General features: G+C 38.6%; 3 protein-coding genes across 6 annotated transcripts in view; 1 reads left to right on the plus strand and 2 right to left on the minus strand.

Moving 5' to 3' along the window:
* The first annotated feature begins 8,722 nt into the window (after nucleotides 1-8,722).
* LOC123760642 (DNA fragmentation factor-related protein 2) lies at nucleotides 8,723-85,676 on the plus strand. The gene is made up of 6 exons (XM_069328650.1): nucleotides 8,723-9,008; nucleotides 16,701-16,865; nucleotides 28,047-28,345; nucleotides 42,365-42,697; nucleotides 71,094-72,080; nucleotides 81,806-85,676. The coding sequence occupies exons 1-5, from the start codon at nucleotides 8,723-8,725 to the stop codon at nucleotides 71,709-71,711; spliced, it is 1,701 nt and encodes a 566-aa protein (XP_069184751.1). The 3' UTR covers nucleotides 71,712-72,080; nucleotides 81,806-85,676.
* A 12,680-nt stretch (nucleotides 85,677-98,356) lies between these two features.
* LOC123760641 (15-hydroxyprostaglandin dehydrogenase [NAD(+)]) lies at nucleotides 98,357-132,871 on the minus strand. Of its 4 annotated transcripts, none has more exons than XM_045746383.2 (8): nucleotides 132,753-132,871; nucleotides 117,776-117,828; nucleotides 116,177-116,279; nucleotides 104,723-104,846; nucleotides 104,196-104,302; nucleotides 101,958-102,131; nucleotides 100,291-100,445; nucleotides 98,357-99,424 (listed from the first exon to the last, which is right to left on the minus strand). In XM_045746383.2, exons 2-8 carry the CDS (start codon nucleotides 117,826-117,828, stop codon nucleotides 99,307-99,309), a joined length of 834 nt encoding a protein of 277 aa, XP_045602339.1. In that variant the 5' UTR covers nucleotides 132,753-132,871; the 3' UTR covers nucleotides 98,357-99,306. The 4 variants fall into 4 exon arrangements, with proteins under 4 accessions (XP_045602339.1, XP_069184383.1, XP_045602340.1 ...); XM_069328282.1 differs by having other exon boundaries at nucleotides 116,177-116,274; nucleotides 132,753-132,828; XM_045746384.2 differs by lacking the exon at nucleotides 117,776-117,828 and having other exon boundaries at nucleotides 132,753-132,861.
* A 6,154-nt stretch (nucleotides 132,872-139,025) lies between these two features.
* Nucleotides 139,026-144,179, minus strand: part of Tctp (translationally controlled tumor protein) — an 8,461-nt gene continuing 3,307 nt past the window's right edge. The window contains exons 3-4 of the mRNA XM_045746382.2: nucleotides 140,147-140,400; nucleotides 139,026-139,118 (exon numbers count right to left, since the gene is read on the minus strand). Of these exons, the coding sequence (XP_045602338.2) occupies nucleotides 140,178-140,400 (223 nt within the window). The 3' untranslated portion in view covers nucleotides 139,026-139,118; nucleotides 140,147-140,177. The remainder of the gene's footprint in view (nucleotides 139,119-140,146; nucleotides 140,401-144,179) is intronic.

Genomic DNA, 144,179 nt, shown 5'->3' on the forward strand with positions numbered 1-144,179 from the left:
CGAAGGCATTGATGATTCAACATATGGAAGGTTCTGTTTATTTACTTTGTGTTAATGGAAGGACTAGACATTGTGTGGTCATAAAGTGTTATGGTGAACACTTAAATAAACTATGCATCGCTGTTATCTGTTATGGTTGAACTGCATGATAGCCTAATAAAATAAAATAGGGGAAATTTTTTAAATTATAAGCAAACATATTCATTATAAATGTGAGGCTAAATTTTGAATGGTATTATGCATTTACTGCACAAATGTATGCATCATATAGTTCTAAAATTGTGTATTACAGCATATATATATGTTAAAGAGGCATCAGCAGGCTAACATTCAGTATTTAATACTCAGCTTATACAGTACTTCAAATTATGTGCATAAAAATATTTAATGATGCAGTATTAATAGCAACACTTGATGGTAGTGATTTTGGGAAGATTTAAAAGGAAGAAGCTACTTTGATTCTTTGTCGTACAAATTTTGAGTAGTGTCTTAAATAAGAGAAACAAACGCCCCAGTACTGAGGTATGGCCATGACCCTTGTAAACACATCACACTCTATCCATATTTCAACCTCATATATATATATATATATATATATATATATATATATATATATATATATATTATATTATATATATATATATATATATATATATATATATATATAATATTGTGTGTGTTTTGTTTTTAACCAAAGACCTACCTACCCTGCTCCTCCAACTCCCAAATGGACTCGACATTTTTCCCTCTACGAACCACGTCGAGTTGCTTTTCATTCCCACACAGACTCACACACAACTCAAGGCAAACACAGGCGAGTACACTCTTAAAAACACACACACACACACACACACACACACACACACACCACACACACACACACACACACACACACACATTAGGCAGTGATGCGGTTGAGGCAGACTCTATACACAGTTTCAAATGTAGATTTGATAGAGCCCAGTAGACTCCAGATTCTCCAGATTCTGTTGTACAGAATCTGTAAAACAGTTGATTAATAATTGATGCTGCAGACACAAATAGTAAACACACACACACACACACACACACACACACATGGGAGGAAACTGGAAACTCAGATGAGTCACAGAGATGTTAGGAAGTTTTCTTTTAGCGTGAGAGTAGTGAAAAAATGGAATGCACTTGGGGAACAGGGTGTGGAAGCAAACTCTATTCATAGTTTTAAAATTAGGTATGATAGGGAAATAGGACAGGAGTCATTGCTGTGAACAATCGATGGGTGGAAAGGTGGGATACAAGAGTCAATGCTCGATTCTGCAGGCACAAATAGGTGAGTACACACACACACACACACACTATGGGGCGCCGATGGCTGAATGGACAGCACACTGGATACGTAGTCCTGTGGTCTACGTATCCAGTGAAAATATCCTACGAAACAAAAATTGGCAGAGTTTCTTTCACCCTGATGCCCCTGTTACCTAGCAGTAAATATGTACCTGGGAGTTAGACAGCTGTTAAGGGCTGTGTGTGTGTGTGTGTGTGTGTGTGTGTGTGTGTGTGTGTGTGTGTGTGTGTGTGTGTAGGAAACAAAAGAAAAAAAGCATTTAGTTAGCAACAGTTGATTGACAGTTGAGAGACGGGCCGAAAGAGCAGAGCTCAACCCCCCCCCCCGCAAGCACAACTAGGTGAATAACATGAGGCAAGGAGCAAAAGCTCTACCATGTAAACCCACAAAACATGCAGGTGTTCATGTATCCAAAGGAGAATAAACAGAAGCAGGCAGGTACATACACATTTACGCCACCTCTTTCACATGCATACATACATACATACATATGTGAAAAAGATGATTTCCAAAATACAATTGCGGTGTATACAAAAAGCACAGGAACCTGTAGGTGTGGGAAGAGGTGTAAATGCAATGAATGTTGGAGGGTAGACGGAATATCTCAAGCGTCAGCTCCCTCTAGATGACCACAGCCAGGTAATCACAGCTGGGACCACACCCCACAAACACTTATTCACCAAAACTTGTATAAGTATTGTTTCACTACTTTCTATACAAATTTATGCTAGTTTCTGGTACTGAGACGCTCCAGTTTGGCTTAATATTAAATTGAGCAATACAAAAACATGAGCTAGCTTACCCAACAAATGTTTAACCAAAATTTAGTTGAACTTGGCATATTTATGTAAAGATAAATTGCTTTTAGAAGTAATGTAAATGAAATGTCCGGTTTAAAATACTTATTTTGTAAGCAGTTTTAACAAAAATACATAAACATTTCCTTTACATATAAAAAAAAAACTTCCAAACACTTAAACCATTCGTTACATATTGCTCACTGGTAAATATGGCTATCTGTGAGCAGCTTTAAATATATGGTTGTGTGTTTTATATTGTAAGAATTTATCATTTTTTGCATTTAAGACGGGATTTCTCAAGTTTCTGTTTGTCTGACATGGTAAGTGTAATTGCCTAAGTGTAGTTACAGAATGAGAGTTACGCTTGTGGTGTCCCGTCTTCCCAGTAATCTTTGTCGTATAACATTTTGAAACTACTGACGGTTTTGGCCTCCACCACCTTCTCACTTAACTTGTTCCAACCGTCTACCACTCTGTTTGCAAAAGGGAGCTTTCCGCTAGTAACACTCCTCCAGTCAGACATTGTCTCTGATTACCGCCCTCGTCTGTTTGTCAGAAAATTTTTCATCCATGTCAGGTCTCCCTGTCACCCCTCCAGCATGTTCCAGTTTCCAGAACAGCCTCTTTTGTGGCAACCCGTTCTCGCACTTGCGCTCAGTCAATATTGGCTTATGTAATAAGTGCATATGTGACATACTAATTGATTGTAAATATTTTAGTTTACCTTGAAAAGCTTCATAGAAAACACCGACCTCACCTAACCTTCTTAGTATGTTAAGATAAGCATCTTATTGCTTCTTATTTACAATTATTACTTAACCTATCAACGGTATAGGTTAAGTAATAATTGTAATTAAGAAGCAATAAGATGCTTATCTTAACATACTAAGAAGGTTAGGTGAGGTCGGTTTTTTCTATGAAGCTTTTCAAGGTAAACTAAAATATTTACAATCAATTAGTATGTCACATATGCACTTGTTAAATAAGCCAATATTGACTATGAGCAAGTGCGAGAACGGGTTGTATGTGGGACGCTATTAAAAGCCTTTTTTTTAAGTACAAATAGACATAGTCAACCCAACCACCTCTTTCCTGTAGTATCTCTGAGGCTCTATCATAAAAACTAAGAAGATTTGTTACACAGGATCTTTCTGTTCGAAAACTATACTGTTTGTCCGTTATTATGTCATTACTCTCTAGGTCTTTAACCCATTTGGCTTTAACTATTGTTTCTAGTGTTTTGACTACCACGCTTGTTAATGATACGGGTCTTATTTAGAGGTTCCTCTCAACTACCATTTTTATAGATCGGTTTGTGTGTGTGTGTACTCACCTAGTTGTGCTTGCGGGGGTTGATCTCTGGCTCTGGTCCCGCCTCTCAACTGTCAATCAACTGGTGTACAGATTCCTGAGCCTAATGGGCTCTGTCATATCTACATTTGAAACTGTGTATGGAGTCAGCCTCCACCACATCACTGCCTAATGCATTCCATTTACTAACTACTCTGACACTGAAAAAGTTCTTTCTAATGTCTCTGTGGCTCTTTGGGTACTCAGGTTCCACCTGTGTCCCCTTGCGCGTGTGCCACCCGTGTTAAATAATCCATCCTTGTCCACCCTGTCAATTCCCCTGAGAATTTTGTATGTAGTGATCATGTCTCCCCTAGCTCTTCTGTCTTCCAGCGACGTGAGGTGCACTTCACGTAGTCTGTCCTCATAACTCACGCCTCTTAGTTCTGGGACTAGCCTAGTGGCATACCTCTGAACTTTTTCCAGGTTCGTCTTGTGCTTGACTAGATACGGGCTCCATGCTGGATCTGCATACTCCAGGATTGGCCTTACATATGTGGTATACAAGGTTCTGAAGGATTCCTTACACAGGTTTCTGAAAGCAGTTCTGATGTTAGCCAGCCTCGCATAGGCCGCTGATATTATTCTTTTGATGTGGGCTTCGGGAGACAGGTTTGGCGTGATATCAACTCCCAGATCTTTCTCTTTGTCCGTTTCGTGGAGGACTTCATCTACCATTCGGTATTCTACTGCTACTACTACTCTTGGTCCTTCCATCGTCATGGTGCCTGTTATGTAGTCTCTGAACCCTTCACAGCCTGGAATAACCATCTCCTCGAAACTCCATTCCTTTGTCATCAGTAGAGCCACTCCACCTCCTCCCCTTCCTTCCCTCTCTTTCCGTATTATAGTGTAGTCCTAGGGAAACACCGCATTCGTTATGATTCCTGAGAGTTTTGTTTCTGTGAGTCCAATTACATCTGGGTTTACGTCTTGTGTTCTTTCCCCAAGTTCACTGGCCTTGTTTGTAATCCCAATTGTAAATTCCCAGTCCCAGCCTTGTAAATTGTAATCCTTTGTTTGTAATGTGTGTGTGTGTGTGTGTGTGTGTGTGTGTGTGTGTGTGTGTGTGTGTGTGTGTGTGTGTGTGTGTGTGTGTGTGTAAAGAGGGGGAAACTTGGATGAAAGGTGAAAATATACGAAGTTAAATCAGATGAAGGTTTGTGGTAATGCTGGGTAGGTTAAGTCAAATGAGGTTTGAATTAGATACATTAAGATTCCTGGGTTATTATTTTCTCAGTTTCGCTTTAATACAGTTGAATATGTTTGCATATTAATTACTTTGTTATATTCAAAATAATATGACTCCATAAAAAATAATATTTGATACTCTTTGCTTGTTAGGCAAATACGATGCTCAACATATCCCAGAGGGTTCAAGTAGTCAGTCGGGTTCGTTCTCCATTCACGGGAGAGAATTCCGGGTTCGAATCCCGGACTGGACAAAAATGATTGGGCGTGTTTCGTATCACCTAATTCCCTTGTCCATCTAGCAGTGAATAGGTACCTGGTAGTTAGTAAGACAGCTGCTATGGGCTGCTTCCTGGGTGTGTGTGTGTGTGTGTTATAAATATACGTAGTAGTCATAATAGAGGTAAAAATAGATTGGTTAGAAAGTCGGGGTCCAAGAGCTAATAGCTCGATTCTGCAGACACAAATAGTAAAGACACACATACTATGTAATTACATCACACTAAGTAATTACACTTAGGTAATTACACACCCGTACGCACACACTCACAGGGCTAACTATGTTAACAACGCTGTAAACCAGGCATGACAGGGCGGGTCTCATTGAAACACAAAATACTGAACAATTTGGAGTATGTTGATTCGGAAATTTTATATATATATATATATATATATATATATATATATATATATATATATATATATATATATATATATATATATATATATATATATATATATAATATATATATATAAAGCCTATATGTGTATGAATACACTCTGGCTTCCTGTCCGCCGGCATAATGAATGAATTATTATACAGTAATCCAAATGGGAGCGCACCAGAGATTTATACAATTGAATCACTACCTTCTTTACTTTAAAATCAAAGGTACGCTTGGTTACCCCAAGGGTTTGGTTTAGGTAATTATAGTCAATTACACTTAGGTGATTATACAGGCAATTATACAGATAGTTACAGGTAATTATGTTATGTAATTATACAAGTAATTACACTTAGATAATTATACAAGTAATTATAGTTAGGTAATACTCAAAGACAGCCTTTTTGGTTAACATTGTTTAGATTTCCCGTTTTCTCTTAAGGTTAGTTAGTTGTATTAGTGAAAGCGTCCATAATACCGGGCTTTGGCCGCTTTGCTTGAAGCTACTCTGCCAAATTATGAACATTGATGCGCCCATGTACATCGAGCAGTGTGCCCCATTTCCTGGTGTATATTTACCTGAATTTACCTGAGAGTCACTAACACTAGTGGCCCCAAAGAGGACAGGAAGCCAGCGGCTTGTCGAAGGTTCCCCCCCCCCCATTTGCCTTGATTTTTTTCCAGCTGTACTTTAAAAGTTTGTTTAAATTCAATTTAAAATTTTTATTCAGGTAAAAGTACATACATAGAAGATGAGTTACAAACATAAAGTTGGATTTACAGATAAGAGCTAATACATACAATACCTAAGCCACTAATACCATAGCGTTTTGGGCAAGGTGTGGGGGGGGAGGAGACCCACTTAGACTAAAACTTAATAGCAATTGAGATTAAAATATAAATTGTGTTGAATAAAATAAATAAACAAAAATAATGGGGGGTATCATGGCAGAAAATAACAATTATACAAGTTGGTCAACAAACAGCATTTTTTAAAATGGCAAGACGTGGGTTGACATTTAGGGGGGTAAGGTAGGTTACATGGAGTTTATTAGGAAGTACTTAGTTTTTATCTTAAACTGGTTGAGAGAGGTACAGCCTCTCTCAATCAGAGAGATACATGACTGGGAAAGTCATTCCACATTCTAGATTCCTTGATTTGTAGAGCATTTCTAGTTTGGTTAAGTCCACTCTTGGAATATCAAATGGGTATTTGTTTCTGGTGTGGTGCCAGTGGGTTCTGTTACAACCTTCTAGGAAGCTTTTAAGGTCAGGATTGACATTACAGTTCAGAGTTTTAAATGTATAGAGTACACATGAGAGTATGTGCAGTGACTTAATGTCTAACATATTTAAAGATTTGAGTAAGGGTACGGAGTGCTGTCTGGGCCAGAGTTGGATATTGTTCTAATAGCAGCTTTGTGTTGAGTAATTAGAGAACATAAATGATTTTGGGTGGTAGAATCCCAAGCATATATACCATAATTGAAATAAAGGTAGATTGGAGAGTAATAGAACATCACCAGGGCAGGGTGAGGTACATAATATCTGATCTTCGAAAGAATGCCAACAGTTTTCAAAACTTTTTTTTTGGTATACAGTATTTAGAATGTGTCCCTGGAAATTCAGCTTGTTATCAATGAGAACAACAAGGAACTTGCCACCTACTTTGCTACTAATTTGGATAATTTAATTTGGACCAAACTAATTTAGTTTAGTTCATTTATTTTGCACCCCATACCCGTCCTGTGGGCGGTAGTGGAAAGGGTTACAGAGGCATATAATGGGCTCAGGAACTGAACCCCACAATTCATTTAGCTTTAAAAGTTAACAGTTTTGGCATTTACGATTTTGGCGGGTAGGCAGTTCCATGGGTTAATAACCCAGTGGATGAAAAAGCATCTCTTGTGCTCAGTCCTACATTGTGGTTTGTTGAGCTTGAAACCGTTGTGCCTTAAGTTTAAGTTTTGCTCCAAGGGGTGAGTTTATTGGGCAGTGCCACTCATCCTGTGAATGGTCATGTCTCAACCCCTATAAGAAAATGACCACACTGTCAATTGGGTCAACCCATGTGTTGCGTTTCCATAAGGGTCACCCATGTTGGAATATTAAATGCCCAAAGAATATTGTTGAAAACATCTTGATAACTTATTAAACCAAAATTATTTATGTCAGAAGAAAGACAGAAACGGGATCTATATATAAAACCTTTACCAGAAAAATATTTTAAGAATATATGTATTTGTATAAAAGTTGCATTTTTTATTGCTTGTCGAGCTCGAAACCCGCAATATTCATCTCAGAACAATGTTTATTTCACGCATATTCGTTAAGAAACGTAAAAGTTTTACATGTCACTAGAAAGTTAGAATCAAAAGCTTCATTTTAAATACATTACCATGGACATACTTGAATTTGTACAATAAATTTGTTAATAAACATAAATGTTTTATATGTCTCAAAAGAGAGAGACATATAAACTTCATTTTAAACACTTCACCATAGACATGGGTTGAAACGCAACACATGGGTTGACCAGATTGATACTTGAGTCAGGTTCCATTATTGTTCGGAACAGACACACGGCAATAGCAGCATGTACAACACTCCCCAGTAGGGGAGTGTTGTACATGCCTACAACACCTAATCTAATCTGTTTATACCTAATCCCAATTACTATTAAGTTTTAGTCTAAGTGTTCCCCCCCCCCCTCACACCTTGCCTGAAACGCTGTGCGTATTAGTGGCTTTAGGTATTGTATGTACTAGCTCCATATATAAATCCAACATTATGTTTGTAAATCAACTATGTATGTACTTTTCCTGAATAAAAATTTATTTATTTATTTATTTATTTATAAGAATGGAATACTGCACAATGCATTCTGGCCTATGTGAGGCAAATCATATTTACTCAGTTATTTTCAATCATGTTTTGTATATTATATTTTTAAAACATTTTTAAACATTTTTAAGATATTTCCTTAAATGAAGTTCCATGACAGTTTGTTATACAGTACATGTCTATGATTCCATTGCCGATTTCATGTATAGTTACAGTACATTTTTTAAATTATATTTTGCCAGTTTAAATCTGTCATTGCAATTTCTATCTTGAAGTGCTAGTTTCAACACCTTGTTTATGCCTTTCATCCATATATATACCTAAGTTATGTCATCCTCATTCTACTCTTTTTCACAAAAATGTAACTTTAGTAGTGTTTTTAATTTGTGTTTGTAAGGAAGATTTATGATGCTGGTTATTAATATTATCATTCTCCATTGTACATTTTGATGATCCTTATTTGTCACATCTTCCCATCTAGAAATTCATTTAGGCTACTGATGAGCACAGATGTATCTGCTATAATGCATCAGTAGACCAATATGATCATCATGGTCTCATCTTTTGTAAGTCAGAAGGAAAGATTGCAAGGCATGAAACAGGCAGTGACTTTGAGATGTTTGGCTATGCCGAAGTGTCCAGTACAATTGCAACCCCAATTGTACAGACCTGACATGCATTCAGATAGGGTCAACCTGCAACTGGGTTGGGATGGTAAACTGGTTATCTCGGACTACACATGTATATCTACATTGGCTGATATCTATTTATTGTATATTGTATCTGAAGGTGGTGGGTCTGCCACTTTCCGGGGAACCCAGAAAACCTGTAAGTATATATAATAGTGTGAGTCATTGATTCATGAGTAACAATTCGGCCTCTGACAACTTTTGAAACACTAGACCAGAATATGGTGTTCTCACAGAGATGAGGAATGCATAGGTATTGAAGATGTACATACACCAAAGCAAACTGTTTACAAAAATAAAATGTCACCTAAGCAATCCAATGGTTGAGGAGAAAATAAACAAAACCATTTGAAAACATGTCTGCTGATAGTTGGCCACAGGTAACAATTCATTGCACCAACATCCCGTCCCAGTGCGTAAACAATGCAGGCAAAGGTCAAGCAGCCAAGAAGCTTCTCTAGATCCTGACAAGTGGCATAATTCATACTCAGAACCAGATGCAAATTGTTGTGAAGAAATGAAAATACTTACAACAGAAGAAAGAGAGAGATTATCTTGATGTCCCAAATCGAACCCAGCCACATTAATGACAGTGTCAGTGACAAATGTGATTTCTGCAAATTAACAAACTCAAAGTGAGCCAATTATACGAGTTCAAGATCCCTGGTCAGTACATGGGCCAGGCATCTTGAAGCCCAAATGAATCAGTTGTGGATAGGCTAGCGCCTATCCACAACTGGTTCATTTGGACTCTCATCAAAGTTTTATCTTTTAAAGATAAAACTTCCTGAGAGCAACTGGGGTCATACTGGTAAATACCATGGGCACTACACTAAGACGAAAGGGAAAAGCCAGTAAAGAGTAAAAGGTGACCCACTTCAAACCTCAGCCAGTTATTGAACCCTTGGTGAATAGGAATGTGTCAAAGAGCATCTTGCAGCTCTAAGAAAACGAGTCAAGAGTGGACCGATAAGACCTGGCAAACCTGGGATGCAGTGGACATTCAAAAGTAGTACAAGAAATGTGCCAGTTTAGGTACATAGTTTAAACCAAAGCACCAAAAAGTACTTCTTGGGTACAGGAAAATAATGGTATGTCACCCAAAGAGACCAAATCTCCAAAATTTTCCCTTGCCCAACAAGTTGTGAATGATTTTGCTGAACATAGGGGGTGGTCAGCTGCATGGAAGCCCAATGTATTTCGGGTAAAAAGAGAGGACCAAATTAACTCGAAGATCTCGAGAGACATGGAGTAGCACTCGGTCATCTTGGTTCCAAGATCAGATTGAATGAACCCAGATTGCCCTCCACCATACCATCACTAAGATCTGTCATGAAAGGGCTGGCAGTGACGAACCACTTTATCTTCTGCTCCTAGAAGAATGTTGGCTCTCTGATTTGAGAAAGAGGATGGATGACTAGGCAAGACAAACTCAATCACAGAAGTGCTCTATACACTAGAACCCCTGTTGTGTATAGGAGCCTGAAAGGAATGAGACCAAATCCATTACATAGGCTGACCTTTTCACTTAAGTTAGGTGAGAAGATGGTGGAGGCCAAAACCGTCAGTAGTTTCAAAGTGTTATATGACAAAGAGGGCTAGGAAGACAAGACACCACAAGTGTAGCTCTCATCCTGTAACTACACTTAAGTAATTACTTGGGTAATTACATAGATTAGCATCTCGGAGAACCAGAGCAGATAATTTAAGTAATTACTTAGGTAATTACATAGATTAGCATCTCGGAGAACCAGAGCAAATAATTTTGGTAAAGAATCTGATGTGTTTATCACAGCTAACAAGGATATATGGAAACTAGTGTGAGGAGAAACCCATTTAGAATGCAGTTGTCTGCCAAAAATGTTCAGGTCCAAATACATGTGGAGAACTTGCTAAGCATACTTGAGTCTTGTTGTCCTTGGAAAACCAAATTTGTAAGCAAGATTTGAACGAGATCCGAAGCCATCATACAACTAACACCACAAGAAAATTCAGGTTTAAACAAGGTGTGGGTTAATAGATTCAAATGCAGCACCCTTGAGAAAAACATTAATACTGGGGTGACCTTGTTCTACTCCAAAGTCTGAGTATGACAATACAGTTGCTAATTTTCCAAACATAACAATAGATCATCAGTGAATCAAGAAGGCAAATGTGTCAACAAAACCATTCTCAAATGAATTGAGGTTCATCTCAGAAGAATGATCATTATCACACAACAAAAAAAATGAACAAAAAGTCCCGCTTTACCTACATGATGTAAGGCGAGAATGAGAAAACCTGTGAGGTGGAAGCAAATCCATATCCCTACTTGGAACTTGGAAACAATCTTGAGGAAGAGTTGAAGAAGTACTGGTCTCCAACTGAGAAGGAGAATAAGAATAAGAAATCTCTCATTATAAGATCCCTCAGATCTGTAAAAAAAGTACCCAAGACAGATCAACAGGTAACTAAGGTACATGAATAGTAATCAGAGCCACACCTGAGAAAAATGTGAAGCACTTACACCGGTAGGGTTAGCACCTAGTGTGCATAAATAAATAAATTAGACTGTATTGTTATCAACAGGTCTTGCATGGTGTCAAAGTCCTTAGCACTACCTGGAATAAGGGTAACTCAAAAGTTACACCAGAGAATCCACACCCTTAGAGAAGATAGCTCTGGGTGGACAAGGAAATCATGAACAGGCTAGATAGGGAAGAGCACTTTAGATATACAGTATTAGGACAGTTAAAAGAGAAACATTACTGGAGTCACACAAGTTGGGTGACATAATCTCACTTGATAAAGCATAAATAATAACAGTATCAATAATAATAACCTGTGTAGGATAAATCATTGCAGGAAATCCATAAACTATTTAGCTTTAGTAAAAAAATGGAACATAGGCCCAAGCAGACACACAGTTTATTAAAATGAATCTGGCTTGTAAGTGAAGGTATCACTGGCTGGTGACACTCCGTAACCTGAGTCGCCACTTTGAGGTGATCAAGGGAGGTTTGTTTAAAAGTTGTAAACTGTGGCCTTCTTATCAATTGATATGTTTTAAAACTGGTTTGTTCATTGACTCTACATTCATTGGATTGTTTAAGAGACATTAATGTTCCTCACCCCTGTGAGAACACCAGATTCTGGTCCTGTGTGTTTGATAGGACTTCAGAAGTCATCAGAGGACTTATTGTTGCTAATGGCTCTAGTATATCGGTCTTTAGCTAAAAGAAGCTACTCAGGGTTCCAGCACAGAAAATGCATTCTACTGTATAGTCTCTCACACACAAATATTTTTTTTAATGCAGATTATTACTGTACTTACATGACTGAAAAAAATCCTAATGGAAAGAAAGATGAGAACAGTGGTTGGAGGTAATGAACTGCAATGATGCATTATCACTTTTTCCCTGCAAAACAATAACAAATGCCAAGTTGTATGCTACTCATATCTTGGAAAAGGTACAAAGACATGTTTCCAAATGGCTCCTGGCTCCTAAACCTAAAGCAGAAGACATATAAGAATACAGACTGGAGGTATTAGTCATGTCAAAGCTAGTGGACAAGAGAGTAAGAGGTGATATGATCACATACACAATTGTAACAAATTGTCAAAAAAAATAATTTTTTTATAATCCAAATGATTGAGAACAAGAGGCCAAAGATTAAAGCTGAGTAAGTAAGAGTGCCAAAACAATTTGCATAAATAATTTAAATCAAATACAGTGTAACCTCGAGTGACGAGCGGCTCCAGTTACGAGCATTTCGAGTAACGAGCAAGCCACTGGCAGAAAATATATCTCGACTGACGAGCTTTTGCTTGGATTAACGAGCGTTCCCACTGGTTCTTGGGCACCTCTAACGAGAGTTTTGTTGTTGTTTCACAAGACGAGTTTTCCACATGACGAGCTCGGTGCTGGAACGGATTAAACTCGTTAATCGAGGCGCCACTGTAATCTTAACTCAGAAAGACGTGTATGCTGAAACTGTTAGAAGCTTCAGGATTTTATATGGCAAATGAATATTGGGAAAATGGGGGGGGGGACACTACAAGCTTAGCTCTTATATGTGTAACCAACAATTGCACACAAATACAGTGTTAAATATGATCTATATTAGTATTATGGATATTGATGGCTGGATTATTCTTATGGTACTAGACAATATTGGTGTCTAACCAAATTGATGCATTTATCCCATACAGAAACCCAGTGTTGAATGTAATGAAATGCCTCTTTCTGGATGAGCTCCTGTGGCCTCCCAGAAGCTATATCGCAGAGATTGCTTCAGCCAAATGGACCACATCAGATGCAGGAGTTCTGTTTGGTTTCCGGGGACCAGAGCCAAAACTCGGGCTCCCTCATAAAGTGGGAAGAGTAGTGACATTTCACCACACACTGGGAAAGCATCCAGAAAATCATTGAAGCTTTACATACATCTTAATCGTTAACAAAGACCAAATCCTTAAAAATACCTAAAAACTCTGCAAATGATGCACACACAAAAAAGAAAAAACATTAAAAATTAGCATGAAACTCATAGTACCGAATACCACCACCAAATGGCCTGGGTTATGCACGCAGCCAGTTCTGGAGCTGACAAACAGGATATTGATGAACTGACTAATCTGGTAGGGAGGGACAGAGTCAGGGAGCCACCCTGGTGGCTCTCTGACTCCACAATAAGCTGACAATAAGCCAACACAATAACCTGGATAGAAACATGCACATGAATTAAAAACTTAAATATAAAACTAAGTACAAAGCAAATGGCTCCACAAGATCAACTCCAAGGATGCTGGCACTTCTCTTGAAGCCATAGGGCTTAATACATCTGAAAGACCCAGAAGAGTAGTGTCCAACAGGACATTAGCAAAAGAACTGGCACGGTAGATAGCTGTATGCAGAAGCCAGGCTTCCTGGTGGTTGCATTCGGTACTATGAGTTATGCATTAATTTTAAATGTTTTTCTTCTGTGCGAATCATTTGTGGAGTGTTTTGGCATTTTAAAGGATTTACTCTTATGTTAACCTTCCATATATCTGTAAAATTTCAGTGACTGGATGCTTTCCTGGTATTGTGGCAAATTGTCACTTGCGCTCTGTGCCACTGTGAGGGGGTGGGCTCTGGTTCCCAGTAGGCCAGACAATGCCCATGTCTGATATGATCCATTTAATAAAGCAATTTCAGCGAGAGCTTCAGGGAGACATGGGGGCTCCTCCAGAAATACCCAAAAAGCTTAAATATGTTCTTAGGCACCATGTTAAATTCATTGCCACATGTTTCACACATATATATGCTAAATTTATTGCACAAAAATGCACAATAGATTAGGGAGGCATAACACAAGTTAATTAGTGGGTCAGAGGTGGGGCCTAGGAGTTGGAACTCATTCCCTGCAAAAACAAATAGGTGAGTAAACACACATATTCGTGCGCACATCGCCTAGGAGCTGGAGCCTCTTCCTGCAAATAAAATTAGTTGAGAGCTGTTCACTCACATGTATACTCTTACTTGCATGTATACACATATAAACTTGTACAATATGCAAACAAATACAGGTACGATCAGATACCTTAACACTCCTACAAACGTGCACATTATTTCAAATACATATAGAGATCTGTAAACCTTTGAGAGCATGCTTGCTTTGCACGGCATTATTCTGAATGAAATAGAATTCATTGTGTGATTTATTGACTTGCTTACTTAAGTTCTCCAGACTTAAAAACTGTACAGGTATGAGCTGTTGTCTTCCTTGTGTGCCGCACTAATAGGAGCACCTGAGGTAGTGTGCGCAGGCGTACAGCTGGTACCTGTGGGTTGTGCATGCTGACTAGTGCCCACCAACCTCCCCTGGTCAGGACAAACTTCTCTCTCACCGCCTCACTCGACGTGACCGACTCCACAGTAGGGTTATATTGTCTAGCTTTTATTGTTTTTGTCAATCTGTCCCATGTTGTGAGACCTACACATTAAACTTACAGTATTTAAAGTTCCTAAAGTAACACTCATCACCAGTCAGAAGATTCAACAAGACTGATTCTTCCTGATGTGTGAAATAACCTACTGCATCAAACCAGTGGCCCAATGCCTATTTTATATCCCAGTTTATTAAATTCCAATAGATATTGTGTTTTATGTATATACGGTAAAAACTTTGCCATCTGTTGTTTTATATGTAAAAATTGTGCATCGGTTATTGCTTAAATATAAATTAGTATTGCTGTTATTTAATGTAATCCTAAAGACAGTGTTGCATATTGTTTCCTCCTCCATCCCACCCCAATTCTGGTCTTATCTGCAACATGAGGAAAATGTTTGATAAAAACTTTAAAGTTGGATGTATGACAAAGGCTTTTCTTCAAGACCACTGGCCAAATTCTGAACTAATTAATTGCTTATTACACAGATAAATAAATTATTGTCTTTAATATTATTTAATATTTGTATACTGTAGTAAGATGTTCATGTAATCAGTAGTAAGTGTGCAAATATAAGGGACATAAATCATGATTGCTTAAATATGTCTATACTTATTATATAAAAGCTGTTCATCACATCACAGTTATTTACACAAAGAATACAATGACATGCATTAATATTAATGTTGAAAACATTTGGCAAATAAAGAAAATATAAATATCTTTGGTGCATGTTTAAATGATTGTTGAGGATGCATTTAACATCAGACTTTGGCCAGTTTGGTTCTTCAGACAATGAGGTCATACAGTGCTAGTTGGATAATAGGACGCATCTGATAAATAGTAAAAAACCTTTTGATTTTTAAAAGCCTCTTTTTATTTGGTTATTGCCTTAGGCATTTTTTTTGTGTGCTATTGATTTAATCCATTCATTTGTTTCTCATGCTCTTGATAAGGGCTGACAGTAATAGTTTGATTTAACTTTTTGGTTATTCATCATATAGCACTGCGACACTTTTAAGCCGTTGACAATAAATTGACGAGATACCAATTAAGATAGTCCTAAGATGAGTACAATCTCGGGATGAAGTGAGTTTTTGCGAAGGGGAGAGCTGCACAAAAATTTAAAGATATTTTTTACAGTAACTTGCTCAAAAGTTTTGAACCATAAAAACAGCTACTAATGAAAGGTGACGCAAGATTGAAGATAGACTCGCTACACAACAGCAGTTTTTGCATGATCGCCTGGATCGAACTCTCTTGTCATTGCATTACTAGTTTATTTTGTTCTCAGATCAGAAGTTCAATGTCCTGGTGTTCTATTTTATCAGTAATCCTACCATTAGTTTTCGTTTCTTTATAGCTTGAGTTCTACTATGAAGTTTCTTTCTTGGCAGTGCTGCAGTTTAGTTTTGACTGATACAAAGTCTTACCGAATTTTCAAATGTGTAAATATTCTCTCTGCGACGGTGACAAGCAGGCCTAATTGCCTGTGCGTGCTGGCGTGCACAACTGCAACAAATATTGCCTTACTAGTTCTATCTAAGAGACTCGATCTGCGACTCTTTGACAGACAGAATATCATCGTACATAGCCTTTCACATTAACATGACAGAAGACCACATTTGTGATATCATTTGATATGAGTTGAATGCCTATCCCTTATTAGACAGACGCCACCTAATCTTTCCTCATTTGATAGAAATAGAAGAACGATATGAGCCTTTTCTTCCCTTTTTCAACACCATTCACTTGGTTCAGTAAAAGGCCAAGATCAGAAAGACTGTATATTCTGTCGTAGGCATAGTGATGACTGCCAGCAGTTCCTCTACAGATAGCGCCGTTGAGATTTATTATATTTGGTGAACAATTTGGCCCCGTTTGCAATGCGCTTTGCTCCTTGAATTCGGTAACGCTGAGCTCTCCCACTCGCAGCCATCACTGCCATTCCCAAGATCGTATGTGAGACCATCTACTCCCTGGGCCTACACGATGAAGCGCCGGTGTGGAAGATCATGGACCAGTACGGCAAGATCACCGTTGTTCTCTCCTGGGACCCCTGCCACCGGGGGGACCACCGCCACGGTAGGTACCACCTAGGGGCCTAATCCACGGTAGGTCACCACCAGAAGGCCAAAATCATGGTAGGTCTCCAACAAGAACCACAATTGAAACAGACCTTTACCAAAGGCTGTGAATGGTAGGTCACTTTTGGTAGGCCACCAACAAAGAGATACAACTACAAAAACATCATCTTCAGGTCTCACAACTATGGTAGGTTACCATCGAAGTGCAAGAACAATGACATAACAGCATGAGGGCACTTTGGAAGGTTACCACTAAGAAGATTCAATTACTGTATGAACAATTTCCACCAGCCACACTTATGCTTTGCACCACCACAGAGCAGTAGTCTTGGTAAGTTATCGCTGGTGGGTCATTGTACTAAGTTGCTTACTATGGAGTGTCAGTCGTAGCAAATTACCAGCAAGAGTATATAATAATAGTGGGTCTCCAGCAAGCAAAACAACACTTGAAGGTATCTAATAGTATACTGTATGGTATACTGTATGCCTTTACATTATACAGTACTGTATATTTACTTTTGTGATTTTCATTATAGTTCCCATCAATGCCCACAGTCATGGTAAAGCAACCAGCATGAGACTATTATAATAACTCACCATCCAGTCACATACATGTTAAATATTTGGAGTGCCTATTTGCAGCTGAACACCCCATAAATGAAACAGAAGCAAGCAATCACAGTCATGGTAAGTCACTCTAGAAGGTCACCATTATTGTAGGCTGCCAATGAAGGGATCTTGCTATAATCATGTTAGACTGCCATGAAGATGCATAATTTAGCTCTAAGGCACAGAGCAGATTGTAAATAAATGGTAAAGGAAACGATTGCAGAGCAGGACCTAACATACTCCCAGCCAGCTTAGATGAATAGAATCCCTTATTAATGTGATGTGTAAACAAACTAATTAAATTTTTTATTAACAAAGACACCCTTGCTTACTTGTTAGTTGGTGTTGTGTTGTTCTGTCTTGCCAGCACATTGCTGGCTGACACTATTTACAGTAGGCTCACTGTGTATCCATTCACTATTATTCCTGAAGCTGCCATAATGAAGTTTTTTTTTAATAAATTGAGGTCTCTGCTCTGCATTTTTTTTCTTATGCAAAACTGTGATCATTGTAAATTACAGTACTTACAAAAGAACTAGTCCATTGTAGGCATTCATAAGATGCATGTCACAATGATAGATGCATTCCAGTGGGTTTGTGAAAGGATAACTCTAAAAGGTTATAGATACAAGGATATTGTTGGCCATCATTGGGGGGAGGGGGGCCACAGCAATCATTAATTAAATTAAATTAAAATTAAATTATAGCTTTCTACAAGAAATTATAATTATGGTAGGGTATCACCATCAGTTCTTGACTGCTAAAAGCCATTTTCAGGGTGAAATAATTATGGTAAGTCTCCACCAGATGTTGATTTGTGGTAGATTAGTTATAGCTGGGAAAAATAAGGAACTGTACTTAATGCCACTGTTGTCATGGTAAGTTAATTCAGTTATGAAATACTGTAATATTCTTGATTTCAAGCTTTACCAGCTGTTACACAACACAGATCATTTCGTTGTGAAATAATATAATACCAAAAAAGCACAACTGACCATTGCTAAGAAAACAAGAAGGAAATAAAGTATTTTTTCATATATTTCTATCATCTCTATTAGCAAACTTATAATTTTTAAGTAATTCATGAGGGGGACATGATGTTCACTTTTTAAACACATGATGTGTTTGTGCATGATACATTGGGCCAAAAGAGAAATACATGTGATTATTTTGTCGCTGTGTTACTTAATAATTCTTCACTTTTTTATGAATGAGTTTGTTAAATTTGTAAGAATCATTATTCAGATTAACTACAATACAGATTTTATTCTTATAAAAATAATGACACTAGCAAGACAACAATTTACAAGTAATACAGAGGTACTGTACAGTGGAACAGGTTTTTGTTTATGTTTAGTGCAATTCGAATGAATTACAATTTATTTAAATGCAATCGAGATTGTATATATTAAATTGGTTGTGAATGGTATTCGCCCCTCTTTGCTTATTTAATTGGCTTGTGATATTTGCTAATTGCCACATTAGATCGTTACTTAAAAAGTAGCATTGAATGTAATGAAATGCCCCTTTCTGGATAAGCCCTGATGGCTCCCTGAAGCTATATCACTGAGATACATTTCTATTACTAAGTCATATCAGTCTTAGGCATCCTGTTGGCCTACTGTGGACCAGCACCAAAACCTGGTTGGACCCCCTTGAAAAGGCACAGAGAGCAGGTGATTGTTATGATCATCCTTACTAGGAACACAGCCAGAAATTAGGCGAGACAGTACAGACAACTGCAATGTTCATGAAAACAAAGCACCAAAACTCAACAGATACCACAAAATATTCACTCAAAGCAAAATGGTTCATTTGAAACTGGGTATGAAACACCCCTTAGTGCACAGAGCTACCAACAGGTGGTGATCTCTTTCAAGTCTGGCAACTGCTCAGTCCTATTGTTGACACTGGCTTTGGCTAGTTTTCCCAAGATTCCTGTTGTAACGAGTCGTACTTCTTTTTGAAGATAAGTGATGGCCATCCATTGGACTTAGTCCTGTGTGGGCCATTTGCTTGTGTATCATTCCTAACGTTGAGTATTTGCTCACAAGCGTCTGTTTGCAAGCCTCACTTATTATATAGACTTGGTCTGATATGGTCTACAAGCTGCATGTGTTTAGGGTGGCCCTTCATACCTGCCATAGCATTGTTTGCTTGGACACCTAAAACTCCCTTAAAAGTTAACTGCTGCCCCCCTTTCACTCCTCAAACCAATCACTCCTCAAACATTGGTTTTTCCTTTTTTTACTTCTCTAATAATTTCCTCCTGTCTAGTTTAATTTGCTTCCAATTTTAACCTGTCTGGCAATAACTGCCACATTAACTTCATTCGTGGTGAAATCAGCAAACCTTTGATCAATACTACTATGCCTCCTGTCAGCCTTGAAAATAACTGACTAGGGGTCAGCTAGTGGCTATGTTTATCATACTCCTTTAATGAACACATCCACTCTGCCTCCTGCAGCCCTGTAACCAAACTGACCAGGATCTGGTTGTGAATATTTATCATAAAGTGTTCTTTAACACTTTAAATTCACTAGTTTTATATATATATATATATATATATATATACCTTTAGTTTCACTATGCTGTGCCATTTGTATCCTGGGATACTGTTCACATAACCAGGATTAGATATCCTCAATAGGGATACCTTATAGTTCTGTCATGTTTATTTTTCTCTTTCACATTCTTTATTCTTATGACTACCTGCTCATGAACATTCCCACTACTACCAGCACTCCACACTTTCACTCCTCCAACTACCCTAACAACACTCACATTCCCTGTTACTATTACCACCCCACCTAACCAATGCAATGGCCCTATCTGCTTATTCCCCCTATTCTCACTGCCCTCTCACTTTTTCTCCCCTCAACCCACACCCTTAAACACCACTGATCCACCCACATCACTTTTAACCATATACCCACCCCACCAACAGCCACCACATCAACCATACACCTACCATAGCCTCATCACCTACCCATGAATCTGGTTTCAATCTGAAGACCTGGAACCTCTTATTGAGTTCTTCACATACTTTGTACACACTGAGTGTTCTGTTCTTTCATGTGATTGTAACGTGGGGGACAGGAAGGATCACTCATGAAGAATGACAAAACAGTGTATGAAAAACTCAGTAACAGGTTTTAAAAGGTCTACAAGTTGGAATCAGATTGGTCATCCAAGACCCAAGAAGAGAACGACAACTGTTGGTCAGAAGCTACTTTATACAGAGTATGAGTTAATGAAGAAAAGGAAAAAGACACCAGGAGGAACTAGATGTAGCAAATGTAGTAGAATTAAACACAGACACCTCAGCTGGTGTCTGAGGTTATTGAAGGAAGCTGCACAAATTTTATTTCCTAGAGTTTTTAACATAACACTAAGAAGCTGGAGAGCTCCTAGAAATCTGTTAAAATGTAACGATAGTTCCAATGTTCAGAAAGGAGACTTATGAAAAACTAAATTATTGACTAGTGACATGGAGAGACAACATAATTGAAGAGAAGGGAAAATCATGCATGTCAAACTTAATTGAATGCTATAATAGGATCACCAAAATAAGGCAAGAAAACGAAGAGTGGGTGGACTGCATTATCCAACAGCCCATTCTCATGAGCATTCTCATGACCATCAAGAAATGGTCGTACCAAAGTGCCTTATCCTAACTTACCAGAGGACCCATGAATAGAAAATAGGATATTATGTAAATTTTGTGAGCCTCTACCATTTTCTAGTGCAACAGTTTTTGCTATACTGTACATCAAAATACAAGTAGAATAAGAACTGAGAACTGTAGAGTGCTACAGGAAGACCTTGGTAAACTTCAGGAGAAGGAAGATCAACAAAATCGCAATTCGAGGCCAAAGTCGTAAGTTGAGTAAAATTTTCCAACGAAATTGGGATCGTAACTCAAAAAATTTGTAAGTAGGGGCATTCATAAGTCAAGGTTCCACTGTATAACCTAATTATTTAAATGTCTGATTTTTTCTTAGTTTTTTGCAGTAATATTATTCAATAGTTGTAGTGTAATACATTTATATAATAAAATATGTGAACCATCGCTATATTCAAAACTTTAGTGATTCATAAAACAAACAAATAGTTTTGCTATTATTACACTATATACACAGTTTATATATAAGTACAGTATCTGCATGTTTTCCTCACCATAATGAACCACTACATTGGTATTGTGAGTTAAAACAACAAAAGTGGCCGCTACACACCAGCCAACAAACACATCTTCTTTCCCTCACTTTCCAACTTTCCTCCTCTCACCATACTGTTTTTGCTTTTATTACACTTTATTCAGATGTTATGTATAAGTATATACAGTGGTACCTCAGCTTACGAATTTAATCCGTTCCCAGAGACTGTTCATAACCCGAAAATTCGTAAACCGAAGCAAATTTTTCCATAAGAAATCATGTAAATTGAATTAATTCGTTTCACACTCCCAAAAATATTAACTTCAAAGTAAATTTTATACCTAATTCACCCAAATCTTTAGTACTAAAGTATATACAAGTTATTGCTTACCTTTATTGATGACTTATGTTGGTGTATGGAAGATGGTGAGGAGGAGAGGTGTTAGTGTTTGGAAGGGGGAATTCCTATCCATGATAACATCAGGCAGTGATGACTTCTCTCTGGTTATTTTCTTAAACAATGCTGTTTATCTACCTAATTGTATTTGTGCTGCTTTTTCAGCCATGTTTCCCCCTTTTTTATCTTTATTTTTATTTGTTCTCAACACATTTTATTCTTTATACTCAATTAGTATTAAGTTTTAGTCATTAATGTTTTTCCTGCCCGAAACGCTTTGCGTAATAGTGGCTTTAGGCATTGTATATACTAGCTCTATCTATAAATCGATCAATTTATGTAAAATCTCTTGTATGTATGTACTGTATGTACCTTACCTGAATAAACATTTTATTTTATTTTATTTTTTATTTTGGTACTCTCTCTGGTACATTTTGGCTGCATACCACTAGGACCTCTTGACCAATCCACACACTAGAAAATGAAGGGACAGACCGAAATGTCGTCGTCCCTTCATTTTCTAGTGTGTGGATTGGTCAACATACTTCAGCCACGTTATTGTGACTCATCGCCTGCACTAGAACCTGCTTTTTGGCTCACTGCTTGTTTTTCTCACTAAAAATCAATCCATAGAGGCTTGTTTTTCCCTACATTGTAACACTTGTCTGTAGTGAGGCATCACAGTGTCATTTAAAAAAGTTAACGCTACGGCCTACTACAGCTTGCTCTGGGTGAGTTGTTTAACAAAAGTTTGCATGTCTTCCCACAGTCTACACCACTTCCTAATTGTTGAGGAAGGCACATTCTGTACAGCCTCCTCCTCCCCTGAAGACATTTCCTCAGTTTGTGATCTTTGTTTTGTGATTGTTGATACGTTCTTAGAAATTACAGTGCATATCGTTGACATTGTTTTGTTGTACTGTCTAGCTCGTTCAACAACCCGTGTACCATTTTCATGTTTACAAATGATCTCTTTGTTTTTTCTCTATGGTCATCCTCACATGTGTTTTCTTGAGTTGAATCTTACCACTGGCTTTCTTGGGACCCATGGCGAGATATATAATAATAACTTTTATGTTCAAATACTAAAAAATAAAAAAAAAATGAAATTCTTTACAAAGAATTCAAGCGCGATTGTCACTAGGTGGGAGTCACTGGTAAACTGAGGCACGATCGCTGTGCCACCATGCGCTTGGTCGACCATATGCGTATCAACAAACTATGTTACCTGAGGCAAATTTCATAACCTGATTCTGATTTTACGAAGAAATTGGGCTCGTAACCTGAAAAGTTCGTAAAGAGGGGCATTCGTAAGCCGAGGTGTCACTGTACGTGTACATATTTTGTTCACTATAACTGTACAACTAAGCTGGTATGGTGAGTTCAGACAATAACAGAGGTTGCCACACAGTCAGCTGATGGTCCCTCCCTCCATCACCAAAATGGCTTCTCCAAATATACGCCTTTTGCTGCTATTACACAAATATACACACATTATATATAAGCACCTACATTTGTGTTCACCATGTCGAAGAAATATAAGAAATTTCACTTTCGCAAACAGAGTGGCAAACAGTTTGAACAAGTTAGGTGAGAAGGTGGTGGAGGCCAAAACCGTCAGTAATTTCAAAGCTTTTAATGACAAAAAGTGCTGGGAAGATGGGACACCACGAGCATAACTCTCATCCTGTATCTACACTTAAGTAATTACACTGGAACATGCTAGAGGAGTGACAGGGAGACTTCTGACATGGATGAAATACTTTTGAACTGATGAGGGCAGTAATCAGAGACAATGTATCTGACAGGAGGAGTGTTACTAGTGGAGTGCCACAGGGTTCAGTTCTTGCACTGGTAATGTTCATCATCTACATAAATGATCTGCCAGAAGGAATACAGAATTATTTGAGCATGTTTGTGGATGATGGTAACATACTGGGGAAGATAGGAGGCGCAGACGATTGTAATGCCCTTCAAATTGATCTAGATAAAATAAGTGCTTGGAGCGTAAAGTGGCAAATGGAATTCAATGTGGATAAATGCTGTGTTATGGAATGTAGATTCAGAGAAAATAGACCACACTCAAATTACAAGTTATGTAGAATGGAATTACAGAACTCTAATAAAGAACGAGACTTAGGGGTGGTTTTGGATAGTAAGCTGTCGCCAGAGGAACACACAAAGAACATTGTGAGAGGAGCGTATGCGTCGCTTTCCAACTTCAGACTTGCTTTTATTTATATGGATTGTGAAATACTAAAGAAGCTGTTCATGACTTTCGTGAGACCAAAACTGGAATATGCAGCAGTTGTATAGGGCCCAAATCTCAAGAAGCACATAAAGAAACTGGAAAAGGTGCAGTAGCATGCTACAAAATGGCTTCTAGAACTGAAAAACAAGAATTACGTGGAGAGACTACAGATCTTAAACATGCCTAAACTAGAAGATAGAAGAAAAAAGAGGTGATATGACCACTACAATCAAAATTCTAAAAGGAATCGACCAAATTGACAAGGAGGAATTCCTGAAACTAGCAACATCATGAAGAAGAGGACACGGTTTCAAGCTGAGAAAACAGAGGTGCCGAAGAAACATTAGAAAGTTTTCTTTTGTAAACAGAGTGGTAGACGGTTGGAACAAGCTAAGTGAGAAGGTGGTGGAGGCCAAAACCGTCAGTAATTTCAAAGTGTTATAAGACAAAGAGTACTGGGGAGATGAGACACCACGAGCTTAGCTCTCATCCTGTAACTACACTTAGGTAATTACACTTAGGCAATTACACTTAGGCAATTACACACACCCCACAAAACCTATAAATTATGTGAGAAATCTTTAAAGAATTCTATTAAAGAAAGAGATCTAGGGGTGTTCTAGATGGAAAACCATCACCAGCGGATCACATAAAGAATGTCGTGTGAGGAGCCTATGCTATAGTTTCTAACTTCAGAATTGCTTTTAAATACTGTACATAGATGGCAAAATAGTAAAGAAATTGTTCACAATTTTTGTTAGACCAAAGCTGGAATATGCAGCAGTTGTATGGTGCCCATCTTAAGAAGCACATCAGAAAACTGGAAAAGGTGCAAAAACATGCAGCTAAATAGTTCCCAGAACTGAAGGACAAGAGCTGCGAGGAGAGGTTAGAGGCATTAAATATGCCAAAACTAGAAGTTAAAAGAAAAAGAGATGATATGATCACTATGTACAAAATAGTAACATGAATTGATAGGGAAGAATTCCTGAGACCTAGAACTTCAAGAACAATAAGTCATAGATTTAAACTTAGTAAAGAAAGCTGCTGAATGAATATAAGAAAATTCACTTTCGCAAACAGAGTGGTAGATATTTGGAACAAATTAGGTGAGAAGTGGTGGAGGCCAAAAGCGTCTGTAATTTCAAAGCATTATATGACAGAGTACTGGGAAGACAACACCACGAGCGTAGCTCTCATCCTATAACTACACTTAGGTAATTACACACACACACACACATCATTAAACACAACATAATTGTGAATTTTCTTTTGGATATTTATTTATTTATTTATTCACAGTAATTATTTACACAACTGCTTAAAGTTCCTGCAGTATGGATAACTATTTACAATATGTATTGGAAAATAGTCACCATGGTGCAGGGTAACACACTTGCCCTGATATTCGCAAGCAATATGGCCTAGGTTCATATCCTGGCTGGAGAGGGTTGACTAGCCCCCAAATCTTAACTGTTTCCCTCTGTTCACCCAGCAGTGATTGGGTACCTGATTGTTAAACGATTGGTGGGTCATATTCCAGGGAAACTAGTGGGTAAGGCACATGAGCTAAGGGAAGGTCTCAGCCTGCAGCTCTGTGTCTGCTAACAGGAGTCAGCAGTCATCTGTTCCTGTACCCACCTGTGAAAAATTATGCCACACTTCCCCTCCAGGAGTACGTTAAATAGGGGACTGTCACAGGAGAAGTTTGTTTAGGAGGATCACAACAAAACAATCTTTTGCACTTTTTTTAGGTGCTCTGACCTCTTGCTATCCTTTCTTTCATATATTGATCCATTCCAAATAAATAGATTGAACTTCGGTCACTCCACATTTAATTCCCTCTTCACCCCTTTCAATCATATAACTATCAGCCTTTATTTATGCATGATCATGTTTATTTAGAGTGATATTGAATGAGAATTTTAGTAATTCATACTAACCTTATATTCTTAATTTATTCTATATTCACCAGTTGGTATATCCCTTCATATGTTGTCTCTCTGCTCTCAGTATTCAAAGATCTAAACTCCCACTGCTTTGCTTTGACAAAATCAGCCTCTCTGGTGTCAACATGGGATGTAGTTGCCTATGCTCATCCTCACATGCCAACCTATCTGGCCACAATGGACTTGTTTCAACAGACTCAAGGTATATAACGTGAACAAGCTAATACAGTAACCATATCCATGTTAATACATTTGCTCATAAAACCTATATTATTTTCTCTTGTATGTGGTTTATGGTATCATTAATTTCATTACCACAGTGCTCTCTGAGAGCGTAATGTACATTACAGGAATTTACTGTATAACCACTAGGCCCCACTGAGAGTGTACTTGCCATTACTGTACAACCATTGGGCTTTGTGAGAGGGTACTTTTCTTTGCTGTACAACTGATATGCCTTGTGAGAGGGTACTTGGCTGTTCAACAACTGGGCTTTGTGAGAAGATACTTTTCTTTGCTGTACAACCACTGAGCCTTGTGAGAGGGTACTTTTTTTCTATACAACCACTGGGCTTTGTGAGAGAGTACATTTCTTCGCTGTACAACAACTGGATTCTCTGAAAGTGTGTTGTGAGCAACTAATTTATTGAACTTTCTTAACAGTTTATTAGAATTCCTCTTTTCAGCTGTTTATAAAATGAGACATCATTCCTTATTTATCTCTAAGTTTTGAATAATTATTTATGCATTAATTATTGCACTTAGAAAAAAAATTAGTTTTTGAAATATTTGTATTGCCAGCATCACATTAACCACTTAAATCAAAACAAATCAGAGGCTTTTTACACCTCTTGTTTAGTTAAAACAGAAGGATGTTCTAAATATGAAGTAATTATTAATTATGGTACTCACATTGACTAAGAAGCTGATGCTGTTATAAAAAAATATTAGTGTTACTAGCAGCAATATACTGTGCCATATGGTTGCTGTGCAAAGTGATTCGTAGAGGTCTTGTGCTATTTCTCAACTATATTGTTTCCTCAGCATACATTTATCTTTCAAGAATTTAATATTAAATAATAATATTTAATAATTTGACAATTCTTGGTAATAGTTGATAAAAACTATTACACTTTCCATGTACAAAACAGGAAAATAAAAAACTGTCTTGTTAAAATTAGCAATATCTTAATAATATGCATGTCTAGTGTAATTCGGCCCAATGTTTTTCTTCCTTTAATCTTCTCAGCGAGAACCTCTGCTTTTACACACACAAATCACACTAATGTGATATATATATCAATGAGAAATTCTATATGGGCTGTGTGTCGACGCAAACCTGCGACTAACGCATTTCCAGCCACATTCAATACCATGGCTGGCAATGCCTTGGTCACTGGTTCACATTGTCTCACGGCCCCAGTGGATTTTCTCTCTAGCCTCTGCTTTCTCCAAAGATAGCTTTTAATTAAGCCCATGACAAGAGGGTCTCTTTTACGTTTCTCTTTATTGCTAACATTTGATAAATGGATACTCATTTCATTTAGATCCAATATTAAAGCTGGTTGCTTTGTTCCATGATAAACTCATGACAATAGTTCTCTAGGACCTCTAGGTAGAGGCATGGAATTGGGTTACCTATTGGCCATCTAGCTGTGTTCGGTGCTTATTTTATTTCAGTTATATCTTACCAATGATATTATTCCACTGTGCAGATCTCGTAATTGAAAAAGTCATCAGATTAAAGGGAAAACTAAATGACTAAATATAAGGGAGTAATGTTGAAGGTGATAATAAGAAATTATATTTTCAGGCACGTCATCCCCCCGGAAGCCGTCCGCCACTGCCACTCGGATGATTGTAAGCGGAGTAGGGGAAAGTACCATCCAGCGACATGAGTACCTGGTGGCTCAGCCCTCTGTAGGCTCCACGCCTTCACCTGCACCCACTATTTCCCTTAGTGGCACCAAATCACCTGTACCTGCTGCAGGTGCAGTAAGCCAGGCACCTGTGGGCACTGTTACCACTATATTGCGGGACGGCAAAAAGGAGACGCTCATTAATGACATTGGTCCTTCTGCAACTGCTCCACCTCTACCAACTCATCACCAGGTGAGTTTTCATAATAATGTGAATTTTGCCATAATTTCTTTGTTTCATATTTTCTGGATTGGCTTGAAAGCATGTAGACAGTCAGTTGCATCAAAATCACAGATAGTAGTGCAATGGAAACTTTGGATATTTGTGAATGATCTATTTTGGAAATAAATAAATATATATATATATGTATGTATGTTGTACCTAGTAGCCAGAACATCGTGCTCGGCCTACTATGCAAGGCCCAATTTGCCTAATAAGCCAAGTTTTCCTGAATTTATATTTTTTTCTATTTTTTTTTTCTTATGAAATGATAGACCAATCTATTTCATTATGTATGAGTTCATTTTTATTTGTTTTGAGTTAAAACTAACGTAGATATATGACCGAACCTAACCTACCCTACCTAACTTAACCTAACCTATCTTAACCTAGCCTAAACTAATATAACTAAGTCAATAATTTATGTTCATAGTATACTATAATAATAATAATTCAAATAAACCAATTGGAAACAATTTATAGAAAATAAAGAAAATCACTCGGCATATTAGGCAAATCGGGTCTTGCATAGTAGGCCGAGAAGTGCATTCTGGCTACTAGGTACGACATATATATATATAGATTTTATATATATTATATATTTAGATTTAGATTTTGTAAGCATGATGATAGTTTCAGCATACTGGTGCTTATATTAAATCCTCAGTCATCCTTGGATTGGAAGATTCAATATGTACATACTAAATTTGTCATATGGTGTTTTTTTAAATTTGTTATAAATTTGTCATATGAAAGTTTCAGGAATATCCTCCTAAACTTAATGCTGTTTTCTGAGGTCTTTGACTTTACTAATTATTATTATGGTGGTCTCATGTATATGATTTAAAAGTGTCACCTCTTCAAAGAACAGTAATAGAAAAATTATAATATCTTTACATACTGTCTAAGCATGCTTATTCGGACCATATTGGAAGGACTCTTGACTTGATAAGCCAGAGATCCGGATAAGCAGAATTCTTACCAGGGAAGTAAAAAATTACTATATTTGCAATTTGTTGTACCACAACAAACATAATTTGAGTTTCAACACACTAAATAATATTTATAGAACATTTAATATAATAAAATTTAAAACAGAAACTTCAGCTAACCGTGTTGTACTTTGTCTTCTTTGTTTAATCTTCAAATGTATAGTGTTTAAAAATTTATGTAACCCAATCTCTAATTATCTGGATTTCTGTCTGAATATGGTGAAGTTTTGCCATAAAATTATCTGGACTTGAGTTAGACTCTTATGCCAGTCTGCATTATCCGGCCAAATCTCCAGTTATCCAGATATGGAGAAGGTTTGCCAGAAAATTATCGAGACACGATTTTGACTGGATAACCCAAATGTTTGATTCAGCGGACTTCGGATAATTGAGCTCATACAGTATGTTCACTTACCTATATCCAAAAGCTTTGTCTCTAAGGCCCAAGATTTGTTTTCTTTATCATCACTTTAATGGCACCACCCACCAGGAATGTCCTGAGGGCTGATAATTCAATTTCTTTTTCAAATATAAAGACTAATGATGTTTTAACAGACAAGCTCCTCTGTACTAGCGGGGGGCTAGTTTCATAAATTTTTGGTTGTTTCTTTTTTCTTTAGGGAATTCTTTTGGCATTTTGGGGCTTTGGTTGTTTTTAAAACTAGGTACTGGTTTGTTTTGATTCACCTATCTTTCTGGGTGTCTTCCCTGGGGATGGCAAAGATTATATCCTTTAAATGTAAAGTGATCATTGGCTATCGCTCCCTGTACCTTTGTGAAGTGACCAGGTTCTGGCTCATTGACCCTGGTAGGCAAAAAAGAATTTTCCAACTGATGACACTCGATAGTATGGCACTTAATCAGTGATGATAGCTTCTGGGAACCTCCGGGGCTCACCCAAAAACTGGCGTTTCATTACATTCAACGCTGGTTTGTGTTTCTTTTACTCTTGAGTATATCAGGACACACATGATTGCTTCATGATTTCAAACACTAAATAATATAGGGTACTGTATTAATATGTAGACTTGTGAAATTGCCAACTGCACATTAGAATGGAGGTTATATTCTTTGAACTGGGTAAGTATTTTTAAAATGTCAAAAATATCGTGTTTCAGTGATGAAGATGCAACTGACTTAGTTGAATAATGTAACAGTTCTTGCATGATAATCAAGTTAATATTGATGTGAATATCTGTAGACTTGTTAGTCACCCCCTTACTTGGGTACTTGGGAGCCGCATAAGCCTGGATTCTGATGAAGACTGCTGGTAAAACGGTTTAGTACCTATCAGTGCTGTTCTCGTGAATGTTTATTTTATTTTGATACTGTACTCTGTATATTTGTAATTGTAAATAAATATCGCAAGATTTCACTTGTGTGAAAGAAACTAAACTTAGACTGTTATGTTTCTAGCAAAGTACTGGATATATTTTCATTTTTATTGCATACTCAGAATTGATACCATATTTTTCGGTGTATAAGATGAACATATTTTGTTTAAGAATATTTTGTGGAAAAAAATATATACTATGCTTTATCATACATTGATGGAAAGTAATTTTCAAGGGTTCTTGCATGGAACAACATGTGCTTCAGTCTCAACTCACAATTGGGATCCCGGGTTCGATTCCCAGGTAGGACAGAAATAGTTGGGCAAGTTTCCTATCACCTAATGTGCCTGTTCACCTAACAGTAAATAAGTACCTGGGAGTTAGGCAACTATTGTGGGGCTGCTTCATGGAAAATGTCAATAGTTTGACTTTGACAGGACCCTGATACAAGCCTAAATTGTGTGTGATTACCTAATTACTTAAAGTAAATAGTGTAATTACCTGAAGTGTAGTTACAGGATGAGAGTTACACTCATGGTGTGTGTGTACACACACATACAGAGGAACCTCGGGTGATGAGCTGCCCCATCTACGAGCATTTCAGGTAACGAGCGAGCCACTCTCAGAAAATTTGTTTCGATTGACGAGCTTACGCTCGGTTAACAAGAAAACCACGTGTTGCTTCTTAGAGTTCCCGCTAGTTTTCGCAAATTCTCAGACACCGACGACAGTGTTGTTGTTTTATCGCACAGGATAAACATCCCTCTGCTTATCCTTATCAGATGGATGGATAAGGCATTTATAGTCAATCAGGCTTCCACAGTCAGTAAACAACAAGAGTTTAATGTCAGGCAGTCTGCTTCCTGATCCAGCTGTAGCAAGGCCAACATAACATGTGTGGAAGCATCGGAGAGTGTATATATGAATGCAACAAGTATTCATCCATATATGCTGAATCACATGTGAAGAACCTCTCACACACACAGCTCCCTGACAAGAGAGAGCAAGTTTAGCTTAGCTGCCAACACCCACACATTGTATCAGCAAAATGGACAGCCTGCCTGCTTTCATAACTCTCAATGTAATTCTCACTCATAAACTTCCCTTCACCTTTGCCTCTCCATCCTCTTTACTTCCCCTCCCCCCCCTAAAAAAAAAGGAAGCCAGCCTTCAGTTAATATTTCCCGATGTGGCTGGGAGGGTACAGCTGGGGGGGATGGAGGTAGCGGGAAGGGTCCGTTGGCGGTGTGGGGGTAGCGGGGAGGGTGCAGTACGGGGGATGAAGGTAGTGGGGAGGGTCCAGTGACAGGATCGGGGTATTGGAGTAGCGGGGAGGGTGCGGTGTGAGGTATGGAGGTTTATCTCACCATCCATCCAGCTCCCCTCCACCATCCATCCATCCAGCTTCCCTCCACCATCCATCCATCCAGCTCCCCTCCACCATCTATCCATCCACCCCCTTGTCCATCCATCTAGTTCCCCCCCCCCCACCATCCATCCAATCTCCTCTCTATCCATCCATCCATCCATCCATCCATTCCCCTTACCATCCATCCAGCCAGTCCCCTCCCCCATCCATCCAGTCCCCTCACTATCCATCCATCCATCCATTCAGTTCCCCCACCATCCATCCATCCAGTCCCACTCCACCATCCATCCATGCATCCAGTCCACTCATCATTCATCCATCCATCCAGTCCCTCCACCATCCATCCATCCAGTCCCCCCACCATCTATACAGTCCCTTCACCATCCATCCAGTCCCCTCACTATCCATCCATCCAGTCCTCCCTCACCATCCATCCAGTCTTCCCTCACCATCCATCCAGTTCCCTCACCATCCAGTTCCCTCACCCGGGGAATCCAGTCCATCCATCCATCTGAAATTCACAAGAAGAGAGAGCCTGCCTGACTCAGAGGTGGATTCTCCTTCCACACTGTAACCCCCTCTCCTCCTCCCCCACCTTCCCATCGTCTTCCTCAAGCCAGTAATGACTTCATAAGTACAATTTAACAGTCTCCGTGGTGCAGTGGTAAGACACTCGCCTGGCGTTCCGCGAGCGCTATGTCATGGGTTCGTATCCTGGCCGGGGAGGATTTACTGGGCGCAAATCCTTAACTGTAGCCTCTGTTTAACGCAACAGTAAAATGTGTACTTGGATGAAAAAACGATTCTTCGCGGCGGGGATCATATTCCAGGGACCTGCCCGAAACGCTACGCGTACTAGTGGCTGTACAAGAATGTAACAACTCTTGTATATATCTCAAAAAAAAAAAAAAAAATAAAAAAATAAAAACAGTAAAGCAAAACATTTATAATAATTACATGTACATATTATAATTACATTATAAAATTTCATACTGCTGTTTTTTGGTTGTGAAATGGATTAATTGTACTAACATTATTTTCAATGGGGAAATTTGTTTCACATGACGAGCGTTTCACATGACGAGCTCGGTTCCGGAACGGATTAAGTTCGTTAACTGAGGTTCCTCTGTACATACATACAGTACATACATACATACTTATGATGTGCTAACATCAGAAGAGGGCATGGTCAATCAAATTCAAGTAGGGGAAAAGCTCACCCCATCATGTGCTCATAATATTCTAAGATGGAATACAATTACAGAAACTCCCGTAAAGGTCCAGGATGAAGACCTTCTAGATTACCACCAAGGAAACTATCAGGGTATGAGAGAGTAATTGCAAAACACCCCATGGAGGGAGCTGATAGGTGATCATGGCATGGGAGCATCTTAGGAATATTTCAAAACGGTCATTACTGAACTCGTACAAAGATATGTGCCAAAAAGGAGAAAGAAAGGAAAAGGAACAATATGGATGACTTAAGTTGTAAAAAGATTATTAACACTATCGCGCGCCGGGCATGCACGCCGGCAACTTAGAGGTCACACCCCCGGCGTGCGGGCCAGGGGCATGACCCCAGGAGGTCACGCCGGGGGCATGACCAACATCTTGACCTTGGGAGGTCAAGATGTTGGTAAAAACTCCCGAGTTTCGATCTCTTTTAAGGATCTACGTGGAGTGGTCAGAGTACTGGTTGTGTCTTGGTGCACAAACACCTGGGTTCGAATCTCTCGTAGGGGTGGAGCCCTTTGTGTGTTTATATATATATAAACATACACAATTTATTTTTTAAACAAAATCAACATAATTTATTTGCATTGTCGGAGGCGTCCGAGGATATTCGAGAAGCAATGCGACTCCCACCATGTGGTCTTGTTGTCATTCAAATGAGTGGTCTCCATACGAGATGAATTGTCAGTGATCTGGGCGATCATTACCCAAAATACTTGCCATTTAAGGCAATCGTCACTCGAGGCTCTACTGTATATATATATATCCAGTGGGGCCTCGATTTACGATGGTAATCCATTCCCAGAGACGTATCGTAAGTCAAAATATCATAAGTCGAAACTATTTTTCTCGTAAGAAATAAAGGGAATTGAATTAATCCATTCCACACCCTCAAAAATATTAACTTAAAAATACACTTTATACTGAATACAATTTTTTTCCTCTAACTACAATACAGTACATATGTTTATCTTACCTTTATGGAGGACTCTTGATGGCGTGTGGAAGATGGTGAGGAGGGGGGAGGAGGAGAGGTGTTACTGTTTGGAAGGGAAGTCGCCTTCCATTATAACATCAGGCAGTGTGGACTTCTTTGGGATACTCAACTCTGGCATGTTTTGCCTGCATAGCACTAGGACCTGCTTCTGGCTCACTGCTTGATTTTCTTACACGAAATCGTTCCATTGAAGATTGTTTTCCCTTCTTTCCAACACTTGTCTGTAGTAAGGCATCACATAGTCATTAAAAAGATCAATGCAACGGGCTGTTACAGCTTTATCTGGGTGATTCTTTTCAGCAAAACTTTGCAGTCCTTCCCATACTGCACACATTTTCTTAATTAATGAGGAAGGGACATCCTCTAATGCCACTGCCTTCTCCTCCTCTGAAGATTTATTGTATTGCCTAACTAGTTCAACAACACGAGTACCATTTTCATGTTTACGTATGATCTCTTGTATTTCCTCTTTGGTCATTCTTACATATGTTTTCATATGTTGAACCTTACCACTGACTTTCTTGGGACCCATGGCATGATATATAATAATCAGTTTTATGTTCAAAAAGCAAAAAATCACCACAAAAACGGAATTTCTTATAGGCGTGATCGTCACTAAGCGGACAACTCAAATAAACTGAGGCAGGTTGGCCAGCGTGACCGGGAACCACGCATTCGGTCGACCCAAACGTGTACCAACAAATATCGTTAGTCGACGACACTATCGTAAGTCGAGTCGTATTTTTCGATCAAATTTACACCGTAACTCGAAATTATCGTAAGTTGGGGCAATCGTAAGTTGAGGTGCCACTGTAATATATATATATATATATATATATATATATATATATATATATATATATATATATATATATATATATATATATATATATATATATACTGTATATATATATATGTCGTACCTAGTAGCCAGAACGCACTTCTCGGCCTACTATGCAAGGCCCGATTTGCTTAATAAGCCAAGTTTTCCTGAAATAATATATTTTCTCAATTTTTTTTCTTATGAAATGATAAAGCTACCCATTTCATTATGTATGAGTTCAATTTTTTTTTATTGAAATTTAAATTTAGATATATGACCGAACCTAACCAACCCTACCTAACCTAACCTAATCTATCTTTATAGGTTAGGTTAGGTTAGGTAGCCGAAAAAGTTAGGTTAGGTTAGGTTAGGTAGGTTAGGTAGTCGAAAAAAACATTAATTCATGAAAACTTGGCTTATTAGGCAAATCGGGCCTTGCATAGTAGGCTGAGAAGTGCATTCTGGCTACTAGGTACGACATTATATATATATATATATATATATATATATATATATATATATATAATGTCGTACCTAGTAGCCAGATATATATATATATATATATATATATATATATATATATGTTGTACCTAGTAGCCAGAACGCACTTCTCAGCCTACTATGCAATGCCCGATTTGCCTAATAAGCCAAGTTTTCCTGAAATAATATAATTTCTCAATTTTTTTTTCTTATGAAATGATAAAGCTACCCATTTCATTATGTATGAGGTCAATTTTTTTTATTGGAGTTAAAACTAACGTATATATATGACCGAACCTAACCAACCCCACCTAACCTAACCTAACCTATCTTTATAGGTTAGGTTAGGTTAGGTAGCCGAAAAAGTTAGGTTAGGTAGTCGAAAAACAATTAATTCATGAAAACTTGGCTTATTAGGCAAATCGGGCCTTGCATAGTAGGCTGAGAAGTGCGTTCTGGCTATTAGGTACGACATATATATATATATATATATATATATATATATATATATATATATGTCGTACCTAGTAGCCAGAACTCACTTCTCAGCCTACTATGCAAGGCCCGATTTGCCTAATAAGCCAAGTTTTCATGAATTAATGTTTTTTCGTCTACCTAATCTACCTAACCTAACCTAACCTAGCTTTTTTTGGCTACCTAACCTAACCTTACCTATATATATAGGTTAGGTTAGGTTAGGTAGGGTTGGTTAGGTTCGGTCATATATCTACGTTAATTTTAACTCCAATAAAAAAAAATTGACCTCATACATAGTGAAAAGGGTAGCTTTATCATTTCATAAGAAAAAAATTATAGTAAATATATTAATTCAGGAAAACTTGGCTTATTAGGCAAATCGGGCCTTGAATAGTAGGCTGAGAAGTGAGTTCTGGCTACTAGGTACGACATATATATATATATATATATATATATATATATATATATATATATATGTTGTACCTAGTAGCCAGAATGCACTATTTGGCTTACTATGCAAGGTTTGATTTGCCTAATAAGCCAAGTTTTCATGTATTTATATATTTTTCTATTTTTTCTTATGAAATGATAAATTTATCGATTTCAATATGTAGGAGTTCCTTTTTTATTATTTTGAGTTAAAACTAACATAAATATATGACTAAACCTAACCAACCCTACCTAACCTAACCTACCCTATCTTAACCTAGCCTAAACTAACATAACTGAGTCAACAATTTATGTTCTTAATATAATATAATGATAATAATTAAAAAAAAAGCAATAGGAAAAAAATTTTTGAAAATAAAGAAAATCACTCAACCTATTAGGCAAATCGGGCCTTGCATAATAGGCTGAGAAGTGCATTCTGGCTACTAGGTATATATATATATATATATATATATATATATATATATATATTGGCCCATATGAAGTTTTGAAGTGGGTAGAATGTAATTATTCATTAATTGGTTGCTGGTGTTAACTTTTTGATGTGTAGAGTCTATGATGTCGAGGCTCCTGCTATCGCACATCAGTGAGGCACTACACATCAAAAAGTCAACACCAGCAATCAACAGCCAATTAACACATAACTACATTCTACACATTCTACGTTCTAGACCTTGTATGGGCCAATAGGCCCTTTGCAGTTACTTTCATTCTTATGTGAAAAGTTAATTAATGAGTCACACACAGGGAGTGAGGCATAGATATACATGCACATGGAGCAAACACTGAAATAAAAAATGAATATACTGTCTCCACTCGATTATCCGGACTATATGGGAAGGACACCTAGCCGGATAATCAGGTGTTCCGGATAATGGTACTTTTTCACCTCTGAGTCCAAAACTAACCATTTCCAACTACAGTATTTTTATACTACAAATAACATAATTTGAATTGTCTTGCCACATATAATTATTAAATATTCAACTAGAAACCTCAACTTACCTTGTTGTTGCTCATCTTCTTGATTGATGCCACACATCTTGAAGTTAAAAATTCTTGACAATTTACGTAACCTATACTAACACAACACTAAAATTAACACTTAAAATTACTGTACAGTTCATTAAGCAAAGTTAGTTTTGACTGCCAGCTGTGGAAGCCTCACTGGTTGAAGGCATTTGACTTGCCGGTGACGCCTCATTTGTTGAAGGCGCTGGGCTTGCCTGTGACGCCTCATTTGTTGAAGGCGCTGGGCTTGCCTGTGACGCCTCATTTGTTGAAGGCGCTGGGCTTGCCTGTGACGCCTCTCTTGATGAAGGCGCTTGGCTTGCCTGTGATGTCTCACTTGTTGAAGGCGCTTGGCTTGATTTTCTTACCATATAAGAATCAAGTTTAGCTTGCCTTCTGTGTTCAATGGCCTGTTGCATGATCAGCTCTTTGGTTCCCCTCAGGCTTCACTTCACTTGAAGTCGACCGGCCATTTTCACAAAGTTGTATAACACGTAACTTGTCTTTAATTGTTAGGAGAACCTTCTTCCTCTTAACACCTCCAGAATGATTGATGCTGCTACCAGACATAATCTTGGCCAAAAATGTTCAAAGTTACTATGAAAATAAAAAAGTTATTTAAAAAATATTTCACTAATGCTGCAGCACTGTGGTATAACACGAGGGATGGGAGCACATGGGTTGACCAGGATTGGACATGTCCACTTGGGGCAGCTATAACACGTTACGTAGGCCGCCAGGAGGAAAAACTCACAATATTTTTGAAGGAAACTTCAGCCTGTGCAAATTGTTTTTAGGAAACTTACATATATTTGTTATTACATAATTTCTAGTATTTCTTTTGTTTTTGGCTATGATGAATTGTTCTAAAATTAATGGTAATTCCTGTACCCAGGTAGTCCCTCCTAACGCTCCCCTCTCCCCCGACACGACCCACCCACCCCACCCCCTCCTCCACCATGCGCCTTGAGCCACAGCCAGAAGGGATTAATACGGTACGGGCAGCAATTAACCAGCTCCGATATTTTATTCGGCTAAACCAGCTTTTATCCGACTCCCATGGCCATTTTGGCCGGATATTGAGATAACTTTATCCGGTCACGATTTTGGCCGTATAAAGGCGTTTTCCGGATGTTCGAATTCCAGATAATCAAGTGTCTACAGTACAAGAAAATGGCCCCTGCAAAGTTCAGGATGGTTTCTCCTCTTATCAGAATAAAAGCAACTCGAAGAGCACTAGCAGGAATGAAGAGAGTTACCACAATGTGTTGATGCATCATATCAGGCAAAATGACTGAGGTTGTCTAAGAATCAAGAAGCTAGTCATGCAGCCACCTTGCAGCATGCAGGTGTAATTAAAGAGTGAACTGCCTCATGACTGGTTGGCTCGCTTAGTGCAGTGTCTCGTGTCTTGTGTTCTGTGTTCTATTTGCGATGCTGATTGTTTTTGTCTTGCCCACATTTCTGGTAGCCTTTTCATGGTTACTGATCTACCATCCACTTTGCCTTGTGCCTCTATAGAGGGGCCAGGTTTTGGCCTCTAGTCATCAGTAGGCATAGCCTGGCATGGATTGACTTGGGTGGAGATATCCAGGTAGCTAGTAACAAGGTGCCACCTGTTATAGAGCCTTCCCAGAAAATGAGTTATGGAAACAAAGTAATGTCGTGTGTTTTGGGGCGGTGGAAAGTGGTGAGTGGGAGGTAGTGACTGGCAGTGTAATTATCTAAGTGTAGTTACAGGATGAGAGCTACGCTCGTGGTGTCCCGTCTCCCCAGCACTCTTTGTCATATAACACTTTGAAATTACTGACGGTTTTGGCCTCCACCACCTTCTCACCTAACTTGTTCCAACCATCTACCACTCTGTTTACAAAAGTGAATTTTCTTATATTCCTCCAGCAGCTTTGTTTCATTAGTTTAAATCTGTGACCTCTTGTTCTAGAAGTTCCGGGTCTCAGGAATTCTTCCCTATCAATTTTATCGATTCCTGTTATTATTTTGTACGTAGTGATCATATCTCCTCTTTTTCTTCTATCATCTAGTTTTTGCATATTTAATGCCTCTAACCTCTCCTCGTAGCTCTTGTCCTTCAGTTCTGGGAGCCACTTAGTGGCATGTCGTTGCACCTTTTCCAGTTTGTTGATGTGCTTCTTAAGATATGGGTGCCATACAATCACTGTATATTCCAGCTTTGGTCTAACATAAGTTGTGAACAATTTCTTTAGTATTTCTCCATATATGTATTTAAAAGCAATTCTGAAGTTAGAAAGTGTAGCATAGGCTCCTCGCACAATGTTCTTAATGTGGTCCTCAGGTGACAGTTTTCTATCTAGAACCACCCTTAGATCCCTTTCTTTGTCAGAATTCTTTAAAGATTTCTCACATAATTTATAGGTTGTGTGGAGTCTATGTTCTCCAATTCCACATTCCATAACATGGCATTTATTCACATTAAATTCCATTTGCCAAGTGTTGCTCCGTATACTTATTTTGTTCAGGTCTTCTTGAAGGGCATGACAATCATCTAGGTTTCTTATCTTCCCTATAATCTTAGCATCATCAGCAAATATGTTCATATAATTCTGTATTCCAACTGGTAGATCGTTTATGTAGACAATGAACATTACCGGTGCAAGAACTGAACCCTGTGGTACACCACTCGTGACATTCCTCCAATCCAATACATTACCTCTGATTACTGCCCTCATTTTTCTGTCAGGAAATTTTTCATCCATGTTAGAAGGTTACCTGTCACCCCTCCAATATGTTCCAGTTCCCAGAATAACCTCTTATGTGGAACTGTTGAAAGCCTTTTTTAGGTCCAGATAGATGCAGTCAACCCAACCATCTCTTTCCTGTAAAATCTCTGTGGCTCTATCATAGAAACAGTAAGTTCGTTACAAAGGATCTTCCGGATCGAAAACCATACTGTCTGTCTGATATTATATCGTTTTTCTCCAGGTGTTCTACCCATTTAGTTTCAATTATTTTTTCCAATATTTTGACTATTACATTTTTTATGCTACAGGTCTATAATTGAAGGGGTCTTCCCTGCTGCCACTTTTTGTAGAGTGGAACTATGTTAGCCTTTTTTTACACATCAGCTACAACTCCTGTACACAGGGATTCCTGAAAAATCAGTTGAAGTGGAATGCTGAGCTCAAGTGCATATTCTCTCAGAACCCATGGTGAAACTCCATCTGGACCAACTGCTTTGTTCTTACTTAGCTCCTTGAGCATTTTTTCCACTTTGTCTCTAGACACCTCTATGTGCTCTATGTTGTTCTCTGGAATTCTTATTGTGCCTGGTTCCCTGAAGATTTCATTTTGTATAAACACACTTTGGAACTTTTCGTTTAATGTTTCAGTGTGAGGGGTCCTTGAAGCTGTATGAATATTTTAAGTTTTTGCACCAACTAATTGTCATTGTTTATTATTCTAACGCTGAAATGATTGCACATGAAGTCTCACTTATACATTAGAATGAGAACAAGATTTGACTTGCAACCCTCTCTTTTCTTGCTATTCTGTCTGGTAATTTGCTCAAAGTTTACCAAATAAATGTAATTAGTAAAATAATTGATGAACTCTAACAAAAATAAAAGTTAAAAAAAATGCTTTGAAGTTCACCCTGTTCATTTGTGAATGCTTTCATCTTTTTTAATCAGAAATCATATATGGTCTCCCATCATGGCAGTTTTCCAGTGGCCTTGGTATCTTCTCCCCATTGTTTCAATGTCTTGGTGAAACCTTTCACTGTGCTCCTCACTGATGTCACCTCAGTTTTCACAGAAAATATCAAGATGCAGGTGCAAAAAAAAAAAAATGCATCTTTGAAGACATGCAGGAGCCTGTGTTTTTATAGCTTTCAGTAATCCCTGCCACCACCTCCTTATAGTTAGGATCTTTGTGATTAACTGGAAATCCATGAACTACACCGCATAATGCACACCATGCTTCCCTGTCAACGTTGCTCATCTTTATTTCAAGTTTTTTTTTTATTTCAACATCGCATTTACTTGAGATCCATCCTTGACTTTGGCATCAGAGAACTAATTTACCACCACAGAACTTTAATTTTCCAGTCTATTTCTTCAGTTAAATACATTATAATGACTCAGGGGGACATTATAAAAACCAACAATGCTACTCAAAACATACTTTATTACTGGTTTTTATTATTATTATTATTATTATTATATTACAATATTATCATAATTACTATTATAATTATATTAATTATTTAATTTTGTATTACATTATCAGTAATTTGCATGCTTTTATTTATCTCTCTTGGGAAATATATATAATTATATTACTCTTTTATTATTAAATCAAATAATGGTGAGATGAGTGAAGAAGTAACTTTTATTAATGCAGTTCGTGAAGAAAATGAAACATTCCCCTTACATAAATAACTTAAACAGCATTAGGCTTTGTTGCTTCTTTGACTACTTCATTGCATTAGGGTAATACAATTTGTTATGCCAATACCGTTGGCTTATAACTCTTGATGGGGATGTGTATTATTGCAGTTGATAATATGGTGGAGATGAAGATTGTGTCAACATTTGATGGTGATGCATTATTTTTCAGTTGTTCTTGGAGGCTTTTGGGTCACTTCATAGTGGTTTCCTATTGCGTGTGTTTTTGCACTTGGTAGTTCTGTGTTTTTTAGCTGATGGTTGTGTGTTATCCTGCTGGTGGTGATGTTATACAAATGTGTAACATTGGGTCTTGTGATCATCAGGCAGTGATTTTGCAGTACTTCACTGGAGAGCGTGGTACTCTGCCAAGTATATTGATACGTATCCGGTACATTGCAGGGTACTGTGATAAACCACGACAGCGAGCACAAGAGTTCCTACATGGGCACCGGTCCTGGGGCGGCGGCGGCAGTTGTGGGGCGCCTTTCTCGCCAGGGGTCGTCTGTGGACTCATCGCACTCAGCCACTGTGCATGTCCACACACCAGAGTGCTGTATGTATGGGCATCCACACACCCCACAGCCCCGCACCCGCGCCTCCCCCACCGGTGATCAGGCTGAGTGTGACTTCCACTGCTGCTCGCTGCATGAGGAGGGCGGTCGTATCCAGGCAAGTCGACACCATCTGCATCATCAGCAACACCATGTGCACCATCACCAGCCAGGGCAACAGGTGCACGAACAACAAATACAGCAGCAACAGTATCAGCAGCAGCAACAGTTGCAACAACAACAACAGTTGCAACAACAGCAATTTCAGCAACAACAGTTGCAACAGCAGCAGTTGCAGGAGCAGCAACAACAGCAGCGACAGCCGCAGCAGCGTCAGTCTGTCTGCCGTATTCATGAACAACCCTGCAACTGCTGTTGAGTCACACCACCCTCTAAATAATGCTGTGTTTGTATGAGCATATCTGGTAGAGAGCCAGCAGTCTCGGGTACTGCCGGCTTTCCATCAGCGTCTCATGCGCATCAGCGGTGGCAGCTCAGGCTAACATCCTTTGGGTTTTTCACTCCTACTCCTGCAGCCTGCCTTTGCTCAACACCTTAACACTTTACCATCATATTACTAAAATATGGCTTAGTTACTCTAGTTCAAAAATTTAAGGCAAAATGCCTTATTCACTGCCATACAACTTATTGATAGCGTTTAATATTAATACAACTAATATTAGGTCTTTGATGCTGGTTTGTGTGTCAGAACTGCCATTTTTAATTTTTGCCTACCACCATTTTTGCTGATAGAAATTTTTAAAGTTGCTTGATAAAAACAGATGATCAAAAGGCAAATCTAATTAACATAAACATAGAACAATCAAAAACATTAAAAGGATTTTACTCTATACATATGCTTTCATAGGCTACTGCATATACCATGCCGGCCAATTTGTTGCTAATGTATTGGTTACATGGCAACAAAGTTTTTGATACAGAACTACACTCATGAGTACTGCCATAAACTATCGGCGATAGTTTTCTGTACATATTAATCTGGCATTTTTGTATCACTTGATAATTTTAGATCAAATAACTAAATTTAGGCTATATATATACAGTATCTCATTTTGAAAGTCTAAAATTTTTCATAACTAAACTGCTAGAATAGATTGGGGTTTTACGTCTAGTCAAATCTTGTAAATTCCTTTCCATAAGTGCCACTTTAGAAGTAAATGATGCTGTAGATAGGTTATATGTTTGTATAGTTATTGTCATCATAATATTTATAATGAATTCTTATTGTTTACTGAAGTAATTTGCCCTTGACATTTTCAGCAAAAAAAAAGTGGTACAGTAATTAAGTTCCAATCTTAGATTCAAGTATATATATGCCTCTCGCATGCAGGACTTTTACTGATAAATTTGGTAAAAAGATTATACATAATTTAAATTTTAAATATTAGAGGTCTAGACAAAATGACATTTTCACATACTTGAACCACTTAACCTAATCTAAATAAGATCAGGAAGAAGGGAGGAGAGAAAACTGTAATGAACTCATTAACCCTTACACTGCCCCAGTCACTATCTGCGATTTCTTCCCCGTTCCAATCATCATATGCAATTTTTCCAATTTGGTTTGCTAATTATTTTTAGCAAAGTGTACTTCGATGTAGTACTGTACTTTTTATATAGCTTCATCATTTAAGGGGTTAAATAGAATAATTATAGAAATTTGTACATTATTTCCTGTGGCATGAGATGGCAAATTTACATAGCAGAGGATTCGTACTTATTAATTAATGTACTGTATTGTAAATAATAGTCCTTTGTTTAAATATCAGTATAGTAGTTAAGAACTTTTTCATCATGGTGCTGCTTATTGTTTTGAATTTACAAGATTTGACGAGGCAATGATAACATTTGGATGGTGAGGCTGTTATCATTAAGTATATTTTAAAAAGATAGCTGTATTATCATGAGGTGTTATGAATCAGTGTCCGAGATATCTGATCACTGCCCAGTGAGGAAGGCATTGCAGCTCAGCTCTTCTAGGAGATATAATAAGGCCGAGCCACTTGTTACTGGCCCTTGTTGATCTTCCTAAGATTGCTGAACTTGGTGACTTCCTCCACTATTTGACTGCCTCTTATACCTCTTAATATTGCATTATTCAGTGTTGCATTTTTGTAGTTTCTGAAAGGATTGGACAGTGAGCAGTAAAAGTTCTATGGAAAGTGCTTGTAAATTAAAATATAGCAACTAAATTCTAATTACTTCACTTAAAAAGCTGGCACTAGCTTGAATATGTGACATTTCATTAATAAGTCTCATAATATAATTGGCTTTACAGTATTTTTGTATGTATTAAACTTCTTCCATAACACTTTGTATGATTTAAGGTCTTTAAGAAAAAGTTGGTCTTCGAGTAGTTGTTTAATGCTCACTGTCTTACCCCATCATAGGACAAAGATTTTGTCCAACTGCCCCGAATAATTGCATGGCATTTTCCTTTTCTGTTCCCTGTAGGTTTTTAAAGTTGTTTTCCATTTATAAGCATCGTCTTATATTTAGTCTTGTTTTTTCTGTAGTGCAGTGCTATTTTTGTATCTACTGTAGCAAAATGCAGATTTTACATATTATTGTTCAGTACTGTCTTAATTAAACAACTTTTTCAAACCCTCCCCTCTGAGAATTTTGTTTCTCTTAGAAACTAAACTTTCACATTTTCAGATGAGTTTTCATTTATGAGTGTCTGAAGAATTGTGCCTGCCTTGGTCAGAATCCTTCTAGGCTGCTTAATAAAGCTTTTCATTTAGATAAAGTGCCAGATGGTAACCCCTTTCCCTCCATTTTGCATCTATGTTATACCTTACACACAGTATCCCTTGTTTAGTAATATAAAAATATTCTCCATATTTTTAATAGCAAGAAGTTGCACATTAGCATTATTTGACCCAAAAAGAATTACTTTCGGGGCAGATGGACCTCTTAGGTTGCTTTTAGCGTGGTGGCACAGTTCTGCTGGTGGAGAGTAAACAGCCAGGTCCCCCTTTTTTATGACTAATGTGGCAGTGTTTGGTGAACTCAATGTCATTAAAGATTCCTTACATATAAAAGGAAAGAGTGTTTGTATTTTATATGAGGTTTTGAAGGTCTTTTATACATAGAAGTGCAATAAGCTTCAGTTTGAGATGAGTGATTGTGAAAGTGGTGCAGCTTTTGAGTTCACAAGACCTTGCCAACAGTACAGTGATAAGGGAGACATATCCTCCTAACTCATGCAATACTAAATATATCCATTGCAAATGATTTTAGGCAACACTTAGAAGGATACATGCTCTTCCCCATCAGTTTAGCTGCCTGGGCTTTGGCAGATTTTGATTGGCTTGTAGTAACCCGTGTAGTGAAAAGTCGGAATTCAAGAAAATATCTTTAAGATCACCAGAATAGCTTAAAAATTCGTCTTCCTTCAGCTTGAGTTTATAAGTGAGCCACAGTCATTTTGTTTTAATAATCAATATATGTTGAATTCATGAAACACGAGTATTATGGTGGTCATCAAGTACTTCTTGAAACTGGGCTAAATGACTCTTGCAGCAAGCGGGTTTGGGCTTTTTGTCAGTTAGACATGTTTTAACATTGTTCAAGCAATGATGTAGAACCTTTAGCATTTAATACATATTATCTGAAATTTCTTAATGTTTGTTAAGTTTTGCTCTAACTTATAGTTTTGCTCTACCTCATAGTTCATAAAAAATTGAGAATGCATGCGCTATATCGCTCACATTCTTCAAACAATTTCATATTTTGGTTAGTAACAACCAGATTTATTACTCTTATTTTGCTTCAGGTGTTATTGTAGAGGAATTATTACAGTTATATTGGCTGAGTAACTTACTAAGCTTCTTCATATCACAAGGCACCATATTCTTCAATTGAAGTAGTTTTGTAATATATATCTCAGTGCTAGAGATGTTAATACTACCTCCTCCTTCATTAGTATGCCTTGTCCAGTGGATTCAGTTATAATTTAAAATTTATATCACACACACACACACACACACACACACACACACACACACACACACACACACACACACACACACACACACACACACACACAAACACACAAAACGAACCAGAGGACACAGATTCAAGTTAAGAGGTGCCAAAAAAATTAGAAAGTTTTCTTTTGCAAACAGAGTGGTAGACAGTTGGAACAAGCTAAGTGAGAAGGTGGTGGAGGCCAAAACCGTCAGTAGTTTCAGTGTTATATGACAAAGAGTGCTGGGAAGACGGGATACCCCGAGCGTAGCATTCATCCTGTAACTACATTTAGGTAATTACACACACACACACACACAAACACACAAAACGAACCAGAGGACACAGATTCAAGTTAAGAGGTGCCAAAAAAATTAGAAAGTTTTCTTTTGCAAACAGAGTGGTAGACAGTTGGAACAAGTTAAGTGAGAAGGTGGTGGAGGCCAAGACCGTCAGTAGTTTCAAAGCGTTATATGACAAAGAGTGCTGGGAAGACGGGACACCACGAGCGTAGCTCTCATCCTGTAACTACACTTAGGTAATTACACTTAGGTAATTACACACACACACACACAATGAGCCACAGAGATATTAGAAAGAACTTTTTTAGTGTCAGAGTGGTTGACAAATGGAATGCATTAGGAAGTGATGTGGTGGAGGCTGACTCTATACACAGTTTTAAGTGTAGATATGATAGAGCCCAATAGGCTCAGGAACCTGTACACCTGTTGATTGACAGTTGAGAGGCGGGACCAAAGAGCCAGAGCTCAACCCCCGCAAGCACAACTAGGTGAGTACACACACACACACACACACACACACACACACACACACACACACACACACACACACACTCTCTCACACTCACGATTTTTGTTAGGCCAAAGGTAGAATATGCTGTGGTTGTGTGGTGCCCATATCTTAAAAAGCACATCAACAAACTTGAAAAGGTGCAAAGACATGCTACGAAGTGGCTCCCAGAACTGAAGGGCAAGAGCTACGAGGAGAGGTTGGAAGCATTAAACATGCCAAAACTAGAAGACAGAAGAAAAAGAGGTGATATGATCACTACATACAAAATAGTAACAGGAATTGATAAAATCGACAGGGAAGATTTCCTGAGACCTGACACTTCAAGAACAAGAGGTCATAGATTTAAACTAGCTAAACACAGATGCCGAAGAAATATAAGAAAATTCACCTTCGCAAATAGAGTGGTAGACGGTTGGAATAAGTTAAGTGAGAAGGTGGTGGAGGCCAAGACCGTCAGTAGTTTCAAAGCGTTATATGACAAAGAGTGCTGGGAAGACGGGACACCACGAGCGTAGCTCTCATCCTGTAACTACACTTAGGTAATTACACTTTGGTAATTACACACACACACACACACACAAACACAAGCGAGAGCAGATAAAGATAGATCACGACTGTTGATAGTCGGGGACTTCAACTTAAAATCCATAGACTGGGAAGCATATGAAGCTAGAACAGGATTTTTGTACCTGTAGATTTGCAGACCTCATCCTGGAAACATTCTTGTATTAACATGTTAAATAAGCTACGAGGATGAGGGAAGGGGATGTTCCCTCCATGCTAGATTTGATATTTACCAGGAAGGAGGAAGAGATATTTGACATTCAGTACCTTCCTCCCTTGGGTAAAAGTAACCATGTCTTTTTGGGAGTAAAGTATGCAATGCGTTATAAAAAAAATAAGGAGGTTGAAGCAGTTGAAAAACCTGACTTCAGGAGAGTACATTATGGCGACCTTAGAAATTTTTTTAGTGAGTATAATTAGACAGACTTGTTGCTAGGCAAGGTAATAAATGAGGTGTATTTAAAGTTTTGTGAAATATATGATAAAGGCACAAAAACATTTATATCAAAACAGAGATGCAGAACTAGGAAACAAGATTGGTTCAACAGAAATTGTGAGAGGGCCAGAGACCAAAAGACACAAAAATGGAATCAATATAGGAAGAGGCCAAACCCCCAAACATACCAGTGATACGAAGTTGCGAGAAATAACAACACGGCAGTGAGGAGAGAGGTAGAAAGAAATTTTGAAAAAAGGGATTGCAGACAAATGTAAAACAGAACCAATTCTATTCTATAAATTCATAAACAACATATTGCAGGTAAAGGATAATATTCAGAGGTTGAAAATGAGAAATAGATTCACGGAAAATGAAAATGAAATGTGTGAAACATTAAACGAATAGTTCCAAAGTGTGTTTGTACAAAATGAAATCTTCAGGTGAACCAGACACAATAAGAATTCCAGAAAACAACATAGAGCACATAGAGATGTCTAGAGACGAAGTGGAAAGAATGCTCAAGGAGCTTAGTAAGAACAAAGCAGTTGGTTCAGATGGAGTTTCACCATGGGTTCTGAGAGAATGTGCACCTGAGCTCAGCATTCCACTTCAACTGATTTTTCAGGCATCCCTGTTTACAGGAGTTGTAGCTGATGTGTGAAAAAAGGCTAACATAGTTCCAATCTTCAAAAGTGGCAGCAGGGAAGACCCCCTTAATTATAGATCTGTATCATTGACAAGTGTCATAGTCAAAATATTAGAAAAAATAATTAAAACTAAATGGGTAAAACACCTGGAGAAAAACTATATAATATCAGACAGACAGTATGGTTTTCGATCTGGAAGATCGTGTGTAACGAACTTACTCAGTTTCTATGATCAAGCCACAGAGATTTTACAGGAAAGAGATGGTTGGGTTGACTGCATCTATCTGGACGTAAAAAAGGCTTTCGACAGAGTTCCACATAAGAGGTTGTTTTGGAAACTGGAACATATTGGAGGGGTGACAGGTAAGCTTCTAACATGGATGAAAAATTTCCTGACTGACAGAAAAATGAGGGCCGTAATCAGAGGCAATGTATCGGATTGGAGGAATGTCACGAGTGGTGTACCACAGGGTTCAGTTCTTGCACCGGTAATGTTCATTATTTACATAAACGATCTACCAGTTGGAATACAGAATTATATGAACATGTTTGCTGATGATGCTAAAATAATAGGGAAGATAAGAAACCTAGATGATTGTCATGTCCTTCAAGAAGACCTGGACAAAATAAGTATATGGAGCAACACTTGGCAAATGGAATTTAATGTGAATAAATGCCATGTTATGGAATGTGGAATTGGAGAACATAAACCCTACATAACCTATCCATTATGTGAGAAATGTTTAAAGAATTCTGACAAAGAAAGGGATCTAGGGGTGGTTCTAGATAGGAAACTGTTATCTGAGGACCACATTAAGAACATTGTGCGAGGAGCCTATGCTACACTTTCTTACTTCAGAATTGCTTTTAAATACATGGATGGAGATATACTAAAGAAATTGTTCACAACTTTTGTTAGACCAAAGCTGGAATATGCAGAGGTTGTATGGTGCCCATATCTTAAGAAGCACATCAACAAACTGGAAAAGATGCAACGAATACTAAAGAAATTGTTCACAACTTTTGATAGACCAAAGCCGGAATATGCAGATGTTGTATGGTGCCCATATCTTAAGAAGCACATCAACAAACTGGAAAAGATGCAACGACATGCCACTAAATGGCTCCCAGAACTGAAGGACAAGAGCTACGAGGAGAGGTTATCTTGAGATGATTTCGGGGCTTTTTTAGTTTCCTCGCGGCCCGGTCCTCGACCAGGCCTCCACTCCAGGAAGCAGCCCATGACAGCTGACTAACACCCAGGTATCTATTTTACTGCTAGGTAACATAGGGTGAAAGAAACTCTGCCCATTGTTTCTCGCCGGCATCTGGGATCAAACCCAGGATCACAAGTCCAGCGTGCTGTCCGCTCGGCCGACCGACTCCCTAGAGGCAGGTTAGAGGCATTAAATATGCAAACTAGAGGGGATATGTTCACTACATACAAAATAGTAACAAATCGATAAAATTGATACGGAAGAATTCCTGAAACCCGGAACATCGAGAACAAGAGGTCATAGATTTAAACTCACGAAACAAAGCTGCCGGAAAAATATAAGAAAATTCACTTTTGTAAATAGGGTGGTAGACGGTTGGAACAAGTTTGGTGAGAAGGTAGTGGAGGCCAATACCATCAGTAATTTCAAAGTGTTATATGACAGAGTGCTGGGGAGATGGGACACCACGAGCGTAGCTCTACACTTAGGTAATTACACAAACATAATAGTTATCTTTTGCAAACAGAATTGTAGAAGATTGAAACAAGTTAAGTGGTCTGGTGGATATTAATCCAAACCACTTCTTTAAAAAGTCAAATATAATGCATACAAGGTGCAACAGCCTCAAGCTCAACAAGCCACAATGTACGACTGAAAACAGGAGTTGCTTTTTCATCCTTAGGGTTATAAACTCATGGAGCCACCTACCTGCCAAAGCCATAAATGTCAAGGATGACTTCAGTTCAAGATCCAGTTTGAAAAAATCCTCATGAATAATGGAGGAAGGGAACTTTTGACAGGCCACTGACTTTCTCTCACCATCAAGACCACTAGAGAGATTGTGGACCTCGGGTAAATTTAGGTAAATATGATAAAACAGTTCTGGGAAGATGGGATACCATTCGGATAGGTCTTATTTTGTAATTACACACACAGAATGACCATGTCCTATTAGAAATTAAATATGCCATTCAATATACCTAGAAGAGGTTGGTGAAAGTGAAATAGAGAATCTCAAGAAAAGTTTGACTTCAAAGTAGAGAACTACTTGGGGAACTAAATAAATTTGGTAATAGATTTGATTAGACAAAGATGTAAATAAGATATATACAAATATTTTGTATTTTTTATTTATATGTAATGAAGGCACCCAAAAATATTTACCAAATCAGATATTTAAATTATACATGTTCAACAGAAATTAAGTGAGGGCTAGTGACCAATTGTAAAGAAATTGAATCAGTATAAGAAGAGGCCTAACCTACAAACATATCAGCAATAGAAACAAGCATGAAACAACTACACAAAGGCGAGAAGAAAAGGAGGGAAGAAACTTTGACAAAGAGATCATGGAAAAATGCAAATTTAAACCCACCCCCCTATTCTATTATTTCATTAACCCTTCCATTGTGATTAACATGCCTGGATGTTTTTGTGTATTCTGGGCTGTGTGCAGCTGACATCTCTGGATGTTTTAATATGTGAGGAAACTAGAGAGCAATTCAACAGATGTAAGCCCTTCAATGGCCAGAGGTCACTTGGGACAGGGTAGCCATGTATTGAAAGATTATTGAAGCACTCGGTGCTCACAAAACCACTCTGCAATGAATATTTTGCCTCTTGCTGTGGGAGATACTTCCCTACTGCCCCATGATCCTAGTATCTCCTGAAACAGGATATTTATTGATTATTTAATGATATTACAGGTAGCAATTTTTTAATTTCAATAATAGTAATAGGGTCTCCCTGAATGAACTTGTAAAAATAGTGAACACGTTAACGATTGTTGAATGGCAGTAAACACTGTCATTGAATTGCGAGTTTACAGCTGCAGTGTTGTCCATATGAGCGCATGCAGCACTGCAGCCGTTTAGCAACTATTTTTTTCATTATCTAAATGCTGTTTTCTATTATAAATTTTAATAAAATAATTACATTTTTTAAGTAAATGTTTTGTAGGGTAGGGGGGAGAAAGGGAAGTCACTAAGAAAAACATTTACATGAAAAGCTGAAAAAAAAAATTGCACTATTTTCCCATAATCTTTCAATTTTTTTATTTGAATTGTTTTTCTTTCATATGTGACTTATAGAAGTAAAACTCACTTTTTATACTCCAACATGCAAATTATAGAAGATAAATTTTCTTATGGCTTGTTATATTTTTTTAAACCATAGTGTGACCTCGATTATCCAGTCTACTTGTATGTCAAAAACTGGACAAAGTAGCGTATTAAAGAAAAAATCATGCAAAATAATTAGGACTAAGTAAGTCTGGCTATGAGGAAGATTTAGGCATGTTTCCACAACACTGCTTAATTTGTAACTTTTCTGAAATTTCTTCATTGGTTCGTGCACTAATAAGAATCTACCTTTCCAATCTTTCACTTTTTGTAAGGTGAGGTAGCATGAATAAGTTCGCTTGGCCCAAAAAATTATGAAAAGATTACCTCCCAGACAACATTTTGTAATGTTGACCAAACCACACTAGAAATCGAAGAGATGACAATGTTTCGGTCCGTCCTGGACCATTATCAAGTAGATTGTGATGAGATGAGGGAGGCATAGGCATTATGTAAGGCAAGAGAGGTGAGGAGATAGAAATCTTGGAGGAAGATAAGAGCAAGGCAAAAGGTATGGAAGGCAAGGTGTAATAATAGGAGAAAGAATGGGAACGTGAGAGAAACAAGAGAAAGAAAAAGAAAAATGAAGGGTAGGCTTATGTTAGGTCATGTTTGTTAGAAAGATTAAAACATTTGAGTATGTACTGTGAAAGGGAAGAGTCAACAGCAACAAAGCCAGTACTAAGGTTCGTATTGGGTAGGTTGTGTAGGTATCTTGGGTTGGTTGTGTAGATATCTTGGGTAGGTTGTGTATCAGAGCTGATGTGACAAGACGGCGTCTGTGAAGAGCAGAGGCAGGAAAGATTATTTTAGAGGATGACCAATCAATAATATGACCAAATCCCTGACATGACAAAAGAGAGCATTGTTACTGTCTGCAGACTTAACATTTCTTTTTGTGTACTTTTGTGAAGACTAAAGAAGTGTTCTTGTGTTCGTTTGGTAACACAAATGAAGTGTTCAGTCTGCAGACACTAACAATGCTCTCTTCTGTCATGTTAGGGATTCTGGTCATCCTATTGATTGGTCTTCCGCTAAAATAATCTTTCCTGCCTCTGCTCTTCACAGACACCATCTTGACAAATCGGCTCTGATACACAACCTACCCAACGTGAACCTTAGTCCTGGCTTTGCTGCTGTTGACTCTTCCCCTTCACAGTACATACTCAAATGTTCTAACCTTTTTAACAAACGTGACCTAACATAAGCCTACCCTTCATTTTTTTTTATTTTTCTTTCTCTTGTTTCTCTCACGTTCCCATTCTTACTCCTATTATTACACCCTATATGGAAGGTACGGAAGGTACCTTCCGTACCTTTTGCCTTGCTCTTACCTTCCACTAAGATTTCTGTCTCCTCACCTCTCTTGCCTTACTTATTGCCCTTGCCTCCCTCGTCTTATTACAATCGACTTGATAATGGTCCAGGATGGACCGAAATGTCGTCATCTCTTCAATTTCTAGTGTGTGGTTTGGTCAACATTTTTCAACCACGTTATTGTGACTTTTCATTTGCAACATTTTGTAATCATCTGTACAGCGTGGACAAAAGCACTCCCTCACTTATTAAATATGATGCAAGTTTGCGATTGTTTATTGCTCCTGACATTAGAAAACCATGAGTTTATTATATTTTTTACTATACAATAAAATAAGGCAAATGGGTTGAAATACCCAAGTGAGGGAGGTAGAAATGTGAGGATGGCTGGTTAATCCTTTGTCAGTGGCACCATTTTTTCAGTCCTATTCCTATGAGGTTCAAAATGCAATAAAAAAATTGTATTTTTAAATTTGCATTTCTTACTACATGTCTAGTAAAAAATGCCCTTTCCACCTGTGCAGGTTAAAATATTTAGTTGTGAAGTAAATTAAAAACTAAACATAAGTCAAGCAGTGAATGTAATAAAATGCACATTTCTGGTAGGGCCTTCTTGCATTTCCCAGAGAATCACCAGTCTAACCATGCCTTGGGGAAATACATCAGGCCTCTGAGACCCACCCTTGCCTACTGAGAACCAGGACCAGAATCTGGCCTCTCTACAGGGTGAGGGAAGATTGGGGATCAGAGATTCACCTAAAATCAAGAAAAACAAGATAGTGACAATTCAACCTCCTGTTGTAGGGTAATTTTTGTTTTCTTTTGGGAGGGGAGGGGCATGCCAGCTGTCTGTTCTCACTTTCATGCTCTGCAGTTCTTTGCAGCTTCCTTAGCTTATTTGGACTTTTCCCCTGCCCTTCTCTGTATTTTTTATCGCTCACTTTTGGTGTTTTGTCTGTTATTTTACAGTACATATATGCTGTAATTAAAAGGAAACACTCTTCATATTTACCATTAGCCATTATTGGAATTAAAATGGTGATCCAATTTTTGAACATGTCATTCCTGAACTATTATTTTGAGGTTTCCATGAACCACCAGCTTCTGCCTAAATCAGTCACTAAATTTTTTTTATCAAGCATACAAAGCCATCCATGAAGAAAATTGATTGATGGTCATTGCTTTTATATTTGTTTACTTATTTCTACACAAAAAAACTCTAGTAACTTGTTATATTTCCTTCATGGTTACAGTATATTTTTCATAATTATATCTTCAGCATTATCACTAGAGTACAGTATTTGAAATTCACAAGAGGAGGAAGTGCTTGGGCAAACTCCATAAATAAATTTAAATTCTGGATGGTCATCATTGTAATTCAAGAATTACCTCTAAGTAATAGTGATATCCAGATACTGGAGGTAATTTGGATTTCAATTGTCAGTAACAGAAAGGGTATTAGGCTTATTGAGGTCCTTTTGTGCCAGTGACTGACCTCTCCTGGTATGCAACCCACAACAGCTGCCTATCTCCTAGGTACACATTTACTGCTAGGTAAATAAAGGTATCAAAGATATGAAAGAACATGCCCAAATTTTTTCCTTACCCAGAAAAAAAATTCAGGTATGAGCTGACTGCTGACCACTGGACTACTGTTGTCTTGCTCTTGTATCCAGTCTTAAGCATCTGCTCGAGAGACTGTGTCTCCAGTCTGTCATGCTCAAGTACAACATTTGTTTTGATTGGTTTTGGTGACTCCGATGTAACAGTGGATTTATTATGATAATCACCCCCATAAACATAAGGTTTCCCAGCGTCAAGAAAACGGTCAATTTAAAGTGTCTCCTAACCTACCAGAGAACCCAAAATAGAAAACAGAACAGTATATCACTTTTATGAGCTGTTTCCATTTTCTAGTATGTACGACAATTTCTGGCGGGAGCCCCTTCGGCTACCCGGAACTAACCGGGCTGATATAAATGTATTAGACCCCTGGCATCAGTCAATGCACATGGACTTCTAGTCCTACCGGGGACCACGAGCCAGAACCTGGCCCTTTCAGAAAGGCACGAGGAGCAATGGGCTATAGAAACCCCCGTGTGGTTGGAAGCATTCTTTGTCTGCCATCGACCGGGTCAGGTCGATGGCAGACAAAGCACCCCAAAAACAAACCATTATTCTGGTTAAAATATTGCTGCTGAAAGCTGAACTAGTGGACAGAACTCCCCAAATGAAAACAAGCAAACGATCATGATGTCACCACGTCAACTTGCCACTGTCTGCACAACCCCCCTCCCCAAAGGGGAAAGGGGGGAGCCCCCAAGACTCCCATGTCGGCTATCTACACCCTGGTTCTGTTGCTGATGTGAACTGGCAAGGTCGTGCGCCTCTGGCTCCTTTTTTCCAGTTCTGTGCCTTGTGGTGTGGTCCTGTCCACTAGGTGGTGCACAAGCCAGGAGTAATTTCACAAGTATTCAGGCTGCATGCACCTAGGGTCCTCTTCCCTAGGTGCCCTGTAAGTACTGCCCTTTGGGCTTGGGGCCAATTTCCACAAATCACCTGGGGGTCTACCTCTGCACTGTCTTTTGCTGCTTGGTGATTGACCGCCCATGGAGTCAGCTGTGGTGTTTCATGCATCATTGTTTGCCTCTGGGTAGGGGTAGTTTCATCACTGGTTGGGGCACAGGGTACTGTGCAGTTAGTTGTCACTTCTCATAGCGGCTGGCTCTGTTCTGCCTGAGCACGTTGTCCTCTTGCAGGGTTTTTCTTTTCTTTTGTTTTCCTGCCTGGTGGGGGTCTGGCCCTTGGTTTTGGTCACCCTCACTTATATCTCGGTGGTCCTCCACTAGACCCCCGTAAGTGTATACATCCAGGGAAGTCAACTTTAGCAGTTTGTTTGGTATTCTTGGGCCCCGGTTAGCAGTACCCTGCCTGGGTTTTCCTTAGTGAGATAGGCGACTAAGTGCCTTGGGAAACCCCATGGGGGGTCTCTTTGGTCCGATGGATGTGACCCCCTGGATCCCCTCTCGCTTTCAGCGAGTTTGAAGGATGTTGTGTCCCCTTGTCTCAGGGTGACAATCACCAGTTGTGCCTCCGTCATGCTGCCTGTTGGGTTGGTGACACCTTCGATCCGGAGTCTTGCGAGTGGTGTTGCTTGCATGTTCTCCAGTTTCCCCTGGCTACAGATCTTGATATTTGGGTGCAGGCAGCTTGGGTGTTGCATGCTTGTTTTAGGTTTTTGCAGCACGCTAGGTTGGTTGCTACCCCAAATGCCCCGAGACTGCCCCGTTTTGGATGTAGGGACCCTGACTTGGGGGTGTTAGTTGCTTCGACTTTGGCTCAGTCCATGCCCCCTTGTCCTTTCCCTCCCCCTCCTGTTTCTGACTCCAAAGCATCTGAGGGTTTTGGAGTCGGGCAGGGTTTAGTTGGTGTTGAGACTCGGGCGGTTTTGGGGGAAGTCCCTTCCGGTGTGGCCACGGAGTTTTAATGCATTCTTCTGATAATTGCTTATTTATTTTGTTCATAGCAAAAGAGAATTAGTTACCTGTACAAATTGTTAAACAAGCTATAGATTAAAGTTCTATGGTGAACATTAAAACATATAATAGAGGTATTACCACCATCCCAAAACTTGTTCAAGGTACACTGTATCGCAGCAGAGCCATATAAAAGTGTTACAGTAAAGAGAAAGACATAGCATTAAGTATAAGAGAAACAAAGAAAAGTTAATGAACATAAAGTTGTGGGAATAGTAGAAAGCTTCAATATATAATACTAGCTAACTACAGGTAATCAGAAAAGTATGAGAAGAGGAACGATTGTACCATATAGGTGATAGTGACTGGTGCTAAACTGATTAATATTCAATATTATTCAATATTAATATTCAGATATTCAAAATTATATGAAACATTGTTGTTTCCTCATTTTCAATTATGGGTTGGGTATCAATTCTTCAGCCATGTTATTGTGACTCATTGTCAGTATATGGAATTGTTTGCAGACAATGCTAAGATACTTGCAGGATAAGAGACCTTTATGCCGTTAAATATTACTCTGAAAAAATTTGTGCATTGAATTATTTGAGAGTCACAGTAGTACAGATGAGTTTGTTTTTGACTCACAATTGGAAATTCTGGCTTCAAGTTCTGGGCAGGACAGAATGGTTGGGTGTGTTTTGTGCCTCTAATGCCTCTTTTCACCTAGTAGTAAGTAGGTATCCAGGAGTTAGTCAGCTTGTTGTGGGGTTGCATCCTGGGAAGTGTCAGTAGTTCAACATTGGGGGGACCTTAATATAAACCTAACATGTATATATACGCTGGCTGCCCCGACGAAATGAATTATTATATTATAAAATTATAAATGGCTCTTGGAATTGTTGGAATTGAATGTAGACAAATGAGATGTGAAGGAGTTTGATCTAAGAAGGACCAGGCTCCACATTGTTTATATATTAGTGCTAAGACACTACAAAACACAGTATAGGAACACAATGCAGAGGTGATAATTGACAGTTAGATGTTGGTTATGCTTAGAACACTATTCTTTGGATGTGTGTGCCATAAGTTGAGACACAGTGTTGGTGTGGTTTCCCTACCTCAAAAAATATAGCACAAATAAGAAAAGGTTAAATGACATGAAGGTAAATGAATCCTGGATCTTAAAAATATGAATTAAGAGGAGAGATTAATAGTGCTAAACATGCTGACACAAGAAGATATGGAATGATATGAGTACCACATTTATAGTTGTGAAGGGCAAGGATATTATTGTTAAGGAGGATTTCTTGCAGCCCTCAGAACAAGAAGATTCTTGTAGAAAAAAAAGCAAAATAGGACCCGAAAAATAGTGCAGAAGTTTTTATTTGCATGCCAAGTAGTAAACAGATGACAAAGCATACACAAGAGGGTTACGTATACAACCAGTGGTAGCTTGAAAACTTTTTATGACAAAGAATGTAAAAAGGATGCAGGGCACAACAAGCTAAGCACTTATTCTGTAACTTTAATTAGACAATTAAACACATATACACACACACACACACACACTTGTTCATAAATGTACATTAAATAACCTTTCATTTAACCCTCATGGGAGTAAAGGAGGGTTGAAAAGTATTGATGAACTTGAATACCTGGACAGATTGCTGTTACATTGTGCAGTGTTTAATTTTTTAATTCTTGCTGCAATACAAATTACAATGTAGCGTTTACTTTGTTTAGATTCCCTTACTTTGATTTAGATTTGCCAAAACACAAGCTGAACTACATATTATTTTATACATACAGTGGACACTTCGTTTACAAATTTAATTAGTTCCAAGAGACGGTTCGTACACCGAACATTTGTAAACTGAAACGAATTTTCCCATAAGAAATAATGTAAATTGAATTAATAAGGAACACACCCAAAAATATTAACTTAAAAATACATTTTATACAGAACATTACTCCTATTTTTTACTATACAGGTACTTTATCTTTATTGAGGACTTTTGTTGGCTTATGGAAGACAGTGAGAGGGGCATGGGGGGAGGAGGTGAGGTGTTAGTGTTTGGAATGAGAGTCCCCTTCCATTATAACATAAGGCACTGATGATATTTCTGGGGAACTCTCGCTCCTATGTTTTACAGGCATACCACTAGGACCTGGTTGTGGATCACTGCTTGCTTGTCTTATTAAGAATCTGTCTAAAGACACTTGTTTTTCCCTACATATTAATAGTTATCTGTAGTGAGACATCACATTGTCATTAAAAAGGTTAATGCAACAGCCTGCTACAGCTTTATCTGGGTGAGTTTTTTTAGCAAAACTTTGCAGTTCTTCCCATACTGCACACAATTTCTTAATGAGGAAGGGATATTCTCTCTACTGCCCCTACTGACAACTATTTTCTTAGGTTAAACTTTACCACTGACTTTCTAGGAACCCTATGACATGATATATAATAAGAACTTTTATGTTCAGAAACCAATAAAGGAGAAAAACAATGAAGTTCTTTACAAAGAATTCAAGCGTAGTTGTCACTAGGTGGGATACACTGGTAAACTGAGCGTGCCTCGCCCCACGCCCAGCAGTATCCATGCACTCGTAGACCCGTACACATATCAACAAACTCGTAATCCAAGCCAAACCTTGTACACCGAGTCAAATTTTACGAGGAAATTGACCTCGAATACCAAAAAAAATTTAAAAAAGGGCATTCGTAAACCGAGGTTCCACTGTACATAGAGGGTCCCAGTAGTACAGTCAGGTTCGTTCTTGGCTAACAATCAAGAATTCCGGGTTTGAATCCTGAGCGGGGCAGAAATGGTTGGGCGTATATCCTATCACCTCAGGGTCTGTTCACCTAGCAGTAAGTAGGAACTCAGGCATTAGTCAGCTTAGACAAATGAAAGGTTGGGGGTAAACCTTTGCACCCCAATTGGGGTTGGGGTTGCATCCTGGGTGGAGTCAGTAATTCGACCTTGGGGGAGACCTTGATAAAAGCCTAATGTATATGAATACTCTCTGGCTCCCTGTTCCCCGACACAATGAATTATTATTATTATACAGACACACGCTCATCGATACACACAAAGATATACAGTACTACTAAATGGCTTATAGAACTGAAAACTGAAGCTTCTGGAACTGAAAAAAGAGCTATAAGAAGAGGTTGGAGGTGTTAAATATGGTGAAGCAAGAAGATAGAAGGAAAAGAGTGCTATGATCACTATGTACAAAATAGTAGCAGGATCCAACAAAGTAGACGAAATAATTTTGTATAGCTCATAACTTCAAGAACAAGAGGCCATAGATTCAAGCTAAGGAAACAAAGGTGCTAAAAGAACATATGAAAGCTATCTTTTGCAAATAGAGTTGTAGAGGACTGGAACAAGTTAAGTGAGAATGTAGTAGATGCTGAAATTATCAGTAGTTTGGAAGCATCGAATAACAAAGAGTACTGGGAAGATGGGACACCATTAGCATAGCTCTCATCCATGCAACCTCACTTAGATTATTACACTCAGGTAATTACATAAACAAACTGAATTTGTCAAGATCATTCTAATTTATTATTAGACATTTTAAATTTTAGTCTTTCTTTTTTATTTAGTTATATTTTTGTTATTAGCAAATATATTTTGGTTTGCACTATTTAGCCCATTCTTCCTAAATTAATGCTTTTGTGTGGCTAACCTGGCTCTAATGGCAGAAGTGGCACCTGACCTCCTATAACATAAATATGGTGCTCTCAGTGTGATGCAATTTTATTGGTGCTAATAATGGTCATATTTCATAACATTTAAATAATAATGGCTCCATTTTAAATGTACTGTACTGCAGTTCTGTTTTTGTTTTTCTGCTTATTATATATTAGCATCAAAGCACAAAATTTATGTATCCTCTCCACTTTTTAATATAATGTTTTTTAAAAAGTGATCATACTACCAATAAGTTGATGAAAAGACATTACTTCTAATTTTAGTTTCATATATTTTATTTCATGAATATAATCATGAGATTTTATATAATCTGTATACTACATATAACACAAAACAATTGCAGTCTTTTAGTTGTACAATATATATGGACTGTTTGATCCAGTATTTCCTAAGGTTGTTTGCTCCTGTGTCAACTTTTAATATGATTAGGTGTCAACTTGGGATGTGTAATTCAGTATCAACTTATGTTGGGTCTAGCATTACACTAAGCTTTGGTCCAGTATCATCTTTAAATTTTAACACTTGTTTCACTTTGGGATGCAAAGTCTAGGACAATTTGGAATTTATTAATTTGTTTCCAGTTCAGTTGTTTTGTAAAAATACAACATTTAATGTCTAGTCCAGCATTGCTTTTACATTATGTGGTCCAGATATTCTGTTGGATATCTGATATATTGCTTCATTGATTTGTTTGATTGAAAGTCACTCACTTTGGCATGTTTGGTCTAGCATAATTCATAAGGATGCTTGTTTCAGTGTCAGCTTTGTTTCCTCTCTATGCAATGCTTTGGGATACCTCAAACAGAAATACTAGATGTAGCCTGGTAAAGCTTTACCTCAGTTTGTCTGATCTATTATCAGATACAGTTCCCCAGTGTGGCATTACCTCAGGTTGATTGGTCTTGTGTCAATCCCAGATTTCTGGTCTAGCATTAATTTGAGTTATTTGATCAAATTCTTTTTTAAAGAGTTGTGCCCGAATTGTCTGATTTACCAATATTTCTCTTTAACTGTCAGGTGTGCATCATTTCTTGACATCTGAGCCAGTGTCATGCTGATTATGTGGCTCAGTTTCAGAATATTGATAATATAGAATAATAGTAGGATATTTCAGACCCAAAGAAAAATATGTCTGGACATTCTGATCATTATAAATATTTTCCACTTGATAATTTTAATATTTATACAAGTTTAAAGAAGCCTCAACAGGATATTAATATTGTAGGTGATAACAAGAAAATAATATAATGTCCAGAGTAATTAGAGATTTTTCCTTTTTGGGTTTTTAAGTTTCCTATTTTACATTTTTAAGTATTAGATGTTAACTCATATAGGAGCAACATTATGCTTGATAGCTTGATATGGTTCTACAGTGACACTTATTTCCAAGTACTGGAAAGAAATATAAGTTTTATGTGCAAAATAGTTGTGTCCTAAAGTAATTTCATGTCAGTATTCAGGATATAATGTCCTTATTAAAATGATTGTACATTTGTCAAAGCTCATCATCAAAGATGGTGTGAGTTTTCATTCGCATATAGTCCTGGGGACCATTCAGGCTTGTTCGCATATATATATATATATATATATATATATATATATATATATATATATATATATATATATATATATATATAATATGTTGTACCTAGTAGCCAGAACTTTGTACTCGGCCTACTATGCAAGGCCCAATTTGCCTAATAGGCCAAGTTTTCCTGAATTTATATATTTTTATCATTTTTTTCTTATGAAATGATAAATCTGTCCATTTCATTATGTATGAGTTACGGTAGTTTGTTTCAATTCGAGTTAAAACTTACGTAGATATATGACCGAACCTAACCAACCCTACCTAACCTAACCTAACCTATCTTAACCTATCCTAAACTAACACAATTAAGTCAATAAATTATGTTCCTAATATAATATAATAATAATAATTCCAATAAACTAATTGGAAACAATTTATTGAAAACAAAGAAAATCACTTGGCCTATTAGGCAAATCGGGCCTTGCATAGTAGGCCGAGAAGTGCGTTCTGGCTACTAGGTATGGAAATTCCTGTTTTTTCCTCCATGGTCTGACACTGTCATATATATATATATATATATATATATATATATATATATATATATATATATATATATATATATATATATATATATATATATATATATATATATATATAATATATATATATATATATATATATATATATATATATATATATATATATATAATATGCAATTGACATCACAAAACACTGATCATTTTATGCGGAAAATCCACAGAGAAATATGAAAGGGGGTGAACGTTTCGGCTTGTTAAAGCCTTTGTCAACACCAGACTGACTAGAGGAGAAGGGAGAAGGGGGAGGATATACAGGCCAACACCTGACCAACCCATCCCTAGGGAAAGAATTAACCAGAAACAGGTATAGCTTAGCTTAGAATGGTCAAAGAGGATTAAGCGGCCAGAGAATAAGGATGAAAGATTAAAGAAAAGCCTCATGAACACGCAATATATGAATATACCTGTAAAATTATAATGAGACATTGTAAGCCTCTCTATCAGAGTTTTTTCTTAAACTGTTGTGCAATATTATAACTTAAAAATGGATCAAGTTTGTACATTCCAGTACTAACATTAAGAAGATTTGGACACTGACTGATTAGAGCAGACTCAATTAAATTCCGTTCCACGAAATCCCCACAATTGGTAATGCTTTTTGCCCCATTCCAGTTAATATTGTGATCGCATAAACTCATATGTAGATACAATGCATTAGACGTTTGGGCAGTTCTAATACTATAAGCATGTTGTGACAACCACAATTGTAAGAACTTTCCTGTTCGTCCAAGGTACACAGAATCACAATCATTGCAGGGAATCGAATACATGCAGGGAGTGCGTGTATCAGGGGAGTTTTTTATTAAATTGGATTTGATCGTACTATTAGTGAACACCAAATTTATATTAAGTTTCTTAAAAATCAGAGACAATTTTTCAAGTCCACTCGCATAAGGTACCACCAATGAGTTAATAATTTCTGGTTTCGCCTTATGGAAATACCGCATATATATATATATATATATATATATATATATATATATATATATATATATATATATATATATATATATATATATATATATATATATATATATATACTGTATATATATATATAATTTGTATATTTTGGTAGCAGTCTTTCTTGTAGACATATATGTTTGAATATGACCGAAAGGGTAAGATTAATGATTCTAACACGAATTTTCTCAATATTTCTTATGTTTTTCTTCTTTGTCGAAGTATATATATATATATATATATATATATATATATATATATATATATATATATATGTCGTACCTAGTAGCCAGAATGCACTTCTGAGCCTACTATGCAAGGCCCGATTTGCCTAATAAGCCAAGTTTTCATGAATTAATTGTTTTTCGACTACCTAACCTACCTAACCTAACCTAACCTAACTTTTTCAGCTACCTAACCTAACCTAGCCTATAAAGATAGGTTAGGTTAGGTTAGGTAGGGTTGGTTAGGTTCGGTCATATATCTACGTTATTTTTAACTCCAATAAAAAAAATTGACCTCATACATAATGAAATGGGTAGCTTTATCATTTTATAAGAAAAAAATAGAGAAAATATATTAATTCAGGAAAACTTGGCTTATTAAGCAAATCGGGCCTTGCATAGTAGGCTGAGAAGGGCGTTCTGGCTACTAGGTACGACATATATATATATATATATATATATATATATATATATATATATATATATATATATATATATATATATATATATATATATATATATATATATATATATATACTTCGACAATGAAGAAAAACATAAGAAATATTGAGAAAATTTGTGTTAGAATCATTAATCTTACCCTTTCGGTCATATTCAAACACATATGTCTACAAGAAATATATATATATATATATATATATATATATATATATATATATATATATATATATATATATATATATATATATATATATTTATATATAATAGATAGATTGATACCTCAAATGTACAACACACTTGCATAAACCACAAGTTATATGTAACCAAAGGACTCCTCGTGAAGGAGTTGAACTTTAGCCTGGTGTATCAAACACACTGGCATATCCAGTTCGGTAACCACTTGACCATGACAGACTGTACAAAAATGTTGGAACTCATGAAGCTTTTATTCAACATCCGACAGCACTCGCTATAGCAAGAGATCACCAATCGTTTTCATCAAACAGTCACTATTGAGGAAAATGTGAGCCTCAAATGTACAACACACTTACATAAATCACAAATTATATGTAACCAAAGAACTCTTCCTCATGAAGGATTTGAACCTTAGCCTGGTGTATCCAAACTGTACTGGATATGCCAGTGTGCTTGATGTACCAGGCTATCTAAGGTTTAAATCCTTTATGAGGAAGAGTTCTTTGGTTACATATAACTTATGGTTTATGCAAGTGTGTTTGAGTGTGTATATATATATATATATATATATATATATATATATATATATATATATATATATATATATATATATATACACACACACATGACAGTGTCAGACCACGGAGGTAAATTGAAACAGGAATTTCCTTAAGTACTTTTGTATATTAATACATCTTCAGAAGGATTCCTTCTGAATATATATATATATATATATATATATATATATATATATATATATATATATATATATATATATATATATATATATATATATATATATATATATATATATATATATATATATATATATATACTGTATATGCAACTGAGTTTTCAGTTGCATATATGCCTGGAGACCGTTCAGGCTTGTTTGCATTTGCGTTCCTCACGTGTGCACCAAAGAATGAGGTGATTTGATAAAATACCATGCCCAAGATTACCATCAGAGTGCCGGCGGGAGGATGGGGAATTAGCCTCGGCTACCATCCTCTTTTGTCCGGTCGTGTTGGTCGAGTGGTTAAGGTGTCCTTTATGCCAGATGCAGAGTGCTCCTGGCAGTATGGGTTCGAGTTACTTCTGGGGTCACTTCATATATATATCAATCACACTGACTGTAAAATAATGGAAATACAATTAATCCGTTCCACCCCTGAAAAACACCAATATAAATTTTTATAATGTAATTATACAGGTAATTATTATAAAAGTTTTGTTTTACTGTTTTCAGTTTTACTTTATCTTATGAAGAGTCGTTTCTGGCTTGAGGGAGATGATTGGGAGGTAGGGAAAAGGAGAGGGGTTACGGTGCAGAAGGAGAATCCACCTCTGAGTCAAGTGGGCTCTCTCTTCTTGAGAATTTCAGATGGATGGATGGATGGAGAGGGGACCGGATGGTGAGGGGACTGGATGGATGGATGGTGAGGGGACTGGATGGATGGATGGTGAGGGGACTGGATGGATGGATGGTGAGGGGACTGGATGAATGGATGGTGAAGGGACTGGATGGATGGATGGAGGGGGGGGTAACTGGATGGATTGATAGGGGGGGATGGTGGAGGGGGACTGGATGGATGGTGAAGGGACTGGATGGTGAGGGGACTGGATGACTAGATGGAGGGGGGGGGAACTGGATGGATGGATGCAGGGACTGGATGTATAGTGAGGGGACTGGATGGATGGTGGGGGGACTGGATGGATGGATGGTGGAGGGGGGAATGGACGTATGGAGTGTGAGGGGACTGGATGGATGGTGGAGGAACTGGAGGGATGGTGGGGGAAATTAGATGGATGGATAGGAGGGGGGGGAAAGGGGGACTGGATGGATGGTGGGGTGAACCTCCATCCCCCACACTGCACCCTCCCCGCTATCCCCGTCCCACCACCGCTACCTTCATTCCCGGCACCACACTCTACCCGCTACCCCCATCTCACCACCGGACCCTCCCCGCTACCTCTAATCCTCACACCAGACCCCTACATCCCCAGCTGTACCCTCCCATCCACATCTGGATGGTATTAACGGAAAGCTGGCTTCCTTGGTACCAGCTGGTGGATTAGGAAACAGACTGCGTGACATTAAACTCTGTTATTTACTGACTGTGAAAGCCTGATTGACTGTAAATGGCTGAATGACTGTAAATGCCTGACTGACTGTAAATGCCTTGTCCATCCATCTGATAAGGATAAGCAGAGGGATGCTTATCCTTTGTGATAAAACAACAACACTGTCGTTGGAGGTGTCCGAGAATTTGCGAGAACCAACAGAAGGAAGAATCAAAGAAAGGAAGGAAGAATTTGCAAGAACCAACGGGAATGCTAGGAAGTGCCACGTGGGTTTCTCATTAACCGAGCGGAAGCTCGTCAATCAAGACAAATTTTCTGCGAGTGGCTCGCTCGTTACTTGAAATGCTCGTAGATGTGGCAGCTCGTCACCCGAGATTCCTTTGTAATATATATATATATATATATATATATATATACACACACACACACACACACACACACACACACACACACACACACACACACACACACACACACACACACACACACACACACACACACACACACAGGGTGTCAGAGTGGTTGACAAATGGAATGCATTAGGAAGTGATGTGGTGGAGGCTGACTCCATACACAGTTTCAAGTGTAGATATGATAGAGCCCAATAGGCTCAGGAACCTGTACGCCTGTTGATTGACGGTTGAGAGGCGGGACCAAAGAGCCAGAGCTCAACCCCCGCAAGCACAATTAGGTGAGTACACAGTGGTACCTTGTTTTTCAAATTTAATCTGTTTCCTGAGACATGGCGTAAGTAAAAAAATTGTAACTCGAAAGGAATTTTCCCATAAGAAATAATGTAAGTTGAATTAATCCGTTCTACACTCCCAAAAATATTAACTTCAAAATATATTTCATACATAATACACACATATTTTGTACCATAGTATACATCAATAAAGGTAAGTTATAGCTTACCTTTATTGATGACTCTTGTTGGCGTATGAAAGACGCTGAAGAAGGGGGGGGGGGGAGGGGGGGTGCAAGGAGTGCTGTTACTGTTTGGAAGGGAAGTCCCCCTTCCATAATAACATCAAACAGTGATGATGACTTTTTTGAGGTACTATCTCTCTCCTATGTTTTGCAAGCATACCACTAGGACCTGGTTGTGGCCCACAGCTTGCTTGTCTTACTAAGAATCTGTCTAATGACACTAGTTTTTCCCTACATTTTAACACTTGTCTGTAGTAAGACATCACACTGTCATTCAAAAGGTCAATGCAACGGCCTGCAACAGCTTTATCTGGGTGATTTTTTTTACAACAAACCTTTGCAGTTCTTCCAATACTTCTCACATTTTCTTAATGAGGAAGGGACATCCTCTACTGCCTCTACTCACTCACAACTATTTTCTTAGGATGAACCTTACCACTGATGTTCTTGGGTCCATGGCATGATATATAATAATTACTTTTATGTTCAAAAAACAAAAAAAAAGGAGAAAACAATGGAATTCTTCACAAAGAATTTAAGTGCATTCCTCACCAGGCTAGAGCCGCTGGTAAACTGAAGCTGCCATGCGCTCAGTCGACTCATACATGTATCAACTAAGTTGCAAGTCGAGGCAAAGGTCTTAAGACGAGTCAAATTTTCCAACGAAATTGTTGTCATAACTCGAAAAATTCATAAGTAGGGGAATTCGTAAGTCATGGTTCCACTGTGTGTGTGTCTGTGTGTGTGTGTGTGTGTGTGTGTGTGTGTGTGTGTGTGTGTGTGTGTGTGTGTGTGTGTGTGTGTGTGTATATATATATATATATATATATATATATATATATATATATATATATATATATATATATATATACAGTATATATGCAACCGACTATCACGAAACACTGATTATTGGTATGTGGAAAACCCACAGAGAAATGGGAGAGGGAGTGTTGAATGTTTCGGCTCGTTAGACCCTTTGGAGCACTCAACAACAGTATCTATTACTGTATACATATATATATATAATATATATATATATATATATATATATATATATATATATATATATATATATATATATATATATATATATATATATATATATATATATATATAATACATACCGTATATCAATTTCTTCTTTTCTTTTCTTTTCCTTTCCTTATTTTAGTAATTGATAATTAATTAAGTTATGGCAATATATCACACTTCACTATATACATATAAATGATGCACACTGACTCTTGTATGGAACGGAAATGTACAAACTTTGTTTTGTTATGAAAAGACCACTTTTTTCCTGACAAATGTTGGTGCTTGAAATTGTTGTGCTTTGTCATAATATTTATACATACAAAAATTAAGTGATGTAGATGAATCCCTATAGAAAGTTAATTTGTTTCTGGCAGTGTAGTAAATTTGAACTGTTCATTCCTGTATATACATAATATTTTTTATTTAATAGTAAACTGGGTTGACTTTGCAGTTATGCCTAAACTGCTGAACTGCTCATAGATATACTGCTCGGCTGCATAAGTGTGCACAGCTCGCACTCTCTTACACTCACTTGCTTTGCTCTTTGAGGGACTATCTCCAAGTTTGAGAAACTACAATTTGTTAGCTTCAGCTATAACACAGAAACCATCATCCTATGAACAAAAATGGCAATAAGCGATCAACTATTAAACCTCTTGTCAGTTTTGTAATATATTGTTAAGATATGAATTTCAATAATAATTCAGCCTTCATGAAATCAGTATAATTTTTTACCTCATATGCAATTGAGTTAAAGGTCCAAGATAATTTTCATTCTTTCTTTGAGGTTAAGTAGGGAATGATTCTAAATGCATCTCCAGCTAAGGTCTTCAGTTGCTGCTCATGTCCCAGAAGTAGAGGTCATTTGTAGGTGTTTCTGGATGCTATTTAGATACTTTTGAACGTAGTTGTTAATAGTTTGGTTCACTTTCCAGGAATGGTATTTAATTTACCTTTTATCAAGAACACACAGGTAATGGAGTTCATTAAATTCAACAGTTCTGTGATTCTGTTCAGAATTTATTTAATTCACCCAAACTGCACTTCCAGCATATAAAATATAACTGCCTTACCCTATTTTAAGAATGGTTAATGAAATTTTCATGCAAACAGAATTAACTGTTTAACAAAGAACCATGATTTAATAAGATCCTGAATAATGAATAGTTATATGTCCTCACATAACTCAGCATTATTGATTGCCAGTGAAGCAAAGAACACTAAGTTTAAAAGTTTTTTATTTTTAATTCAATTGGAAAAGATAGCTTAACCTATGTGCTAAAAGTAGCAATAATGAGAAACTGGTTCAAGAAAATTTAATTTATCACATTCCTGATAATCATAAGCTTTACAAGATTCATTCTGTAGTATATCTTATCAACATACTGTAAAGCAGTTAACTTGAAAATGTTTATTGGGGATAGCTGCGTGTGTGTAAAATTTCCATGTGCCTGGTTCCTGGAAGGTGATTCCAACATTTAGGACCACAAAGCCCGTGGTCGACAGGCTCTGGCTAAAGCCCTCTTTCTTGTTGCTTCCTCTCACTTGCCGTCTGATGTTGGTTGTCGAGAGACCCGAAACAAGCGACCTGATGTGACCCCAATGGCCCATGATTCACCTCAGCTTCGCTAACTTAGGTAATTTTTGTCCAAGACTTTCCACCAAGAAGCCGACATTCTGGGGCAGTAACTACAGCTGATACTGTTTCCCTTTTTTTTTTTTTTTACTACTTATTCATATACTTATATTTATTTTTTATGAGATGCACTGAAACATGTGAAGCAGCTTTGTATCAAGGCCTCTGTAACTGGAACCAGTTAGATATTCTGCAATAGACTTACTCTCATAATAACAAACCAGTTTTATAAAACCAGTCAAATTAAACTAATTTGTGGGTATAAAACTGCTGAGAGATTCTTACCCCTTATTCATTTTCATCCTATAAAATTCATCGTTTCATTCATTGTTTCTGCCCATATTTAGATATCAGTTTGTAGCCCCAACATGTCGGCAACCCCTTGGATTCCTTTGCCTGTGATCCATACTTTACTGTCTTGTCTGTAGTTGAGCATGTGGATGGTTGGTGTGTCACGTATGAGGCCACTGCCCGTGATCTGGGCCATGGAAAGGTTTGTGCCAGTGCCTGTAGCCATCACAAGCTTGAGGTTGTAGTCATTATAAACTATATACTATAGCTAATCACCATTACAGATTGCTAATACTAGTATCCTATTTTCAGGTACATAAAGCTGTAGCTACATCCCCCATCCAGGAAGGTCCTCAAGAAAAACGCCCAGGTCATCACCACGCTCATCCTACCAGTCAAAGTCCCAGCAGCAAGCCATCTCAAGCAGGGCCTCAGGCTACTGTTGCAGCAGCTGCAGCTGCTGCAGCAGCAGTCGTACAGTCCCAAAAAGGTGGTTCTCATGTACGCTTCTTAGCTGATTATCGTTCGTCCAACTTGGATAAACAGCGGACGGATCAGGAAAGTTCTGAATCTGAAACAGAAAATACAACAAATGATGAGGAGGCTCACACAACTGAGAAGTTCCTCTTGCTCACTGATCAACTTTCCGTCGACACCAAGAAGCACCTTTCCATCAAGGACATTGGGGTTATTCTTGATCGACTATCTTCCAAAATAGTTGATGTAGAAAAACTAGATCGTGAGGCAGAGGAAGAAGATTGTTTTAACTGGACAATCAAAGCTACAATCCGAGGTGATACTCTAAGAGAACTCGGTGTAGTATATAATGGTCACTATTATTCCATTAGTGAACACCCAGGTTATGGTCAGAAAAAAGAGGAGGAGGAGGAAGTAACAGAAGCCAAGGAGGCAGAAAAAGAACCCGTCTGACTGTTCAAACTGTGTTCAATGGACAAACTTATTTTTTTGGTTTGATGGTGATAATGCCAGGCTTAGGAATGTAGTGATCGACAAAATATGTTTGTTGTTTGTTGAAGAGTAAAGCTGTTGACATAAACAGGTTATGAGTGTTACATGAAGAATGTAAGGAAAGTTAGAATAGTGTTGAGTGATTGAGTGCGACTTTTCAAGAGTTCCCTCACTGCAACAAACGTGGCCTGCCACCCTCGGATGTCCGCAGCAGTGCCGCCACAACAACAAGTCATGTGCTCTTGTTTCTAGTGTACATAGGCGGGAGGAGGCACTGCGACCACCAATGCCGCGTGACAGGTGCTGGCTGTCTCCCCAGTGTCCTGCCAGGTTAGTCATCTCATATTTCCTGTACTCATTTTCTGTTTAGGTCAAATGGGCTTTTATTTACTAAGGTTCTGCAAAAAAAAAAAATATTTAAGCAGCCAGAAATTGTTAGTTAAGTACTGTATTGTTCTCATTATGAAATTACCTAAGTGTAGTTACAGGATGAGAAATTACCTAAGTGCAGTTACAGGATGAGAGCTATGCTTGTAGTGTTCCATCTTCCCAGCACTCTTTGTCACATAATACTTTGAAACTACTGTACTGATCGTTCTGGCCTCCACCACTTGTTCCAACTGTCTACAACTCTGTTTACAAAAGTGAATTTTCTGAAAAATTTTTGGCAGCTTTGTTTAGTTAGCTTAAATCTGTGACCTCTTGTTCTTGAAGTTCCAGGTCTCAAGAATTCTTCTTTATCAATTTTGTCAATTCCCATTACTTTTTTGTGTGTAGTGATAATATTGCCCTTACTCCTCTATCTTCTAGCTTTGGCATATTTAATGCCTCTAATCTCTCCTTGTAACTCTTGTCTTTCAGTTCTAGAAGCCATTTAGTTATGTCTTTGCACCTTATCCAGTTTGTTGATGTGCTTGTTAAGATATGGACACCATACAACTGCTGCATATTCCAACTTTGGTCTCCCAAAGGTCGTTAACTTTGGTCTTTAGTATTTTGCCATCCATGCATTGAAAATACAAGAATATAACAACTCTTGTATATATCTCAAAAAAAAAACAAAAAAAAAAAAAAAATTCTGAAATTAGAAATTATAGCAAAGGCTATAATAGCACACTATGTTTTTTATGTGGTCCTCTGGTGACAGTTTTCTATTTAGAATTACCCCTAGATCTCTTTCTATATTAGAATTCTTTAAACCTTTTTTACAGGATTTGTAGGTTGTGTGTGGTCTGTTTTCTCCTGTTCCACATTCCATAGCATGGCATTTATTCTCATTAAATTCCATTTGCCAAGTGGTGCTCCATACTGTTATTTTGTCCAGGTTTTCTTGAAAGCCTGGAAATGAAAAAATCATCTAGATTTCTTACCTTCCCAAGTATCTTAGCATCATCAGCAAACATGTTTTTATAATTCTGTATTCCTTCTGGTAGATCATTTAAGAATCACTGTGGCTCTGTCATAGTAGCTTTGTTACACAGGATCTACTTGATATGGAGTACTAGCAGTGCCTGCGTGGGTACCCAAAAATAAAGATAAATAACAATAATAAAATAAAAATATATAGGAAATCAGTATGACCCATGAGGAGGATTCAAATGCACTCACTTGGTACTCCCAAGCTAGCATTCTAGACTATTAAATGCAACCTGACTCCCAGGTTACATTGCTTTTGATCATTTCGAGGTGTAGTGGTCTAGGGCGCTAGCTTGGGAGTTCCAAGTGAACAGGTTCGAATCCTCCTCATGTCTTCTATTGATTTTCTCATTGATATGTCACGTCACTGTAAGTTCATTGTGCATACAAAGACAGATTAAATATGTGTAGTATACTGTATGCAGCTTAGAACAGTAGACATGGGAAGTGGGATAGTCATTTGAGCCAGTGGGAGTAGGGAATTAGGTCCCCTTGATTTGATTATTGGTCTCCGAGAATATATTCGTGTCTCGTTATCTGCAAGTGGCTGAATACACTATCCTTAGGTTTGATATGGTACTGTTTATTTGTAATCCAATGTATTTAGTGACATACTAAATATTTATGTTACAACACTCTAATATGCATATATTTTCCCAACAACTCTAGCAAAGTATCAGTTCCTAAGTGTTGTGCCTAGATAGAGTAAGTGTTTCTTTTCAGTTAAATAACTTTTTGCATTTTTTGATGGATGCTGTACAGTATTTGAGTTCAATTTTTTTAGACAATTCAGTACCTCAAAACCACCTATTCCAATTCTCTTTGATTTGAAAATCATATGTGGAGTGATTTGTTTTGTTTTCTGCTTTGAAAAATTTATATTGTGTGTTAGTAGATGTCTTTTTTAGCTATAATCTCTGCTAATATCTTTGTAGTAGGGTGGTGAGATTAAACCAGCATACTGGGTCACCCCAAATGCATGCCTTACCCATGGACCATGATATGGTCCATGGAAAATATCCAATAAAGTGCAAGGAAATACATTGTACAGTACAGCCTGTGCACACAGGGTTTTGGGGGGGTTTGCAGGTCACTGGAGGGTGAGCTGGAAATTACAGGTGGCCAAGGGGTGGCACATGACCAAGTGCAGGTAGGCTAGCAGCCAAGAGTGGGTGGGCAGGCAGTCAAGAGCGGGTGGGTGGTCAAGAGTGGACAGGTAGCTGAGAGTTTCTGGGAATATAATATAGTGCTCAGAGATGTATCAAAAACTTTTGATAAAGTCTGGCACAATGGTATAAAATACAAGGAACTAGGGCTTTCACAGAGCCTGGCTGACTGGGCTGTCTACTGGCCACTACTGGTGCCTTCCCACTTACCCCTCTCTCTCCCCCTTCCCACTTACACCTCTCTCTCTCTCTCTCCCCCCTTCTCACTCACACCTCTCTTTCTCTCTCTCTCTCTCTCCCCCTTCCCACTCACACCTCTCTCTCTCTCTCTTCCCCCTTCCCACTCACACCTCTCTCTCTCCCCCCTTCTCACTCACACCTCTCTTTCTCTCTCTCTCTTCCCCCTTCCCACTCACACCTCTCTCTCTCTCTCCCCCTTCTCACATTCCATCTCCATCTCCATCTCTCTCTCTCTCTCTCTCTCTCTCTCTCTCTCCACTGACACCACAATTTATTATAAATTCTTCATTTTGATTATGGAATATGATAGAGCTGTGTGTTACAAGCAACTGAAATGGTAACATTTTCTCAGATAATTTGGTGAAAAGCAGACATTGAGTGAACTACTGTATCGAGGTGGAGCATGGAGGCGCCAGCCACGTGTTGCAATTTAGATGATAACTCGGGCCAGAGCTCTCCACTGACACCACCTGCCTCCCCTGACAATGCCTACCACCACTGACACCACTTGTCTCCCTTGACAACACCTTCCACCACTGATACCACTTGCCTCCCCCAGACAATACCTTCTACCACTGACACCACTTGTCTCCCCTGACAACACCTTCCACCACTGACACCACTCCTCACAGAGGTGCAAGGAGCAGAGGAAATAGGTACCAAAAAAGTAAGGCAAGCTAAAACAGCAACAGCAGTGTAAAATATAATTATGAACCTAAAAAAAAGGGAAAAAATAAACCCAATCTAAAATAGAATATGGTAAAACCATAACACACAAAAAAGGTAACCTGATCTCTTTCTAACTTCAATCACTACCAGGTGGCTCCCCTTAGCTGCAGGTCTTTCTTAATCATGATGTTCCTCAGTTTGCAAATCAATTCTTTGAATCCCAATTTTCAGATAAGCGGAGGCAATCTTTCAGACATTATCCTACAAGGATCATTATAGTTGCATATTGTTCCATTTTTTCCCCTCCCATGTCATGAAAATCAATCTGGGTTGAGCTGAATGTACCTAAGGTTAGCCTTCCCTAGGTGCTCACTAGTGTTGCCCTCTGCCCTGACAGGGTTGCCTACCCCTGCTGGTTTTAGATGTCAGTATATATCTGAGAGGCTGGCTGCTTGTTGGAGAATGCCTCACCATTGGTAGTACATTGGTTATCACAAAATGATACTAAAACTAAAAATATTCTTCACACAGCAGAACGTTATACATCACTGCCAGCTGCCACTTGGACATGTAAAACATTATATCAATCCTACACCTAACTAGGATACAAGATAGCACCACAAATATAACAGTTAGTCTCAGCACTTAGCTACTCATGGATGGCCATGCCAATGCAGCCTAGTATTGTTGGGATGCAACCTAGTATTGTTGGTATTGTTTGATCTACTCCTCTGCTTGTTGCATCTGGTTCTTTTGATGCGGGTGTATCACCATTTGTGTGGTGATCAGGTGGATTCTTTCATGGTGTCTTACCTGCGGTCCTTGTCTCGGCAACAGTATGAGGTGTCTTGCAGTCTTTTCGCCATTTCCTCTCCTCATATCATGTGGTGCTGGTGGAGCCACTCCAGCTTGTGTTCCAAAAGCTTTCTTGTTCTTTGTTTCACCTCTGGCATCTCATACGCCACCTGAACTGTCATGACCCTTGGACAGGGTGCTCTCTCTCTTGTCAGTTTATGGTGGCCCTTTAGGTTCGAGACTGCTTCCAGAAGGCTCTGTTTCTGTTGGTATTGACCTCTGGGGGTCGTGTTGGTGAGCTTCATGCTCTCCTCCGGTGCAGAGGTTTTTCTGCTCTTTTGGTCCTGGTGAACGTTTTGTTCAGTTGCAGCCATCTCCTAATTTTCTGGCGAAGAATGAGACGGAGGGCTTCCGGAAGGGTCCGTGGATTATTGATATGTTTGTATGTATGTATGTGTGTATGTATATATATATGTATGTATATATGTATGTATATATATATATAAGACCCTTAGCCTCGGAGGAAACCACACATAACGCATTAATGGAAATGTTTAGGTCCCCTCCAATACAGTTTCTGTGTGCTTTTCTCCTACCACCCCCTTCCTTTTGTGTTTTTTGTGCTTTATTATGTATTTAATGGTTACAAGATATACATGGGTTGATACAAAAAGTGCTTAAAGGTTATGTATCTCTTGAAAAAGACGACAATGGGAAACATTGATAAATGTCACAGACAGGTTCGATCATTGTTGCAAGTCAAACACTTCTTCGAATTCCTCAGAAGTTGGACTAGTGCCCAAGATGCAACAGGCTTTTCCCCTCTGAATCGCAACACTGAGGCACTGGAACAAGAAACTTGTTGCTCTCTGATCTTTTGTAGTGCCGATCAATTTGTTCCCCAATTCCTTCAGGAACGTCAATGCACATTTTCCCCACGAACCGAGGGTCTCTGAGCCGATCAGAACAAAGCTGTAGCAGTGTGCCAGACCTCTGTATTTAATAATTTTCTGCGATTTCCTGAAAGAAGTAGTGCCACCCCTTCACGTGTGCTGTAGTGGAGGTAGGTACTGGCCAGTGTGGCAGTGCACGTGTAATCCCACACCACTTGCTTACCATCCTTCCAAGGAAGCAAGGTAACCCCATCTGGACGCTTCTGAGGGTCGTTAGATATGAATAAGTGTGGTTCTCTTTGTGCCAGGCAGCAGGCTGTGGCGAGGCTCCTCTTGATGATGTCATTGACTTCTTCATGTCTTGCAATCTTACCCTGTGATTTACGACATACCAGACCATGACAACCATATTGGTCTGCCATCTCAGTTCTGCAGATGCACCTATGTTCGGTAAGGATGGGGGCGGCAAGGCGAAGGGCAACTCCAGTGCGGAGAGTGTCATGATTGAGGCGAGTTCCCAGGGCTGCATTGGGCACAGCAAATAAAAAATCCCCAGGCATGGGGTGCTGTTACCACTAGGAGGCAGGCTTTGTTTTCAGCATCTGCATTGTCAATTATTGCTGTGACAGTCTTTTCCATTATGGGACTATCCCAGTGGGCCTGCTTGTGGTCTTTTGGGGCTTGTGGTCGGGGTAGAGGGTGTGCAATGGTTTTCCCATTGTCTAGCTGCTTCGATGAACGTTTGATCATTAGTTCTCGCTGTGTCTCTCATACATTCTGGTAAGATCTGCCCTACAAATTCGTTGGCTGCTGTACACGAGGATAAGAATGCTGGAAGTGCTACCTCAGTTGCCTTTCATATGCTTATCCCCCCAAATCTCACTGGTAGTGTTGCTTGGTCCCACTGACTGTCATCTAAATCTAGGTTGAGCGCCTTTCTGAATATTGACCTGAGGAGCTCATCATATTGATTTAGAAGTGGTTTGCCAAAAGTGGGTGCACACCTAAAAAGAATTTTAGCCTGGGCAAGGTAAGGCACTTTGTGAGAAGGTAGAGGGTATCATGGTAGTCCAAGTCCCCTAGTCTCTCTTCCATCCTCTTTAGGTCATTAAACTTTTTGTCAAGGACTGCAGCAATGGCATTGTGGCCCAGAGGTGCTCCAAGTAGTGTGCTGTCGGTGGGTTTAATGACTGAGGCTTCTGGTAAAACTGATTTCACTGCTCTAATGATTACTTCACTAGATGCAATAATTTCGCACTTGGAGGGGTTAAGAACGAGACCCATGGTCTCCCCCCGTGTCTTCACCAACTGCAGGTCTTCCAGCAGGGAGTCTTGTGTGCCTGCCAGAGTGCCATCATCCAGGAACCAGATGTTGAGCTCACTGGACAGTCTGGTTGTAATTTCTCGAACCACTATGCAAAAGAGGAAGGGTGCAAGTGGGTCTCCCTGTTGAATTCCCTCTGCTGAGGTGACTTCATGTTTGCCAAACAGGAGGGTTGAGTCTTTGCTGTAACCTGCTGACACAAACAGGAGAATGCTTGGGCAATGTTCCTGGATTGCGGTGAGGACAACTTCCCTTTTGACCGAGTTGAAAGCGTTTTTAAAATCTAATTTTACTACTGCCTGGTCTTCAGTAAGAGAACTAATGTAGGCTCATGCTGCATGGACCGCTGCTTCACAGCCTCGGGGGACTCCAAACCCCAGCTGGTTGGGTTGCAGCATGGTGGCTGCTTCCATTCGAATACTTCTGACAGCAGCCCTTGCAGCTAGCCGGCGAAGGATATTACTGACGGCGATAGGTCTGATCCCTCCCCCCTTCTTTTTCAGGGCACATAGGGATGCACTAAAGAAGATTGGTTTGATTTCATCAGGGATTAACCCAGCGAGGCAGTTGTTGATAAATGTTGTGATTTCTGTCAGGAGTGCCTCTGCAGCTGGGCCAAGAACAGGGTTCACCATTTCCTTCACATGTTGAGGTCTTACCCCTGTGTAGCCTCCTGAGGAGCCCAGGGGAAATGGAACAATAGCTTTATAAACCTCTGACTCCCGGAGGACGAGAGGTTCCTGGTTAGGGGGTCACCCTGATCTGTGGGGGAGGTCCCCCTATGGCCCTGAGGGGGTGTTTTTCTCTCAGTGCTTGGGCTGTGGTTTCATCCCTGGGCAAAATTCTGTCCTCACTTGTGATCAATCTGAGTGCCCCGACTGTATTGCCCGCTTCAATTTTCTTGCTGACTTGGGTACCTAATTTTCTGTTGTCGCTGATTGTCTTACTTGGTCTCCCTCGGTGGTGTTTGGTGTGTTTGGGGAGGCGGACTAGGTTGTCAACCCTAGAAAATCCCTAATTGCTTTATTGACGGATGAGGCCAGTGTCTTGCCTCCTCTGTCTGGTACACCTAAGCATGCATTGCCAAAAGTAACAGATTGTGCCAGGCTTTGATAGTATCTGGTTCATCAAGGTTATTTGACCCTCTGTTGACTTTTCCAATGAGGGCTGTGTATTTCCCGGCAGCAAATGGGCGAGAGGCCTTTGGGATGTGGGTGAGTGTCCTGGTTCACATTTCTTTAATTGCCTCTAGCAGGTCGTCTGTTGCAATGTAATCTGTTGTGATTTGCACTGGTGCATCAGGCTCCTGAGTGCTGCCTCCTTCCATGGGAGGCCTCCCTGACCCATGACAGTCACCATGCTGGCGTATGACTCTGGAGTCCGAGTTGATGCTGATGTTGCTCCCACAAACACTGCATGTGCCTCTCCTTTGGTTGGCTTCAGGAGGGGTGAGCTGGCTGGCAGCGACCTCTTCTGCCATTCCCTTAGGTGAAGTGACTGTCACCTTTCACTGGAGTATTTGTCTCTCCCTCCTGGCTGGGGGGGACCAGGTAATCTCCTATGACTCGTGGGGGTTGGGAGGCTGCGCTGGCCCGGTCTGGGAGGGGGGGGGGTGGGAAGGCGCGACCACCCGATTGTTGGAGGTGGGGGCGGGGGAGCGGAAGACACTGCACCCCACTGTGGGGGGTGGGAGACACTACACACAGGGGGTGGGGGGAGCAGGAGACACCACATTCTGGGGGGTGGGGGGGAGGGTTGGAGTGGCACTTAACACTTGGATAATTTCCTTTTGCCAATAAACACTGGTGAATGTGTTCTGGCTCACTGGGTTTGGTGCACTCAACACGATACTCGCAATGTTCACCACAGGGCTGGACTGTGCTGGGCTGAAGAATTTTGTATGTGCTTATTAAAGATGCAACCATTAATTAAATTGTTGTGTTCAAAGAAGCAAACCCAAGTTTCACAGTAAATTGGAAAACACTTAGAATTCATGTTATTCTATTGGAATGCAATACTGTACAGTATTTTAAATTGTGAATGTATTTTGAAACAAAATGTTAATTGTTTTTGTATTAAAAATTTTATAAAACAATTATATTAACACAAAATCATTACAAAATATATGCACTACGTTTGTAGCCAGATTTAAAGTGAAAATGTTCATCATTTCTTCTATTAACAGTACAGTAATTAGTAAATAGAAATGAACAATAAATACACTTGTAATATTTTATTCAAAAGTATGAGTTAATTATTATTTATTAACAATTACTTCTTTCCACATCTATTTTGTTAATTTACCCATTGAACCTAATATGTGTCAGCCAAGTAGGGGTTCCCAAGGGGTTATAAAATATTTCAAAGGTTCTTCAAAACAAATAGGGCTTGGAAACACTGAATAGGGAAATGAGGGTGGCATGGTTGATATTAGATGAGTGGAATGGTTATCTTGGTCTTGGGGTTATCTTGAGATGATTTCAGGGCTTTGCGACCCCAACGGCCCAGTCCTCGACCAGGCCTCCTTTTTGTTACACGTGCTCAGGAAGCAGCCCGTAGCAGCTGTCTAACTCCCAGGTATCTATTTACTGCTAGATGAACAGAGGCATCAGGGTGAAAGAAACTCTGCCCATTTGTTTCCGCCTCCACCGGGGAATTGAACCGGGAACCTCAGGACTATGAATCCGAAGCACTGTCCACTCAGCTGTCATGATAGTTATACTGTAGCTAAAAGAATAAGGTAATAGTTATAGTTGTAAAAAAAGATAACAGCATTGAAGACTAAGGATAAGACAAAATGTTAAGAAACTTTAAATATTATATTTAAAACTAAAACTATAATGGTGTTGATTGTACATAATTAATAATCTGGCTTACGAGCTACTCATGCCCATGCCACTTTTGGGTGGGTTAATTTTCATCAATCAGATACAGTAATCGGATTTATAGTCAGTATAAACTTATAACATTGATAATAAAATGACAGCTAGTGTAAGATAAATATATGGGCAAATGACTGGGAAATTAATATTGGGATTGTGGATTTACATTGGTATGAGTGAAAACAAAGTAGTGAAAGGTAAGGAATGACGTGGCTATTAAAATGTGCATTTTAGGAATTAGTAGAAGTATTATAGCTTTATTTATAGCTTTTCATTGATCCTGTATATTCACCATTTAAGATACAGAATCACAACAAAATATAATATAATGTGCGTGATACAGTTAATTTGGTACTTGCAACAAATTATCTGATGTTTATATCTCAAGAGATGTACTGTGCAAGAGTTAAGGATTACTTTAATTATATTTTATTGCTGATAAATTTTTGCATGCACAGATGACATTATGAAGGTTAATAAATTATTTATGATACAAGAAAATGTTAATGTCATTCAGGAGCTTCACATTTACATTAATTTGTAAAATCATATTTGAAATGATAATTTTATCAGCTGTACTTCTTTGTGATTATTTTTAGCATATTTTCTCATTCCCATACTATGTCTACATAAAAAACACTGGCTAAAATATTTCTCTCTTGCATTGCAGGGCCTATCACGCTTGTATTTAGAAGACAATCGTCGAGCTACCCTGCAGGCAGGCTTTAGCGTAGCTTCTGACCATCGCACGTCACTTGTTATATGGACACTAAGGCGAAAAGTATTAGATAACCCTCAAGTGTTCACTACCCAGCCCAGCAGAATCCTTGTTGATACTGTGGCAGCCAAGCCAGGTCAGAGAGTTCTACTTGAGGTACTGACAATGTGTCTGGGTCTGGGCAAGACTCACTATGATTGTGTTCCATTGTGGGTGGTGTGCCAGCCCAGCGGACCCTTCCTACCTACATGCCCACACCTGAGAATGAACAAGATTTGATGCAAATAATATACGTGGAAGTAATACATCCATCCTTTTATGGATTACAACTTAACTGAAGATATTTATAGAACTCGAGTTTATACCGCCAAATTTAAAAAGCCTATATTTTAATTCAGTAAATGAACCTTCAATAAGTGTTTTACACATGTGCCAGGCTGACACAGCAATGGAAAGATGTTATGTGGTGAGGTGAATGCAGAATGATATGCTCAAAACCAATGTGTAATGAAGACTTTCACTAAGAATTTTTTTAAAGTTCTTGATAATAATGCTGTTAATAGTAAATAAACAAAGGTGACAGTTTTTAAATGGAGTGAAAATGTTTCTATTAATACACTCAATGATGACAACAAAGACAGAGGCCAGAAGATAATGTTGGTATTCTCTGCACCTGTGACCATCAAGAGAGTATTTGTGTCTCTATCAGAGATTCTGAGCCTTATTTACTACCCCAATAATACTCCATTTGCCATATGTTGTGAATAAGAAAATAAGAAACATTGGGATGTGACAAGTACGGCTCAGAATACTTGATAGAGAGTTTGTTTTGTTTTAGAACTCAAGGAATGTGGCATTCGGTCTGTAGTAGATCAGGGGTGTCTTGGTGCCCATCGCAAGCGCTGTGCCTTCCAATCATGTACACTGAAAGCAATTTTGTTTCCTTAGATGAGGAACTGCGCTTGGATGAAGTAATGTCGGTACGCCTGTGCATAATTTTTGGTGCAAGTTTTGTGCATCTGTGGAGAGATTAGGGGTTGTGGGCCTTTGTGGGCTGTTAAAAAAGGCAGATCATTGTCCCTGAATATTGTGAACTTTTTAATAAGGACATTTACTGAGTGAAACAGTAAATTTGTGACTTTTGTAGGTGACAGAATGAGGCAAAATTGCAGCCATGGTGGCATTGCAATATAAATAATATTTGGTCTCTACTGATACCGACCAGGGCTCACATCTGACTACAATAAGCAAATTCAAAAGACAAATCTTGGGTTCTATGAAGCAGATGTATTACTCTTGACATGTCATTTGGTATGGATGCTGTATAGTCTCATTTGGTAATGCTATTTGTCTAAGGTTTGGCCTTATTGGGTAATTCAGTTTATTAAAAGCTGAAAGGTTTGATTAGAGCCTTCATGGATAACTCCATTTGGTTTACTCTCTGCTTAATTCATAAGTAAAGAAGTACTAAAATCCCAAATAAAGAATACACTCACTGACAACTCCACAAAAATATAAATTTGTTGGCCCTACTTGCTTCAAAGCATTTGCCGAAGAAGCTACCCTAAAGAGAGAGTTTCTGTTTTTTTATTTTTTTTTTTTTTTACAAAATCTTCAAAAAAACTTGGATTTTAGCAGACCGTTGAGCAGTGATCTGTACTGGCAATACTTGATTATGGTCAGTTCGGACTTTTTTATTTGTTTGGAGAAGCTGCGGTGTTACTCTATTATTGTTAATACATCTCGTCGCCAAGAAAAATGCACAGTGGTCTTGATCAAAGATAATATATCAAATATAGTATGAATAATTTAGGGAAAATTGTAGGATCTTTAGAATTGTTAGGACGGTATTTTAAGATATCATTTCCATATTTGTATGTCGAAGTAACTTGCAAGCATTTGGTTTGCCGTCTGCTTTCAATAAAAAAGAGCAACCCCGTTGTTCTGGACTCCAATAATCGCTTTTGTTACTTGGCAAAACAAATGTTAGCAGGAGTTTCTTAGAATGGTTAAAGTCTGGTTATCAATATATAAACACAAATCCAATAGTGTCAATATTTATTGTTGGTAATATTATGCCATTTTAACAACGCACAGCAGATATTCATATGGTCCGGTTTGTGTCGAATCTTTCATTCCTGGCTACTTTTCCGTCACTGCTCCGGTTTCTCCCTTTAAAAAGATGTTGTGACTTAGGTTTAGAAATGTCTTTACTATGTTCCCAATTTCACAGTAATATCGCAATGCCTATTATATTATTTAATGTTTAATGACGTGGTTGTTCAGCTTAGTACTCTAGCTCTGACGATCAAGTAGTGAAGCCCCTCGCTCGAGCAAAGACAGTTTCTATGTCTCTCCATTAATACGGGTCAAAACGCACAATATCACACACACGCTACTTTGCGTTTAGTTTAGCTTCTCGTGTTGCGTTCTTGGGAGGAGAAGGAGGAGGAGATGAAAAGATGATGATGATGATGATGGTGATGATGCAGGAGGAGAAGGAGTAGGAGTGTCCCGCTTCGTACTGCCCTTCTTGTGATGATGGTCCAAATTCTTGACCACTCTTGAGTTCAACTCGACACTTGCCAGACAATTTGCAATGCTCACAGAAACCTAGGCCAGCCCATCAGTAATAACCAGTTGAATGATGCAGTTGTGTTAGAGTGAATTCTCAAGAGCTGGTTAGGAATCAGGTCTGACATAGCCATATGGTATAGGGCCTCATTCGTCGTCGTCGTCGTCGTCTCGCGTCACTGGTGCTCATGAGCTGCTCTTTGTACAGAGGCAGAAACTGACTCTTCTCGAGACTAATGCGGCTTTGTTTTGGACTAGTTAGGATGAATGCGCTGTATTGCTCTCTCTTTAGAAAAAAAGCTGTGCAGCCAGTGTCTGTGAGCCTGGTGTGGTAGCTTAGTTTGTGACTGGGAGAACTGGCCTTGTGGGAACATTGTTTGAGGCTGACAGATGCTGGCTGCACACAATACACCTGCGACACACATTTGGGTGCCATGGTGTGGCTGCCGCAAGCTTTGTTCTTCATTGAGGTTGTTCTCAATAATTTATTGAATGAAGCGTTTATTGTTATTTTAGCCCATTTCACTGTGTTCCGCCAGAAAGTCGGTGTACGTGGTTTAGGCTCTGTCATTCCCCTTGGTTAGTGTCTGTGCTTATGCATGAGTACATGAAGTAACCTTTTCTCTTCATTGGACAGTTATGCATAGTTTTGAATATAATTAATCAAAGACGATCTTTAGGGTGGACAGTTCATTTGACATCTTTGTAAGCAGCGTTCAGGGGCTGATATGCAGCCCCCAGAGAGAGAAATGTTGTATAGTTGTTGTTGGAGTGATAATCATCTTGGAATTTGGTTTCAAACAATGTATAATTTTTGTAGACTATCTAGTGGTCACAACCTTTTCTGTGATTGTACATGCAATTCCAGGTCAGCAACAGTTTAAAGACCTTGTTATGTGGTCTTAAACAGTCATTGCACTTGTAATTTACTTGCAAATGCATGTTTTTTAACTGCCACAGACAACAATTAGTACATCACAATAACCAACATGTGACCATAGATTAAAATAGAGACTATCACAATCTCGACAGAATACAAGAGATTTCCACATGGTAAAGTGACCATTACGTACTACTAGAATAAAGGCTATTATTGTGCTACAACACGCTCACACTGCCAGGGCGGGCCTTGGGGACGTGGGCGGTTCCTGGAATCCCTCCCCCCCATCCCCCCCAAGTCCCACCACCCTTTGACACGGGTCACATCCTGCGTGTCCACTTGATATGGAAGTAAAGAGGTCAGACATCACTTGTGCGTCTTAATTCTCACCTTGTATGTGTTATCTTTCTTTGTGCCTATATTTACTCTTGTACCCACAGCTACTGTCAAGATTAATTTGGTGTATCGATGTGACTTAGCAGAAACCATCTTCACAATGCATCAGTCAACAGAAGGACTCCAAAGAATGAATGTTTTTTGTTTTGTTAAAGTGACGTGTAAGGTCAGTATTAAAGAGTTTTTGTATAAATAAATTCTAAACCACAACAGTTAACCTTAAATCACTGTACTATATTGCTTTGATGAAATCAGACAATTGAAAATTAGGAGCAAGATACAATTAAATTAGTTGTTAACCCCCTCAAAGAGCAGCTACCATCAAAATTGACACCTCATCTATGTAGATAAAACAAAATCTAATTGAATGATATATTTGCATACAAAAGTAAGGAAAAAAAAGTATCCAAGTCATTTCTGGTTGTGCACACAGTAGGAAGAAGCCAGATGGTGGAGTATTTTGAATACATCAACACGATGTAAACAAATTGCTGAATTGTGGTGAAAAGACTTGTGTTCAAGTTGAATGGTTTTCATATTCATTGTTTCACTAGTTTACAGTGTTAAATAACTCAATTTATATACACATAATTAAAAAAGTTATTCAATTATTGCATATAGACCTACAGTGTAATATGATGATAACTAACTTTGAGGGTCAGGGATTATAGGAAACGTACTGCAGCACAAATGAAAATATTTTAATATGATTAGTTTGTCAATATACTGAATCTTGTTATGAGGTCATCAATTACTTTATAAAGCTTAGGTGAAGGTATATTATGTTCTAAATATTCAGTTCATTCCTTTTCAATTAAAACCAATTTTATTGTTTTAAAATTACAATTTATGCATTCATTGCAACAATCATGGTCTTTTTGTAGAATAGGTCTATATAATATGCTTTACAGCACAGTTGAAAATTGTTATCCTTGGTCATTATTGTGTCCTTGTGAAACATTATTCAGTGAAGTTTTGGACACCATACGGTGTCCAAAACACAATGAACACAAATTCTCATGGGAGTGTACAGAGAAGAATGATTAAATTAATCCCAGGCATTAGAAACCTCCCTTCAAAAGAAAAACTAAGACAGCTCTATTTAAATTCCATAGAAAGGCATAAAACAAAATTTGAACTTCATTGATAATAATATTTTTTTTAAATGTACAGTACTACACATCTATTTAATAATAACCCTATAGTGCATGCAACAAATTATTCCCCCAAATTTTTTCTTCCTGATACTGTTGAAATGCTTTCCCTAATCACGGGAAACTAAAAGGAAACAAAATTGTATGTAACTTAGCTTGGTCGTGATGGAGCAAGGAAATTTCACAATCCACAGGTACTGAGTGAATAGACACCTGGTAGTGCTTGGCCTAGAGGCAGCCGTGGTGCAAGAGTTCCTACAAATATATTTTTTTACATATTTCTTCCAATATTCTGAATGGTTTTTATTTTTTTTAGTACTATTATTCAATAATGTGTAATTTGAGAAATTTATATAATTAAATGTGTGGAACATTGCTATGCTAAAAAATATTACAGTAGTTACATGTTTATTATATTTTTAGAACAATAACTTAGTGTTTTTGCTGTTATTATACTGTTTTATATATAATATATATATATATATATATATATATATATATATATATATATATATATATATATATATATATATATATATATATATATTATGTACACATTTTTGTGCATCATGACAAACCACAAAGCAGGCCTGGTGAAGGTTATAATTTTGTGACCATGGTCCAAGGTGAGCCTAGCACCATACACATCTTGCGCCAAGATGTGTCCCCTTGGCATAGTGGTCTGGGTTCATATCCTCGTTGGGGAGGATTGACTGGGTGGCAATCCTTAACTATAGGTTCTGTTCACCCAGCAGAAAATGGGTACCTAGTTGTTAAACGATTTTGCTTTCCAGACACCTTTTATCTGGATATACCTGTTATTAATTTTGGGTTTATGAAAATAAAATTGTGTGATGAATTAGTATGGCAAGCAGGCTAGCCCAATAAAAATTGCAATAAAGTTACATATGTACCACTCCACTTATATGGAGTCATGAATCCATATATATATGAATCATTCAAGTATGACATTGCAGTGGTCACTAACTCCTAGAGGCATTTTATGTTCTAATTTTCAACAGCTCTAATAACTACGTAGAACCTCTGGAGAAGGTATAAATCCACAATGAGCAACATAGATTATGAGATATATAGAAGGGCATTAAATTCAGCTACCCAGGAAATCAGATCAGTCAAAAGAAACTATGAAAGAAAACTTGCCCAAAATATAAAGATCCAAAGTTGTTCTATGCCTAAACCTGTATAAGAAGTAAATCCAAAATAAATGTCTTGGTAGGACCCTTAAAAGATGAGACAAACCAAGTTATAATGGTCAATAAAAGGACAGCAAACACTCTAAAGGAATACTTTACATCAGCGTTCCCACTTGAAAGGTTAGATGACGTTCTGTCGCCAATACAAATGTTTGAAGGAAGTGAAGAGAATGAATTAAGGGATATACTCATAATGTGCGACATAATCATGAAGAGCACTGACAAACTAAAAGACTCAAAACCCCCAGATGTGGATAGAATTCAATCCAAAGTCATGAAGAAACTATCAGAGGAACCATGCCTACTGCTGAAACTGCTTTTAAGAAAATCTCTGGAAAATGAGTTAGTACCAATAGATTCAAAATATGCAAATGTCACCCCTATTTAAAAAAAAAAGGCAGGAGCTCAGCTGAAAACTGCCATCTTATCAGCTTGACATCACACATCTGCAAGTTCATGGAGAATATCCTAACATAAGGAATCATTCACAATCTCACAGTCAACAATCTTGTAAAACTGAAGCAACATGGATTTGTTAAAAATAGATCCTGCCTTACAAAACTCCTCACATTTTTGGAAATGGTAACCATCTACTCAGACAAAGGACTTCCAATGGATGTACTATACATGGATTTTGTTAGAGCTTTTGATAAGGTACAATGTGAAAGACTTGGAAGGAAATTGCAGGCACATGGAATAATTAATTTATTTATTTATTTATTTATCTATTACAAGAAGGTACATTGGGTTTGTGAGGATACATAGCATAGTGATTACATTCTTGTGAAGCCACTAGTAAGTGCAGCATTTTGGGCAGGTCCTTTATCATCACAATATAACCTGTAACCTACCTTACCCCTGTATTGTCAACCCATGTCTGTTTTGTTTTAAACACCGCTGTTTATCGACCTAATTGTATTTGTGCTGCTTTTTCAGCCATGTTTCCCCCTTATTTTTATTTTTATTTGTTCTCAACACATTTTATACTTTAACTCAATTAGTATTAAGTTTTAGTCTTTAATGTTTTTCCTGCCCAAAACGCTTTGCGTAATAGTGGCTTTAGGCATTGTATGTACCAGCTCTATCTATAAACCTAGCAATTTTTGTAAAAATCTCTTGTATGTATGTACCTTACCTGAATAAACATTTATTTATTTATTTATTTATTATATTTATTTATCTAACAGATAATTTTAAGTAGGTAAATTTTAGCAAAATTTATAAAATAATAACAGGTACATTGCATGAAAAAAAATGAGATGAGAGAGATTAGTAGGTATATTAAAGCACATAAGTAGCTCAGATTGATTGCACTGACAGCTTTAATGGTAATTTAACAAAGATTAGTAGGCACAATAAATTGTAGATTGTTGATCAGACCACACACTAGAAGGTGAAGGGGCGACGACGTTTCGGTCCGTCCTGGACCATTCTTAAATCAATTGAGAAAGAATCGACTTGAGAATGGTCCAGGACGGACCGAAACGTCGTCGTCCCTTCACCTTCTAGTGTGTGGTCTGGTTAACATACTTTAGCCACGTTATTGTGACTCATCGCCTGCAAATTGTAGATTATCAGAATGAATAAAACAATTTTATTTATTTTATTTTATTTATTTATATACAAGAAGGTACATTGGGTTAACAATAGTTAAAAATAAGGAAAACAAAGGGTCGCCCTTAACAGAAATAAAGCTGACTGGTGAAATGTGGTGAGTGCAACCCATTCTCCTGTTTAGACAGTAGTTTTTGTAACTATGTGCACCATAGTAGAAAGATTGCCATTCTAAGAAATTAGATAGTAGAACTTTTTTACTATTCACTTTATAGTCGGAAAAACGAAGCTAAAAACAAACTTAAATATTCCTAGGCCTAGTATAGCACATACATGTACTATATTAGGCCTCAGATATCATGTATTAGTCCTAGGAAGGTTAGGTTAGTTTAGTTTGTCATTGCAACATAAGTAGGAAATAGTTTTCCAGTTTGTCCAACTCAATAGTGCTGATTTCTACAATTTAATTTCGTTGTACATCAGTATATATACTATGGTCCTCATCGTTATTATAAGTACTACCAAAACAGGAGGATGGTTTGGTGAGGGGTATCGCAAGGGTCCATTTTGGGGCCAACCCTTTTTTCATATTCATCAATGACAGATGAAAATATTTCAAACTGCATCATCATATTTGCATATTACACTAAAATTTATGGCAAAATGGGAAGTGAAAATGAGATTGAGGCCTTACAAAGAGAGAGAGCTGCATGAAATTCACAAATGGTTGGAAAACTGGCAAATGTTTTCAAATATCGAAAAATGCAAGACCTTGCATGTGGGACATAATAATCCACATCATGACTATCAAATTAGCAACATTACCTTGCAACAATTTGATTTAGAAAAATTAAGGACCATTCATTCATCATTCACTGAAAGTTGCACAACAAGTGGGAGCTGTGGTAAAAAAAATTAATCAAACCTTAAGAATAATCAAGTGAACCATTGACTTATTTATTATATATATATATATATATATATATATATATATATATATATATATATATATATATATATATATATATATATATATATATATATATATATATATATATATAATAAATAAGTCAATGGTTCACTTGATTATTCTTAAGGTTTGATTAATTTTTTTTACCACAGCTCCCACTTGTTGTGCAACTTTCAGTGAATGATGGATTCTGATTCTAAGGTCTTGATTATCCCAAGAGTTTGGTTAGTTTTTCTGACTGCTGCACCCACCTGTTGTGCAACTGTTAATGAGTAGTGGATTTTAACTCCAAGGTTCTTTTCTTCATCAATCTGCTGTAATGTAATGCTATTAATTTGGTACTCGTGGCATGGGGTGTTATGCCCAACATGCATGGTTTTACATTTGTCGACATTAAAACGTATTTGCCAGTCTTCTGACCATTTGTGGAGTTCAACTAAATCTCTTTGTAAGGCTTCAATATCATTACCATTTCCCACTTTACCATATATCTTTATGTCGTCTGCAAATTTGATGTTGTGGTTTGTAATATTCTCATCTATGTCAGTGATGTATATGACAAAAGGGGTAGGTCCCAAAATGGACCTTTGTGGCACCCCACTGTAGTGAGTAAACAATATACTAGCTCCAACCTCTCATTACCTTAATGACAAACTCATTAGCACTAATTGCAGAGCTATAATCTTTTTCATAATTACAGGTAACATTCTTTCCATCCTATGGAAGGAAGCTGAGATGTAGTCTAATAATATAAGCATTCGAGTAGCGAATAGCCACACACACACACACACAGCATAGTGATTACAATTTTTGTAAAAATCTCTTGTATGTATGTACCTTACCTGAATAAACATTTATTTATTTATTTATTTATTATATTTATTTATCTAACAGATAATTTTAAGTAGGTAAATTTTAGCAAAATTTATAAAATAATAACAGGTACATTGCATGAAAAAAAATGAGATGAGAGAGATTAGTAGGTATATTAAAGCACATAAGTAGCTCAGATTGATTGCACTGACAGCTTTAATGGTAATTTAACAAAGATTAGTAGGCACAATAAATTGTAGATTGTTGATCAGACCACACACTAGAAGGTGAAGGGGCGACGACGTTTCGGTCCGTCCTGGACCATTCTTAAATCAATTGAGAAAGAATCGACTTGAGAATGGTCCAGGACGGACCGAAACGTCGTCGTCCCTTCACCTTCTAGTGTGTGGTCTGGTTAACATACTTTAGCCACGTTATTGTGACTCATCGCCTGCAAATTGTAGATTATCAGAATGAATAAAACAATTTTATTTATTTTATTTTATTTATTTATATACAAGAAGGTACATTGGGTTAACAATAGTTAAAAATAAGGAAAACAAAGGGTCGCCCTTAACAGAAATAAAGCTGACTGGTGAAATGTGGTGAGTGCAACCCATTCTCCTGTTTAGACAGTAGTTTTTGTAACTATGTGCACCATAGTAGAAAGATTGCCATTCTAAGAAATTAGATAGTAGAACTTTTTTACTATTCACTTTATAGTCGGAAAAACGAAGCTAAAAACAAACTTAAATATTCCTAGGCCTAGTATAGCACATACATGTACTATATTAGGCCTCAGATATCATGTATTAGTCCTAGGAAGGTTAGGTTAGTTTAGTTTGTCATTGCAACATAAGTAGGAAATAGTTTTCCAGTTTGTCCAACTCAATAGTGCTGATTTCTACAATTTAATTTCGTTGTACATCAGTATATATACTATGGTCCTCATCGTTATTATAAGTACTACCAAAACAGGAGGATGGTTTGGTGAGGGGTATCGCAAGGGTCCATTTTGGGGCCAACCCTTTTTTCATATTCATCAATGACAGATGAAAATATTTCAAACTGCATCATCATATTTGCATATTACACTAAAATTTATGGCAAAATGGGAAGTGAAAATGAGATTGAGGCCTTACAAAGAGAGAGAGCTGCATGAAATTCACAAATGGTTGGAAAACTGGCAAATGTTTTCAAATATCGAAAAATGCAAGACCTTGCATGTGGGACATAATAATCCACATCATGACTATCAAATTAGCAACATTACCTTGCAACAATTTGATTTAGAAAAATTAAGGACCATTCATTCATCATTCACTGAAAGTTGCACAACAAGTGGGAGCTGTGGTAAAAAAAATTAATCAAACCTTAAGAATAATCAAGTGAACCATTGACTTATTTATTATATATATATATATATATATATATATATATATATATATATATATATATGTCAGTGTCAGAGTAGTTAGCAAATGGAATGCATTAGGAAGTGATGTGGTGGAGGCTGACTCCATTCACAGTTTCAAATGTAGATATGATAGAGCCCAGTAGGCTCAGGAATCTGTACACCAGTTGATTGACGGTTGAGAGGCGGGACCAAAGAGCCAGAGCTCAACCCCCGCAAGCACAATTAGGTGAGTACAATTAGGTGAGTACAGCACCGCTCCTGTGCCAGGTAAGTCCACTACGGGCTCACCATAGCCTAGGCTACTTGCCTTGCTCCTGTGCCAGGTAAGGTATGGGCTCACCATAGCCGTGCTACTTGGAACTTGTTCCGAGTAGCTGAATCTATAACAACAAAGAATAGCCAACAGTACAATTTCCACAGTGATTCAGTTAATCTTCAGTACAGACGCTTCAGATTTACCATACCTCTTCAAACTGCAAGAATGTAGCTCTCAATGTATGCAGTTCTAATCGACCCCAAGACAAGACGCTCCAACTTCGACACAGAGCAGACAGCAGACTACGACTGCATCGAACCCCATCGAGTTTAGACACTCACCACCCCCCATCGAGGTTAGACACTCACAATTCCCCATGGAGCCGCCACACTCGCCTACATCGAGCTCCACGACTCCAAAGTCTCTCAGCTCTGCTCCACGTTCTGTCTTACTTCTACGACACTGCTGTATCCAAGACTACTAAATAAATTTGAAAACCCACTAAACACTGTGTATCTAATCTACCCAAAAACGTAACATAATTGTACGATACCTTTGATATCGTTCGCCTTATGCGTTTCTGTTCTCATATTGGCATCCTTAGTGATATTTAGCGCCCTGTGATTATTCCGCACATTTGATGGTTCTACATATAGCCTTCCCGGTTTGGTGCTATCTTTTGATAATTACTTACTTTCTTTCTCGAGTTTTTTTTTAATGAGGTTGTTTTTTCGTCTATGCCTATCCATGGTTCTATATCCCTTTCTTGAGCACCTGCATCCCTATCCGGAACTGCCTGCATTCGCCGAGTTCCCCTCGAGTGTCTGATTACCTCCCAGGGACGCCTGTTGGCCCCGGGCATGTTCATACGTGTATCATCTAATGTTTTTTTAAGGTCTATATCTTCTTTCATCAAAACATTTTGTTCCTCCTGCAACTCCTTCATCGGCTTGTGGCCATCAATCAGTTCCTTTAGTATTGTGTCTCTGCTCATTTTTTACTTCCTCAATTATCTCATTTAAAGGTCCATCTTTTTTCACAATACTTGATTCTTCCCTATTCCCAACTTTTTCCATTAATTCATGCTTATTCTCCTCGTTTGGTTCATCTTTATTTTCGTTGTCTCTGTTATGTTGCCTTAGTTTATCTAAGAATTATTAGTTTTATCTAAGTTTTGTCTTAAGTCTAAGTAAGTTTTGGAAGTCTTAGTTTATCTAAGAATTATTGAATTTTGAATTTGAATATCATTGCAAGTGATGCAATAAATGTAAATGAGGTCTTTACTTTCAATTTTCAAATCAAATCAAAAAAACATTTTGTTTTAGTGTTTTATCATTACAGTAAGCCTCACACAAGGCGTCTGAGATATTAAGACAGGTGCAGTGGTATATTAATTTCCAACCTGCACACTCTACACACAGCCTAGCTCCTGTGTCAGGTAAGTCCACTAAGAGCTCACCATAGCCAGTGCTTCTCGGAACTTTTGTTCTCTGTAGCTGAATCAAAAACAACAACACACACTACCGTTTTACCCTGAGACCTACAGCACAGTGACACATGCCACACACTTATCATAGCTTTCCGCCATTTCACAGCACTTACGCTATTATTTACTTACTTTATATATGTATACTGTGAATCTTTTTCTGATTAACCAACCAGAGTTGTGATCTGAGACTCCATCACAGCTCATTATATTCGAACTTTTCTTGCATAGTGCTTCGCTCCGTTCATAAGTTCGAATTACATCTCTATAAATGCTTTCTCCACGTATTGTAGATACTGTAGATAGGCTGATGATTCAGCCTGTCATTAAAAAAAGACCATTAGGTTCGCAACGTAATAATGAAAATGACTTTGCACAAAACTCACAACTGATTATCGAACTTTGCTTGAACATTGCTTCACTCACTTCTTGTGCTCAAATAGCACTTCTCTAAAGGCTTTACCAACATACTTCAAATAAAAATAATTACAACAAAACCTAACACCTAACCTCAGCCTAACGACAAACGAAATTATAATTATAATATTATTTTTATTTAAGGAAATGCTTATTTCTAATTCATGTCAAAATTTATAAGTGAATCTTTTAGGTCGACTGCCGCTTCGGACGAGTTCAACTTGCCGTTGACAAATGGTGACCTAGGTTTTAATGTTATTGATTGTCGTCGAACCATTCGGTTGGTGCATATTACTGGTTAGTGGACAAGAAAATAAGTTAGAATATATAGGAGCTGCGAAGTTTGCGATGAACTACAGTTAAATAATCACAGTATTGTGAGAGGAATGTGCGGTCACTTGGAAGAATTTAACAAGTAAGTATTGAAGTACTTCCTTATAATTGTGCAGCTATAGTTATATTATCTCATAAGATTCAACTCTGGCTAAATTAACAACTGATTTTCGAAAATTGTATTCCATTTTACAACCAAATGTTTACAAGTGTCATCTGCATTGTTAATTGCCTAGTCATTTACACTACAGATTTTTTCCCCTCGTGGTCAACATTGTCTAGATATCACATTTTCCTTTCCCGTCGGATTTTCAATGCATTTACCGATGGCAGAGATGTGATGTTAAGCCCACAAGTATTCGTGGTTTCCCGGGGTTGAATAAATATTTGCGTGTTAATCTGCTAGTGAAACTGTTTGATGTGTTGTTGACAACAGCCACCCATAACTTTTGTTAATTATTGGCTACATAGTCAATATTTAGCGAATATTGGGTACATATATATATATATATATATATATATATATATATATATATATATATATATATATATATATATATATATATATATATATATATATATATATATACATATATATATATATATATATATATATATATATATATATATATATATATATATACATATATATATATATATATATATATATATATATATTTTATTAAATATGACCGAAAAAGTAAGATTAATAATTCTAACACGAATTTTCTCAATCTTTCGTACATTATGCTTCACTGTTGGAGGTAAATAAAAAATCACTTCTCCAAAATTCATTTTTATTTCTAGTCTGACGCGACACGGGCGCGTTTCGTAAAACTTATTACATTTTCAAAGACTTCACAAATACACAACTGATTAGAACTTGCGTTTCCCTGATTTTATATCTACATTTGAGTGAGGTGGGAAGGGTGATGTGGCATTACATTTGAGTGAGGTGGGAAGGATGATGTGGCATTAGAGGATATTAATAGGGTATTAAAAGTATCAACACAAGACAGAACACGAAACAATGGATATTGAATAGAAGTGTTTGTAGAAAGCCTATTGGTCCATATTTCTTGATGCATCATCCTTCCCACCTCACTCAAATGTAATGCCACATCACCCTTCCCACCTCACTCAAATGTAGATATAAAATCAGGGAAACGCAAGTTCTAATCAGTTGTGTATTTGTGAAGTCTTTGAAAATGTAATAAGTTTTACGAAACGCGCCCGTGTCGCGTCAGACTAGAAATAAAAATGAATTTTGGAGAAGTGATTTTTGATTTACCTCCAACAGTGAAGCATAATGTACGAAAGATTGAGAAAATTCGTGTTAGAATTATTAATCTTACTTTTTCGGTCATATTTAATAAAATATGTCTACAGGAAAGACTGCTACCAAAATATACTAATATATATATATATATATATATATATATATATATATATATATATATATATATATATATATGTCGTACCTAGTAGCCAGAACTCACTTCTATGCCTACTATGCAAGGCCCGATTTGCCTAATAAGCCAAGTTTTCATGAATTAATTGTTTTTCGACTACCTAACCTACCTAAGCTAACCTAACCTAACTTTTTCGGCTACCTAACCGAACCTAACATATAAAGATAGGTTAGGTTAGGTTAGGTACGGTTGGTTAGGTTCGGTCATATATCTACGTTAATTTTAACTCCAATAAAAAAAATTGACCTCATACATAATGAAATGGGTAGCTTTATCATTTCATAAGAAAAAAAATAGAGAAAATATATTAATTTAGGAAAACTTGGCTTAATAGGCAAATTGGGCCTTGCATAGTAGGCTGAGAAGTGCGTTCTGGCTACTAGGTACGACATATATATATATATATATATATATATATATATATATATATATATATATATATATATATATATATATATATATATATATATATATATATATATATGACAATGTCAGACCACGGAGGAAAAATGAAACAGGAATTTCCTTAAGTACTTTCGTATATTAAATACATCTTCAGAAGGTGACCTTCTGAAGATGTATTTAATATACGAAAGTACTTAAGGAAATTCCTGTTTCATTTTTCCTCCGTGGTCTGACATTGTCACATTCTTAATCACGTGTTTATTTTCGTGATATACACACATATATATATATATATATATATATATATATATATATATATATATATATATATATATATATATATATATATATATATATATATATATATATATATATATATATATATAATATAAAGGCGTGTGTGCGCACGCCTTTATGCACTTGTGAGAACTTTTAGTAGATTAATTTATTTTAAATTATAGTTGACCGACTATAAGTACCAACTGCTTATAAAACTTAGTTGAGAAGCGCTAATTATTATGCAGTCATACACAGCCAGGGGTGGAACATGCAGTCATACACAGCCAGGACTGGGACATGCAGTCATACACAGCCAGGACTGGAACATGCAGTCATACACAGCCAGGAGTGGAACATGCAGTCATACACAGCCAGGGGTGGAACATGCAGTCATACACAGCCAGGTCTGGAACATACAGTCATACACAGCCAGGGCTGGAACATGCAGTCATACACAGCCAGGTCTGGAACATGCAGTCATACACAGCCAGGTCTGGAACATGCAGTCATACACAGCCAGGTCTGGAACATGCAGTCATACACAGCCAGGTCTGGAACATGCAGTCATACACAGCCAGGGCTGGAACATTCAGTCATACACAGCCAGGGGTGGAACATGCAGTCATACACAGCCAGGGGTGGAACATACAGTCATACACAGCCAGGTCTGGAACATACAGTCATACACAGCCAGGTCTGGAACATACAGTCATACACAGCCAGGTCTGGAACATACAGTCATACACAGCCAGGGCTGGAACATAGTCATACACAGCCAGGGCTGGAACAAACCGACCATCACAATACTCTCAATACTCAAGCAAGAGTAATGCAATGCTTGATCGTTGCTCACATTAAAAAAACAGGAAAATAATACATCAACTGTAATTTAGTTTTACTAGACAAGTAATTATTAATATCGTACAATGTAATTATACAAAAAAACGTTGTTCGACCTACAATGTAAAATAATAAACCTATGCCAACATTCACGGGATATTCGAAGCTGGCTGGTTTAAGTTTTAATCTCAAGGTCAAAAACTGTAATTTTAGTTTAGTTCATATATTTTGTACCACACACCCATCTGATGAGCGGTGGTGGGAAAGGGTTACAGGGGTATGAGTTTAGAAACATAATGGGGTTCACGAACTGAAACCGAACATTCGTTTAGCTAAGTAAATTACAGCACTGATGAGCTAGTTACATACTTATGGAGATATATTTAAAATATCTATATTATTAAATTATTTTTTATAACAAAAATATATTCTGATTTGAAATAGCAACCATTCGAGGGAAGGACAAGGATGAAACACATTTGATTTCCTTATTATAGTTTAAAAAATACAAAAATAAATCATACAAAAGCTAACTATAAAGGAATTTATATTAGTACGAATCTTTAAAAATGATTAGTGGCATGACCTCCTAACTACTGTTGGAACTTTGACCAGTTTCGTGACGCCGTCCAAGAAATACGGGATGTGCCATTTGCTAAACGAATGACTGAACAATTGCCAATCATAATATAACAAATTAAGCAATATATATTATATTATAATAATGCAACAGTCTTTTCAACGTCTAGTGAATGTTATAACTCAGGAGTTGGGGGTAACTGAGATAGCACATGAGAGTTAGGGGAAACTAAATTCAAAAATTTAAAACGTATCAGTCATTTTGGACGTGTTTGTGAAATGGGATTTCCCGAAGAGCTGCGCACCGGAACAGGGGGGGGGGGGTAGAAATAGCCTAAGCTACTCTATCCCTTTGGGATGTATTTTCTTGTCTCATTAAACATACTTTAACTTGCGTACCGGAGTCGAGCTCTATTAGGAAGGTATAGGGGCGTCCACGTAGAAGGGCTCAACACCTGCAGCGACCACCAGACACGCTCCGTTACGACCCTCCTCCAGGAGCTTCACCAGGGCCTCCGCCACCGTCTCTGTCCTATATAAGTCACAAATTATATTAATGTTAAGTCATAGCCCCCCCCCCTCCAATTTTTTTTTTATCAAATGTACAATAGGAAGTCTTCTTGCACAATATTTTGTTCTTCAGATTCTTTAAAATGAATCAGTAAAAAAGTAATTTTACCGAATGAAAATGTTGAGATTAATTAATTTTAGTTTGTCGCGTAATTTAATTATACGCAAATAGGTGACCACATATAACAGGGGTTTTCAAATATATCTATATTTATTGTTTGAAGAGAGATATGATATTGGATCCAAATATTTGTTTAAAAAAAGAAAGGTAAGTGTGAAACAATGAGTTAGGAATTTAAAAATAATTTTTTAAATTGCTAAATAGGGTAAGTGCAAATTATGTGAACTCGGATTTTAAAATAAATGATAAGAAAGTAAACTAAACATATATGGCATTTATCTTAAGCTTAAAAAATAATAAATGGTCAAGTAAATATAATTAAAAATTTAAACGCAGAACTACTGGTGCTACTAGCAAACCTAGCGCAAATTAACTGAGACTGCAGTAAGGCAGCTACCGCAATAAAGGAGACCATAGCAAAAGAGGACGGAACGCAGAGTCAATCAGCAAAAATCCAGAGAAAACATTGCAAGATTGAAATGTCCAAAATTACTGATTAAGTTCTAGCCTAGTTAACATACACGGATAAGTATGTGGAACAGATGGAGAAAAGGAGGTATGAAGCGAGGCAGGGAGGTTAGTGCATATATATGGCTAATAAAGTAGATATAGCTAATAAAGTGGAGACGAATACATCCTAGCAGAAAACAGTTACCAAACTTGAGCTCATCTTGCGTGTTTTGTCTTGCAAATTCAGTTATACTTACGACATATCTTTAATTGAGGCGGCTAAGTTGGCCATGGCAGCGGCGACCTCTGGAGAGAAGGCAGTCTTCGCTGAATTGGTGAGAAGGTCGGTCTTCACTAGGCTTGGGCAGAGCGCCTGCACCTTCACCCCGCTGTATTTCAGGTGGAACTCAGACTGTGGACACGAAACACGTTGTTATATTTTTATACATATCGTAAAAGCAATTACTTTATGTAAAAAAAAAATGAGATCCTCCCTAAAGGTATATTTGATGACTGATATTTATCACAATAAATTAGAGATAATTTCAGAGGAAGTCAGAAGGTTCCTCTGCTAACGAAACGGTTGTCTTCGTCTAACGCTCAGTATCGTATTGCATTTGGGTGGAGTACTTCCGTGATGGCTGACTTTGGAGCTAATTTTGACAGACGTGATAGTGGTTGCGAATTTAACGTTCACGTGCTTTCGTAGCAGACATGGTTGATTTTGCAAGCTTGATAGCTTTTATCACGCGCTGAACTGTGAGGTTTTTGTAGTTTTCTCAATCAAATCCCTACTAATTATAAATGAAGGATATAAACTCTGTTTATATCCTTCATGATACAATCTTAAAGTGTATAGCATATATTTATTTTTGCATTTGAATTGGTCATGGGGAGCTAATAATGAGTTGTGTATTGCATGGGGGTTGGTTGTAGTAATTTTCTTCAATAATGTTTTAATTAAAATGGTTTCAATTCGGCACATTACTGCTCGGAGGCAGTAACAAATACAGGACGACTGTACGGGACCCTCAAGCTGGCATTAATGTCACTGTCCTGCATGGCGTTGTTCCCCTGATGCGATTCGTACGAAAATACAGGATGAGGTACCCAACACAATTTTCCCTTTGTATGGTTGGCCAAAACAACCGTATTTTTAAGTGAGAGAATAATATGTTCAAGAGTGAGTAATCCAATTTTGTTTCTGGCGAAACAAAATGTTTCGCTAGAAATGAAACGCTTGCCACAGGTGTCCATTGGTGAGCGTGATAATCTTAAGAAAGTGTTGCACGCAAGGTGCAAAATGCAGACATTATTATTAAGTTTGGTTTACCTTGGCAGGAAGATGGTTAGTATACAAGCCGTGATTTATCCTTGGTGCGTTAAGCGACTTGGTAACTATTTAACATTATAAAAATTTAATTATTATTAAGTTCAAGTCGATGATTTTTAGTATCAGGTTGCTGCAGTGCAAGATTTTTTAAAAATTACTTGGAATAGTATTACAGGTATTTAAAGTTTTCTAATACTCATTATATGGGGAGTATTCGTCACTAAAATTAACTTAAATTTATTTATACTTAATACGAGATATAAATTTTTAAATATAACTCAATTGCAAAATTTACCTCTGACTACACTCGGAGACAAAATGGAAATTAAATAATGATATACATCAGTATATCATTATTTATATATATATATATATATATATATATATATATATATATATATATATATATATATATATATATATATATATATATATATATATATATATATATATGGCATGTTCATTGTTGACTTTTATGGCGTCGCCTCGTGAAGGTCATTGTCTGTGATATAACACTGGTATACTAGGGCTCGAGAGAGAGGGATGAAACTAGATCAACACGAAGAAACGTAAACAGTAGGCTGTAGTCACCCCTAAACTCCTGGTGAGGCCAACGATGGCGTGTTTGGTGGAGGCGTAGATGGGTCCCAGGGGTGCAGCCTTGAGCCCCGTGATGCTGGAGATGTTGACCACCACGCCCCCAGCGCCGCTCTTGTTGACTCCCATCTTCTCCAGGCCCAATAGCGTCCCCCGCATGCAGCCGCCCTGCGTCAGGAGATTCGTCATAGTATACAAGAGTTCTTACATTCTTGTACAGCCACTAGCACGCGTAGCGTTTTGGGTAAGTAATTAATCCTATGTTCCCTAGATTAAGTCCTTAATCCTATGTTCCCCGGATTTATAACCCCCCCCCCCCTCCATAAGAACTGGAAAGCAATATTTTGTTCATTTTTCTAAACGTAAGCATATCAGTTAAAAAAAAACAATCTTATACGCCATATTATACTGTACAAAATTCCCCGTTACTTTAGGGCAATTCAGTGTTATCTATAGACAATCTCACCATCGTATAAATACATTTTAACATACATCACTATATACATACTGCATATCATAATTCCATAAAATTAGAAACAGATTTAAGATAATATGCATAAGAGGAAATAGCGGTATAATCTCCATATAAAAATCAGGGGGGGGGGACTCGATAAAAGCCAAAACGTGTATTCACTCTGGCTTCCTGTCCCCCTGACACCACAATGAATTATTTTGAATTAGAGTTATGGCTGCCTGTTCCCGACACACTGAATTAACTTGGCGGCAACTTTACAGTCATGTGCATGCATTACCTACAGTAAACAAATTTTTATACTTGGCTAAGATTCCTGGCAGTACATCATTGTCAATGAAATACTTATACATTTCTTGGACACCACTGATGGTGTTATCTTTGAAGTCCGCGATTTTTTCACATTCCATCCTATAATGACGCAAAGTATGCGAATAGTTCTGCTGACAGAGTTTACATTTAGTCAGATCTACATCAGCAAATGATGCAAACTCCCAGAGATACTTGTAGCTGAGCTTAAGTCTAGTAGACATTTAGAAGTCTGCTAACCTTTTTGATGAAACATAGACGTGCGGTTCTCGCCGTATAACAGAATGATAGATGTTGTAACTGGTGTGAATTTTACTTTGCTTCAAGTCTATTAGATTTTGTTACTGTTCCCGAAATGTTACTGCCCTCAGGCTGCTCAAAGGCAGTCCAAGATGGCAATCAATTCCATCTTTACGAGCAAAAGTTTTAGCTAACTCATCGGTTCTATCATGCATTCGGAGACCAGTATGGGAAGGAATCTACAGGAGACAAACTCTGACTCCATCATTGATTATTTAATTATATCTGTGCCTAGCTTCATACACAAGCATACCACAGTTATGCCTTGGGAAGCTGAGTGCAGTCAAAGATGACAAGGAGTCACAATTATCGTGTCAACTCTGGATTCATATTAACTATGACAAATTTACCAGAGGGCCACTAATGCTAGTGACCTCGACGAGGACAGGAAGCCGGCTGCTTGTCAAAGGTTATTCCATTTGTCCTGGGGATTTTTTTCAACCTGGATTTTAAAATTCAGCAGTGCTTTGGCCATAATCTTAATTATAATGACCTTTTTCACCCATAATCCTATGGGTGAAAAAGCATCTGCTTTCTGTCCTACATTGGGGCTTGTTGAGCTTGAAACCGTTACTCCTTATTTGTATTATATCAGACCTTTTAAAGAAGTTGTTTGTACCAATATCCTCCAAATTTTTCAGTATTTTAAAGGTTTTGATGAGATCCGCCCTGTCATGCCTAGTTTGCAGTGTTGTTAGCCAAACCGTCCTAGACCTAAATAAGCAATATACAACCAAATTTAGTACATGTATGCAACAAACTAAGCCTAGGAAAGGTTGGCATGGTTGTTGTGCACCTTCTGCAAAATTAACAGTAGAAAATGTATGTTTCTTTTAGGTGCAATAGTGCATATTCACTACAATTTTAGAGGGAAAGTGGAGAACTTTTGTTTACCTTATAATAGGCAACAATTAAGATTAAAAATGTAAGGAGACTATGTCCCCGTGTCCAGCTCCTGGAGATTGTAGCACCAAAGAAGGGGATTCTGCTAGTATAAAATTCCCCAATTTCTGTGATTAGAATTTGAAGCAAAATATAAAATTGCTGAATATGTATTCAACATATAGGCTGTTAATATGAAATAGATATTAGAGAAAATAGCATGGGGGGAAGGAAGGAATGTTTGAGTAGTACTGGAAAAAGCAACTCACCAAGTTAACATCAATTGTCTTCTGCCAGTTCTGTTCATTGCCAATACCCGCGTTGTTGATGAGGAGTGAGACGGGCCCCAGCCTCTCAACGGCGGCTTCCCACACTCCTGCAAGGTCGGCAAGCCCAATCAGTCCCTTGCTAATGTAGTGCCCTTGGGCGTAGGGAGTAAGTCAGTCAGTCTCTCTCTCTCTCTCTCTCTCTCTCTCTCTCTCTCTCTCTCTCTCTCTCTCTCTTTCTCTCTTTCTTTCTCTCTTTCTTTCTCTCTTTCTTTCTCTCTTTCTTTCTCTCTTTCTTTCTCTCTTTCTTTCTCTCTTTCTTTCTCTCTTTCTTTCTCTCTTTCTTTCTCTCTTTCTTTCTCTCTTTCTTTCTCTCTTTCTTTCTCTCTTTCTCTCTCTCTTTCTCTCTCTCTCTTTCTCTCTCTCTTAGGAATACTTCGTAGCAAAACTCAAACGCAAAATAAACCAAACTTGAAATGAATGCTGACAGGTCCTTGCTATCTATAAAATACTCTTGATAAAATTCTTACCTTTAAAAGACTCATCGTTGGTGACGTCACAGTCAACGAAAATGACGTTGTCGGGGTTGTATTTGGCCTGAAGCTCCTCGACCGTGGCGGAGCCTGCCTCTTTGTCTATGTCAGCTACGCATACCTGCAATACCAGATGTTGGTCACTATTGTTATATAAGGCAGTTCGTCAACAGATATTTACACTAATTTTACCCTAATCTAATTTAAACCTAACATGAATTTACTAATCCAGCCTATCTAACAATAAATATATATAGTTTAAGCCCTTTAAGAAAGGAGTTGCAGTTTGTGTGAACTGCCTTTCTACGAACTGAACAAACCCCGTAATATACAACTCAGGAATTAGACGAGAAATGTACAAGAAGAGAGACTAAGATGAAAATAGAGACGGAAAGAAAAGGTTAAAAAGATTACCGACGGAGAATTAAAATACGAAAGAATAGAATTGGGAGAAGAGAGGGAAGAATTAACCAGAGTAAGGACTCAAATGCGTGTGAATAGGTTGTAATCTTTTATAAAGCTTACTTGTCACTATTGCAAACATCTATTTATATCTTTAATAGAAAATGTCTGCCTGTCTAAGGTTGGGGGACAGATGCTTGGGGCTAGCATCGCCCAACTTTTCAGGATGAAATTTGGATGGCATGGGTGTGTTACAGGTCAGTTTGAGTCGGCCCCAGTACTCCCTTTTAAAGAGCGGGACAGGGATGATGATGTGGGAGAGGGAAGGAGAGAGGGGGACAAAGGTGGACAGGGACACAAGTTGGGGGAGGACTGGGAGAGGAAAACAGATGAGGGACAGGGGATGAGAGAGGGAGGGAAAGAAAGAGGGGCCAGAAAAGTGGAGAAGAGAAGAGAAAAAGATGAGGGATAGGGAAAGGCAGGAGGGGAAAGGGGGATTGGATGAGTGAGGAGGGGGGTGACGGTAAAAGGGAATGGGAGGGGAAGACGTTTCACCTAGTTGTTTATATAGAAGTATGCAATTTAATTGTTTAACTATTTGCTTACTTAATGTAAGACAAATATAATCATTCACACACTGAAGAATATATTACGTATATTTACAATTATATAATCCTTTGACAACCTTGTATGGCAGTTACCAAAGTGTTTTTGTTGTGTTATGTATTTTATGCAATGACATCATTAAATCTTAGAAGTATTACCGATTGCATAAACATTTTGTTAACACCTTGGCCATTTCTCCCCTTTCCCCTGATAACTGAGTTGAGCATTTTCCGCTGTAAGGGCAGACTCTTTTCAGTTCTTATGGGGTTATAAAATGGTTGGAGGTTTAGCACAGCTGACTCTCGAGGCTAAATACAGCTGACACTCAAGGCCGCCTTAAGTACAGCTGGCACTCGTGGCATGCGAGGCTTAGTTCAGCTGATACTCGAGGCTTAACACAGCTGACACTAGAAGCTAATCACAGCTGACACTCGTGGCGCTCGAGGATTAACACAGATGACTCACGAAACTTACCACAGCTGACACTCGAGGCACTCGAGAGCCTCTCAAACTTATCCTCTTAACATTCTTGCCTTTTCTTGTATCATTGCTTCGGCAACAAAAATATCTGAATGCACAAATTTCACTTTTGAATGTATGTAACTTGTTGTATGTTGCAAGAGCAGGAAACGACGTAGAATGTGGAAATTAGCCCTAGTATATAGTTGCCTTCCAATAATTGAATTATGGAAAATTATAAAAAAAAATGTCCCGAGGTTTATCATTGCCATTCTTTCAACAGACGCATAACATTCTTCAAAAAATAATTCTACGTGTTCCTTCAAATTGTTCTTGATGAGCCGGGCTGTGTGGCCTAGTCTGAAGCCTTGTAGCGAGGTCTTAGTATGAAAGTACTAATATGATTGGAGTGGAAAGTTCCCGTCAGTTGTGTGCTGGGGCGCTAGGCTGCAGTGCCGTCGAGGCCCGGCAGCGTGTGGTGACACTGTGATATTATGATAGCATTCCCAGTCCTCATTGTGTATTGATGACTTCTGCACACTGCGAGTTATGCCTCCTCCTCATCCTTTCCTCGCCTGCTGTCTTCTCATTTTGACTATGCCAACCGCAATAGTAGTTTATCATATTTAAGAAAATCCGTATCTCGTTTAGAAATTTGCACGTCATTGTATATAGTATTCGCCAAATATTTCCATTAGGCAGACATTGGAAAGTTATTAAGAACAAAATGTTTATTAGATATACCGTATTGATACTGTATTTTGAAGTTCTGGTGCTGGAGAATTGAGTCGAGATTATAAACCGAACTTGAGGTTTAGACGAATACTCATCTTATGGTGCAAGAAAAAAATATTTATCAAGGATGAGGCATACAATGTGGGTGTGGGAATGTGGGTGTTGACATGTGAGCGGGTATGTGGGTATGGGCATGTGAGTGGGTATGTGGGTGTGGGGAACGTGTGGGTAGATATTAAAATGGGCATGTGGGAGCATGCACGCACTTTTCGATTCCAAATTTCCCGTGCATTTCGCTCATATAATATCAACGTATTGTTCATCTTTCAAAACCTCGTTTAGGCTTTCAGTGCTCGTGTGTTAGCGAGTACATGTTCATAGTTCTCCGCTGCTGCTCATTCTCGAGGCCCGCCATGATCTGAGCTGGAGAGGGAGGTGGCGTCAGCGAGTCTCTCAAGGGTGACTGTTGCACGTCAACGAGTACAGAGGCCTCTTTTTGGGCTCTTTCGTGTCTCAGATTTTTTCTGGTTCACGACCCTAATCTCGATAAAGATTAGGTTGCAGTACCTTCGTACAAATTAGTGTACTACAACCCTAATCTATACGAGGGGTTACTTGAGGGGTGTCAAACATGCGGTCCGCCACCCTCCTATATATGCATGCAGTCCGCCACCCTCCTATATATGCATGCGGTCCGCCATGCACTCCCCTACTACAGTAGTACCTTGAGCAACCAACTAACAGTTACAAGCACATCATATATATTTTGGCAAATTACTTTGTTTTATCTGTTGTGTGTATCCAGAAGATACTAGCATTTTACGGCTCTAATTAGACCACCGGATGACTTTAAAGACGCGTATTAGACGTGACAAAACTGGATTGCTGCGTGATTTCCTTCACTGGGCTGCCAATGACGTGGGGTTGTTCGAGGCAATTTCGAACAGTATGATTAGTATACACGCGGCAACTTACTAGACAATAAAGCTAATGAGTTAAGCAGTCGTAAAAAGCAGGCCTAAGTTCTTATAAGATCGGTGAGGCTACACAGTTGAGGCAGTTACGCCATCGCTCAGAAATAGTGGTGTATTCAAAGCCTTTCTTAGAGGGGAAACTTTATAAAAAAAAACGCATGTTAATGGTTTCCGTCGTCATTTTATCAGAGAAATTGCAAACTTTTTTTTCACATAATCTTCTCAAGAAGTACAGTTCACGAAAGGATTAGTGGATTATCAGAGAATACTAACAGTCAACACAAAAAAAGTTTTTTATTGCGTTTTCTACTACAGTTGATGTAGTTGATGAGACTGGTACAGCAAGGCTTCCAACTGTTTTACGTGGTGTTGATGAAAGTGTGCACGTAACAGAAGAGTTTGTGAAATTTATTCCAACAAAAGGAACATTTGGTGATATTTTTGTGAGTTTGGTAACTGGGCAAATTAGACGGTGGACACATGCTGCGTGTCTGGCTACAGAAGAATAGCAAATAATAGATATAAAAGTTGGTGTGGTTACTAAATTAAAGAAAAAAATGCAAGCTGTGAACGCCAACAATAAATTTTGCAAATTCCATTGCATTATTCATACAAAAGTGTTGTACTGTAAAACATTACAAACTGATGATGTCCTGGATGTCGTCACAAAGAGAGTGAACTTACACGAGCACGAAGTCCTGACTACAGACTGGTAAACTGTCATATCACACAGATGTTTGATGGTAAAGTCTTGGAGCGGTACTGAAGCGCTCTAATGACCTGCATGAACTACAGATTTCTGTCAAACAGAAAGAAAGGACTGCATGAACTGAGAGAAAATGAATGGCTTTGTAATCTACCTTTTTAAGTGGATGTCACAGAACGCTTAAATTGCCTAAACACAAAGATGCCAGGACGCAATAAATGATCATATTTTATGACTGTATTCCAATTGTTTCCCCACTAACTGACCTTCATACTAACCCTCTGTTTACTTTGAAATGACCATGCCCATAAGCAACTTAAGATAACCCCATGAATCCCGGGAGTTTCATGACGTTTTGAAACCTTAGGAGAACTTCATGCCTTCCTAACGTACCAGAGGACCCTTAACTTGCTATTTTGAAGAAAAAATCAACATTTATTTTCAATTATTTTTCATTTTCAAATTACGTCCATTTTCGGCCATACGGGCAAACGGCCAAATTAGACGTAATTTGTAAGAAGTGGTTCTTCGGTAAAAGAACGTAGAAGTAGAAGAATGTAAGAAGTACAAAAACGAAAAGAGCACAGGTGGACGAGACATCAGGAGCTAAACTGGTTTTTTAGCGGTTGACCCTGAAACATGAGGCGACTGGCAAGGTCCAGCCAGGACTCGTTTCTCCTCACCAGAGCCGCAACCATAACAGTTTTATGGTCTAAAACAGTTTTATGGTCTAAAACAGTTTTATGTTCTAAAACAGTTTTATGTTCTAGAACTCCTTGCCAGTTTCTCAGGGCGTGGGAGGCTTCCGGAACTGAAAAGCAAAGTTAAGAGGAGAGACTAGAGGCGTTAAACATGCCAAAACTAGAAGAAGAAAGAGAGGTGATATGATCACCACTTACAAAATACTAACAGGAATAGACTAAATGGACAGAGGAATTCCAGAAACCAGCAACTTCCCGAACAAGAGGACACAGATTCAATCTAAGAAAACAGAGGTGCCGAAAAAATATTAGAAAATTTTCTTGTGCAAACAGAGTGGTTGGAACAAACTAAGTGAGGTGGTGAAGGCCAAAACCGTCAGTAGTTTCAAAGAGTACTGGGAAGATGGGACACCACGAGCATAGCTCTGATCCTGTAACTACACTTCGGTAATTACACACGCAAATACACACAAACAGCTCCTGTGTGCGAACGGGGTCGTAATCGTACGGGCCCCAGATTCGATTCCCGATTGAGGCAAAAACAAATGGGCAGAGTTTCTTTCACCTAAGTGTGTGTGTGTGTGTGTGTGTGTGTGTGTGTGTGTGTGTGTGTGTGTGTGTGTGTGTGTGTGTGTGTGTGCGCGCGCGCGCGCGCGCAGCCCTTCCTCCTGTTTAAATAGTACATATAGTAACGATGTGGAACATAATACATATATTGGCGTAATAGACAATTAGAAAGTAGAATTTGGTAGTATTGAATTTCGACAAACAGGAAAAGGTTTTGTATTTATGTTGCTAATAAAATAGCATTTCAGCAGTACTCGTTTAACATAGACAGCAGTACTGGGAATACTGTTATCCTTAAACAGATAACTTTAAAATGCGTTGATAAACATCAAATAGAACGGTACAATGATGAGACATCAAAGGCGCAACGCTTGATTCACTTAACGCGCCCATCTCTTATACGCTCTTGAGAAAGACGGGCGCATTTTCTGATCACTGGTTGAGTGAAAGAGCTGAGTGTTGGTGAGTGAAAGAGTTGAGTGTTAGTGAGGTGTGTGGAGGTGGCACGTATCCCCTCGTACACACTTCCTCTGTTTATTGATGCATTTTTATTTTGTACGCTTCCTCTGTTTATTGATGTATTTTTATTTTGTATCAACTTGACATGAAGGACATAAGCTCGTCCCCACACACGTGTTATACCCACATATGTAATATACTCCAACATGTAATATATCCCTTACGTGTAATATACCCCATACATGTAATATACCCCATACATGTAATATACTCTACATGTAATACACTCCTATGTATGACGTACCGTATATAACATTTCCCCACATGTTACTCAGAACCCCATTGACCTCCTCCACTTATAGGAAACTCCCACTCACAGTTGTGGAACTCCCACTCACCTCCACTTGGCACTGCCACTCACAAACCCTACCACGGAAAATGCGCCAACCACCTTTCCGGTAGCCAGGGCCACCTACCGACCCCCATTCACTTTCAAGAAACACATTAACCTCTCCATTTATCCGGCCAACTAACTGACCGTTCCACTTATCCGAGTCACCCGCTAGATTTTAAGCTATTAATGTGCTAGGTTTTCTCGAAATTGAAATTCATGATGATGCATGTTAATTTTTATAATTTTCGAGCTCATTTCTTGGTCATTATTAATGGAATCTCGGTAAATATAGTTAGAAATAAAAGTCTATGATGGTATATGTAACTCCTTGACATCCGTGACTCGTCCTTTTCGTGAAAAGCACACCATAAGTCGGTCAACAGTGACGGGCACGAAGGGTGGCTGGCAGCGTGTCTGCTGGCCCTTGGGATGCTCGTTTGCATTATTTACCATACTTTGATACATGCAAGTATCAAAGTATCATAAATACTTTAATACTTAGCACAACTTCTCAACTCGCGCAATGATTGGTCTTAAAGGAAAAGGTAATCAGTTAGTTAATAAGACCCGTCACTTGCAGTCACCTGCTACAGTTAGCCCAACCTGACCCCTAACAGTTACTGTCACACTGACAGATGTTTTGTGGTGATCATATACCACAAATATACGACCATATGGGATCATTGGCGTTAGATCTAAATAGATCATTTTTTTTTTACAATAGTGCTTCCCAGCCGTTGGTAATTGTCCAGGACAGACCGAAACGTCGTCGTTTCTTCATTTTCTGATGTGGTTTGGACATCATGTCTTATTGACATCATGTCATCATGGTTTGGACATCATGTCTTATTGACATCATGTCATCATGGTTTGGACATCATGTCTTATTGACATCATGTCATCATGGTTTGGACATCATGTCTTATTGACATCATGTCATCATGGTTTGGACATCATGTCTTATTGACATCATGTCATCATGGTTTGGACATCATGTCTTATTGACCTCATGTCATCATGGTTTGGACATCATGTCTTATTGACATCATGTCATCATGGTTTGGACATCATGTCTTATTGACATCATGTCATCATGGTTTGGACATCATGTCTTATTGACATCATGTCATCATGTATTAGGCTGAATGTTTAGTGCAATGTGGGTTTTTTTTGGTAGCAGAGATGGGGGTACATAGGCCTAATTCAGTTTAATTTTTTTAATAATTTAGCAATTATGATGGAGTTATTTTTGTGTGAGATAACATCCACACCAAAGAGGTTCTAAACCGTTTATTCTGTGCAGGGAGCAGGTTATCTATAATTTACCTTATAAGGTTCTTGATGTTTATCTTACAGAAAGTACTGAATGGCCTAGAGCTAGGGAACATTACTCCTGTGTCTCTTTTAGTGCAGCCAGTTCTGTTAGTGTAGCATTCAGCCCGTTGTATAGCCAGACACTGGCAGTATATGTGTGTTACTCATGCCTGGCAGCCACCACATTCCTTCACCCACTTAATAAAAGCCAATTCGGCGTCTTCATCCTGATATCGGTCGACCCTCTTCATCCCCCTTCTCCTCTTCCCACGTTTCTACTTTTATTTTCACCCTCACTGTGTCCTCCGTCCTCCCTCACCTGGTTTTGTTATTTTGTGATTTGCTTTTGTCCATGTTCATTAATTCTGGCCTTCACTTCTCCTTCATCGTCAGCGCACCTTGTAACCCTCAGCTCCGTTCTCTTCTCTTTATTAACTCATCCTTCCCACCTTCAATGTAAACTCTATGACTGGAAATGAGGTTGCCTTCTCTTCAAGTAAGACTATCACGAAGAACAGCTACGATTATCAGTAATATAATTATTTCCCTTGATCCAATCCCAGTATGGCAGGCCTTGGTGGCTGGACTTGGCCAAAACAACGGAAACTCTTGGTTACAGATGCAACTGGGAGATTGGTGAACCCCGATAGATAGAATGCATCTTCTACCAAACAATCACAGAAAAGCCACTACTTTACTATCTCCTGGAATGTGAAGCAACCAACGACCTTAGAAGAGTTTTAAAAGTCCCTGAATTTTATTTATTTATTTATTTATTTTATTTTTTATTTATTTTTTTTTTAAGGGAAGGGAGTACCACCTCTGGCTGGAAGAAGGGGACCCTTAGCCTCGGAGGAAACCACACAACGCATTAGAGGGAATGTTTAGGTGCCCTCCAATACAATTTGTGTGTGCTTTTCTCCTACCACCCCTTTCCTTTTGTATTTTTTTTTTTTTTGCTTTATTATATATTTGAAGGTTACAAGATATACATTGGTTGATACAATGAGTGCTTAAAGGTCATGGATCTCTTGAAGCTCCTCCGCTTCCGGACAGGAACTGAGTATGCAGCAGGCGTTTCCCCTCTGGACCGCCACATTGAGGCGCTGAAACAAAAAACTGGCAGCCCTTGGGTCTCTGGTGACGTCAATAAGCTTGGAGCCCAAATCCTTGAGAAAGCCCAAGGCACTCTTACCCCAGGGGCCTTACCTTATATATTATTTATATATACAAGAGTTCTTACATTCTTGTTCAGCCACTAGTACGCGTAGCATTTCGGGCAACTCCTTAAACCTGTTCTCTGGAATACAACCCCGCGAAAAATCGTTTAACAACCAAGTACCCATTTTACTGTCGAGTTAAACAGAGGCTACAGTTAAGGATTTGCGCCCAGTAAATCCTCCCCGGCCAGGATACGAACCCAAGACAAAGGGCTCCCGAAACACCAGGCGAGCGTCTTAACCACTACACCGCGGGGACTGGAATCTTGCAGTAACCACCCTGAAGCCATCATCACTGCCACTCTTCTGGTCAAAAAAGGTGTCCAACAGCTGGCCATTCTCATAAATACCGTCAAGCAGTATCCTCCCCCGCGATAGCAGCCTGACGATTAAATGCGACCTCAGCACATTGTATACATTTCCTGAACAAAAGTTTTACCACTTACGGGCTATTCATGCTCGTGCCACCTCTTGGGTGGCTTAATCCTCATTAATCAATCATCAACCTTCAATGTATTCCCTAGCCCGCCCGCCCCTCTTCCCTCCGTCACCCAGCACCCCTTCCGTCTCCCCCCCAGCATCTCTCTCCGTCCTCCCCAGCATCTCTCTCCGGCCTCCCCACCATCCCCTCTGTCCTCCCAATCACCCCATCCGTCCCTCCAGCGCACCCCCGCCGTCCTTCCAGCACCCCGTCCGTCCTCCCCATCACCCCCTCCGTCCTCCAGCACTCCATGTACAAGAAATATTCCTACAATGATCCACATGTCACATCTAACACCTTAATTGTCATGGCGTGCGTGTTTGTTGGTTGCTGTCCGTAACCGTGTGCCTGTTTTTGTCTGGGTACGTGGAGACGTGCATGGCTGTGCACGCCTCAGGGAGCAGGCTTGCGAGCCGTCAGGTTCAATCAACTCGTGTATTTGCTCACTTTACTCCTTGTTGTTGATCATATCTACTTTTTCAGTCTATGCATGGAGCTTCTCCTTACTGCTTTACTCCTTGTTTCACAGACCAAGATTACAAAGGCAATCAAACGGAAACAGATCTTTTAGATGTACTGTAGGCTGCTGCTTTATGAAAACCGTATGGTGGTATGGCTGTGTCCATCTACGGTCCCTTGTTATTGTCCTTGTCGTGTTTACTTTGGTGAGTACCCTGTATGTTTTGTAGTGATCATGTCTCCCGTTTCTTCTTTCCTCAAGTCATGCGAGGTTGAGTGGTGTTAAATATATCTGTGTTATATATTCCGCTCAGCTCTTGGGTCAACCTAGTGGTATAGACGTCTACAGTTGTTCATGTTATAGACATTCCTCGTGTTGCACACCCAGAATCAGTCAAGTCTACATGTTACAAAACATTTTCAGTGTGTGTGTGTGTAGCAATATTATTGTTGTATTGTTAACATCTTGACGTTGCCTGTAATCCACACAAACTCCACAACCAACCATAAACGACAACACTTACTGGGCCAGCACAGAGAGAGAGCAACACAACTGCCAGACATGCTGGTAGTTGTGTGGGGTACTCAAGCCTGTTGTCCTCGTACAATTGTCCTTCAACCTTCCCATTCTCTGTCTTCTCTTTCACCTCCCTATTCTCTCTCCTCTTTAATGAACTCTATATAACCCTCCTTAAGCTTGACTGTCTCTCTCTCTTTCTCTTTATCATTGTCTTCGAGTGCTTATTTCCTTAAAACCTTTGTTTCTCCTTATCTTTGACCTTCTATTTCCGTTCCTCATTTTCTTCATTGCTTTTTCCAGCTCTCCTTATCCTTCCTTTTTTCTCTATTCTTACATTTCATTTTTAGTGAAACCCCAGAATGATTATCCATGGGAGCCAGGCGGGCGCCGCCGCCCGCAGGGTCTGGGCACGACGCCGCGGCAAGGGAAGAGCAATTCAAAAAGTAAATACCCATCTTCTTCGTTGGCTCCTTTGTCATACCAATCGACCAATCTTAACTAAAAGACAGGACAAGTTTACTGGGATCTTTTACTCAATATATACGGTTTTTAATGCACCTTGACAATACGAGGCTTTTAATGCACCTAGATAATATACGAGGCTTTTAATGCACCTTGACAATACGAGGCTTTTAATGCACCTTGACAATACGAGGCTTTTAATACACCTTGATAATACGAGGCAGAATTAACTCTCCTAACCAATCGGGGCAGATGCTAATTCGGGAAAGCGTAAATTTTCAGTGTTTTTATTTTCTAAATTATGACTTGGAAACATTGGTGTGCGAGAGAGCAGGCTTCTTTCGTGCTCTCATCTCATCTCTATTAATAGCATTAGTAACGTTTCCGTAACACTTACGGCTTGAGGAGTTGAATACAATTAGGGATGACAGTCACATGCAAATAATGTGTCAACTTTGGGCACATTCGTTTGAGTTCAACTGTAGACTCCCCACCCACCCACCCGCAGCCCACTGAATATGTATGGAATACATGATAAGAAAATAAAAAATGTGTAACTAGGTCACCACAAATGTAATTTGCTTAACTTAGTGTTGTGGTCCAGTTCTTGAACCTCTCTCTCCCTCCCTCCATTTATGTTTTCTCTGCTTTGTTCACAGGAACCTTGTGGGCTCTACCCCCAGCACACCCTTGAACCCACCATAACCTACCTAAAAGAGCTCCCCCAAGCTAAACCTAAATATCCAACACAAACCACCCCTCCCTTCCTCATTTATCCAAAACCCAAATTACAATACTTTTCTGCCACTGCAACCAATCCTCAGCTCATCCCCAACATTACCTTAACATGATTGCAGCCCATACATCCCACACTGCCCTACCCACTTCAGAATCCTGAAAAAAGAGAGCATAGCAGACACGGCAAATTGTAACCTTGCCTCAAGCACTGTTGCTAAGCCAAATATAAGAGTGAATAACTGGTGGGCACTGACCTTAGCTCCCCTGGCCAGGAGCACCTCTGCGAAGCCTCGGCCCAGGCCCCGGGCTGCTCCTGTGATCACCGCCACACTGCCGGCGATCTGCATGCCGCCTTCCCTACGGAGAGTGATGCTGTGTTATGATGCTGCCTGGTGGACCCTAGCTTGGCGCGGGGTTGTACACCCAGCACCCCGTGGTGTGGGGTGGTGAGAGGTTATACACTGGTGATGCATGAAGGTGAGGGGTTGTAACCGGGGTGTATGGTGGTGGTGAACAATTGTACACCGGGATGGGATAAACGCTGCTACAAAGTGACATGCTGTGATAAATTGTATTTCTAATTGGTATAAAATATTATATAGAGGACTCAAGCAGTTATACAGGGTAGTTAATAGTTGTATACGGTTGTACACCAATTATTAGTACTATCCTACTACTCGCATAAACCCAATGTACCTTCTTGTATATATTTAAATAAATAAATAAATGCTAGACGTACTACAATTTATAAGTGAAATAGAATTTATTTTTAATGTGTGGGCATCGATGCATAATGTTTTATATTATGAAAACAAAGAAAAAATATCAAGAGTCCAGTTGATATGATATTCAAAGAATCGTCAGGGGTTACCACTGGTACCGTGTCAAGTGGCATTTGCTTCATTTGTCCCAACCCCTGACCCGACCATAATGGGCACGTACCCTACAGGAAACAGCGTACAAAGTTAGGTGAAGCTAGCCCCAAGCGTCTGGCCATCACCCTCGAACAGACATTCTAATTTATGGAATTCGATTAAAATGAGCTTTGAGTTACAGGTGCGAGATGATGTAAGCAGTTAAGTGACAGTGAAAGTGACTCCTTTATTACTATTCAATATAGTCAACTTTATGGTGGATGCCTTTTTGAGTGTTAAACACAGTGATGCTATTGTTATAGTAAACACTTAGGCGAGTATTGTAAAATCCAGTGTTGCTCTTAAAACAAGGGTAAAGCCTCCCTGCCATGCTGTTACTCATTAACGGTGTGCAATGAAAGCAGTTATTTAAATTATAATTTGCCACTGTTGCGTTGTCTATACGACGCATCATCCGTAAAAAAACTGGATGATGTCATTCGCCATTTTTTTTATTAATACATGAGGTACATCTGCATTTGTGCAGCTACCCTAGACTATATGAAGTGGAGTACAGTGTGTCAAAAAAAGCTAACTACGTGATGCTAAAAAATCCCCATCACACAGGATGGTTAGTCATACAGAGGCATGTGATAAGCAGTCTGCACTGGCAGACTCCGGATGCATTTTCAGGATATCATCAACACAAGAGTGAATAAGGTAGCAGTGGTAATAAAAATCCCCATCTCGCAGGATGGTTAGTCACACAGGGCCATGTGTTTAGTAACCTGCACTGGCAAATTTTGGGTACACTGTAACATTCGCCAAGCTGGAGCCAGAGGACCAATAACGCACCGAATCATTCACTACACTTAGTACAAAGCTTGCTTACATTGTTATGCATCATGCCAGAACAGAAGTAAAGATAAAACTTCCCCACTTGTCGTTAGGTAAGCTAGTGTCTTGTTAAGAGGCCGAAACATGAAGATAACAACTTGCCTTTGGTCGTGAGGCAGGTCCGCCTTGCCAGAGGATCCAAGACAGCTTCCCATCTGAGACAAAATACCAGTATGAACAATAACAACAAAAAAGAGTACACTCTTGTCTCATCACTAAGTAATAGCAGGCGGTGTGGTGGTATATTGAGTATCAACCCGATTTGGGTATGTATCCAAATTATTATTTGCTGTCGCGAGATGCAACCATACACACTAGCAAGCCTATGTTGTGATATTTCGACGAAGGGCGCTCCTTTCGGCTTCTCGCAACCGTTAAACATTTGTTGATAATTGTTTTACCGCGTTGAAGACAGTTTAAGAGGAAATATGGTCTTGCATCGCGGGAAGTGTTAGTGTTTTAGCTGGAAGACACGTCGAACTCGTATTTGGTAACAGTAAAATAGATTGCGTTCTAATTAGTTGAAACCGTTGAGCATTCAGGGATTTACATAATAGCTAAGTTTTTGTTTACTTTGTTATTAATTGCAAATTTGGTGAACATAATTAGAAAACATGCTTCTTATAGATACTTGTCAGAAAATCACCTTGATTCTGATGCATTAGTTACGTTAATCCAAAACTACGATAATTCTCTGAAAATATCGATTGCTACTTTATAAGTATGCAAGTGTGTCGTATATTTGAGGCTCGCATTTTTCTCAATAGTGACTGAATTGATGAAAACGATCGGTGATATTTTGCCATGCGAGTGATGTCGGGTCGTTGGGGAAATAGTCTCAGACTACCAATGATTTTTGTACAGTCTGCATTGTCAAGTGGCTACCGTACTGGATATGCCAGTGTGTTTGATACACCAGGCTATCTAAGGTTCGAATCCTTCACGGGGAAGAGTTCTTTGAATATATATTCATAATATATATATTATGAATATATATATTTAATATATATAGATATATAATATAACCAAAGATATATGTAGTTTATATATAAAAATATAAATAGGGGTGGTAGGACCAAAAAAGTAGGGGTGGTAGGAGAAAAATATTAAAGTGTTCAGTGAGAATCCACAAGGTCTTCTCTGAACACTCTTTATTTTCTTCATCGAGGCTATGGGTCCCTACAATTGCACCAGAGGTGGTACCCATATATAAATATTGTTGAATATGACCGAAAGGGTAAGATGAATGATTCTAACACGAATCTTCTCAATATTTCTTACGTTTTTCTTCACTGTCGGGGGTAATTGAAAAATTTAACTCTCCTCTGGTTACTCTTCTCCTCTAGTTACTCTTCTCCCCTGGTAACTCTTCTCCTCTGGTTACTCTTCTCCCCCTGGTAACTCTTCTGCCCTAGTTACTCTTCCCCTCTGGTTACTCTTCTCCCATAGTAACTTCCCCCATGGTAACTCTTCTCCCATGATAACTCTTCCCCCTCTGGTAACTCAACTCCGTTGGTAGCCAGGAATTCATGCACCTATCGCATGCGCCTACATGTTATATATGGATATAAAACACCCAAAATATACACTTATACGAACATCCAACTCTCAACACATACACGTGCACACACTGCTTGCACGACTCTACAAACATTATTTAAATACACGCTCAACACACACGAATACGACAAAAATTAATCATTTGCTTACTTCAAAGTTATTCAAACAAGCGTGTCTGTTTTGTCATCCTATACATAATTGTAGTGTGCGCGTGTGGGGAATAATACTCACCTTCCCCCCCTTCCAACAAAACACACACACACACACAAACACACACACACACACACACACACACACACACACACACACACACACACACACTTTCGGGACCAAAGAGCCAAAGCTCAACTCCCGCAAGCACAATTAGGTAAGTACACACACACACACACACACACACACACACACACACACACACACACACACACACACACACACACACACACTAGTAACGGGAATCGATAAAATTGGATAGGGAAGAATTACTAAAGAACAAGAGATCATGGATTTAAACAAACTAAACAAAGCTGCCGAAGAAATATAAGAAAATTCACTTTCGCAAACAGTGGTAGACGGTTGGAACAAGTAAGGTGAGAAGGTGGTGATCAAAACTGTCAGTAATTTCAAAGCGTTATATGACAGAGTACTGGGAAGACGGGACACCACGAGCGTAGCTCTCGTCTTGTAACTACACTTAGGTAATTACACTTTAGGTAATTACATCCCAGGTATTAATGAAGTGTCACGGGCTACTAATTTTGGTCTTACCGGACATTGAGGTTTTTATCGACAATTACCGTGTAGAAGTCCTTTGTTTTGACGGTGGATTTTCCCTTCTCAAGATCTTATCGCAGCAGGAAAGTAAATATCACTGAACTTAAACAATAAATTTTCCTGGTGTGGTGCGTAGCTGGGTTGTGAATATTAGGAAGTCCTCGTCTTGGAATGTCACGATACACAAGGACTTAAAAATATTGTGACTGCCTACGTCATGTTTCGTGGGTTGTGAATTTTGGAATACCCAGAGTGACGCCCTGTAGCCTAGTACGACTACATTAGGGCGATCGCAGAAGGTATTTCCTGTCTTATCTCTTTATATCCAACAATACAAATAATTTTTTAATATTAATAATAGCAATTACCTCTCCCTTTCACCCATATCCCAAGTCTGCGTATTGTACGCAGAGCATGCCCGTGATTATAAACTTTCCGCCGTCGCCCGCTGGTTGGGTTTATGGTGCACGATAAGCAAATAAAATTACATGCAACCAGTTCACCATACGTGTTAATTGCTTAACTTGGAGACTGTTGTGGTCTGGTTCTTGAACACATTATAATATATGAAACGATATACATTAAACTGTGTAACTATAGTCTATGAAGACTGCAACTTGGTTAGCTAAAAATTAATTTTGGGGTTCAGTTTCTGGGCTCATAATTTATTAGTACATGAGGTACATCTGCATTAGTGCAGCTACCCTAGACTATATGAAGTGGAGTACAGTGTGTCAAAAAAAAAAAAGCTAACTAGGTGATTTCATTAACATCATGCATTAGTAAAACTGCAGAACGGATGGTCATAAATAGGCTACTGTGGAAGACTGGAGACCTGCATAAACACATATTTGGCTTCACTAGAGGAGTAGGTACTGCCAACTGCATAGCAACATTACTAGGAACAGTTAACTCAGGTCCAGCTATAGTGATCTTCCTTGATCTAGAAAAAGCATTCGAACTAGCATGCCCGTAAGCAATTTTACACATCTTAGTTAAAAAAGGTGTAAAGGGAAATATGCTAGCATGGATTCAAGATTACCTACGTCACAGGTATGCCAGAGTAAAAACACCGGGAATGGGGAGTTATAACAGGGATGGAGATAGTTCAACATTTGATGGAAAAATACAGCAGAAGGGAAAACAATCAGAAATTGCCATGGAAACAACAGGTGTCGAGAGAGTTTAGTTAATTTATTATGCACCCCATACCCATCTTGTGGGCGATAGTGGAAAGGGTTACAGAGGCACATAATGGGCTCAGGGACTGAACCCCACAATTCATTTAGCTAAGCAAGTTACAATCTTGATGAGCTAGTTACAAAATTCAATATAAGTCGTCACATCAACAATGGGTTCGAGATCGACCACAAGTACAGTTTCTAAATTAAGCAACTGACATATGTGGAGAGCTAGTGTCACAATTTATATGTTTGTCCTGCATACCGCCCCCCATCCAGTGGGCAGCGGTGGATACAATAGGTTACAATCACTTAATTACTACCTACAGTTAGCAAACTGGGGATAATTGGCTAAAATTTCTGGTAGCAGATCATTTTGCATGAAATATTGACACATCGCTGGAACATTTGTTATAGAATTGTCTCTAAATTCACGTATCTTTTCGCACTCCATCACATAGTGACGGAGGGTGTGCGAATAATTTTGTTGACACAGTTTACATTTGGTCAGGTCTACATCAGTAGATAATGAGAATTCCCAAAGATACCTGTAACCGAGTCTAAGCCGAGCAGTAGTAACATCTAGAAGTCTGTTGATTTTATTGGATGATCCATAGATGTGTGACTCCTCTTGCATGATAGTATGATGATAGATGGAGAGAGAGAGAGGTAAGATTAACAGGTTGCATGCCAGACATGTGTCGGACTACCATGCATGAGAATGCACATGCAAGGACATGGGTCGGACTACCACTTGCATGAGAATGGGACTCCACAAGGATTGATTGTTGCCGCCGAAGGCGGCTAGTTTATTGTGCACCCCATACTCATCCTGTGAGCGGTAGCGCAAAAGCAGGGGTGTCCTCAATCCTAGTCTCTTTAACATCCTTATGGAAAACCTTGTTACCATGACATTTACAGAAGGGATTAAATTGCTAAGCTATGGTGATGATATAGCATTAGTCATTACAGGTCCTTCACTTCTAAATAAAGCACAAGGTGCATTAGATAAAGTAACATCTGAATGCAGCGTTTTTGGGCTAAAAATATCTGCACAGAAGTCTAAAACAATGAGACTAGGCGGCAACACTCCAGACAGGCACCTACGCATTCAAGACATTAACCTTCAGTGGGTTACACAATATCAATATGTCAGAATGTGGATAGATTTTAAAATGACATTCAACAAGCAAATTCAATATCAAAAGGAGAAAACAAAATCACGACTAAATATAATGAGAGCAATCACAGGGGCCCCGTCAAGGAGCGGGACACAGTGTTAAGAATGTTTTACATACACGCCGTTCGATCCCTAGTTGATTATGCAGCGTCTGTCTTACTCACTCTTTCTCCTGGTCAGTGGGCAAATGTTGAGGTTATTCAAAACGATGCATTGCGAATCATAACAGGAGCTCCCAGATGGACTAAAATACTGAACCTAAGACTAGAAACCAAGCTAACATCGATTGAAATAAGGGTAAAAGGGATTGCTGCGTGCATGCTGACCAAGATATTGACTAGACCTAGAATCAGTTCACTTAAAGATATAATCACTGGAGCACTAACTCTGGACAGAAGAGCCTCCATTAGCAACAGGTGGACCCATTGTGCGATAAACACCATCAATACATTCGATATAACAAACACAATCACTGAGAAGGGTGTCGACGAAATACATGCAGACTTTGTTTTGCAAGCCCCTTGGAAATCTCTGCCAGCAGACTTTATGATTATGGTTATTGAAGGAAAAAATAACCAGACAAATCCTCATCTGCTACGTAACATTGCACAGATGCATATAGGAGCAAACATGGCATCCGACAGCTTTACTTACTTCACAGATGGATCAGTAGACCAGCAGGGACAAGAAACCGGAGCTGCAGTTAAAGCAGGAAACTTTGTAAATAGTTGGAGGCTCTCAAATGGGTGTTCGACTTTACAGAGATGCTAGCCATTCAAAAGGCTTTGGAACATGCTCTTGCTGAACACCGACAACATGTTATCATACATACAGATTCGAGAACCGCCATTGAAACCTTGCAACAAGAACACATATGTGATAACATACATCTGATCACAAATGTCGTATCATTAATGCAAACACTCAAACGACAAAGCCGACGGGTACTTATCAACTGGGTGCCAAGTCATGTGGGAATAATAGGAAATGACATTGCAGAAAAAGCGGCAAAACTTGCAACTAAGAGAAGAAATGTAGACATTTACATGCCACAGAGTCTATCACAGATTAAGAAAGTAATTAGAAACAGAGCAATGTAAAAGATGTACAGTGACCACAACACAGCAGTTGCAAAATCAGGATCTGCGGGTTGGTACAAGAATTCAACCAACTACGAACCACTTAGTTTGATGAAAGGGAACAGTAGAGCAACAGAAGTACACTTACATCGCATCAGGCTTGGATACCCATGTACATGGGAAATAGCCTTACAGGTTCCGGAAGATGAGAGGAAATGTCAGCACTGTGGAGAAATGCCAGACAGACCACTGGAACATTATCTAACACAGTGCACAGTTACAAACCCATTAAGATTTCAACTTAGATTCAACAGAGCAGAAGTTGTTAAACACGTATGGCAAAATCTTACTGAAGCGACCATACGAGTCATAAATACTCATACTCCGGCCAAGTAAAACAGAAACAAGCAACACTTAGTGGACCAGCCAGAGGCTTAGGGCCCGCGCAGGAATATCCCTGAAAAAAAAAACGTAGGTGATGCTAAAAAATCCCCATCACACAGGATGGTTAGTCATACAGAGGCATGTGATAAGCAGTCTGCACTGGCAGACTCCGGATGCATTTTGAGGATATCATCAACACGAGTGAATAAGGTAGCAGCACCCTTAACAACATGCGCCGACGTGTTGCTGGTAAACTAACGTGTTTGTGTTTCAGCGTTCTTCTATTGTTCGGGAGATTGCAGTGAATTAGTGTTGTTTGGTAAGGAGGTTAAGTGCGTCAAGCTTTATTGTTCGGTTAATTAGCCTGGTGCTAATTTCAATAATGTCCGGATCTTTGAGGCGGCTCGTGACGTCACGCAATAATCAAACAGATGTATATTGTATGAGTGTTTTTGCATAATTCTCGAGCAGAGTGCACAGCTTACATCCAATTCTCGTAACGCTTTATGGGTCCATATCCAAATCTCCAATCGCCTCAACGATTTATAATCTGCGAACATAACACGGGAGACATCTCCCGTCATGCAGGGTGCAGTCGCACCTCCACAGATCTCCAGTATCAGCTCGTGATACTGGTAATGGCTCAAAAGGGCCACCACTTACGGGCTATTCATGCCCGTGCCACCTTTTGGGTGACTTAATCTTTATCAATCAAATCAAATGCGAACATAACGATAATCTACCGGGAAATGTATAAACCAAAAAAAATGAGTAATGACAGCCTTGTGTCGGCTGCATCTGGATGCTTCAAGACGGGTCGCAGCAGATTGACGCCATGCGGGGAACTCTATTGATCCGGATTCTGCAAAGCAAAACATCCTTCACGAACGGTAAGCAGAGCCATGGTGACGACACCCTCGAGGGAAGTGGATGTGTAGTATACAAACGCATACAGATGTAGTATACAAGTGTATACAGATGTAGAATGATCATTCGCTAGTTATCTCTCTGAAACTATCTCTCTGTCAATTACATTCGAATATTCGCATGTTGGGACATTTATTAGTAATGTTATACATTTTATTTTTATAGAAATATGTATGAGGTTCGAGGACAGACGCTTGGGGCTAGTCTCACCCAACTTTTCTAGATAACACATTGGTGGTACGTAACGTACGTGACTTATAGGCAAGTCGGGATCGGCCCCCAGTGCCCCACCCATTTTGAGTAAGACCAGCTCCTATTGCGACTCCTATAAAGTCTAAAATGGGAGTTTGGTTTCACCATTTTGTTAGCTATCTGCCACATACAACATAACCACAAAGTTATTTCATAGTAACGATGGTAAAAACAACGTTGTGGTAACGCTGGGCGTGTATGCTGCTTGTTCTGGGAGAGGGGGAGACGGGGGGGGTGGGGATGAGTGCAGAAGGCAAGAGAGGGGGGGAAGAGGCAAGGCGGGGAAGATGGGAGTGGATAAAGAGAGGAGAGGAAGGAGGTTGATAAAGATGGAGAGGAAGGAGGTTGATAAAGATGGAGAAGAATAAGGTGTGGGTAAGAGAGGAGGAAGTCGGTGGAGAGGTGAGATGGGGAAGAGGGAAATAAGGGGATAAAAAAAAAGGGAAAGAGGAGGAGACGGGAGGGGAAGGGTTAGAAAAGGGTGGAGATAAGGGAGGGGAAAATAGTGGAGAGAGAGGATGATGGGGTAAGATGCAGGGGGGAGTGGGAAGGGGAAAAAATTGGTGAGGAGGGTGGACAAAAAAAAACAAATGTCTAGAGGGCGGGGCCAGCACCAACCCCGTGTGTGGAGCTAGAACGTCAGATGACCCATAAGCTACGGCTGTATGGAGGCTTCTCTACTGGGGAAGAACGAGGAGCTATAAGAATAAGCTGGGGGAGAAATAATTGAGGAAGACGGTATATAAAGTCATAATAATAATTAATTATAATCATAATAAACTTCATTTGATTTTTTTATTTTGATTTTAACAGCTGTATCCTTCCCTTCCCCCTATCGATGATTTTTGTCTCCCTATTCACACAATTATCTCCTCTCTCACCACTGAACATCTATTTCCCCTCTCTGGCAATCACCACCCCCGCCGCCACTCACAACAGGGTGAGTCAGTGAGTAAAATAGAGACTTGTGTGAATGAAAGAGGTAGCACGCGCGTGTTTACTCAACCAAAGTCACGACCTCACCACAGAGAACGCGTCACTCATGCCGCCTGTGCTGGACGGGGGGACTTCAGGAAAGCCACAGTACTAGGAAATTGACAACTGGGGTTTTCCCAAGACCCCCTCACGTGTATTTGTTCCTCCTCGCCCGGATGTGGATCACTGTGACCTGTCCAGTGACGAGCTCCTGACTAGGATTAACATCCTGTAGGTGGCTACGGCTGTGATTACTGTTCACTTGCAAGTAGATTTAGTCACAATTAAGGAATACCTTTAAGTGGCTAAAGATGCAAACAATTCGTGTCCGTAGGTGGCCACACATGAACCAAAATACAGTAGCGCTTCCCATAGCTCATTATAAGCCTTACTCACTGGTTTTCCCTGCAACACGACCCACCAATCGATTAACAATCACGTACCAAATTACTGCTGGGTGAACAAGGGCGAACAGTTAAAAGATTGGCACCCAGTCAATCCTCTCTGGCCAGGACTCGAACCCAGATCAAATTGCTGGCTAGGCGCGGGGCGAGTGTTAGCACTACTTCACCAGGGACTATAAGTATACTAGCAACTTGAAGGTTACTGGTGTCAATGACCTTCCAGAATATGCCACGCGTATTTGAAGACCATTTTCTTTCCTGTGGGATACCCTGAACAATGACAGCGCCCTCGTCAGTAGCGTAGCTGGTCTTTCTAGGCGGACATTACTCGTGATATCATAATTCCCGGGAGTGACGAGTATGGCGGATCCAGTGTGGGCTGATGAGTAATGGGGCACGTCTACCCCCACAACCGTCTGTAAGGGTAGACTGTTCTGGGTGGACAGTAATGGGAGGAAGGTTGCAGATGGACGGATGTTGGTGACCACATGCAAAACTTTATACCTCGCAAGTGCGTGCGTGCGTGCGTGCGTGCAAACGGTAGCACAGCGTCTCAGCGCTCATTAAAAGGTAGGAGAACCCGGGGGTGTCAACCACCTTATTCTATTTTTAGGCGGTGCTTCAGTGGTCGGGAGCCTGCTCGGTGCTCACCTTTTTGTTAAATTTCAAATAATAAATAATTATCTCACAAACGGAGAACTCAGAAATAATCCACAACTCACGGGCGACAACGTACAAGGAAACAAATAATTTTAGATAATTTTGTCATAATACAATAATTAATTCATTGTGTAGGGGGACAGGCAGCCAGCGTATATTCATACACGTTAGACTTATATCGAACCCTCCCCCTCTCTCAAGGTCGAATTACTGACACTTGAAGCTTGATAACTGACACTCCACCTGTGTGGGGGTGGGTGGCCGCCTACCACACCACCCCCAGAGTGGAATGGGTGAGGAAAGCCCACCTCACCACCACCAGTGTAGGGGGTTGGGCATCCCACCTTACCACACCAGTGTGGGGTTGAGAGGAAGCCCACCTTACCACCGTGTTGGGGATGGGTGGGAGCCCACCTTACCACTAGTGTGGGGAAAGAAGGCGGGCGGCAGCACATTCCACCAGCCTCTGTATGGGAATAGGATGCCACCCGCTTCACCACCGCCACCAATGTGGGGGTGGGTGAGGTCGGCCGCGCCACCACCGCCCGTCACCCCCTGGTGGTAGTGATACCGCTTCGTTTAGTGATCAGCCTGGTGAGGATGAGTGGAGTTTTCACCCTTCAGATTAAATATAATCTCCTGTGGTGTTTATATGAAGCTGGTGTTATGGCGAGATGTTTCTGGTGCCAAGGCGACGCGTGTCTGGTGCTATGGCGACGCGTGTCTGGTGTTATGGCGACGCGTGTCTGGTGTTATGGCGACGCGTGTCTGGTGCTATGGCGACGCGTGTCTGGTGTTATGGCGACGCGTGTCTGGTGCTATGACGACGCGTGTCTGGTGCTATGACGACGCGTGTCTGGTGCCATGGCGACGCGTGTCTGGTGCCATGGCGACGCGTGTCTGGTGTTATGGCGACGCCTGTGTGGGACATCAGTTGCATCAAGTTGAGGAGACTGGCAGCAGCAATGAATGAAGGAGAATGGCTTTGGAAACTTCTTTCTGGTACATGCTAGGATCTGCCATCACGGCCGCCGCCACACGTATTACTGTTGCAACTACAGAGGGATTATTACAAACATCAAATCTCACATTGTTTCCTCCCTCAGACCACCACCTGTGCATCAGGCCATCCCACCTCCCTCCTCTCCATCACTACCCGTGGAGACAAGGGGGGGGGAAATGGTTGATATAGCCTAGGCTACTTTAAGCCTTAATTGGTCGTTTCCGCCAATGGAGACTCGTTTATTTGACACCAGATGTTCACTCTGTGAGTGTTATCGCGAATAGATTGCAGATTTCACAAACTGTGCTTAATAGATCTTAGTAGATAGATAAGTGTAGATTTGAATATGATGAGTAATTCCTTATATTTCTGGGTTGAGCGAAATTCAAACTTAGAATGGGGAAATAATTTTAATTCAAATAAATTTGTATAAGTAAAATATCTAAGAGTGTATCATAAAAAAAGATAACAGTAGTAAGTATACATTAACTTATAAAATGTTGTTGAATATGGTCGAAAGGGTAAGATTAATCTTTCTAAAACGAATCTTCTCAATATTTCTTACGTTTTTCTTCACTGTCGAGAGTAATTGAAAAATTAACTCTCCAAAATGTAAGCCCCAAAGAAAGTTGTGAGAGTACGTAACATTGGTGTCCTTACATTCTTGCAAAGTCACTAACGTGCATAGCGTTTGTTTAATTCATAAACAAATTTAAAAATCAATGGAAAATAAATACAAACAAAATTCCAAATAATACACATTGCAAAAAGGAACCCAGACCCCATTTTCCTTGACAACCGTCCTATCCAATATACTGATGTAGGCAGAATATTGTGACTCAAGATTAATAGAACAAGAATAAAAATCCCGTCGAGGATAGAACAAACAAAGCGAAAACAGCCTCAGAAAAAGTTAAGAGATTCCGAAACCTTAGCACGAACATCCCGGCTACACTTATATAAGGCTCTAATCCGGCCGCGTCTCGAATACCAACAGTATCACTCCATACCTTCAAGAAAACTAATCCAAGAAATGTGTAAATACTTCATTCATAATGATGTGCTGCCCAAAATCTTAGCGAAGTATCCAAAATTTGCTTACTGTAGGTAATGCATGCACATGACTGTAAAGCTGCTGCCCAGTTGGGCGGGTGTGGAGCAAGAACTGTGACTCATCATAGATGTAAAGTGCCTTTTATAGTGACTGTTGTGAGCCTCTTGTTGATCACTTGTGACACAAAAGATTATTGATGTGTGTATTTGTGTTGGTGATTAAATATGTGTGTATTTGTGTAGGTGATTAAATATTTATGTGTATGTATATATGTATACGTATATATATATGTACATGTATGTATGAGAATGTGTACATATATATATATATATATATATATATATATATATATATATATATATATATATATATATATATATATATATATATTATATATATATATATATTATATATATATATATTATATATATATATTATATATATATATATATATATATATATATATATATATATATATATATATATATATGTCGTACCTAGTAGCCAGAACTCACTTTTTGGTCTACTATTCAAGGCCCGATTTGCCTAATAAGCCAAGTTTTCATGAATTAATTGTTTTTCGACTACCTAACCTACCTAACCTAACCTAACCTAACTTTTTCGGCTACCTAACCAAACCTAACCTATAAAGATAGGTTAGGTTAGGTTAGGTAGGGTTGGTTAGGTTCGGTCATATATCTACGTTAATTTTAACTCCAATAAAAAAAAATTGACCTCATACATAATGAAATGGGTAGCTTTATCATTTCATAAGAAAAAAATTAGAAAAAATATATTAATTCAGGAAAACTTGGCTTATTAGGCAAATCGGGCCTTGAATAGTAGGCCAAAAAGTGAGTTCTGGCTACTAGGTACGACATATATATATATATATATATATATATATATATATATATATTATATATATATATATATTATATATATATATATTATATATATATATTATATATATATATATATATATATATATATATATATATATATATATATATATAATATTAATAATTTTGTAACTAGCGTCCAAAAAATTATTTGCTTAGCTAAACGAACTAGAGGGTTCAGTTCCTGAACGGATTATGTGCCTCTGTAATCCTTTACACCACCGCCCACGGGATGGGTATGGGGTGCATAATAAAGAAAGAAATTGAATAAGATGAGCTGTGAAACACCGTCCGCCTTATGGTCAGACAATGAATAGGCCTATGAAAGGCCCAAGAGCCTTTCTTGGGCTAAAGCAAACCCTCCTACCCGGGATTCGAACACGAAACCATCCAGTTATGAGAAACAAGGGGAAAGTTTTATATACACAGGGAAATTGTTCACTGCGCTGTACAAATATTTAGTTCTCACTGCATTCTTCCTCAGTTTTCTGTTGTTTTATTAACTCTACCCCAGTCTTAATCATCCCTCCTTACTTTGGACTGGAGTAAGGACTTACTCAGGCTTTACTCCAGTCTTCCTCAGTCTTTAGTCTTACACTCACACTCCATAGACTTTTTCCTCTCGTCTTAATCTCCATGCCCCAGACTTCATGTCAGACGTTCAGTCTTAACCAGTCTTTATACTTCATACTCCAGACTTCCTGTTAGAAGTCCAGTTTGAATCAGTTTTTACCCGTCATCCTCTGTTCCTATCTCAGTCCTCCCTCCAACCTTCTTTACTCTTGACAAGAGATGGGTTTAGAGAACCCAGGCGCCGTCTGTGCCCGCCAGCGGGATCAAGATCACGCCGCCAGAAGGGTTTTTATGTCTCAAGCTCACTCAACACGATAGCCTCGTCACTGGCGTTGACGATTCATCAGTATTGCAACAAATTCACTCCCAGTGGAGTATTCCTAGCTTACTATACAGATAAAGATAGAAAGTAATACATGTTTATAAAAAATTCCTAAACATGTGTCCACGCGCTAGTGTCCCGAGCCAAGCTGGAAATTTTTTAGTGTCTGACCAAGGTCGGCCAGTGCAAGCTGGTACTGGATCTTTGTGCCTGTACTGGATCCTTACTCACTCTCTCGTTTCTTACACATATGTCCGCCTGTGTTATTTGTTTATAAATTATTTTCAAAGACTATACCACAAAATCTGTGTTACAAAGCAACTGTGCTTTAACTGTGCAAGGTGCTTTACATCACTAGTGTGGAGCGGACCAGTCATGCAGCGCCCAGGGATATGGGTGGTGTTGTGCCCATTTGTATTTATTGAATTTCAAAACATTTAACAATTGGCGACGCAAACTTTTATGGAGCAGAAATTATACTCGTTCAGGTTTTGTTGATAGCTCGATAAGTTCACCTTCCCTTTCAATGCGCATCTGAAAACGTTAAATTAGCAAAGCTGTTCACAGGTGATCTGTTCGGAACTGCTGTAGTGTACACTGAAAAAAAAAAAATCATCACACACACACACACACTTCAGATTACAAAAAAATACAATGGCGTGATACGGCGTTCCACCCCAAATCGGTGCCCAACTAAAGAAATAAGGGTGTGAACACCATTACCAGCAGGCCAGAGTGTAAGCGAAATTATCGTAAAATCCTTGGGCACCAGTTCGGGCCTCCAGAACCTACCTCCCAGTGAGGGAGGGAGGGAACTATCAGAGCAAAGCGCCAAGCCATTACGACTATATAGCACTGGGAAGGGGTCAGGATAAGAATTTGGGATTGGACGGGGGGAAGGAATGGTGCCAACCTCTTGGACCGTAATAGACAGTCGGGGAAACTTCCTAGTGAATTCGGTAGTTCTGGGTTGATAGGCTTCAAAAGGCAGATGTCTGAGAATCTCCTGAACGCCGGTTCAAGTCACCTCACTGCCATAAAATGATTTTCTTATTGATATATGAGCCCTCACCTGCTCGCTTCGCAAGTGAAAACGATTGGGGTTCAATGCTGAACAGTGTGTGATGAAGGGGCAGGGGTATCGAACTTTTACATTTTCGCACCTGTTCACAGGATGGCTATATGTGGGTGCATAAGAAATGAACTGAACTAAACAAAACAAAAGTGTTCAGACAGCAGTAATTGAGGAGCAGGATATAAACCAATATATCGGATTGTGTTCTAGAGACATCAATAGTTCTTTACTAACATAACCGGTTCCGGTCCCTGTCCTAATTAAGGACTAAATCCCAATTTAAAGAAAGATATATATATATATATATATATATATATATATATATATATATATATATATATATATATATATATATATATATATATATATATATATAATATATATATTATATATAATATGACAGTATCAGACCACGGAGGAAGAATTGAAACAGGAATTTCCTTAAGTACTTTCGTATTTAATAATACATCTTTTCACCCTTCTGAAGATGTATTATTAAATACGAAAGTACTTTAGGAAATTCCTGTTTCAATTCTTCCTCCGTGGTCAGACACTCATTTTTCATCACATTAATTTTCCTGAATTACTCACATTATATATATGGTATATATATAACTATATATATATATATATATATATATATATATATATATATATATATATATATATATATATATATATATATATATATATATGGCAATGCTGTTAAAGAACAGACGGATAGGTTACTAAATAAGATACTCAAGTGAAATACAAAACTATGACACGAATACTCACAAATAATGTTTAGAGGGAACGAGAAGTATAATTAATGTCCAGTGTAGGTTTGGGAGCGCGGCTCGGCTACTCGTCCACACACAGCAGAGGCAGAAGGTATACTGAGCGAGGACTGCTGAGGGTAGTAAAAGAATGCCGTGCACGTGTGTGTGTGTGTGTGTGTGTGTTGGAGTTGGGGGGGGGGGCACAAGATGGGCTAGTGAACGGATGGGGGGAGGGCTCCGCAACCTGTTAAATCTTACCTCTCTCTCTCTGTCGACACCTGTTGTTTCCATCGCAATTTCTGATTATTTTCCCTTCTGTATTTTTAAGTCAAATGTTGAAGTATCTCCATTCCTGTTATAACTCCCCATCCCTGGTGTTACTCTCCTCATCCCTGGTGTTACTCTCCTCATCCCTGGTGTTGTAACAGCTGAAGCTGTTTTAGATAGGTGATTGTAAGGAAAGCAGTGGGATACGCCCTTGTACAAAATTTGCCGTTTTTATTATTATTATTATTTTCTACCACAGACGTGGCCACACATTTACAATGCTAACTAGAATACATACATTTTCTTCTATCCTCCATGGACAGGGTGAGAGATTTGTCAAACATACAGTTCAGAGTTTTATTGAACAACCACAGAAGGTGATCGTAGTGCTTTTAAAATGTTAGGCTAAGCTTCATACGTAAATACATAGATACACAGATTTATGAATGCACTAATGTGAATTTATTATGGTGATATGTAATTCTGATCAGCTTTATACTTTATACACATACACATACATGCATGCATACATACATACATACATACATACATACATACATACATACATACATACATACACATATATTTGTCTCTTTTACTCTGACAGGGTGAGATAGCTGACAGAGAAACTAGTGTGCAATTAAGAACTTAACCACTGAAGGTGATTAAGATGCTTTTACAAGCTCAGGTTATATAGTTACATTACATGGTTAATCTAGGGTACAAGTCCAATATATCATCAAGTTTTCCAGTACTCATATAGCAGTTACAGAGTTCAGCATAACTCAGCCCAGGAGGGCGAAGTCAGTCAATATGGGACATTCGACAATATAATGTTCAAGTGAGTGCATGTTTTCTCTTTCACAAAGTTGACACATTGTGTACTCGACATTTGGGTTTTGCTAAAGCTGCCAGATACGTCTATATCCCAGGCGTATTCTGGCAACTATGACATCACATTGCCGGGTTCTTGCTCTATTAGTCTCATATATGAATGTCTCCTCACGATATCTATCATAATATTTAATGCTGCAACTTTCAGGTCTTTGTGAATTTGTTAGGTCGGTGAGATCTTCATTAGATATTTGTTTAAGTATTCTCTTTGTCACTGTTAGTGAAACACCCATATCAATTTCTACTATTGGTTTTCTACTGGCTATCTTTGCAAGCATATCAACAGTGTCATGCCTTGAGATGCCAAAGTGGAAGTGTAGTCGGCTTGGAAAATCTTGAAAAGGTTAATCCCGGGAGATTAGAACGAGGGGTGGAAGCACGATCGCCAGCTCCTCTTTGTATTATAAGTATCATTTTTGAGAAATTCTTGTATTAAAGTAACTGTAATTAATAATCCCTGTTGTCAAGCATGTAGATTTATTTAACGTCATTTAGGAGTAAAGAATCAAAAGCTCCTCTTTAGTCAAAGGCAGATGACGGGCGTGGATTTGGCACCACCAGCTTGGTCAGGTCACCAGGAGTCGCCTCTACCCTCTCTCTACCCTCAAAGATTCCATCTTGGATATTCAGTAATGTAGAGGAATTTAAGTCTTTCATTTAATATTGTATTTATTAATTTTAACAACTAATTTGGGTTGAGCATGTATGTTAAGTTACACGTATGTAAAGTCAAGATCAGGGTCCGTATACTTGCACAAAGAAAGTAATGTCAGTAGTGAGGGTACTAGTTCGTCGAGCAGCGTACTCGACCCGATCTGGGTCAAGGGGTCACCAGAACCCTCCATTTTCATTAACTCTCAAAGCACAAAATTCAGATCACTAGCCAATATTGTAATTGGATATCGTTTTTTCAAAGTTGCTTAACAGTGTTACCATTAGTTTCAATAAGAATTTAACCATCTGGGTTGGCTAGTAAAAAACATTAGTCTGATCAATTAACCCTGCCCTGTAATTGATAACTAGGCGGAGGAATACTAGGACAGTTCTCTCGGCTTGAGAAAGGAGTAGAAAACGGCAGTGTGGTTTTGAGGAGCAGAGAGGTCACGACCTCTCCTCTCCGTAGGGTGCAGTCGCACCTCCACAGATCTCCAGTATCAGCTCTTGATACTGGTAATGGCTCCAAAGGGCCACCACTTACGGGCTATTCATGCCCGTGCCACCTTTTGGGTGGCTTAATCTTAATCAATCAATCATTGAGGAGCAGCTCGGGAAGGTCAACCATTCTCACCTCCAGAAACCAGAAACACCAGCAGCTGGTCTTCTTAGATTAAGGTAAAAGTTGCTGTGAAGTTTAGTAGAGTAAATGCACCATCCGTGCCTCAGTAGGAAAATAGGTCATTTAGGGAGTGATTTTTATTAGTTACTTTTTATAGTTTTGTTAATAAACGTTGTTTAAGAATATTTAGTATCTCGTGAGTTTTTCCATTATTACATTTATATATGATAGTCTATACAGTGATTGTCTATGAGCTACAGTGTCCCCATCCCTGGTGAAACTCTCCCCATCCCTGGTGAAACTTGGGATAGTCATAACATTGCGATTAACAAAATAGTTCTGGTGACAGTGTACATCAGCAGGTGGTGCACACTCCAGAGGGATATGGTAGCCTAGCCTAAGCCTAGCAGTGGTTAAGTCTAATAAGTATGCTAGCTTTACTGGATGATCCATAGATGTGGTTCTTCCTGCGTATTAGAACAATGATATATTTGTTCCCTACTACAGACGTGGCCAAACATTTACAATGCTAATCAGCATATATACATTTTCTTCTGACCTCCATGGACAGGGTTAGAGATCTGTTAAACATATAGTTCAGGGATTTATTGAACAATCAACCACAGAAAGTGATTGTAGTGCTTTTAAAATGCTAAGTTAACCCAATAAAATCGGCAGACTTCTAGATGTTACTACTGCTCGGCTTAGACTCGGTTACAAGTATCTCTGGGAATTCTCATTATCTGCTGATGTAGACCTGACCAAATGTAAACTGTCAACAAAATTATTCGCACACCTTCCGTCACTATGTGATGGAGTGCGAAAAGATACGTGAATTCAGAAACAATTCTATAACCAATGTTCCAACGATGTGTAAAGATTTCATTCAAAATGATCTGCTACCAGAGATTTTAGCCAAATATCCCCAGTTTGCTAACTGTAGGTAGTAACTAAGTGACTAACCTATCCACCGCTGCCCACTGGATGGGGGGCGGTGTGCAGGACAAGCATATCAATTGTGACACTAACTCTCCACATATGTCAGTTGCTTAATTTAGAAACTGTATTTGTGGTCGATCTCGAACCCATTGATGATGTGGCGACTTATATTGAATTTTGTAACTAGCTCATCAAAACTGTAACTTGCTTAGCTAAATGAACTGTGGGGTTCAGTCCCTGAGCCCATTATGTGCCTCTGTAACCCTTTCCACTACCGCCCACAAGATGGGTATGTGGTGCATAATAAATGAGCTAAACTTAAAAAAAACTATTCAGTGTCAATCTAAGTTTTCCTATTATTTAATATCGCGCCAACTTCAATTAGTGTTCAGCATTTCCAAAGTTGGCACCAGAATCGATATTGAACATTAAAGTTTCGATTATTCATATGATTAAAACTAGACAAATATTGTATTTAAAACGTGTGAAAACTTTAAATTCTCCCCAGTTGAGTATCCCATAGAATTTTATATTAAAGAAAACCTTGACATGAACTTATCAAAGAAAGCGAGTTTACAGTTTGTCTCGATAAAATATTTTCATGGGCGCACAAATTCAGTGAGTACAAATACACAAATCACAATACAGTACAAGAATCCCAGGTTAATATAGTAAGCACAGCATATAAGTGTTACACTCTTGGGGCAAAATTCTTGTGCCTCCTAAGTATTCTGTCTATCATACCATTATCACACATCCAAACAATTTGATGAGGTACATTACTTATTTCCTTATTTCTATAGTTATCAATACGTTGACACTAATACATAATGTTCTAAGGTGTGGGCGTGCGGCATACTACATAATTTACTCCTTATCTTTTTCACTGACCAACACCGAATTGCCAGATATATTTATAACCTAATCTTAATCTCATGTAAATTGAATCCTTCCAAGTAGACTTTCCTCTACCATAGGTGAAGGACGAATTTGTATTATTGAATAATTCTTCCCATCCACTAGACAGTGTGACATTGTAACTGCCAGAATTTGGCTGGGATATCGATATCTATGGCAGGTGATGAATCCCCCAAATGGGGAACAATCCAATTGTAAACTGTGAGAACGAGAGCTGAGACATACTCTCCAACACTATCTGCGATTGCCCTGTTGTAAGCGACTTTAGACCAAATGGTATTAGGTACTGTAGTTTGAGCTCTGAACTTGTAGTATACAAGCACACACTCAAGAATTTTGGAAGATACTCTTGTGCTGTACCCAGATTTTGCTAGTGGAGGCTAATATATCAGTCTTACATTTCATGTTCTCTCCTGATTTTTTTTAGTCAGTTTTGTTTTTGTATTGAGGCTGGTATTTTCTCCCCCGATTCCATGTATGACTAATCATCCTGTGAGATAGGAATATTAAATGAACTTGTAGCTAGTTTTTTATCTACACTGGAATCATTCATATAGAATAGGGTAGCAAGCAGTACATTGCTGTATATACCCAAGCTTGTTAAAGATGTAATATAATTTAAATATACAAGTGTACTAAATACAGTTTAGGACAAAGGTTTACTTACAAGTTTACCAGTAAAATATTATTAGAACCTTAATAAGCCTTCACAACATGGCAAACCCCCATGTCAATTCCTCAAAATTCTCAAATGACAGGGTAGACAAGGAGGTATTTAAAGCTGAGTGAGTACCCAAATAAACCACAGACATTGAAAGAACCTTTTTAGTGTCGGTAGTTAATAAATGGAATGCACTAGGAAGTGATGTGGTGGAGGTTGACTCCACAGTTTCAAATGTAGCTATGTGGCTCGAGAATCTATACACCAGTAGATTGACGGGACCAAAGAGCCAAAACTCAACTAGGGAAGTACAACTAGACGAGCATCTAGATAACTATGTAAGTAGTTTAACTAGGGATGGGGAGGGAACTATCAGGAGAGAGCAACAAGCCATTACGACTATAGTTCTTTGAAAGAATCTGGATATGGATTTAGGATGGGACGTGGGGTGTAGTGGTGCCCAGCCACCTACACCAGGGTTTCCCTCATTTCAGAGATGGGAGCCAGCTAGGCTTAGGAAGTCCATTAACCAGCGATTTCAACCCTTTACCGTGACCTCACCCCTAAAGTTTTTTCCGTATATTGTATTTAGGAAACATTTTTCAACACTTGTACACTATACAAGTTATCTTCCGTGATAGTACTGCTAGTACAACTTTAACAAAATTAAACCAAAACACTTATTTGTCTAGTTCAGTTTGTATCAAGACTTAAAGGCTTTCGTAACTTCATCCCATCAGGCTGTTTTTCCAGATTCTAACAATTTGTAAAATTTTGGGTGGCATTCCTGACCCAAACAGTAATGTAGGCAAGATGTCTTTACTCCATGCCTGTGGCAGAGGTTTAATTTATCTTCCTCCAAAACCAATTACTATTGGTTTTGGTCATTTCTACACTAAGTTACTATTTTAACGCCAAGATTGGAGTACTTGCCACCACCATTTCACCAATCTCTCAGCACTAAACTATGCACTATCACACGCAACTTTAAAAGGCGGTGTAGAAGTCACAATAAGGTAGTTTAAAAAAATGCGTTCATAAACCGATAAATAAAACTTAATTATCTAGACATTAAATTTCCTAGTTCAATTTTTTTAAATTAATGCTCGAAAGTGATGGTGGCTTTGCAAGAATGTGAAAACAATATGTACAGAATTAACAAACCCATTGTACCTTTTAAATAAATTATAAATTCAAATATTTTTAATTAGTTTATTAGTGGTGACAATTATTTTCAATAGCAGGTCCCTTATCCATGTAAAATTAAATGAAACATTTTATAATCATTAATACTCAAATCTTAACATACTGAATTAAAAGTAAATGAAAAACAATTGGGATCTTGGTTTTTATTAGCGAAGGTCAAAACAATTTAGTTTTGGTATAGCATTGCTTAATTGTTTCAATGATCCAGTTGTCAGGAGGCTCTGAAACAAGAAAAACTATATTTAGTTACAGCAATCAAACTTTTAAAGTCCAAAACATATTTATGGTTATAAATGGTACTCAAAATCCCGAATGAATTAGAGGGACATATCCCGCAAATTAGAAACCTGTCATATGAAGAAAGAATAACAAGCTTTATGTACATTCTCTGGAAACAAAGAATTAGGGGTGACATATACATGTACAAGGGGATGAATGGACAGAGGATATTAATAGGAAATTAAAAGTATTAATAAAACAAAACATTGGGTATAAATTGGACAAGTTTAGATTTAGGAAAGACCTGGGTAAAAAAATGCCATTCACCCTTGTGTGAAATGAACATTCCATTCATCTGGACTATTTGTCTAACCGTGTACCACACCCATGTGAGGCTGTAGATCTATCGACTGGGATATGAGCAATCTTCAAAGTGAAAGTTTCCAGAATTGGTATCCAGCTGCCAAACTGGAATTTTCAACTCTTTCCCCTGACTACTACTGAAGCCCAGAGGGATTACCGACCCACATCATAAATGTATATGATGCGACTCTGTAATTCCTATGTTTTAGTAGTGGTAGGGTGGGGGTGGTGAAAATTCCAGTTTGACAGCAGGATGTCAATTCTGGAAACTCCTTTTTAAGATTGCTCATACCCTAGTCGATAGAGCTACAGCCTCATACATGGGGTCCACGGTTCGAGACCCCATATAGTCCAGGTGACGAACCTGGGTAAATACTTCGTTTGGTAACAGGATTGTCAATTTGTGGAACCACTTACCGCATAACATAATAGTAGGAGGTTCCCTCGATTGTTTCAAGTGCAAGTTAAGACATATGAATGAAATTGGGCGAATATAAATAGGAGCCGCCTCGTATGGGCCAATAGACCTTCTGCAGTTACCTTCATTCTTATCTTCTAGTACAATGCCTAATGGGCCATTCTAACATCACCCAATATAAGGTGCAATGTTTCATTAGCTTTTAAATAAGAAAACTGAATCACACATTAAGAAGGCATCTATACTCACTTGAAATTTTAATGTTACTATAAAAGTTGGCTCATAGTTTCTCCTCTTCTAGACCATACTTTGGGAAATAGAAGACAGGCCGCTCCTCACCATCGATATCCTTGTAGTCTCCAATTGCCACCATACCTTCAGGATTCATAGACTCTCCTGTGAAGAACTGAAGATCCTTGAACTTCTTTAGTATATCATTTAGAGGCTTTTGGATTGCAACAAGCTTATCTGCCCCAGGAGTGCCTTCAAGCTTTCCCTTCAACCTAAAAAATATTAAAACAAGAATTATGTAAATATGTAGAGAATCAGAATTAACATGGCATGGAAATGTTGTGTAAGAAAACACTTTGGATGCCAATTCCCAAAAATCGTTAGATTAGGGTGCCCAGATTGCTTTATTGCCATTCACAAGTATATATTATTAGCTATATTTTCAGCTTTGGAGGAGTCTTAAGTATTTACATTTGTATAAATTTAAAAAAATTACAAAAAGAACTCCAAACTATTTAAATCTTGTTATGCTTTCATAATATAAGTCATTGACAGTACTGTATATACAAAGATATAATGAAAATGGTTAGTGTTAACAACATTCTGATGTTAAAAGAGATTTTGAATAAACTTAGGAAAATTCAATATTATCCTCAATACAATTCATGAAAACTGTCTGGCCTTTTCAATGAAACGAAGAAATTAACCTAGCAGTAAATTTGTTACTATTTAATAAAAGGTTTAATTTTAATATCCATGCTTATGCTTTAAAATGGTAAATATAAAAAACTAATCTGAAAACCGTATTGAAGAAAACTTCCCCCCCCCCCCCAACCTTCCTCAAGGATACATTAGATTGGCATCTTGGTGGACTTGCAGGTCCATTCTAATCTTGTTGCAACACTTGCAAAAGTCGGAGGCAAGAGATCCAGCAATGCTCCAAGAACCACAAATGTAAATTAATCACACATTCAAGAAGTACGAAGACAATTCATCAGGACAATGGGGCAAAATGCCTTAACCACTGCACTGCGCAACACCTTGAGGTTTTCAACGGGTGGTGCGCAACGCACCTTGGGGATCTTTTAGGTAAAGCTTATCATTCAAAACTCCCACGGCTACACAGGGTTCACATCAGCTTCAGGGCTCTTAAACAGACGCCATTTAAAAAAAAAAATCGTGGCCAACATTCCCAGATGTGACAGCCTCAGTAACGAGTGAGCAACCAAGGATGGCACGCAGAATCAGCTAACAGCATTGCTGTTCAGCTTGTGACTACAGCATCACCTAATAGTGTCAAATTATATATAACTGGTAATAGTCAGGATAGTATTACAGAAGAGTGACTGTGATGAAGACTGTACAATGTTCAGATATCAGTGAATCGGTGCTGTTCAAGATGTTCACAGCGCTAGCCACAGTACTGCCAATATTTTGCCCATCTAAGAATCTTCAAACTACTTCCATGTGGTAAATTATTAATTTACAGGATTTAGTGACCTAGATTCTGATAATAGGTTTGTGGTGATAATACTGTGTGTAATATGGTGGGAAGATTAATTTTGGCAAGAAGGGAGGGAGATAGCTATCATCTATAGTGTGGGGCAGCCTCTTGTTTGGACTCACCATACCAGCTTAAGTGTCTTGCTATGGTGAACACAAATGTAGATATATATATAATATGTATATATAGTGTAATAACTGCAACAGGAGTATGTTGGGAGGAGCCATTTTGGTGAGGGAGGTGGCGTCGTACTTTTAACATCTGCTGGCTGCTGTGACTCGTCATGTAGTGTATGGTGGCCATTGTGCTGTTTTGGACATCATACAAGTTTAGTTGTATAGTTAGTGAATAAAATGTGTAGATACGTATATATAACATGTGTAAATAGTGTAATAAAAACAGTATGGTGGGAGGAGGAGGAGGAATGTTGGCAAGGTGTTGGAGGAGGGAGGGAGGGCTGTCTAGGTGTGGCAGCTCATTTTCTGGGCTCACCATGCCAACTTAGTGGTTCGTTATGGTGAACACATGTAGATGGGCATATACAGTGTGTGTATAGTGTAATAACAGCAAAAACACTGATCATACATTATATACGTCACATACGAGCCCCATAATTTTGAGCTTAGCGATGTTCCCCACATTGAACTATATAAATTCCACAAGTTACACACTTTTAAACAATATTACAGCAAAAAACCATAGAAGAAATGAATGAGAAACATCAAGATTGTGAAAACATTATATTTGTGGCAACTGTCACCCCACGGGGTGGCAGGGCCGAGTGCTCCATCCCTAAGCGCCCATAATTTGCTCGACTTCCCAGCTCCATCCTGGTTAAAGTATGCCACAAAATATTTTTCAGTCCTGTGATCAGAGACTGCATTTTAATGTGAAAATTTATTTACAGCAGACCATACAGGTGTCATTTTAATGCAGAGCAGTGAGTGGTTAAGGTAGCTCCTCAATTACTGGAGTTTCCAAATGGGAAGACCTGCTTCAAGCCAGTCCCAAACCGATGTCGGTTTCCCAAATAGTTTGAGATAGTACAGAATTATCTCTGTGAATGCTGTCCGAGCATGCCATCGTTGAACTGCAGAGGGACAGAGCAAACGAGTTCAGAAAGGGGAAGAAATATTTATGGGAGATCTGTAGGAAAGGGTAGAAGTCCACAAGACAAGATTCATTTCAAACAAGTAAGGCAGGAAGACGAGCACCAGATATATTGGCTGAAAAGGGGCAAACTTAGTTTGTCCGTACCCAACACAATCTGCCATGGCAGAACAATGGAGACTACACTACCAGGTCTGCAGGTCACCAGGCCCATACATCAACCAATATGTTGACTAATAAAAAGGAGCTCCATCAAATGAGGGATTCTATTTTGCAAGTTCTCTGTAGTTCTACATGTTCAAATGATTGGTTGACCTGGTATACTTCATTACAACCAGAGTTGTAAAAACCATATGATCACAATTGGTATACGTGTAATTATAATGGATTTTTATAACGATTTGTGATAACTGCATTTGCAGCGTAAGCAGTGCAAATAACATGAATATTTTCCATATATCAAAGTATACTCTGCTACACACTAACAACATTCTTTAAAATAAAACAATAGTTCACCTGCATTATCCAATGAATCAATGCACAATTATAACCACACTCAGGTTTAAGCAAATTCAACCACTTTCAACTTGCTCCAAATGCAACATTGCCAAACCTCATGGCTTGGGTATGGTCCCAATAAACCAGCCAGACCAACTGGGCTGTGGTGGATATGTGGGCCACTCCAAGCGATAGCCTAGTGGACTAAGCTCTAAAGTCGAGCCTTGCCATGGGCAGGACTTTGGGTTCTGGGAATTCTACTCCCCATCAAGCAGGCATCATGTACAGGAAGTGAAATTCACAGCAAGGACAAGCCACTAGCTTTCCACAAGAGAACCAAGGGCTGTCCCGGTTTCTGAAGTCAGTTGGTATGTATTCAGCACGGATACCATTCCTTAAACATTCTTTTCTTCAAACTATTTCCATTTAGTCAGCATTTTTATTAACTCATAATATGCAGCTATCAATTTAGAAACATGTCCTTGGGAACACCACTTTCAAACTTAACTTATTTCTTAATGGGCAACAGGTTTCCTCGATATTCTATTAGTTGATTGCCTTTCCAAGACATTCCTGGTGTTTTGAAAGAACATGCGTAGGATGTCGACAAGATTGTGCAATATGCTGAAGGCATGGATGGGAGTCGAACTGTGAGAGCCAATGTAAACAATACCACATGTGCACCTCTAGGTGACCAATCCAAAAACTATTGGTCTACAGCATCTGCCCAGCCAAACTGAGTAGCTAACCAAGGAGGTATATTCATAATTTCCAAATAAATGACTGCAAACTATAACCCGAATACAAGGGGTAAAAATCATTGGTGAAAGCACTCTCATTGCCTGCAATATGTTATACTGTACTGTATTTATGAAGATTAAATGGAGGGCACCCAAGATAATTACGTCATACCATGAGAGTGTTTGCCATTTTATCAAT

Source organism: Procambarus clarkii, chromosome 21 (assembly GCF_040958095.1).
Source record: "Procambarus clarkii isolate CNS0578487 chromosome 21, FALCON_Pclarkii_2.0, whole genome shotgun sequence".
Classification (NCBI taxonomy): domain Eukaryota; kingdom Metazoa; phylum Arthropoda; class Malacostraca; order Decapoda; family Cambaridae; genus Procambarus; species Procambarus clarkii.

What these genes read in the sequence shown, in the direction of transcription:
- LOC123760642 (XM_069328650.1), top strand. Translation starts at nt 8,723, where the DNA reads ATGATCATCATGGTCTCATCTTTTGTAAGTCAGAAGGAAAGATTGCAA. An exon ending in CTCTACCAACTCATCACCAG is followed by an intron (nt 28,346 to 42,364) that starts GTGAGTTTTCAT and finishes GGTACATTGCAG; the next exon opens with GGTACTGTGATAAACCACGA. An exon ending in ATCACCAGCCAGGGCAACAG is followed by an intron (nt 42,698 to 71,093) that starts GTGCACGAACAA and finishes TCCTATTTTCAG; the next exon opens with GTACATAAAGCTGTAGCTAC.
- LOC123760641 (XM_045746383.2), bottom strand. Translation starts at nt 117,828, where the DNA reads ATGGGAAGCTGTCTTGGATCCTCTGGCAAGGCGGACCTGCCTCACGAC. An exon ending in CAACGATGAGTCTTTTAAAG is followed by an intron (nt 104,303 to 104,722) that starts GTAAGAATTTTA and finishes CCGACCTTGCAG; the next exon opens with GAGTGTGGGAAGCCGCCGTT. An exon ending in AGACAATTGATGTTAACTTG is followed by an intron (nt 102,132 to 104,195) that starts GTGAGTTGCTTT and finishes CTCCTGACGCAG; the next exon opens with GGCGGCTGCATGCGGGGGAC.